Source organism: Crinia signifera, chromosome 3 (genome assembly GCF_055691185.1).
Source record: "Crinia signifera chromosome 3, ASM5569118v1, whole genome shotgun sequence".
Lineage (NCBI taxonomy): Eukaryota > Metazoa > Chordata > Amphibia > Anura > Myobatrachidae > Crinia > Crinia signifera.
Window position 1 is genome coordinate 7,652,468 of NC_139219.1, and position 144,179 is coordinate 7,796,646.

A 144,179-nucleotide genomic window follows, 5' to 3' on the forward strand; every position below is an offset into this window, starting at 1 on the left:
CCACCTTTCCGGGGGACCCATTTTTCGTGAGCCTCCCAGCCATTCTGGGAGGGTAGGCAACCTTAAAATACACACAGAAATAATAATTATCTATAATTTATCTTGTCACATGCAAGAATATCAGGAGCCGCTGTATTACTTACACACCGGGGCAGGACTCAGGAGGACTGTGTGGGTGTGTGTATGTATCTCTAGACCAGGGGTAGCCAACTCCAGTCCTCGAGAGCTACCAACAGTGCATGTTTTCCAGGTCTCCTCACAGAAGTAATTAGCTCCACATGTGTTAGTGCGTAATTAGTGCACCTGTGCTGCAGCTAGGTGGTCTGGAAATTGTAAACTGTTGGTAGCTCTCCAAGACTGGAGTTGGCAACCACTGCTCTACACCCTCATAATACCATAATAATACTCCGTTTTAACTGCAGGCAAATTCCAGGGTCTAGCAACACGGGTTTTTCTGCAGTGTGAACGGGTTGCAAACCCGGATCTCGTACAAGGGTAAAACCCTTCTTTTTACCTGTGTTTGAGATCTGGGTATGCAGACACGGGTTGACCCGTACTCACTGCATAAAAACCCATGTTAACAGGCAAATTACCGGGTAGAACTTCTTCACCCGGGAATTTGCCCTGCAGTGAGAACGGGGGTCCGTCCCTGCAGTCCCCGGCATTTTAATGCCATGTAAAAACTGTATTTCCCACTGGCAGTGAGAACACGGCATTAGATAACAGGTTACACAGGAGGAGGAGAAGCTAGGACTCTGTGTCACCTAAAACTCTCTCCTCCTATCTCTCCTCTAGTTGGAAAGCTCTGTAATCAGACAAAAAACAACATTACCGGGTGAAGCAGTTCTACACGGTAATTTTGTAGAAAAACACGGGTCCTTTTTCTGTGTGAAAGGGCACACCAGGGTCGTAAATCCTGTGTCTCCGACCCCGTAATACCATGTTCTCATTGCTGCCCAGGAACAAAAACCCGGGTCTTTGCAGGGGCCCAGATCATCTCAGCTATACAGACCCCCTACATACTGCACCTTAGACCCATCGCCCCATTCACACTGCTTCCCCTGGTCTGCCTGCCAACAAGTGTGTGGAATCTAAGAGCAGCTTTGAGCAATGCAATGAGCTTGCTTTTTTGCATCTTGTGAGAAAAACCCGGGTCTAGCCTGTTCACACTGCCATACACCCGTGTTTTTCCCAGGAATAACCCAGTGTGTAATTCCCGGGACACATCACCTGGGAATTTCACTTACACTCGTTCACACTGAGAGAGGACACGGGAAATTACTGCTTACCCTGGCAAAAACCCGGGTTTTCGGCAGTGAGAACAGCGTCGAGGACACAGGATTTATGACCTGGGTTGACCCTTTCACACAGAAGAAATACCCGTGTTATTCAGCAAATTACCGGGTAGAAATTTTGAACACGGTAATTTGTTCTGTGTGAAGGGGGTCAGGCTGCTCTCTGCAAAATGACCCAACATTTGAAATGCCGTGTATTTGCCGGGATTTTCAGACTTTTATGTCTGAAAGGTGTATCCTCCAAAATCCCAGGTTTTTGCACATGAACCCGCATCAACCCGGGATTTTGGTATGTCTGAAAGGGTCAACTCTGGTGTGAAAACCCAGGTCTCCAACCCTTCTTTTTACCTGGGTTGAGGACCCGGGATTTACGACCCTAGATTTACCCTTTCAGACAAAAGAAAAACCTGTGTTTTTCAGCAAATTACCAATAGAACTGCTTCACCCGGTAATTTGGTGCTGTAAGTGTGAAAGGGTGCAGGTTGCACCCGGGAAAATTACCCTGCTGTCAAAATGTCGGGTAATTCCCAGATTGCATGTCTGAATAGGGTATAAGTATCTCAAACATCCTGATAGTCCTGGCCCTCTGGTTATGCTGCTGCGTTTAATCTGGCAATCTCTCAGAGACTATGGCACTTAAGGTGCGTACACACGGGCATTTATCGCTGGCAATATGGTAGCTGAGTGACCATATTGTCAGCGATTGGAGTGTGCACCGGCGATAAATCGGCAGGTGCGCGCTCCCATTTTTAGTCTTCTTAAGATCGCTGGTCGCAGGAGCTTGCTCCTGCAACCAGCTGATTCCCTCTGCGGCACCGCCCGGCAGAGGTTCCCTTTCATCAGCGACCATCTCTAGTCGCTGATGAAAAGGAGACACTGAGCAATATATCTCCCCTGTGTGTACGCAGCTTTATTTAGATCTGATCGCAGTACAAACACACCCTACCCAAATCTAACTCTCTCTGCACATGTTACATCTGCCCCACCTGCAATGCACATGGTTTTGCCCATTTTGAGAACAAATTTGTACGGCAATTACATCTGAATAAGGCCCTATATTAGGTGGCCAATCAGCACTGGCAATCAACCAGCAATGTAGGCAAATAAAACAGCTTTCACTCCATTTCTTTGGCAAAAGCCACATATTATATTAGAGTCTGGAAGCCAGAACCCATGTCATTGGGAGAATCTGCCTCCTCCCTCTCTATCATTCACGTGTAATAATGCTGGCACTAACATCATAGAGATTATGTTCTTTTCACACTCAGCTGTGCCCCACCACTAACCTGGCAGCTGACAGCTCTACACCAGGGGGATTCAATATGCGGCGCTCCAGCTGCTGCAGAACTACACATCCCAGCATGCCCTGCCGCAGAACTAGAATGCCCTCATAGCATCGCTGTGGCGTGGCAGGGCATGCAGAGATGTGTAGTTCCACAGCAGCGGAAGGGCTGAATAGTAGTAATTAGCATGTTAGCGGATTCGCATACGAGCAGTTCCACAGCTGGGCAGATCCTCTCCAGATCCCCCTGATGCTGCCGCCCTGGGCAGCTGCATAATGGTAGAGACCTGGTTCCTCCCACTTTACAATTGACCACACACTGCACATAAAGTAACCAATCAAATGATCGTTCCAAATAGAACAAATTTGATCAAGAATAAACAAAAACCTGTGAAAGCTGAGAAATGTGCTCTGCCGGAGTCCCAGGTTCCTGGACAGACAGGGAGAAGGCTACAACAAGGGAATCGTGTGTTCTGGATACCTGGCTCTGCTGCAGGAACTATTTAGCAATCCGTGCAGGCGAAACTGGTTCCCAGTGTGATATTGGGCTGACAAACTGGATCTCAGCAAGTCTGCACAGGGCTGCGCTTATACTGTGCAACTTTAATGTCACCTCCACCCATCACCCCACTCCTAGGAAAATATCTAATTAGCATAAAGGCATGTATCTGGGGGCTCGGTCAGTCCTGTACTATACAACTGGCCAATCAATACACCACTCCATATGGCCTAGGGGGGAGGGGGAGGGGGATGGGGTGAGCAGGGAGGACGACAGCAAAATGTCAATCTCCTGCTCAGTGCTACCCTCACACGTTACTAAGCGGGGGATGGGGACTGGTGGTTTCCCAGGTGGTATTGGAGCTTGGCACACATATTAGAACATAAATGAGCATTGGTGTGATGCAGGCGGCTGGGCACTCACCCTGGCAGTGACTCTGTAGATGGTGAAGCCTTTCTGGTGTTTCCTGGGGTCAGTCACTGTGTAGAAGCGGGCCAGATCCCCTCTGTCTCTTTGGGAGATCATAGTGTCCAGCTAATCCCGGGGAGACACATTCAGCGCTGCCATGAGACCGGCCATAACACCCCTCACTCAGGGACACAGCAGCGTTATCATGTGCCCGAATCCCATCACTCCTGGGTACGTGTATGCCCACATGTGCCCATTACTTGGAATACACAGAGGAGAGCACTATACCCTACCAGCAGCCATGCTGCAGTGGCATGGTGTGATACACGCACTACAGCAGCAGGACAGTAGTGTCACACACACACGACCCACACGCACAACAGCAGCAGGACAGTAGTGTCACACACACACCACAGCAGAAGGACAGTAGTGTCACCCACACCACACCAGCAGGACAGTAGTGTCACACACACCCCACACACTACAGCACCCACCACACTCACACTACAGCAGCAGGACAGTAGTGTCACCCACACCACACCAGCAGGACAGTAGTGTCACACACACCCCACACACTACAGCACCCACCACACTCACACTACAGCAGCAGGACAGTAGTGTCTCACTCACACACACACACACACACACTACAGCATTATACACTGCCCTGTCACTGACCACATTATACACAGTCACTTACAAAGCAGCATCAGCAGGACAGTAGTGTCACAGTAATGACACCACTGTACACAGCTCACTGATGACCCCACAATTACAGTACACAGCTCACTGATAAAAAACAAAATCACAGTATCCACAGCACTGCACACAGCTCACTGATGATACCACCCACTCACAGTATACCCAGTACTGCACACAGCTCACTGATGACACCATACACTCACAGTATACCCAGCACTGTACACAGCTCACTAATCACACCACACACTCACAGTATACCCAGCACTGTACACAGCTCACTAATCACACCACACACTCACAGTATACACAGCACTGTACACAGCTCACTAATCACACCACACACTCACAGTATACCCAGCTCACTGATGACACCACACTCAGTATACCCAGCACTGTACACACAGCTCACTGATGACACCACACCTTGGCCATAGCTTCCGGGGAACTGGATGGCCTGGGATACAGCGGCGCTCGCCGGGTTTGTCTCCGGAGCGCTGATTGGCTGAGACCGCTCTGTCTCCCCTGATTGGCGGACACTGCTACACTGTAGCCTCAGCCGCTGTTACAATGTATCATTTATCTACCCGACTGTACCGTGCAGCCTGGTGCCGCATAACTGCCTGCTAATATATACTATGTAACTTATACATATGGGTGTGATGTGCTGCATGACTATCTGCCTGGGTGGAATGTGCTGCATGGCTGGGTGGAATGTGCTGCATGACTATCTGCCTGGGTGGAATGTGCTGCATTACTGGGTGGAATGTGCTGTATGACTATCTGCCTGGGTAGAATGTGCTGCATGGCTATCTGCCTGGGTGGAATGTACTGCATGACTATCTGCCTGGGTGAAATGTGCTGCATTACTGGGTGGAATGTGCTGTATGACTATCTGCCTGGGTGGAATGTGCTGCACGACTATCTTCCTGGGTGGAATGTGCTGCACGACTATATTCCTGGGTGGAATGTGCTGCACGACTATCTTCCTGGGTGGAATGTGCTGTACAGTACGACTATCTGCCTGGGTGGAATGTGCTGCATGACTATCTTCCTGGGTGGAATGTGCTGCACGACTATCTTCCTGGGTGGAATGTGCTGCACGACTATCTTCTTGGGTGGAATGTGCTGTACAGTACGACTATCTGCCTGGGTGGAATGTGCTGCATGACTATCTTCCTGGGTGGAATGTGCTGCAGGACTATCTTCCTGGGTGGAATGTGTTGCACGACTATCTTCCTGGGTGGAATGTGCTGTGCAGTACGACTATCTGCCTGGGTGGAATGTGCTGCACCACAATCTGCCTGGGTGGAATGTGCTGCACCACAATCTGCCTGGGTGGAATGTGCTGCACCACAATCTGCCTGGGTGGAATGTGCTGCTCCACAATCTGCCTGTGTAGAATGTGCTGCATGGCTGGGTAGAATGCATACTTGCCTACCTGACCCTCTCCATGAGGGAGAACATGCTCTGCTCCTGGACTTCCCTGGTAATGTAGGATTGCCAGCACCTGTGGGGAGGTAGGTAAAGGTGTTTCACCACAGGTGCTGGCAATCATACATTACCAGGGAAGACCAGGAACAGAGCATTTTCTCCCGCATTGGAGAGGGTCAGGTAGGCAAGTAAGGTGGAATGTGCTGCATGACTATGCCTAGGTGGAATGTGCTGCATGACTATCTGCCTGGGTGGAATGTGCTGCATTACCTTCTGCATGGGCAGGGCCTAAGTAAAGGTTCCAGGTGCCTTGGCTAATACACATGTAGCTCCACATGTAATGCTGTTATACACACATGTATAGGTGCTCAGGGACTCACCAGTCATACTGCCCATGTGCATGTAATGCTGCTATACACACGTGTATGGGCGCTCAGATACCCGCCAGTCATACTATCCATGCAGGTGTGCTCATGCATACCTCCCAACATGACCCTCTCCAGGAGGGACACAATGCTCTGTTTCTGGACTTCCCTCTAAAGCCCCATACACAGGGGGGAGATATATTGCTCAGCCATATATTGCTAGCAATATATGGCTGAGCTATATATTGCTCAGTTTCTCCTGTTCATCAGCGATCAGAGATGGTCGCTGATGAAAAAGAAACTGCCGGGGGAGCCCGGCAGTGGTAATCAGCTAGTCGCAGGAGCATGTTCCTGCGACCAGCGATCACTACAGGGGTAAAAACGGGAGCGCGCACCCGGCGATATATCGTCGGTGCACACTCCCATCGTGGGCAATATGGTCGCTTAGCGACCATATTTCCCGCGATATTATACAAAATCGCCCCCGTGTGTACGCACCTTTAATGTATGATTGCCTGTGTTGAACAGGTTAATGGATCAGAAAGGGGGTAATCATACATTCGGAGGAAAGTCCAGTAACAGAGTATTGTGTCCCTTCTGGAGAGGGTCACGTTGGGAGGTATGCACATGTAACAAAGGTTATACAGCTGGCATGTAGGATCTAGTGTTTGTGGCGTGTGAAGGAGACTTTGTCCCCCCCCCCCCCTAATCAGCCGTTTGGTTAATCAGGCCCTGTTCTTGGGTGTAATGTGCTGCATGACTATAGTTGCAATCTAGTTCAAAAGATACGGGCTACACATACTTTATGGGAAATGCGTGGAAGTAGTGGCGTAACTACTGTAAGGCAGCCCCAGCAGCCGCTTGGGGGAGCAAGCAACAGCCGGGTCTGTGTGGGCGCCGGCACCCGCTTGACGCACTGACATGCCGCTGCCCACTGACTGAGCGCCAGAGGCGAGTCATCCACAGCGTGGGTGTGGCCATGGCAGAGACAAAAAATCCCCCCACTGATTCAATTAACTGTACACAGAGCTGGCTATTGGCTACTGTGTACAGGATGGGCGGGCAAATGGGCATGCTGGGGTGGCCAGGGATGCATCAGAGCCAAGGGAAGCAGCAGTGTCTGCTGGTCTCTCTTTCTCTCTCCTGCTTCAACTTCTGCGTTATGCGTGTGACATCATCACGTCACATGCTGGAGAGGAGCCCAGGGTGGAGGGGGGGCACCACAAACTTTTTGGCAGGGGGAGCAAAATTTATAGTTACGCCACTGCGCGGGAGCATGTACTGCATCGAATCGCACCTTTTTCACCACAAGCACTGAATTAATTAAAGCTGGGTACACACATATATCACACATGTATCTGTCCAATCTGTCTGGTGGGAACAAAAATCTGGAAATGTATGGAAGAAAATGACAATTGATCAATTGCTCCCAAACACTGGAAAATGGATAAAAATTATTGTACAGTTTAATTTAATAAATCAAACAACTTTCACCAATTTCTCTGAATTATCAGTTTGTTTTCCCAGCATTTGGGTGCATTCTTGATGCTCATATACTCCCATACACTGCCAGATTTATGTTCCCACCAGATAGATTGGACAGATAAATCTGTAGGCGTGTAACATGTGTGAAATCAGGGCCAGAGAGTTCTGCAACAGGTGAAATAAATGATGTGGAAATATCCACGGCTGATGTCACACCTGTGAGGTCACGGCAGTTACTAGCAGGGAATCTGCAGAGAAGAGACACCTCGGTGTGGATACAACGTGGACATGCTGGCGAACAAAAGAGGTATTCAGCTTGTATTATTGGTAGGGAAATACAACAGCTAGTCCTATTTGACATATGTGTAAGGTGCATGCATATCTAATTCATCTGTTTCTGGAATAGTTTTAGCCAGGGCTATTTTTGAGCAGGCTCCAGCAGGAACTGAGGCCATTATTCTAGTTCACTCTTTCTGACAAAATATTTCTTAGATGGACAAAACCATGTGCACTGCAGGTGTTACTTGTGCAGAGATAATTAGATTTGGGTGGGGTTTTACACCTGCCTCACCTGCAGTGCACATGGTTTTGTCCATCTAAGAAATATTTTGTCAGAAAGAGTGAACTAGAATAAGGGCCTCAGTTCCTGCTGGAGCCTGCTGAAAAATAGCCCTAGTTTTAGCCAATTCAAATGAAATGATAAAATGCCTGCATGCTTACCATAGAGAAATCCTCGCTCCACTCCCAGAATGGCCAGAAAGCTCCCAAAATTTGAATGGCCCTCCCAGCGGACAGAGCAAGTCTTCCAGGTGAATGCCACCTGCTTGCACCCCCCACCTGCCCACCACTCCCCCACTCAGTCACCCAAAGTATCAAATATCACGCATTCAATTATCATACCTCCCAACATGACCCTCTCCAGGAGGGACACAATGTTCTGTTTCTGGACTTCCCTCAATGTATGATTGCCAGCGCCTGTGTTGAACAGGTTAATGGATCAGAAAGGTTTTTCAACACAGGTGACTGCAATCATACATTCAGAGGAAAGTCCAGGAACAGAGCATTTTGTCCCTCTTGGAGAGGGTCATGTTGGGAGGTATGAATTATGTATATTTTCTAAGAGGAACCGACAAATCTGTTCAGGTCACTGTAGAATATTTTTGGAGGATCAGCAATAATGTAACTTATCGCAATGTATTTGCTTTATTCTATAAAATCCCGAAGGCATGCCGGTATATATATATATATGAGACAATATGGCTGTTACTTTATTCACTTTCCAGAAGTAACAAACAATTATTTCAATGGGTACAAACAAATCTGTCCACAACTGTAGGTGCCCCTGGTGCTTTGGTCACCTTAAAGCTGGGTACACACTATGGGGGTCATTCTTCTTCATTCGGTCCCCGGCAAATTCGAACGAGTCAACCAGAATCAGCCCGATACGACCTGCATGAACATTGTGCACTATCACGATTTCATCATGGATATCGCTCAGTGTGTACCCACTATATCATTAACGATGCGCACTCCCGCCTGGTCTGAACATGCAGTCCAATCTCACGGTATTGGGTGACCGCACTGAACGATATCATTCAGTGTTTGCTCATGGGTCGTTTGCATACCTCCCAACATGACCCTCTCCAGGAGGACACAATGCTCTGCTCCTGCACTTCCCTCTTAATGTATGATTGCCAGCACCTGTGTTGAAGAACCTTTCTTATTAGTAAACCTGTTCAACACAGGTGATGGTAATCATACATTAAGAGGGAAGCCCAGGAGCAGAGCATTGTGTCCTCCTGGAGAGGGTCATGTTGGGAGGTATGTGTTAGTTTAGAAATAGAAATCTAGCAAAAATGTTCTTCTCTCAGTAGAGAGCTCAGTCCCTCGCTCGCAGATGGAATTCCCTCCTCCGGGTGCTGGTGCGGGTATTCTGACTACCGGCGGTCATCTGTATGTGTCTGCTATGGAACCCTTATGGCGCCATATAAATATTATTATTATAATACATATGTAGGTGATGAATGTGCCATTTAGTACAAGCCGCAGCAAGGTAGAAGAGCGTGTGCCAGCAGCTATAATGTTACTCCCCTGTACATGTAACAGTGCTATGTATTCCCCCATGGCTCAGGACCGCACACACTATAATGTATATGTAACAGTACTATGTATTGCCCCATGGCTCAGGACCGCACACACTATAATGTATATGTAACAGTACTATGTACTGCCCCATGGCTCAGGACCGCACACACTATAATGTATATGTAACAGTACTATGTACTGCCCCATGGCTCAGGACCGCACACACTATAATGTATATGTAACAGTACTATGTATTGCCCCATGGCTCAGGACCGCACACACTATAATGTATATGTAACAGTACTATGTACTGCCCCATGGCTCAGGACCGCACACACTATAATGTATATGTAACAGTACTATGTACTGCCCCATGGCTCAGGACCGCACACACTATAATGTATATGTAACAGTGCTATGTACTGCCCCATGGCTCAGGACCGCACACACTATAATGTATATGTAACAGTACTATGTACTGCCCCATGGCTCAGGACCGCACACACTATAATGTATATGTAACAGTACTATGTACTGCCCCATGGCTCAGGACCGCACACACTATAATGTATATGTAACAGTACTATGTACTGCCCCATGGCTCAGGACCGCACACACTATAATGTATATGTAACAGTACTATGTACTGCCCCATGGCTCAGGACCGCACACACTATAATGTATATGTAACAGTGCTATGTATTGCCCCATGGCTCAGGACCACACACACTATAATGTATATGTAACAGTACTATGTACTGCCCCATGGCTCAGGACCGCACACACTATAATGTATATGTAACAGTACTATGTATTGCCCCATGGCTCAGGACCACACACTATAATGTATATGTAACAGTACTATGTATTGTCCCATGGCTCAGGACCACACACACTATAATGTATATGTAACAGTACTATGTATTGCCCCATGGCTCAGGACCACACACACTATAATGTATATGTAACAGTGCTATGTATTGCCCCATGGCTCAGGACCACACACTATAATGTATATGTAACAGTACTATGTATTGCCCCATGGCTCAGGACCACACACACTATAATGTATATGTAACAGTACTATGTATTGTCCCATGGCTCAGGACCACACACACTATAATGTATATGTAACAGTACTATGTATTGCCCCATGGCTCAGGACCACACAGTATAATGTATATGTAACAGTACTATGTATTGCCCCATGGCTCAGGACCACACACACTATAAAGTATATGTAACAGTACTATGTATTGCCCCATGGCTCAGGACCACACACACTATAATGTATATGTAACAGTGCTATGTATTCCCCCATGGCTCAGGACCAAACACACTATAATGTATATGTAACAGTACTATGTATTGCCCCATGGCTCAGGACCACACACACTATAATGTATATGTAACAGTACTATGTATTGCCCCATGGCTCAGGACCAAACACACTATAATGTATATGTAACAGTACTATGTATTGCCCCATGGCTCAGGACCACACACTATAATGTATATGTAACAGTACTATGTATTGCCCCATGGCTCAGGACCACACACTATAATGTATATGTAACAGTACTATGTATTACCGCATGGCTCAGGACCGCACACACTATAATGTATATGTAACAGTGCTATGTATTGCCCCATGGCTCAGGACCACACACACTATAATGTATATGTAACAGTGCTATGTATTGCCCCATGGCTCAGGACCACACACTATAATGTATATGTAACAGTGCTATGTATTGTCCCATGGCTCAGGACCACACACACTATAATGTATATGTAACAGTACTATGTATTGCCCCATGGCTCGGGACCACACACACTGGCCCTTATTCTGGTTGGTGCGGCCGGAGCCGCACACGGTGCTCCGGCCGCACAAACCAATCCCCGCCCACGAGACGGATCGCCACGGCCGTCCGTACACGGACGGCTGGCGATCCGCATAAAAATGGTGGGGCGTACGCCCCCACCATGGTGGGAGCTGCCCCCTGCATTCGATGGTCGTCGACCATCGAAGGCAGGGCCGCACGCCACAGCAGCTCCCGCAAGCTGAGACCACACGGACAATCGTCCGTGTGATAGCTTGTATGGGGGCTGAGAGCTGACATCCGGCGACGTCAGCTTTCCGCCCCCATCAGTGGCGTCATACACTGATTAGCATGCATACGCCCCGCGTTTGCATGGGAACGCCCATGAAACGCGGGGCGTATACATAGGGAAATGAGGGTATGAAGCCCCTCACGCCCCTATACGCCCCCTTTGCGGCGGACGAAATACGTCTGCGGCGAATGGGGCTGCACATGCGCAGATTGACCTCTGCGCATGTGCAGACTAAAAACATCGGCGGTACGGCCGCACGCGGGCCGTACCGTCCGATTTAGAATAAGGGCCACTATAATGTATATGTAACAGTGCTATGTATTGCCCCATGGCTCGGGACCACACACTATAATGTATATGTAACAGTACTATGTATTGCCCCATGGCTCAGGACCACACACTATAATGTATATGTAACAGTACTATGTATTGCCCCATGGCTCAGGACCACACACTATAATGTATATGTAACAGTACTATGTACTGCCCCATGGCTCAGGACCACACACACTATAATGTATATGTAACAGTACTATGTATTGCCCCATGGCTCAGGACCACACACTATAATGTATATGTAACAGTACTATGTATTGCCCCATGGCTCAGGACCACACACACTATAATGTATATGTAACAGTACTATGTATTGCCCCATGGCTCAGGACCGCACACACAATAATGTATATGTAACAGTGCTATGTATTGCCCCATGGCTCAGGACCACACACTATAATGTATATGTAACAGTACTATGTATTGCCCCATGGCTCAGGACCACACACACTATAATGTATATGTAACAGTACTATGTATTGCCCCATGGCTCAGGACCACACACTATAATGTATATGTAACAGTACTATGTATTGCCCCATGGCTCAGGACCACACACTATAATGTATATGTAACAGTACTATGTATTACCCCATGGCTCAGGACCACACACTATAATGTATATGTAACAGTACTATGTATTGCCCCATGGCTCAGGACCACACACTATAATGTATATGTAACAGTACTATGTATTACCCCATGGCTCAGGACCACACACTATAATGTATATGTAACAGTACTATGTATTGCCCCATGGTTCATGTCCCTATGTATTACCCCACACGCTGTAGTCTAGCCATTATATAATAACTGTGACCGCGCATGCGCAGACCGGGCAGCTGCTGCACTATCGCTGCAGGGTCCTCTGACCAATCAGCGGCCGGAGCCGGCTGGCCAATTCCCTGCGCTGTTACATCGCGCTCCCATCATGCCCCTCGTTGTCATGGAGGCCGGTTATGGTCCCCGGTGCCCGGCTGTGCTGCCAGCCGGGGGCCTGTGACTCCCAGGTGAGTGCCGAGGCCGCACAGGCCCCACCATGGGGTAAATGCCGACTCCTGGGGCAGCAGGGCGCTTCCATGCGGGTGGGGTGGGGGTAGTGGAAGCCTGGGAACCAGCAGCAACTCTGCCAGCAGTGCTGTACCTGCTGGGGGTCGGACATAGGGGAAGAGGCGTAATCTAGTCCTCAGGGCCTGTCCCTGTAATAAGTATATACAGATGGAGATACATAGTACAGACCATGTGTAGTAATAAATCTATATTCTTACATATGTGCATATGGCACCTCTTGTAATCTGGACACATCAGGTACCGGGGGCAATAAGGGTTTGTGTGTGTGAGAGAGACATGGGTGCGTGGGGAGGCAGTTGCGCTTTGAGTGGGGGCAGGTGTGTGGGGCAGTTGCGCTGCGGGATAACACTTACAATCCAGCAAAATCGGTAATGCTGCACAGTGCTGGAACCCAGGCGCCCTACGGTCAACCACTAAAGGTTGACACATGAAATAGGTCGATGTGGGAAAGGTAGACACAAGCGTTAGGTAAATAATGGTTGACATTAGTTTTTCACTTTTTTTTTGTCCTGCATTTTGGTGCGAGTCGAAATGGCTACCAATATAATTTATAGTATGCTAATTATAGATGTTGCTATAGTGCTGATTGGTTGCCATGGGCAACTTCTTCACTGGCTCACTTTTTCCGTATTACTGCTTCATACATCTGCCCCAACATGTGGCAACATATCGGTGGTTCTGTAAAAACAGAGGACATGCGGGTAAACCCTGAACTATATGAAGTGCCGTCACCAGGACACCCACCTACCATGCAGTCACTGATGATATCGTCAGGTTAGACGGCATGTTCAGCCGATCAGGCTTATTGTTAATGATCTGCTGGAACTCGCATCGTTAGCGATATAGTGGGTACACACTGAGCGATATGCACGACATTAACAGCGGCTGTCAGCTCTTCCAGATGCTCCTTGCCATGATGCCGCGCCACTGAGCCCCTCTGACAGCGACTGCCATGCCGTTGAGGTCTCTGTTGAACAGTGGCGTGGCAGGGCGCATTCAGTAGTTTATAAAATGGGCAGGGTGCTGTGACCTGCAAAAAGAGCTTAGCGGGAACAATAAAATAAAAACATAGTATGGCAAACAGGTGATAAATCGCAATCCCCTAGTGTAATGGGTGGCTCGCAGCCAATATCAGTGGTGGTGAGTTACAAGTGTCTGAGAAGTGGACAGCAGGAAGTCTGTGTAGTGCTTAACATTATACCTTAACACACATATTATTTGGGGTGGTTGGTTAGTCGCACGAGCAATCATTTGTTCACTTTCTGTATTTTGTGTATCGGCCCCCTATTTATTTCTATCATCAATCTTTATTTCTTGTACTAGAGATTATAGGGGTGTGCTACTACTAGACAAAATTAGGAAGATATTCATGCACCAAAAAGAATTCTACCAATCCTAAAATGTAACCTTTTATTAGAGTTCAACTAAAAATGCGGAGTATAAGAACACACATACAAACATATAAGTGGATCACAGACACCATAAATTGTTAAAAAGCTGTGTGTGTGCGCTTCCTGCACTTAATCTGCCAATCTCAATTTCTGAGTGGTCAGCGTCCTCTCTTATGTAGGGTACACACCAGGACGACCCGGGTCGTCAGTGTCTCGTCCGACCCGTTCACGGTGACGCGGGGGGGGGACACGACCCGCTCACGATGTGCACCGTGAGCGGGTCGGGTCCGATCCGATGGCGACCCGCACCCGGCTGTATGGTCGTCATTGAGATCCTACCTGCAGCAGGTAGGATCTCCATAACGACCGACCGACCCACGGGACCGCGCATCGGATCGGTATCGGTCCACACCAGGACAGAAAAGGGCCCAATCACCACACAATCTACATCCAATTGATCGGAATTGGATCTAGATTGAGGGGATCGGGCCCTAGTCGTCCTGGTGTGTACCCAGCATTAGTATCCAAATCTCTTTACATTAAGTGCTTCTCAGCTAATTTGTTGGATACAAATGTATTTTAATCTCTGCCCATGTATCTCTAATGCTTGGTTGCTCTATGTGCAAACTGACACTTTGGGCCAAATGTAATAGGGTGAGAGTTTCAGAAAGTGAGAGATTTTGGGAGAGTTTTCCCATGTTTTTTAAAGCAGCAATCAATTACACTGCAAAACCAGGTTGATTTTGCCATGTAATTGATTGCTGCTTTAAAAAACATGGGAAAACTCGGTACTTTGTTTCCTAGCACGGCCACAATCGCATTGATCTTGTGCCCTTAATAGTGGTATGCGATGGCCCCCGACGCGATGGACCCGATTTCCCATTGAAATGCATTGAAAAGTTAAAAAATCGCGTCGGTCGCGTCGCATGCGGCTAAATAAGCATTAAATGGTCCCGACGCGATGCCCCCGATTTCCCATAGGGAACAATGTTAAATGGCTCAATTTACCCAAATCAACAGGGAACAATGTTAAATGGTCCAGAAACCCCCCAAAACACCCCTGAACAGTGAAATGGCCCCCCAAAATTAGTTAACGCCACCCCACGATCAACGTGAACCCAAAGCGTGGCGAGCACAGCGGTACGCGTCCTCCGACCTTTTCATACCCCCATTATCCACGTCGGCGTGGATTTGAGAATAGAATAGTTTTGCAAGCGCAGCGAGCCACCGAGCCCGAATCGTGGCGAGCGCACACGGATACCTTCACAGGTAAACGCGTCCCCTCGCGGGCTTCACAGGTGTCCGCGTAGCCACGGACACCTGTGAAGCCCGCGAGGGGACGCGTATAACTGTGAAGGTATCCGATGCAACCGATGAGATTTTTTTACCTGCGATGCCCCAGATTAGAATCGGTGTGGCCGTGCTAGGAAACAAGTACCGAAAACTCTCCCAAAATCTCTCACTTTCTGAAACTCTCACCCTATTACATTTGGCCCATTGTATTCAATGTTCAACACATAAATTCATACAATCATTAAATGGATTTCTGTGTGCCATTTGTTATAGAGACAATGCTATTATTGCCTTGCTGATATAACCTTACTATTTCCAGGTAGGTATGGGTGGTCAGGTCAGTGTGTTTGGTGCATTCACAAAATATTCCGGCAACCGTGTGCCTTTGGAGTGCTATTGCGTGCAGAACTGATTAATGGTTATACAGATTTTTTCATGTAGTCCTAGAGTCCTCTAACACATATCAGGACTTAGCCTGCAATTAACTGCAGACAATATTGACTATCGCTGGAAATCACAATTTCGTACGTCAGCCCTCACACGGAGGGAGTGCTCTGGAAGACGCCGCACACACAGACTGTGCGCCGACGTACGTTCCGCTATAGCTTCATCAGGGCAACCGGCAGATTAAGTGCAGGAAGCGCACACACACAGCTTTTTAACAATTTATGGTGTCTGTGATCCACTTATGTTTGTATGTGTGTTTTTATACTCCGCATTTTTAGTTGAACTCTAATAAAGGTTACATTTTAGGATTGGTAGAATTCTTTTTGGTGCACTACAAAGTGACAAACTTTTTTTCTTGTTGACTACCTTAACACACACACACCCCCCCCCCCCCCCCCCCTCATAAAACGGGGATATAAATATAAAGGTGCATACACATTGGGCAATATATTGATTTAAATCGCTCATTTGGGCCTTCTGAGCTTGTCTGTGCATGCAGGTCAATTTAAAAAAAGCCAACCACTGCATGGCCCAGCCCAGGTGACATCACTAAATGATATCGTTAAACCTGAGATCTGAAGAGAAATACCTGACGATATCACCCATGGAGCAAATCATCAGGTGTGTCCTGTGCTTAATTCTCCCAGTTGCTGTCTGCACATGTTATTATCTGATCCCGCCACCTCGTTTCATTACTAGCGACCTGCAGGACCAAGCATTGTTAACAATATAGTGCGTACACACTAGATAATATGCAAAAAGATATCGTTAATGATGGTCGTTATTGTACATAATATTGTGTAGTGTGTACACCCCTTACAAACATGAATCTGGCTCAGTAGCAGCAAAAAGAGACCAAAACAGATCAGCAAGAGAAGACAGAATGTACTAGAAAGTCACAAAGCAAAGGCAACAACAAAAGGAACACAAGTGTGTCCTGCACCACACACTGATGCATTATGGGACCCACAAAACACACTGACAAAGTGCTTGTATGAGGCCCAGGCCATTGCAGAGACCTGTTCTAGCTCAGGAGATTTATCCTATCCAATGTGTTTTATGTGATAACGGTGACTGTTTTATCCCAACGCTTCTTCTGTTTCCCAGGACGCCTCTTCTCCAGGAGTCCGATGTTACCTCGTCACCTGCAGAGTGTGGGCAGCAGGTATGTGGCCCGCGCTGGTCCCCCGCGGCCTCCATTTATGAGTACTAACTTGATTCGATGCCCATGGTGGACTGGACAGCACTCTACATATCCTCCATATCCACCTATGACCAGCTGGCATCCGCCGGGACAGTGTAGGCCCTATAACTGGTGTGTGCCACACAGAACATCCACACGTGGCACCAATTCCTTCTGGTTCCCTCCCCAGCCACCGTGGATTCAGGTTTCTTACTGCAATATGAGCTCCTCAGAGGAGGAATCCTTCAGGAAACGTAAGAAAGGTGCAGAGGCAGATGACTGGAGGCGGAAGTCGTGGCCAAAACGGTCCTACCCCCTGGGGAATGACTTACGGGTACCACCAACACATGGCTCGGCGAAGACGCCTGACCCCCAGATAGAAGTGAAAGGTAAGAGTGATGGCTTCACCCCCTCATTGCTATTAATGAGGCCAGGTTTGTGCTGGCTGTATACATTGTATAATCCTCCTTACACACTTTAAGCTGGAAATAAACTGAATTGTCCTCCTCCTCCGCAGCAACCGACCGTGTAAAGAGGAGATGGGAGGACTTCAGCCACCTCTATCCCGAAAGATCGGCAGAGAGGAAGTTTGACTTCACAGTGATGTCCTATAATATCTTATCCCAGGACCTGCTGGAGGACAACTGCACCCTGTACAGCCACTGCCGGAGACCCTACCTGTTCTGGAATTACCGGCTCCCAAACATCCTACATGAGCTGCAGGAGATGGATGCTGATGTAAGTTTGATCTACGTTTTACTTTAAAAGCCCCAGACCCTAAATTATTATTTCTTTACATTTCCAGGGGTGGCCAAACTGGTCCTCGAGATCTAACAGTTCACGTTTCCCAGACTACCTAGCCGGAGCACAGGTTTAGTCATTACTAACTGTCATGTTTCCCAGATCACCTATCTGGTGCACAGGTGTAGTCATTACTAACTGTCATGTTTCCCAGACCAACTAACTGGGGCACAGGTGCAGTCATTACTAACTGTCACATTTTCAAACATGTGCAACATTTATTCCTAACCGACACATTCTACAGATACACTGGTGACCTGGGAAACATGGACTGATGGTAGATCTCTGGGACCATTTGCCCATCCCTATAACAGGAAATACAGTAAAGAGACAAGACGGGGATAATAACAGACAGAGGGATGGTGGAGGTCCCTGCTCGCAGGCTTGCTCAATAACGAAATAGGATTATGATACACAAAGATAAGTGCTACGTATTGCATATCAGTCCAGCCAGGTTGCTGGTGCTCTTGTTCGGCTGTATGGTCCAGTCACACAGCGATGTTGGCCTGGATACAGTGGATGTGTGAGTGTGGAATACATCCATATGAAGTTGGCTTATTGTGAATTGACCGTTTTATCTCCTCCAATTTATTGTGTACCAAACAATTTGTCTAAATTAGAAACTACGCTAAATCCATGGAAACAGAACAATTTGAATTAATTGTCGAGCGCATCCTGGTGTAATACACGTTCATGCAGGTGCGGTTACTGGTGTCTAATTACGGTATGGGGCAGATGTACTAAGCTTTGGGGAGAGAGGGAAAGTGGAAGGAGATAACATACCAGCCAATTGGCTCCTGTCATTTTTCAAGACCAGCCTATAATGTGGCAGTTAGGAGCTGATTGCCTGCTACTTTATCAACATCCAAGATGAGAAGCGCCCTTACTTCAGTATACATGCCATAGATGCAGCACGCTGAATCACTTCTAAATGATCAACTCTAAAGCTCTTTATTTGTGAGTGGACAAAGTTGTATCATTTTCAGTTCTTGTCCCTGGGATGACAAGTGTACTGTATTTCAGCTGTCTGCATGAGAGACCTGAAAATGGGGCAGCAATGTGTCCGTTCTATAGTATTTGTATGTCTGTTGTGGAACAAACACTGAGGTCTGTCCAGCGAGTCATGCATTGCGGGTAACAGAGCAGTGTTTGTCAGCGCAGAGATGTGTGTAGTGTATAACTATAACTAGGGCTATAGAGGAAGGACCATCTGTGCTCGCCGATCCAAGGAGCATTTCTGAAGCCAATGTTGCATTTCTTACCTTTTGTAATTTTCACAATCTTTTTAATTTCCCAATTTTTCTATTTTTCCTATTTTTCTATTGTTTCATTTGGCACCAGTAAATATTTAATGATTTTTTTTAGCCACTACATTGGCAATTTCTGAACACCTGAGTCCCTCCAATAAGGGATGACCATTTACTTTCCCGGTGCCACCTTCCAATTTTTACCCAAAAAGTTTTAAATGAAAGGACAAAAAAAGATAATCTTTTTTTACATTGAAAAAGTGATTTTAATTTCACGAAACGCGTCGATAGCTGAACCGTAGTCCCCAGAGAAGCGGTAACAAACCATCCGGCCGCCCACTCTACCGTTAACAAGAGCCAGAAGTCCCATTACTAATCATCAGCGAGAGCCGAGCAGAAACAGCGGATCGTGCCGACTGCTCCACTAGCGGCTATCCGGAGGTGGCGGAGCTCCCCACGTGCAGGATGGTCTCCATTTGTTTACCATGTAGCTGTAGGGAGAGTATAGTGTGCCACCACCTCCGCAAGGACTCCAAACTTTCTCAAAATTGCTGCAAACATTTGTTAACCCCTGTTGGTTCTTCACAGGTGCCAATTTTCTATACTTCACATTGGGGCAGATGTGTAAAGCCTGGCCAAGAGATAAAGTGAAAGGAGATAACGCACCAGCCAATCAACTCCCAAATGTCATTTTTCAAAAACAGCTGATTGGCTGGTGCGTTATCTCATGTCACTTTATCTCCAGTTTATCTCTTTGCCAAGGTTAATACATCTGACCCAATTTACATTATTGTATTAGTTTCCAAAGCCCAAGCAAAAGTGGAAGTACATGAAGGGTTTATGCATATAACCTATATCCAGGACATAAGTTACAATCTTTATTTCCTTGAATTGTGGGTTCAAACCCATGCAATAACAGGGAGAATATACAAGCTCTGCACAGGCCGAACCTTGTCAGGAATCAAACCCAAGACCTCAGTAATGTGAGGCGGAACATTAATCATGGCCCTCACAACTTCTGGAAGGGCCGTAGCACCCCTGAAGCTGCCATCTTTAGTACAGGAAAAAGCCTCAAGACCTTAAATCCTACAAAGGAGAAGCTTGCAGCATCCATCTGTATAGACAGAAATTCTGCATCATAATAGGAAAAACATAACCCGGGTACTTGTAAAATAGAGCATGCTGACCTGGTGTTTGTGCAATGATGGTGGGGATGTATCAGGTGTAAAGTGCAGCGGAATCTGCTGCGTTATATAAGTAACTGTAAATAAATTGTAGCAGTTTACTCCAAGTCTTTATTACGTTTTTTTTTTTTTTTGCAGATCATTTGTTTACAAGAGGTTCAAGAAAATCACTACCAGGAGCAGATCAAACCCAGTCTGGAGGCTTTGGGTATGCAGCATTGCCCTGTTCTATAGGCACCTGAGTATTACTCATTTCAGTGGGCTAGGCATTTCTATCAGCTTCTAGTACTAATGGGAAATGTCACTAGTGTTTTACTGAAACTAGAGATATCTCCCTTTTAAGTTCTTTTATAGCAAGAACTTAAAGGCTATGTAACCAACGACCTGCATGTTCAGTGGGTCACAATGATGTCACGGAACGGTGATGTCATTGAACAACGACTCCTCCAGTGTCTACAGGGCTTGAGGGATGACCATGATAAGGACTGAGGGACAGGTGGAGGATGGAGTGCAGTCACTGAATCCTGCTGCTGCCTGCCAGTGACACCAGCGAGTTGATCCTGGGATTGAGCGTTTTTTTAATCACGAATCCCAGGATTAAAGAAACGGCCCTGGATTGGCCACCCTATATGGCACCATGCAAAGCACTAAGATGACCTACTGTACGGTAGATATATAGAGTTCTATGTACCTGGGCACAGCTGTGTCCAGCCTTAAGATGAGCATAGTTCCCCAGTACAGGCATGAGGATGTGTGACAAGGGATGGCATGGGGAAAATCATGGTTTACCTGCTTCATGTGTACATTAGGTTAACATGGGTTAAGCTGGCCATAGATCTACAGATTCATTGTCAGATTGGGCTGGTTGGAACAAAAACCTGGTAATGGATGAGAGCAGATGACCGTTGACCATTTTCTTTAAAATGCTGGAAAACTGCAAAAAACGTCATTCAGATATTGCCAGGTTATTGTTCCAACCGGCCCAATCTGACAATCAATCTGTAGATGTATGGGCAGCTAAACCTGTGATTGAGGCAGATTCAGTTATCTTGCGCCTAGTACTCCGCAGTATATTGTGGGTGGAGACCCCTCATGTGCTTGTATCTGACGGAGGTGGGAGCACAAAGCGAGCAAGGTTTTCTGTTATAGCCGGAAAAGTGCGCAGCAGGGCGCCGGGTGAGGTTCCAACATCTGTATGTGCTTTAAATCTATTAGAGTATTTTAATACTTTAGGATCTCCCAACCCCTCTCACCACCAATGTTCCCGGCACATGAAGTCCAGTCCGCTGTATGCTTGCGGGCGGGGCAATATTTGTAACATTGGCATCTGTTTTGCAGGGTACTCCTGCGAGTACAAGTCTCGTACTGGAAATAAGTCCGACGGCTGCGCCATCTGCTTCAAATCTGCTAAATTTACTCTGAAGTTGGCGAAACCTGTGGAATACTTCCGACGCAACGTCGCCTTGCTGGACCGGGACAACGTCGGCCTAGTGCTAATGCTGCAGCCCAGGACGGGAAGACGCGCGTCGTCTGTCTGCGTGGCGAACACCCACCTGCTGTACAATCCCCGGCGGGGGGACATAAAACTCGCCCAGTTAGCCATTCTACTGGCGGAGATCACAGAGGTCGCTCGGATGCAGGATGGGAACTTCTGCCCCATTGTCCTATGCGGAGACTTTAATTCTGTACCTGGGTCACCCTTGCACCGCTTCATTAAGGAAGGAACACTCAATTATGAAGGCATGACCATTGGGAAGGTAATAGTCCTATAAGTCATTCACAGTATATATTGTGAAATAGCCGAGGACCCACTACAAGGGCCGGAAAGGACGATAGTTACTAAGCTGAACTTTTGCAATTGTTGGCATTTTACTGGCCGAATTGCATTCCACAGCTACTTATGGCCCATTCCCCATGACTCACGTTGCATGTCGTGTCCATATTTAGAAGGATAAATGCCCTACACACAGAAATGAAGCTAAAATAAACTATTTAAAAATGACAATAATATATGCAGTAGGTAACCATAAAAAATAGGGGTATAGTTCCGATTTTTTTTCTTTTACTAGCTAATGAGATTATTTCTATCATTTCTCTATCGCATCCTAGAAAAAGATAAACCGAGTCTAATTAGTTACTATAGGAAACATTACCTTCTAAATTTTTGACACTTTAGTAAATGTACCCCTCCGTAGTTACATTTTATATGCATGACTTCTGCATAGAACTGGGGGGACTCGTATTTATTTAATCCTTTCATCCTAATTATTGTTACAGTATGATTGTTATCGTATAAGACACTGAGCTTATGATTGACGCACAAACAAAGAGTTGAACCAAGCTATACTTAAAATCCGTTTTGACGTGTGACTCATGTTACATATGGATGTGCCTCGCGTTACATTTCTGTCCGCAGTAACAGGGCTGGATTACACCTGTAGCATATACTTAAATGTTAGCGGTTATGTGAAATGTAATGATCATATGTTGTGTCCTAACCCTCAGCTTAAACATCCGAGAATCCAAACTGTAGATCATCAAAGAGCCGTTTTCTTCTAAGTATAGACACATGTGGTGTGTCCAGAACCTCTGAGAGACCTGCCCATATAAATGACCAGCCTTAAGCAGACCCGACACCGCTATGCACTATACAGGCCTCTAATGGGGAACCATTTGCAGATTTAAAAATGGGGGACACAAGAGCATGGGACCCCTCTGTATTATCCTCTAGCTGTAGGCCTTATAAGCCAGAGGCGATAGGACCATGGATGGAAGGTAGCTGTGATTACATTAAAAGCGGGAACGGCGTTATGTAGGCCCGTAATACACAGAAGTATCAGCCAGTTTGTACCAACCCCAATCTGTGACTTGTACAACACAGATAATGTTCCGGTACAGTCGTCCATCTACTGTTCTGTTTGTTTTGTAGGTGTCGGGCCAAGAATGGTACCCCAGAGGACAAAGGATTTTATCTATTCCCATTTGGCCTGACAGCTTGGGCATCAACCAGAAGTGCGTTTATGAAGCCCACAAGGAAGGCGAAAATACAGGTGCGGACCACTTTCCATCAGCCTGATAGCTTAGCTGTGGTATATGACATTCCTGCGCTGCTGGTGAGGGGCTTCTCCGCTACCAAGCCGCTACATATCGCATATATGCGTATTACACAAACAGCTATTTATTTATTATTCATGTTGGAAACTGCTCCTAGGCCTAATGCGGTGCGAGGGGTAAGATTACACCAGATACCTTTTATACTGCAACTTTATCTGTCTTCAAAATGTTATCAAGCAAGAAACCAGACCTAGGGAAAGGAACGTACAACACCTGATGTCGGATAATGGGTCTTACTCAGAGTTGATTCCAAAAACAAAATCTTTCTCAAATGTGCACTGCAGGTGGGGCAGATGTAACCAGTGCAGAAAGAGTTAGATTTGGGTGGGCGGTGTTCAAACTGAAATCTAAATTGCACTGTTAGGATGAAGCAGACAGTATTTACCATGCACAGAAACAATGTAACTCCCCCCAAATGTATCTCTCTCCGCACTTGTTACATCTGGCCCACCTGCAGTGCAGCATGGTTTTTCTCATTTTCAGAAAGATTTTGCATTTGCTGTGAATCGCCACCAATGACTCTTCCCGAACCTGTGCGGGTGATTCTGGTTTCTAAGGTGCATCGTGTATAGTATAGGGATCAGTAATCCCTGTATTAACAGCTTTGTGTGCTTCACTTTGGATCATAAAGATTCAACCATCTAATATTCTGGAACCACTGCCCTGTTTGATTCCTTGGGTGTGTAAAATATGAGCTATAAATGATTCTTATTATATGTATTTTTTCTAGAAGAGCCTCTTAAAGAAGAAGCCACTAAGGAAGTGGAGCGGACGGCAGAAGCCATTAAGGAAGTGGAGCGAAGGGCAGAAACAGATAAAAGGTAGTTCGTCTTATCATGTCACTAAAGATAATGTACCGATAAATGTTCCAAAGGAGGAAGTCTGTCTGCCCCGCCCGCAGGTAACTGGTTTAGGAATGTCTGATGTTTCATTCTTCTCCAAATACCTGCACAGGGTGGGATCCAGCTTGCACCACCACTTCCACCTGTCCTCCGTGTATTCCCACTTCTTCCCGGACACCGGCATCCCGGAGGTCACCACCTGTCACTCCAAGTGTGCTATCACTGTGGACTACATCTTCTACTCTGCTGCCAAGAACGACCTGTTCACCCAGCCAGGTAGGAGCATAGAGACTGTGTACAGTGCGTGTGTCGTGTCTGCTAAGGAATGTATTCTACACTCACGTACCGGTCTATACAAGATTATTATTGCAGCAATCCTTACGCTGGTTTACACTTTCAATTGTGTATATTTCCTTCTGTGCACTGTACATGGGGGATGTACTATTATGGTGCACAATGCTCAAGTGCAGCAGCAAAAGCAATCCGGACACTGGCATGCATTAAGGGGAATGGATTCAAGGGATGCCAATGTGATAATGCCTCTTTACAAGGTATTGGTGAGACGACACTTGGAATACTGGGTGACATTTAATAGGATGCAATTTTTTTTGCACTTTCAAAATCGGCCATTATCGCACTTTTTTCAAATCAAATTTTTGCTGCAAATTCGCGTATTTAATGAGGTGCGTATTCCGGAATGAAAAGTGCGATAATGGGCAAATTTTAGGCATGAAAATGTGCGAATTTGAGGTAATGTGCGATTTTGTGTTTGTAAAAAAAAAAAAACAGCGTGAGGTCCCCCCTCCTGAGCATAACCAGCCCTGGGCTCATTGAGCCGGACCTGGTTCCAAAAATACGGGGGACAAAAGGCACAGGGGTCCCCCGTATTTCTGAAACCAGCCCCGGACTCTTGGACCAGTCCTGGTTCCAAAAATACGGGGGACAAAAAATCTGGGGGTCCCCCGTATTTTGGCACCAGGCTCCAACAGCCCGCGGTGTCATGCCAAAGCCCCCCCCCCCCCCAGGCTTCACCTATCCAGGGCTGACCAGCCATCCAAGTGCCAGCAGACCTCCCCCACATGCTGGGACTTGGAGAACCACAAGTCCCAGCATGCGAGGCATTAATGGGCCCGCTGGGACTTGTAGTCCACCTGTAAAAAGAATGTTGAAAGAAAAGACAGACACACACACACACAGAAAAGTATACCTTTATTTTACACACATACATACACCTCACTTTTACACCAATAAACTTAGCAATGCAGGATCCAGCGCTAGCTCTCTGCTCCACAATCGGCTCACCCTGCACGGACAGCGGGCTGAACCGTCTTTATCCGGCGCAGCTAACAGCCTCTGTAGCGCTACAGAGGCTGAGAGCGTCTTTGGCTGATGCGTCTCCATGGAGACGCATCAGCCAATCAGGCTCTCAGCCTCTGCAGCGCTGGGACAGTGCTACAGAAGGTGATAGCTGCGCCGGAGAAAGCCGGTTCAGCCCGCTGTCCGTGCGGGGTAAACCGATTGTGGAGCAGGGAGCCAGGGCTGGATCCTGGATTGGTTAATTTGTTGGTGTAAAAGTGAGGTGTGTGGTTGTGTGTAAAATAAAGTTATACTTTTCTGTGTGTGGGTCTTTTCTTTTAACATTCTTTTTACAGGTGGACTATAAGTCCCAGTGGGCCCATTAATGCCCCACATGCTGGGACTTGTGGTTCTCCAAGTCCCAGCATGTGGGGGAGGTCTGCTGGCACTTGTAGTTCTCCTGCATAAAGCAATGTTACGTATGTGAGATTTAACCCGGCGTCCACTGGCCACGGATGCCGGTGACAGCCCCGGGCTTCAGCCCTTTACTGGGGGGGACCCCACTCCTCCAGGTACCCCGTCCAAGGCTGACCAGCCACGATGCTCATGTTTCGGGCCGGGGGACCTTATGTAAAAAGTGTCCCCCGGCTTTGGCATGACACCGCGGGCTGTTGGAGCCCGGTGCTGGTTTCAAAATACGGGGGACCCCCAGATTTTTTGTCCCCTGTATTTTTGGAACCAGGACCGGTCCAAGAGTCCGGGGCTGGTTTCAGAAATACGGGGGACCCCTGTGCTTTTTGTCCCCCGTACTTTTGGAACCAGGTCTGGCTCAATGAGCCCAGGGCTGGTTATGCTCAGGAGGGGGGACCCCATGCCATATTTTCCCCAAAAAAAACACAGGACCATGCACAGATCTCAATGATCTGTGCAGTGTTCTGGCCAATTCGCATATCAAAACCTGGTCTATATTTTTGGCGAAATTTAGACACATTTTCCCAAATTCGCATCTCATTAAATAAGCGCATTGTATACTTTTCAATGGGAAAACATCTGTATGCGAGTTCCGGCGCGAGTAAAAACGGCACTTTCAGAAAGTGCGATTTCGCGGCAAAATCAGTGGTTTTTGCCGTTTTTCGCATCTTATTAAATATGCAAATTCGGGAAAGTGCGATTTCGGCCGTTTTTGGCAAAAATATCGCAAAAGTCACATTTTTCTCATCTCATTAAATGTCACCCACTGTGTTCAGTTCTGGGCACCGCACCTTTCATAAATGAATTGGAACAGTTACAGAGAACCGCGACTAAGCTAGTAACAGGTCTCCAATCACTAGAATACAAACATAGGTTAACCAGGCTGAATATGTTTTCATTGGAAAAACGGAGGCTGAGAGGTAATATGATTAATGGACAAGATGATCTCAACCCAGGACAAGCAGATCCTGCGCAGAAAATGGTGGTTAAGATTGGTTAACCAGCTGCTAGTGTCAAGTCCACAAGCCCCCTTTCGCCTCTTCCCAGTGGCGACTTAATTGGAGTATCAAAAGGGTGGGTACCAGGAGGTACCTATTGGGGGTCGATCCTTAACACCAGCGCTTAATAGAAAAAAACTACCACACTTCCCTCAGGAATGAATAGCGTTCCTCTTCTCCACAAGTGAATAGTCTGGGTTTAAATAACCAGCATCCCGTTCATCCCTGCATGCGTCAAATCCCATACACTGTATCCAGTCTCCCTCATGGGAAGAAAGAGAAATATATGGTGCAGAACAAACTTTTATTTGGGACACAATAATACATAAAATATCCAGGAGATAAAAAAATGGGTGGAATTTACCGCAAGGGGTGGAGAACCTGATCGAACTGGTTCTCAAATGGGCATGGATGCGGCGATCAGAACCCGGGTCGGTCACAGCAAACAGTCCCACAGGCAGGCAAAGTCCACTTCTTAGATATCACCTGGTCCGGATGGCAAACACAGTTACTCCAATGCGTTTCGGACACTACCAGTGTCCTTTTTCAAGGAGTGTAGCTGTGTAAAGTATAGGCAGTCTTTATAGGGTGATCAATTAGTAAATGACATCGGGCGCCGGCTCCGTGAACTTCCGGTTACGGAAGCACACTTCCGGCTGGATGACACGCATAGACGCTGCGTGAACTTCCGGTCTCGGACGCTCGTTTCCTGCTTTATGACACGCATAGACGCTGCGTGTGTAGCTCTGATGCTTAGCCTCTTTCAAGCCCCACTTCCGGTACATGGTGATATGATTAGTATGTACACATACAGGATTGGGAATCACATGGAACTGGGAGATGATTGGTCACTAACAGGCCTATACTTAGGACACGTGGGCATGTAGTGAGGCTCGAGGAAAATAAATTTCGTACTGAATTAAGAAGAGGATTCTTCACCATCTGCATTTTTGGCCACTAAGGGAATCCTATAGATATGACTTGCTCAATTCAGTAGTTACAGGTTAGATAGGTTGAACTCGAAGGACTAACGTCTTTTTTTCAGCCTTGTTGATGCAGGGTAGTATACGTAGAGGAGGCCGGGGTGCAGGAGCCAGGGTAGTACATGTAGGGGGATGTGATCCATTAGGGGAGGCCGGGGTGCAGGAGCCAGGGTAGTACAAGTAGGGGGATGTGCCTCCGGTAAGGGAGGACGGGGGTGCAGGAGCCAGGGTAGTACAAGTAGGGGGATGTGCCTCCGGTAAGGGAGGACGGGGGTGCAGGAGCCAGGGTAGTACAAGTAGGGGGATGTGCCTCCGGTAGGGGAGGCCGGGGGTGCAGGAGCCAGGGTAGTACAAGTAGGGGGATGTGCCTCCGGTAGGGGAGGCCGGGGGTGCAGGAGCCAGGGTACGACATGTAGGGGAGGCCGGGGGTGCAGGAGCCAGGGTACGACATGTAGGGGGAAACACTTCTAGTAGGGGAGGCCGGGGGTGCAGGAGCCAGGGTAGTACATGTAGGGGAGGCCGGGGGTGAAGGAGCCAGGGTACGACATGTATGGGGACACGCTCCAGTGTATCATGTTATCAGCATTGGCCGGTTGAAGTTCCCCGCAGCATCTGTGCCCGATCTGTAGATGAGTCTTTGGTCCTCTCTTTCCAGGCCGCAGCGTTCCGTGCAATGGGCTGCAGCTCCTCGGGAGGCTGATACTTCTCTCCGAGCAAGACGTGTGGAGTCTCAATGGCCTTCCCAACGAGACCAACTCCTCGGACCACCTCATGCTGTTAGCCAGGTTCAGGCTGGAGGTATGACGACGCCTCCACCCTCCTTCGTTTTACTTATCGTTTTCTTTTACCTTCATTTTACTGAGAACTCTGAATGGAATAACAGCGACATCATAAAGTTGGATCTCGTTAATTTATTACAGTTTTTATGAGTGTTTTATATTTTTTTATTTTTACGGATTTAAAAATATTGTAAGTTTCTATTCAGCTTGTGACGTGTCCGATGGCCGCGCAGGATATGTAAATTATTTTCTGAACAAAATAATAAAATTCAAACAATGGAACGTTTGTGGCCCCGTGCGCCAAAGGAATCCGCAAGGATTGTAGTTATGTATCACATCCTGTGAGGAGCTGAACGTGCGCGGTGCTGTGCTGCATGTGATCTGCAGGGTGCGCAGGTATGGGTGCGGCAGATTTGTATCACATCCTGTGAGGAGCGGAATGTGCGCGGTGCTGTGCGGCACGTGATCTGCAGGGTGCGCAGGTATGGGTGCGGCAGATTTGTATCACATCCTGTGAGGAGCTGAATTTGCGCGGTGCTGTGCTGCATGTGATCTGCAGGGTGCGCAGGTATGGGTGCGGCAGATTTGTATCACATCCTGTGAGGAGCGGAATGTGCGCGGTGCTGTGCGGCACGTGATCTGCAGGGTGCGCAGGTATGGGTGCGGCAGATTTGTATCACATCCTGTGAGGAGCTGAATTTGCGCGGTGCTGTGCTGCATGTGATCTGCAGGGTGCGCAGGTATGGGTGCGGCAGATTTGTATCACATCCTGTGAGGAGCGGAATGTGCGCGGTGCTGTGCGGCACGTGATCTGCAGGGTGCGCAGGTATGGGTGCGGCAGATTTGTATCACATCCTGTGAGGAGCTGAATTTGCGCGGTGCTGTGCTGCATGTGATCTGCAGGGTGCGCAGGTATGGGTGCGGCAGATTTGTATCACATCCTGTGAGGAGCGGAATGTGCGCGGTGCTGTGCGGCACGTGATCTGCAGGGTGCGCAGGTATGGGTGCGGCAGATTTGTAGACACTAAGTCAATCCTATGAAGGCAGACATATGTCCATCGACCACTGAAGGTTGACGGGGCTTAGGTTGACATTTGCAATAGGTTGACACAAGTTCGACATGAGCTTTTCATGTGTTTTTTATTTTATTTAATTTTTTTTGATGCGACCGGTGGTATTTCATACCCTACCATCCACTACAGCGTGGTGGGTGTATATAATAGTGTGCTGGAGGCAGCGGTAAGCTTAGACGGTGTCCATGTCGACTTGCGGGCCAAGAAAACGTGACCACCTCGTGTTGACCTTCCCATTGTCTACCTGATGCTTGTGTTCCAACTCTGTCGACCTTAGCCACGTCGTTCTATTTCAGGTGTCGAGCTTCATTGCGTCAACCCTAGGACCCCTACCCCTCCAGGCCTCTGCATAGGACTTTAGTGCGTTTTAGATGCACGTTGTCAGCGTATTTGTACCAAGTGCAGGGTAGATGGAAGTGCTGGTGGGTAGTATACTTGGCGCCCCACAAAATGCGTTCCGTGCATACGACTTTCGCCCAGTTCCGTTCTATTTCCCAGTAACAGCCAGCGCGTCTCTGTAGGACAGCGGCGACATGTCTTAGTCGGGACAGCCGATTGGCTATTTGTAGTCTTCAGGGGAAAAGCAATTAACAGATCAAGGCGAGGAAGGTCCGGTGTGGGTATAAGGTAACCGAATCCATCACTGTTAGTCTGGTCATCACTTACTCTGCAGCGCTATACAGTGTGACGTCTAGGTGCCGGCGTCCAGCGATACAATCCGTAATATAAAGTATAGAAGCCCAAATGTGTAATACAGCTGCAGGGGCAACAGAACACGGTGCGCAATCCTATCGTCTAATATCTGCTGACGAGACTGTGCCGGCATCCTCAGACTGCACTGCATGATATGGTTCAGTGATGTCACCGGGACCCCTGCTGAACATGTAATCACTGATGACATCCTCAGCATGATATTGTTCAGTGATGTCACCGGGACCCCTGCTGAATATGTGATCACTGGCGACATCCTCAGACTGCACTGCATGATATTGTTCAGTGATGTCACCGAGACCCCTGCTGAACATGTGATCACTGGCGACATCCTCAGACTGCACTGCATGATATTGTTCAGTGATGTCACGGGGACCCCTGCTGAACATGTGATCACTGGCGACATGTATGATATTGTTCAGTGATGTCACCGGGACCCCTGCTGAACATGTAATCTCTGATGACATCCTCAGCATGATATTGTTCAGTGATGTCACCGGGACCCCTGCTGAATATGTGATCACTGGCGACATCCTCAGACTGCACTGCATGATATTGTTCAGTGATGTCACCGAGACCCCTGCTGAACATGTGATCACTGGCGACATCCTCAGACTGGACTGCATAATATTGTTCAGTGATGTCACCGGGACCCCTGCTGAACATGTGATCACTGGCGACATCCTCAGACTGAACTGCATGATATTGTTCAGTGATGTCACCGGGACCCCTGCTGAACATGTGATCACTGGCGACATGTATGATATTGTTCAGTGATGTGACCGGGACCCCTGCTGAACATGTAATCTCTGATGACATCCTCAGCATGATATTGTTCAGTGATGTCACCGGGACCCCTGCTGAATATCTGATCACTGGCGACATCCTCAGACTGCACTGCATGATATTGTTCAGTGATGTCACCGAGACCCCTGCTGAACATGTGATCACTGGCGACATCCTCAGACTGGACTGCATAATATTGTTCAGTGATGTCACCGGGACCCCTGCTGAACATGTGATCACTGGCGACATCCTCAGACTGGACTGCATGATATTGTTCAGTGATGTCACCGGGACCCCTGCTGAACATGTGATCACTGGCGACATGTATGATATTGTTCAGTGATGTCACCGGGACCCCTGCTGAACATGTAATCACTGATGACATCCTCAGCATGATATTGTTCAGTGATGTCACCGGGACCCCTGCTGAATATGTGATCACTGGCGACATCCTCAGACTGCACTGCATGATATTGTTCAGTGATGTCACCGAGACCCCTGCTGAACATGTGATCACTGGCGACATCCTCAGACTGGACTGCATAATATTGTTCAGTGATGTCACCGGGACCCCTGCTGAACATGTGATCACTGATGACATCCTCAGCATGATATTGTTCAGTGATGTCACCGGGACCCTGCTGAACATGTGATCACTGGCGACATCCTCAGACTGGACTGCCTGATATTGTTCAGTGATGTCACCGGGACCCCTGCTGAACATGTGATCACTGATGACATCCTCAGCATGATATTGTTCAGTGATGTCACCGGGACCCTGCTGAACATGTGATCACTGGCGACATCCTCAGACTGGACTGCCTGATATTGTTCAGTGATGTCACCGGGACCCCTGCTGAATATCTGATCACTGGCGACATCCTCAGACTGCACTGCATGATATTGTTCAGTGATGTCACCGAGACCCCTGCTGAACATGTGATCACTGGCGACATCCTCAGACTGGACTGCATAATATTGTTCAGTGATGTCACCGGGACCCCTGCTGAACATGTGATCACTGATGACATGCATAATATTGTTCAGTGATGTCACCGGGACCCTTGCTGAACATGTAATCACTGATGACATCCTCAGCATGATATTGTTCAGTGATGTCACCAAGACCCCTGCTGAACATGTGATCACTGGCGACATCCTCAGACTGGACTGCATAATATTGTTCAGTGATGTCACCGGGACCCCTGCTGAACATGTGATCACTGGCGACATCCTCAGACTGGACTGCATGATATTGTTCAGTGATGTCACCGGGACCCCTGCTGAACATGTGATCACTGGCGACATCCTCAGACTGGACTGCATAATATTGTTCAGTGATGTCACCGGGACCCCTGCTGAACATGTGATCACTGGCGACATCCTCAGACTGGACTGCATGATATTGTTCAGTGATGTCACCGGGACCCCTGCTGAACATGTGATCACTGGCGACATGTATGATATTGTTCAGTGATGTCACCGGGACCCTTGCTGAACATGTAATCACTGATGACATCCTCAGCATGATATTGTTCAGTGATGTCACCAAGACCCCTGCTGAACATGTGATCACTGGCGACATCCTCAGACTGGACTGCATAATATTGTTCAGTGATGTCACCGGGACCCCTGCTGAACATGTGATCACTGGCGACATCCTCAGACTGGACTGCATGATATTGTTCAGTGATGTCACCGGGACCCCTGCTGAACATGTGATCACTGGCGACATCCTCAGACTGGACTGCATAATATTGTTCAGTGATGTCACCGGGACCCCTGCTGAACATGTGATCACTGGCGACATCCTCAGACTGGACTGCATGATATTGTTCAGTGATGTCACCGGGACCCCTGCTGAACATGTGATCACTGGCGACATGTATGATATTGTTCAGTGATGTCACCGGGACCCCTGCTGAACATGTAATCACTGATGACATCCTCAGCATGATATTGTTCAGTGATGTCACCGGGACCCCTGCTGAATATGTGATCACTGGCGACATCCTCAGACTGCACTGCATGATATTGTTCAGTGATGTCACCGAGACCCCTGCTGAACATGTGATCACTGGCGACATCCTCAGACTGGACTGCATAATATTGTTCAGTGATGTCACCGGGACCCCTGCTGAACATGTGATCACTGGCGACATCCTCAGACTGGACTGCATGATATTGTTCAGTGATGTCACCGGGACCCCTGCTGAACATGTGATCACTGGCGACATCCTCAGACTGGACTGCATGATATTGTTCAGTGATGTCACCGGGACCCCTGCTGAACATGTGATCACTGACGACATGCATAATATTGTTCAGTGATGTCACCGGGACCCTGCTGAACATGTGATCACTGACGACATGCATAATATTGTTCAGTGATGTCACCGGGACCCTGCTGAACATGTGATCACTGACTGCATGTTCAGGAAAGATCCGAGGAAGTACACATTGAGATGATATGAACGGGTATATTGTTCAATAGGATGGTATAGTGTTCACCCAGCTTTAGGCTGCTAATGGAGAGAGAGTTAGAGACTGCCAACTACTGTATATGGGCACTGATGTTTCCCACTTTTCATGCAATGCCTAGTTCCTGTTGCGGGCTATACCAGGTACTTGTCATCCAACTATATGGAAATGGTCAGGGGCCCCATAGTAACAGCACCAACTTCCCCACTGTATACCGCATGTATAGAAGATCTACAAAACTAGGTCAACCACCATTGGTCAATAGTGAGTAGGTCAATACCTAAGAATGGTCGACACAAACAGCAGGGTTGACACTAGTTTTTCACGTTTCTCTCCCAAATGGTGACACAGTTGACATGGACACCATGCTTCAGGCACGGTGCCTTTACTATGCTTGGCACACTGTTATTCTCCCACCACGCCGTAGTAGATGGTAGGGCATGAAATACCACCTGCCGGCTCAAAAAACGCGAACATTTCACGTCAACTTTTTGATTGCCGACCTTCCCATTGTCGTCCTAATGTTTGTGTTGACCAATGGTGGTGGAACTAATGATTGTGTACCCAGGGACTGGATGCCATACACAGGATTCCCCTCCTACCGCTTATATTGGGAAACGCACTACTCCTACCTAAACTGTTACAAATATGTGCTTTCATTTGTGTGTGTTACACATTTCCCCAGCACACGATGAGCCCTAAATGCATTAAAACCACAACGATTATTTTTATATGTATTTATTTAAAAAAAAAGTTTCATGCTGGGTAAAAACGTACAGATGATGAACAGACGGCTCACGGTATAAGAAGTTCCTCTCGTTTCACAGCGGATATGTTATTGCGAAGGCATCGGACAACTACAAAAGAAAAGGTGTTCCAAAATAAAACCCTAACCTATCCGTGACGTCACTGCAACATGCACGCACACACACACACGCCACCTCGCGGTGCTTATACAATAAGAGGTATACGCAAGCCTGGAGTCCGGATAAGAACTATCTGACCTTCTGTATGACCGGAACAAGGGGCCTGGCGTAGGTGCCCTGCTGTGACATCGTACTGGTCAGCTAAACGAGCCGCTCCTTCCTCCCCTATAACTAGCAGGACATTGGCATCAATACTTGGTGACCGAGAGCGGTTGGGGAGCTGCCAGCCTGTGGCCGGGCACACTAGGACCGCTGGAGAGTAACCGATTGCATCTGTACCACACAACAGAACAACTGGTGCCCTCTATAATGCTACTGCTTGTACAGAACAGGGACTGACTATTGCCGGCCCTCGTGGCCCAGATCTTTGCTGTTTAATAATGAAATCCAGAGCGATGACGTAGTGGCAATGGCCGGTCATATACTGTGCTACATAAGTTAGTTGCTGATAGGTTGCTATTTTCCGGTCTATGCCTTAATGCCCAGACTGGCAAGCCCGGAAAATTCTCAGGATTGCCAGTGATTAGTGCCGGGCAGCGCTGCTGAGTTCATCGCTGGCTTCAGAGCTGCCCGGCGCTAATCACTGGAAATCCTGAGAACTTTCCGGGCTTGCCAGTCTGGGCATTAAGGCATTGCCCAGAAAATTCTCGGGATTTCCAATACAGGGGGTTGGGCTCATATGGTCGACATTCATTAGGTCATCATGGGTTTAGGTTGACATGGGTTTTTCACATTTTTGTCCCGAATGAGGACATGGACACTATCTGTGCTCTGCTACGCTCGCCATGCTTCGAGCACGATCCTTTGCTGCGCTCGGCGCACTATTTTATTCTCCCACGTGGATGGTAGCGCATGAAATACGCCTGTCGACACATGTCGGCTAAAAAAAAAGTTAAAACCTATGTCGATATATTTTCACTGGCGACCTTCCCCATGTCGACTTAATGGTTGTGTCACCCAAAGCCATGTTGACCTTTTGAGGGTGTCGATCTTCAGTTGTTAACCTAATGAATGTCGACCTAGTGATCTTATAGGAAGTGTCCAGGTGGGAAGGAAACTACAACTTGTTCCTGGTAGAAGCAGCTCGTCCCATCTCTAACCCAGGGCTGGTCAGAACGGTCCTCCAGATCTGCCGACGGTAGCTGGGGCACAGGTGCAGTCATTACTAACTGTCATATTCCCCAGATCACCTTGCTGGGGCACAGGTGCAGTCATTACTAACTGTCACATTTCCCAGATCGCCAAGTTAGGGCACAGGTGTAGTCATTACTAAATGTCACTTTTCCCAAACTGCCTAGCTGGGGCAATCATTACTGTCACATTTCCCAGACCACCAAGTTAGGGCACAGGTGCAGTCATGTCACATTTCCCAGTCCGCCTAGCTGCAGTAATCATTACTGTCACATTTCCCAGACCGCCTAGCTGGGGCACAGGTGCAGTCATTACTAACAGTCACATTTCCCAGACCGCTTAGCTGGTGCACAGGTGTAGTTATAACCAACTGTCACATTTCCCATTTTCAGTGTGCATTAATACACATTATAACCACAAGGTGGTGCTCACCGAGCAGCATATGACCAGTATTGACTGTCAGAGCTAGGTCTTCAATTAGCAACCAGTGTACATAATAACATTATCTTGTGCTTCCAATTACATTTACATAATATTTCGCAGTCTTCCAGAATGAATTAATATTGAGGAAATGTTTACATTTCTCTATAATACATATCTCTGCTCATTGCAATTTGTAACCTTGTATATTTGTGTTAAGTGTATGTATGTTGTTGTACGTAAGGGTTAATTATCCCAATTTTTCGTAATATTTATTACCAATAAACCTTAACCCTTTCAAGTCCAACGTCTAGCGCTAGTAGCAGACCGTGGTGTGCCACTTTAAATTAAGAACATTAACATCATTCAAAATTGAATGTAGACCATTTTTTTTAAAATAAAAATAATAAATTAAAAATTACAAATAATTTAATCCAGACTGTTTTGAATTGCAAAAAATCAAATAAAAAATGGACTACAAAGGGTTAAGTTTTAATTCCAAGTGTGCCCCAAACAAGAGAGAGTGCTTTTCTCTTCTTCTGTTTAGACCTATTTTACTCTCAGAGGACCTTCACACACATGACTAGTACTGAGGCAACTTACCCAAAGTATTGGGAATATAATTTAGTTGAATTTGTGCCCAGCTTTTTTTCCCCTTATCCCCTTTCCCCATTTTTATACATTTCCCAGACTGCCTAGCTGCGGCACAGGTGCAGTCATTACTGTCTGTCACATTCCATGACCATCTACCTGGGGAACAGGTGTAGTCATTACGAACGGTCACATTTCCCAAACCACCTAGCTGCGGCACACGTGCAGTCATTACTGTCACATTTATAAGATCCCCTAGCTGGGGCACAGGTGCAGTCATTACTGTCACATTTATAAGATCCCCTAGCTGGGCCACAGGTGTAGTTATTACTGTCACATTTACAAGATGGCCTAGCTGGAGCACATGTGTAGTTATTACTGTCACATCTTCCAGACTACCTACCTACCTGAGCACAGGTAACATTATTACTGTCACAGTTCCCAGACCACCTAGCAGGTGCACAGGTGTAGTCACTACTAACTGTCACACTATACCAACCACGTAACAGGTGCAAACATTACTAAGTGTCATATCTTCAAACCCGTTCTGCTTTAATTCCTAACAGACACATTCTGGAGATCTACAGGTGGCCAAAAAATCATGGACTGTTGGTAGATCACGAGGACCGATTTGCCCACACCTGCTGTTACCCATTGCTCCTTCCAGCTGGTTACCCTCAGCTAGCCGCACATCCAGGTTCCAGTACACAGCTATAGATATACTGTATAACACACACACACACACACTCTTCCTTCATGTCATTCAGTCACGTGTTGTGGCACCAAAAGAGAAAATATATACTTATATAAAAAATTACAAAATATAACCCAGAAATAACAGCAATCCAACGTAAACCATATACAGCACAATGGTATATTGTGCACACGTTTTGCATTGTAAAGATTTGACCTATTGAAGCTAATTAGGAGAATTGAATGTTCCGCCAGCCTGTCTGTTCACGTTGTAGTCTGGTTACCCACTGGCGTTGCGTCACGGTAATATCCACCACTGACATCCGTGTGTTCACTTGGAGCCACCACAAGTACATGGGGTATCTAAATAATGGCACCATAATTTAAGTGCCCCCGAACTGCAAACTTAGATACTGGCGGCAGTGGGGTCATTAGAACCATGGGTTCTGTTCCCGTATGTCACTCCAGTGGGTAAGGAACCTTATAGGGGTCCAATACACAATTACACATATCTGCTGTAGTCTATAGGGAAGGATATACAGTCTTATCAAAGTGACTTGATACATGTAAGCTAAAGTCCCCAGCTCACAAGTACGTAGGTTAGAAGCAGCAAAAACAATACTTTTTTTTTTTAAATGGTCGTCGATAAATTCACATTTCTGGATTTATCATAGTAAAATGATCATATGTAGACGTGGCATAAGGTTTGGACTCCTGGTATAGAAGCTTCAGGTTGTAGGAACCAACAAACATCTCCCACATTCACGTAGAACATTGTCGAATAAATAGGAAATGGTTATTAATCTTTCTGAGCAGAGTTCTGTGTAACTTCCCCCAGCGCAGGTGTGTAACAACCTCAACGCAATCCGTCATCAGAATAAGCGATATTTTATTCATTTACCTTCGTAGCTTTTTTTTGTTGCCTTATTAAATGCAAAAGAAAGGAGAAGAATTCTGCAAGTTCCGACCTTTCATGGAAGCGATGACAAGTAACGAGGACGTGGAGAGCGGCGGACCGCTAGCCCTTCAGAATACGCAGCGTTACAGAGACCGCTGCTGGTTCGTCACAGTCACATTTATTTCCTAAATTACTGTAAAAACACTTTAGAAAAATGTCCACGCTGACCGACGCCACATCACATGCTCCCGTGTCTGAGGGTCAATCGCGGAAATGGATTATATAAGTACTAGGGCGTGGGGGAGGGGTGCAGCCTTATATCATGGTCTTCCAAATGATTCTGAAATCCACGTCAACAACACGTCTCGTGTGTCGGCAAATCAGAGACACTTCAGTCAATATATATATATATATATATATATATATGTGCATTGCTTTTAATAATCAATGCTTGTAAGTAATGTACAAAAGTAACTAACTGGGTAACATCTTGTTGCACTGCAGATGGGGTAGATGTAACATGTGCAGAGAGTTAGATTGGGGGGGGGTGAAATCTAAATTGCAGCGTAAACATAAAGCGGTCAACATTCGTGGGCTGCATGCAGAAACAAATCTAACTCTGCACTTGTTCCATCTGCCCCACCTGCAGCGTAGCTTGCTTTTTCCTTTACTTACAAACCTGAATCAGGCCGATAATCATATGGCTGGTTGGCTGTAAAGTCCCCTGTAAATGGGGCAATCCTAATCTTGCACAAGAGGGGCAGATACTGGCGGAGCATTAGAAGAGTGCAGTGTGGGTCAATGCTGGGGCAGAACCCCGGGATAACCAGATGTATTTATGGACAGAAATATATTGATGGTTTCACTGGACCATGATAATATATGATATTATATGCCGGAACAGAGAACGGAGCACAGCAAGGGATCCACAATTGTCCACATGTTACATTATTGGCAACGCCCATCACCCAGCCGTCCGTGACATCTCCCACCGATGTATACAGCGGAGATAACACTTATTGCTCAGTAGTCACTGAATAAGCCACACCCATCGCGCACACACCGGACATGCAGGATTTGCATAGTTGGGTTTTGTTTTTACTTCCGTTGATATTAAAAAGAACCAACCGGGGGGGCAGATGCCTCCCCCATTAACTTTACCAGGTGCTAAATCTGTAAGAAGGAGCGGGTGAGTTACCCGTAGCTCGGGACATCAATGCATGGTGCCCAGATAACCCTCTGCCATTCAGCTTTGGGTCTGCACTGATATTAAAATAAAATCTGGATTTTGTTTTGATCTTTGCCGCAACGTCAACGTTGTACATATGACACGCTGCAGCCATCCGCACTGGCGCAGAAAATGGCGCTCTGTTCATGTATGCCGAGAACTTGTGCAATCTGTTTGCATGGTTCATAAATTGTGCAGGTGGTGGAGCAGCCATCTGGGATGAGCGGGGGCAGGCCGGATAAACGGCGTCTGATTTATCCTAGATGTATTGGAAAGAGCCGGCTGAGGATTCCCACGCAGGCTGGTATAGCTGCTGCGGCAGTGGCGCGTTAACCAGCAACGCAAATTCTGGTGGCAGAAAAAGTTGATGCTGGAGGAAGTTTTTGGGAAACTATTGATATCTGAAGACGACGTTGCTATATATTATGTCGGGTAATATCCAAATGCCGCATGAATAGTAATATGGCGGAGGGGGGACGGGAGGTCCATAAAGCTGGCAAACGCAATACATAAAAAAAAAATAGTAAAAATGCGACTCTCATATTTGACAGCATAAATAAAAAATCTGATAATAAATAGTCCCATATCCTTATAAAAAGAACAGGCGGATGGATAAAGTGCAAAGGAAGCACCAGGAATTTAATCTCCGGTTGTTCTAAATTCGAATTTGGTATCCAACGTCGTTCAGCGTGCTGAGGTCGGCTGGTGTCTTGTCCATCCTTGCCGGCCTGCGGAGAAAACACAGTACGGTTACTCGGTGCTGCGGACTGCCAATGCTGCGCCATCCCGTCACGCTACCAGCCTACAGCTCCCGCAACGGGTCTGGGATGTACAATCCGGCACATTGCTTTAGTATATTGATCTCCCCTTGCAAACAGCCTGTAATGTGGCAGTTAGGGGCTGAGCGGCTGTTATTTTATCTCTCTTCAAGGCTTATCGCATTTCCCCCTTGTGACTCTTAATTTAATAAAGAATTAGGGTTATGGACGGATTAATTTGTTTGACGGGATTTCGCACACTGGGGCTGATTCGGATGAATCTCAGAGCACAGACGCAGCAGCGATTTCTTATGGCACAGATGCCACATATTTGTGTATGTCCCCCTTATTCTGAGTAGTACAGAACTCGCTCGTATCTGTCCGTCTGAGATTGGGTGCTTTGGGTGGTAACAATGGAAGCGGGTGGAACCTTCCTGTCTTGTGGGCGCGTCCCTAGAGCTGCCTACGATTCTGCGGGATGTGTGTGGGAGACACAGTGCCCCCACTTTATGTGCCAATCAGAACAAGTGCCACCCTGTTACCATGAATACGGGCAGCGGGCAGGTGGTAGGCACCTCCTAGCGCCTCACCCTTAAGCCTAGCATTGGTTCCTTATGGAAAAGCCACATATTACATAATACTTCTATATGATGTTTGGGGTCTGCGCAGGTGCATAGAGGGTCTTGCGATATCGCCAGCAGCCCCCTGTCAATCATGTTGTGGAGTTCGGGGGTGGCACCCGCACTATTCTTCAAAATGGAGGGTGTCGTCTAAGTTTTGAAGGCAGGACAAGCCCAGGGCTTGCTTTGTCGGTGGACCCGGGTGTCTGGATATCACAGCTTCAGCTTACATTGGCTGGACGGTGCATGTAACCATTGCAGAACGCGTCTGGGGAATGTAATGGTGACACAAGGCGGCATCCAGCTCATATAGACCCAGCCGCTGCCTTTGCATTTTAAATGAACGGAACGGCACAGCTTCTTTCTTACGGCTGTGTCATTCATGGCCCATTGTGTCCACCAAAACGGCTGTCGTCGTTTGTGACATGAGAATGACTGGCCACCTATCTACCTTACATCCAAATAGGCTCATGGAGGAAACACACCCATTCCCCCCTTCCCCCTGTACTGTAGTTGTTATTTCATTCGGACTCTACTACGTCCTGGTTATAAACAATTAACCCCTCACATCAGGCATTCAGCTCTCTCCTCACACTACAAATCCTTGCACGCCAGTAACGGCAGCGCACACATAGGTCACCCATAAGAGCCTGGCAGCCGAGGGCAATCCTGCCCGCTGAGCCAATGCCTACAAATAGCCTCCTGTGTTATTACCAATGACGACACACCCCACACTCAGGGGGGAAGACTGATGCCGAGCCGCCAGTACTATAATTACCAGCATACTCAATGGGACAGCGGCTCGCCCTGAATACATGACACATGTAATAGCTACAATACAGCCGGTGGTGCACTGCCCCTTCCCCAGACTCGCTGGTTACTGTAGGATATATCTGGATACACGATGCTTATCCCGTCTTAGGCTTCTGTCTAATGCCTGACAACAGTAGTATTTACAGGGGAGGGAATTGGGGGCGGGATGACGAGGGGCGGCGTGGAGCCGTCACGGGGGGTAGTGTTACATGAGGCAGCAGAATCTGTAATTATACGCTGACTCCTGCTACACACCAGGCCTGTAACAGCCAGTAAGACGGCAGCTGTTGTGTCACCGCAGCCTACGGGATTAACCCATGGATGACCAGCACGGTTTGTAGCCTCTGACATACGCATTTCGCTGTGTTTTCTCTGTCAGAGTATCATTTATAATACCCCGTTACTGCAACCCCTGATAAGCGAGCGCTAAAACAACCCGCCAGCACACGGGTCCCCCAAATATATCTGGGGTGTGGATGGAAAGGTCTGCAAGGTCTAGTTCCACACTGACAAAAGATAGAAAACCTAATGTCTACCTTTTTTTTTTAAGTTTCTATTTTTTTTTCCGGTTAGTGCCAACACCAGTCGACATGGACCCCCCAATTAGTGTACACTCGACATGCTTCAGAGCAGATCGCTCCACTACCGCTATGCCCAGCACACTTTACCGCTCCCAATCGGTGCCGGCATTGATATTACAGTATGAAGAAAATCACGAAAAACTCCAATGGCGATCTAGTGCACAGGTTCTCAAACTCGGTCCCCACACAGTGCATGTTTTGCAGGTCTCCTCACAGAATCACAAGTCAAATAATTATCTCCACCTTTGGATCTTTTAAAATGTGTCAGTCAGTACTGAATGCACCTGTCGGGTGACCTGGAAAACGTGAACTGTGTGGGGCCCTGAGGACCGAGTGTGAGAACCCCTGCTCTAGTGCATCTCAAACTTTTGGTGTTAGCCTATTGACTGGCGGTTGCTACAGGTTAATGTCAAACTGCAGCACTTGGCTCCTGTCACTGCGGAGGAGGCGACATATCGGTGTCTCCTCCCAGAAGGGGCGATGACCAGGTGCGGGCCGGACCTCCTTTGTGACACCTATGGGTACTGGTTACACGTTATTACAACTCTTCCGATCACATTCATGTTCTCATGTAGCGAAGTTCTTCCCAAACTCGGTCCACAAAGCGGTCCAGGTTTTAAGGAAATACACGATTGAGCACATGTGAATTCATTAGTACCTCAGTCATTTAATCACCTGAGCTCAGCCATGGATATCCCTGAGACCAGGAGTGTCAGGATACCATCAGTATGAGAAGCGCTGGTAATGGGGGATAAATAAGGAGTATACCTGCATGATTGCTGCCGCACCAGATGGCGTCGCAGCTAAGTGCTGTATACAGGGTATATTACAATATACATTGTGCCCGGCATTGCTCACGATGGACAAGAACAACCACTGAATACAGTATACACTTTTCTAAACATGTATAGCACGGAGGACGCCAGCGCGGGACGAGGCCGGGAGGACGCCAGCGCGGGACGAGGCCGGGAGGACGCCAGCGCGGGACGAGGCCGGGAGGACGCCAGCGCGGGACGAGGCCGGGAGGACGCCAGCGCGGGACCAGGCCGGGAGGACGCCAGCGCGGGACCAGGCCGGGGGGACCCCAGCGCGGGACCAGGCCGGGGGGACGCCAGCGCGGGACCAGGCCGGGAGGAGGCCAGCGCGGGACCAGGCCGGGAGGAGGCCAGCGCGGGACCAGGCCGGGAGGAGGCCAGCGCGGGACCAGGCCGGGAGGAGGCCAGCGCGGGACCAGGCCGGGAGGAGGCCAGCGCGGGACCAGGCCGGGAGGAGGCCAGCGCGGGTCCAGGCCGGGAGGACGCCAGCGCGGGTCCAGGCCGGGAGGACGCCAGCGCGGGACAAGGCCGGGAGGACGTCAGCGCGGGACCAGGCCGGGAGGACGCCAGCGCGGGTCCAGGCCGGGAGGACGCCAGCGCGGGACCAGGCCGGGAGGACGCCAGCGCGGGACCAGGCCGAGAGGACGCCAGCGCGGGTCCAGGCCGAGAGGACGCCAGCGCGGGTCCAGGCCGGGAGGACGCCAGCGCGGGACCAGGCCGAGAGGACGCCAGCGCGGGTCCAGGCCGGGAGGACGCCAGCGCGGGTCCAGGCCGGGAGGATGCCAGCGCGGGACCAGGCCGAGAGGACGCCAGCGCGGGTCCAGGCCGGGAGGACGCCAGCGCGGGTCCAGGCCGGGAGGACTACACTGTGGACAGCTAGTGACTAGACACAAATGGAAGCAATACTCACGATTTGTCTCTCCGGCAGACGCGTCTCTGGGGGCTGATGCGGACTCTCGGGGGGGACACGGACTTTCCTCTTCTTTCTTTCACAGGAGATTGGACACTCGAGGACTTTAGGATCTGTGAGCAGTAAAGACAGAGCGGTGATTCTAACCATGTAACATACTAACATATATATATATATATATATACACACACATTATTTATTTCATTATTTGTATATCATGGGGTCAAACAGAAGCCTAAAGACAAGCGCTTCTCACACCCAGTGTAAATGTGAAGACAGACGTACACTATAGCATCAGATGTGCTGGCTGCCGACGCGCGCACATGTCAGCGCTTTGTATCTGACTGAGAACTAGTCCCTGGGAAGTAACAGAGACAGGGAGCCGCCATGCCCCAATCAGGTTGTTTGTTTACAATGTTGTTTCTCCACACGTGGGTCACACTTGGGGTTCCGATCACTGTTTATCCCCCTATTGTCCTGTGAGGTCAGTGTGTCCTGAGGGTGAGGGGGGCCTTTCACACACACACCGGCTGTTAGGTGTGTGGTTTCAGCTCTCCACCGCCACTAAACTGACATCACTTTAGTTTCCACCCACAAATTTACGGAGCTGATGCATGTGCTAGAAGCAGTGTGTCCGGCTTTTTGCCTTCCGGTGTGTGTGAAACAGCCCTTACTATCACTAGTGCCGTCCAAGTGTTGTGTGAGAGCGCGGCGAGCGCATTGTGATCTGATGACTGCGCCCGTGCGGGATACAGATGGGAACAGGAGTCAGTCACAGCTATGTATAACGCTACACTGATACATGTAACACGTATGTTACTATAACAGCTATGTATAGCGCTACACTGATACATGTAACACGTATGTTACTATAACAGCTTTGTATAGCGCTACACTGATACATGTAACATGCGTGTTACTATAACAGCTATGTATAGCACTACACTGATACATGTAACACGTGTGTTACTATAACAGCTATGTATAGCGCCACACTGATACATGTAACACGTGTGTTACTATAACAGCTATGTATAGCGCTACACTGATACATGTAACATGCGTGTTACTAGAACAGCTATGTATAGCGCTACACTGATACATGTAACATGCGTGTTACTAGAACAGCTATGTATAACGCTACACTGATACATGTAACACGTATGTTACTATAACAGCTATGTATAGCGCTACACTGATACATGTAACATGCCTGTTACTATAACAGCTATGTATAGCGCTACACTGATACATGTAACACGTGTGTTACTATAACAGCTATGTATAGCGCTACACTGATACATGTAACATGCGTGTTACTATAACAGCTATGTATAGCGCTACACTGATACATGTAACATGCATGTTACTATAACAGCTATGTATAGCGCTACACTGATACATGTAACACGTGTGTTACTATAACAGCTATGTATAGCGCTACACTGATACATGTAACATGCGTGTTACTAGAACAGCTATGTATAGCGCTACACTGATACATGTAACAGAACAGCTATGTATAGCGCTACACTGATACATGTAACATGCGTGTTACTAGAACAGCTATGTATAGCTCTACACTGATACATGTAACACGCGTGTTACTAGAACAGCTATGTATAGCTCTACACTGATACATGTAACACGCGTGTTACTAGAACAGCTATGTATAGCGCTACACTGATACATGTAACACGCGTGTTACTAGAACAGCTATGTATAATGATTGGGTACTTGTTTCCTAGCACGGCGCCCAGATTTTCTACGTACAGCACCGTAACGAAATAGCATTGCATGCGATTTGATCATATGCGATGCAATGCGATATTGTTTTTTTTATATATATATACACAATAACATGATTGTATGTCCCAAAAATAGGTTTGACGCACCCCCCCCCCCCCACCCCGAAGCGTGGCAAGCACAGCGGAACGCGTCCTCCGACTTTTTCATTACCCCACTATCCACGTTGGCGTGGAGTTCATTTTATATAGTGTGGCGAGCCCCACCGAGCCCGAAGCGTGGCGAGGGGGAGCAGGTTACTTTACATGGATTCCGCATCCCCATCTTATTAATGTATTCACTGACTTAGCCCATTAAAAATATAGGATGCGATAAAAAACCGCATCACATCGTATGCCATTAATGCGATGCGATTTCCTTACCCTGAATAGCCCACTACGTACATGGAGTAGTGGGCGCCGTGCTAGGAAACAAGTAGCAATGATTGTGTGCTCTATACAGGTTACATGTAACATGTGTGTTACTAGAACAGACAAATAAATAAAATATGGTGTCGACCCATTACCCGGATCCCATATAAGCATGCACAGCGTATAACCTCGGATAACTGCGGAACGCTCCGTCGGTAAGCCCCGCCCCCTACCTTCATTCTCATGTCCCGCGCGTGCTTCTCCAGCTCCTTCTTGATGTCAGTACGAACCATCTTCCCCATGTTGATGACCAGATACCGCCACTCGATTGGCTGGAATGTGTGCGGGTCATGGGGCACGTATAAGCCGATTTTGACTTTCTTCACCGTGTGCGAATACTTTTTGTACGAGTCTTCAAAGTCAAAGATGAGTTCGCTAAGAGTCCGATAGGTCATGGGCTTGTCCATGAGGTCCGGGCGCCGGCTCATGCCCAGCGTACCGTAGCGCCCATTGCAGTGGATGCCCAGCACAACATGGTGGAAGTAGTTCCCTGAGAACTGGGTTTTGAAGCTGATGGGGAAGCGCTCGACGCTCAGCTGCCCGTTCGTCAGATATCTGTAGCGCAGAGTTAGGGAAGTAAGAAGACAGAACTCGGGTAATAAGTGGTTCTAGCGGTAGCGGTGCCGTAATACAGAGCGCAGTGATGGGCAGTGAATGTGTTTCTGCACCCCCCCCCCCCCCCCCCCAACTCCCCAGACCCTCAGGTGAACGGTCGGAGGTGGGTCTTAGAAGTGTAACTCTCCCAGAGTCACCCTTAATTCTGTGATAGACTCAGGGGCGCCCCCAGATTCTGGAGATCCCAGAGAGCTGCCTAACAGAGACGGCCCTGGCTGCACGCGAACCGTCAATGCAGGAGATCACGTTTTAAATTAAAAATAAATAAATAAATCAACCTCTGTGGCCAATACATAAAAATTATCACAATTATACTACTGGGCACCATATAGGAGGCACACAACACAATGGCAAACACGGCACCCTGGCATGCACAGTACGGTGCACGCAGCACCCTGGCACGCACAGTACGGTGGTACACGGCACCCTGGCACGCACAGTACGGTGGTACACGGCACCCTGGCACGCACAGTACGGTGGTACACGGCACCCTGGCACGCACAGTACGGTGGTAGACGGCACCCTGGCACGCACAGTACGGTGGTACACTGCACCCTGGCACGCACAGTACGGTGGTACACTGCACCCTGGCACGCACAGTACGGTGGTACACGGCACCTTGGCACGCACAGTACGGTGGTACACGGCACCCTGGCACGCACAGTACGGTGGTAGACGGCACCCTGGCACGCACAGTACGGTGGTACGCGGCACCCCGGCACGCACAGTACGGTGGTAGACGGCACCCTGGCACGCACAGTACGGTGGTACACGGCACCCTGGCACGCACAGTACGGTGGTACGCAGCACCCTGGCACGCACAGTACGGTGGTACGCGGCACCCTGGCACGCACAGTACGGTGGTACGCGGCACCCTGGCACGCACAGTACGGTGGTACGCGGCACCCTGGCACGCACAGTACGGTGGTAGACGGCACCCTGGCACGCACAGTACGATGCACACGGCACCCTGGCACGCACAGTACGGTGGTACGCGGCACCCTGGCACGCACAGTACGGTGGTACGCGGCACCCTGGCACGCACAGTACGGTGGTACACGGCACCCTGGCACGCACAGTACGGTGGTAGACGGCACCCTGGCACGCACAGTACGGTGGTAGACGGCACCCTGGCACGCACAGTACGGTGGTACACTGCACCCTGGCACGCACAGTACGGTGGTACACGGCACCTTGGCACGCACAGTACGGTGGTACACGGCACCCTGGCACGCACAGTACGGTGGTAGACGGCACCCTGGCACGCACAGTACGGTGGTACGCGGCACCCTGGCACGCACAGTACGGTGGTAGACGGCACCCTGGCACGCACAGTACGATGCACACGGCACCCTGGCACGCACAGTACGGTGGTACGCGGCACCCTGGCACGCACAGTACGGTGGAACGCGGCACCCTGGCACGCACAGTACGGTGGTACACGGCACCCTGGCACGCACAGTACGGTGGTAGACGGCACCCTGGCACGCACAGTACGGTGGTACACGGCACCCTGGCATGCACAGTACGGTGGTACACGGCACCCTGGCACTCACAGTACAGTGGTACACTGCACCCTGGCACGCACAGTACGGTGGTACACGGCACCCTGGCACTCACAGTACAGTAGTACACTGCACCCTGGCACGCACAGTACGGTGGTACACGGCACCCTGGCACGCACAGTACGGTGGTAGACGGCACCCTGGCACGCACAGTACGGTGGTACACGGCACCCTGGCACGCACAGTACGGTGGTACACGGCACCCTGGCATGCACAGTACGGTGGTACACGGCACCCTGGCACGCACAGTACGGTGGTAGACGGCACCCTGGCACGCACAGTAAGGTGGTACGCGGCACCCTGGCACGCACAGTACGGTGGTATGCGGCACCCTGGCACGCACAGTACGATGCACACGGCACCCTGGCACGCACAGTACGGTGGTAGACGGCACCCTGGCACGCACAGTACGGTGGTAGACGGCACCCTGGCACGCACAGTACGGTGGTAGACGGCACCCTGGCACGCACAGTACGATGCACACGGCACCCTGGCACACAATTTACGGTGGTACGCGGCACCCTGGCACGCACAGTATGGTGGTACGCGGCACCCTGGCACGCACAGTACGGTGGTACGCACAGTACGGTGGTACACGGCACCCTGGCACGCACAGTACGGTGGTACACGGCACCCTGGCACGCACAGTAAGATGCACACGGCACCTTGGCACCCACAGTACGGTGGTACGCGGCACCCTGGCACGCACAGTACGGTGGTACGCGGCACCCTGGCACGCACAGTACGGTGGTACGCGGCACCCTGGCACCCACAGTACGGTGGTACGCGGCACCCTGGCACGCACAGTACGGTGGTACACGGCACCCTGGCACGCACAGTACGATGGTACACGGCACCCTGGCACGCACAGTACGGTGGTACACGGCACCCTGGCATGCACAGTACGGTGGTACGTGGCACCCTGGCACGCACAGTACGGTGGTACGCTGCACCCTGGCACGCACAGTACGGTGGTACACAGCATGGACTGTATGTGCAGTTGGAGAATCACTGTATCCCAGCAACATGAATAACTGTGACACCTCCTCGGAATCACAGCATCTGTGTACCGGTGCCGTATCCCTGCAGGCTGGACTTTACCTTTCAGGAGCAGAGAACTGTCGCTTCCTATTCCATCCTCTGCCGTCTCCACCAATAATACAACGCTGCAATAAGACAGCTCAGGCCGCAGGTTTCTCACATTGACCTTTTACCCACAAATAATGCAGGTCACGCAGAGTCTGAGACTAAGCCAATCAGGCAGGAGGCTGGATTCGGAGGGGACTTTGGCATTGATGCACGCTGTGCCCCTGTAGGGACCCGGGCTCACTTCTAGTTTGTGTAGTAGGCAGCACCACAAGGTGCACAGGGCAAACCAGATAGGCGCATGCCGATTTTGTGCCATTCGGTGCCTAGGCCACAGACAGATTGACATTGGGATTGGTAGGGATCATTGCTCACCTCTTCATCACAACGCATGCAAACTTAAATAAGATTAAAATAGCATTTACACCAATGACATGGTGAGGTTTAGGTTCAAATCTTTAGCTGGATAAGCTCCTCACTGGCCCCAAACAAGCACTGGCCCCAAACAAGCCCTGCAGATGAGCCTGTGTAATATTTGCTTCTACCAGTAGATGGCACTAGCATGCCAGGAAAACCAAATCCTCACTAGGAAGCTTAGTGCAGTTTAAAGGGATAATGATTGCTATTTTTGTTGGGTTGGTGGGTGACGTAGGTCGTCATTCACCAGAGCAATAAAAGAGCAGTCGCTGTGAGCGGCGCTGGTATTTTCAGCGGATATTTTGAGGATATCTCACAGCAACATTGACACTGAAAGGGTTAATAAGAAGGTTTGCTTGGCAATTTTTACACCTACAGTATTTTGACAAATTCCCTTGGCACTTAAAGGGTTAAAAGAAGCCATCGTCCCCTAACATACACGGATGACAGCAGCCCTACTCCGCCAAAGAGACTGACGCCATGTGATATTACGTAGTAGAACGCCAGGAAAGTCACCGGAAAGAGAGAAACATTTATCCTCTGTACAGCGCTGGGGAATATGTATGCGCTATATAAGAAATTTTTAATAAATAAATAAATTTACAAAAAGTAAAATGCACGTACGCCCGCGCAGATTTGCGATCCGATATACGCCGCCCTGCCAGAGTGATGTCCCGCCCCGTATAAACCTGCCAATCGCTTAGCACGGTTTACAAAATGATCGCAGGGCTGTGAGTAGCTGCAATCTAATTATCTGGTAATGAGACGCTTGACCAAAGTAGATATTCAGAGAATTTGTTCCCTTTTGAGTCCTGAGCACAGGTGGTAATTACAGCGGCGGTAACCAGCCGAGAACACGTCTAAAGTCATCTATCTGCATTGTAACTCGCCCAACAGCTCTGATTGGATGGGATACGGTCATTGGGTCACCATGCATTTAGGTCGACATGCATCTAGGGACGCGGTGCTACGTTTCAGTGTCCATGTCGACATTCGAGACAATACAATGTAAAAAAAAAACATGTCAAGCTTTTGACGGTCGACCTAACCCATGTTAACCTACTGACCCTGTTGACCTAACCCATTTCGACCTTGACTCATGTCGACCTAAATGCATGTTGACCTAATGACTGTCGATCAACATTGTGGTGACCTAATGATTCATACCCGATTGAATCAAGCGGTGACAGCCAATCAGCCTCATCGTTACCTCTGCAATGGATGCAGTTTATTTCCTTACCCAAGAGAAGAATCAGAGCGTGTGAATGTCTCTCTCCTACTACAGGGTTCCCGGGTCGCTGCGGAATACAAGAACTGCATCACCCACTACATGACCACTGTTTAGGGTACTTGGGAAACCAGCAGAGATCTGGCAGACATTGCAGAGCAATCACCAGCGTGGGGGCTCTGCAACGTGCAAACAGACAGCAGAGGCGCCCAGCCATTATGTGCTGCGCTCGCCTATAGTAATTGTCCCGTGTCAGTGTCCTGCCGCGGGATGTGACACAAACACAACAAGGATACAGGATCTCTGCCCTGACACCGGCGACAGGCTCCAGGAGGTGTTTGTTTATCAGGAGAGCACCCCTTACCTACACTCCCAGGAGGACAAACAATGACATAGCTGTCACCTGCACGCAGCGACTGGGCAGCGCGGTCACATGGTCACTGTACAGAATACTGCAGGCCGGCAACAATGTGACACTATGCACAATACAACAGTCTACGTAACAATGTGACACCGGCGACAGGCTCCAAGAGGTGTTTGTTTATCCGGAGAGCACCCCTTACCTACACTCCCAGGAGGAGCACGGTCACATGGTCATTGTGCACAATACTATGGTCTACGTAACAATGTAACACTGCCGTGAATACTATGATCTACATATCAATGTGACACTGCCACAGAATACTATGGCCTATGTAACAATGTGACACTGCCGCAGAATACTACGGTCTACGTAACAATGTGACACTGCCGCAGAATACTATGATCTACATAACAATGTGACACTGCCGCAGAATACTATGGTCTACGTAACAATGTGACACTGCTGCAGAATACTATGGTCTATTTAACAATGTGACCCTGCCGCAGAATACTACGGTCTACGTAACAATGTGACACTGCCGCAGAATACTTTGGTCTACATAACAATGTGACACTGCTGCAGAATACTACGGTCTATGTAACAATGTTACACTGCCGCAGAATACTACGGTCTATGTAACAATGTGACACTGCCGCAGAATACTACGGTCTACATAACAATGTGACACTGCTGCAGAATACTACAGTCTACGTAACAATGTGACACTGCCGCAGAATACTACGGTCTATGTAACAATGTGACACTGCCGCAGAATACTACGGTCTATGTAACAATGTGACACTGCCGCAGAATACTACGGTCTATGTAACAATGTGACACTATGCACAATACAACAGTCTACGTAACAATGTGACACCGGCGACAGGCTTCAAGAAGTGTTTGTTTATCCGGAGAGCACCCCTTACCTACACTCCCAGGAGGAGCACGGTCACATGGTCACTGTGCACAATACTGCAGAATACTACGGTCTACATAACAATGTGACACTGCCGCAGAATACTATGGTCTACGTAACAATGTGACACTGCCGCAGAATACTACGGTCTATGTAACAATGTGACACTGCCACAGAATACTACGGTCTATGTAACAATGTGACACTGCCACAGAATACTACGGTCTCTGTAACAATGTGACACTGCCACAGAATACTACAGTGTATGTAACAATGTAACCCTGCCACAGAATACTACGTTCTATGTAACAATGTGACACTGCCACAGAATACTACGGTGTATGTAACAATGTGACACTACTGCAGAATACTACGGTGTATGTAACAATGTGACACTGCCACAGAATACTACGTTCTATGTAACAATGTGACACTGCCACAGAATACTACGTTCTATGTAACAATGTGACACTGCCACAGAATACTACGGTCTATGTAACAATGTGACACTGCCACAGAATACTACGGTCTCTGTAACAATGTGACACTGCCACAGAATACTACGCTCTATGTAACAATGTGACACTGCCACAGAATACTACAGTCTATGTAACAATGTGACACTGCTGCAGAATACTACGGTCTATGTAACAATGGGGTTTATTCTAGTTCATTCTTTCTGACAAAATCCTTCTTAGATGGACAAAACCATGTGCACTGCAGGGGGGCAGATGTAACATGTGCAGAGAGAATTAGATTTGGGTGAGTTATTTTGTTTCTGTGCAGGGAAAATACTGACTGCATGATTTTACATTTCAATATAGATCTCACTTTGAAGAAAAACCCCACCCAAATCTAATTCTCTCTGCACAAGTTACATCTGCCCCACCCGCAGTGCACATGGTTTTGTCCATCTAAGAAGGATTTTGTCAGAAAGAATGGACTAGAATAACCCCCAATGTGACACTGCCACAGAATACTACGGTCTATGTAACAATGTGACACTGCCACAGAATACTACGGTCTCTGTAACAATGTGACACTGCCACAGAATACTACGGTCTCTGTAACAATGTGACACTGCCACAGAATACTACGTTCTATGTAACACTGCCACAGAATACTACGGTCTCTGTAACAATGTGACACTGCCACAGAATACTACAGTCTATGTAACAATGTGACACTGCCACAGAATACTACGGTGTATGTAACAATGTGACACTGCTGCAGAATACTACGGTCTATGTAACAATGTGACACTGCCACAGAATACTACGGTCTATGTAACAATGTGACACTGCCACAGAATACTACGGTCTCTGTAACAATGTGACACTGCCGCAGAATACTACGGTCTACGTAACAATGTGACACTGCCGCAGAATACTACGGTCTACGTAACAATGTGACACTGCCGCAGAATACTACGGTCTACATAACAATGTGACACTGCCGCAGAATACTACGGTCTACGTAACAATGTGACACTGCCGCAGAATACTACAGTCTACGTAACAATGTGACACTGCCGCAGAATACTACGGTCTACGTAACAATGTGACACTGCCGCAGAATACTACGGTCTACGTAACAATGTGACACTGCCTGCAGAATACTATGGTGTACGTAACAATGTGACACTGCCGCAGAATACTATGGTCTATGTAACAATGTGACACTGCCGCAGAATACTACGGTCTACGTAACAATGTGACACTGCCGCAGAATACTACGGTCTACGTAACAATGTGACACTGCCGCAGAATACTACGGTCTACGTAACAATGTGACACTGCTGCAGAATACTACGGGGTATGTAACAATGTGACACTGCCACAGAATACTACGGTCTATGTAACAATGTGACACTGCCACAGAATACTACGGTCTCTGTAACAATGTGACACTGCCACAGAATACTACGGTCTACGTAACAATGTGACACTGCCACAGAATACTACGGTCTATGTAACAATGTGACACTGCTGCAGAATACTACGGTCTATGTAACAATGTGACACTGCTGCAGAATACTACGTTCTATGTAACAATGTGACACTGCCACAGAATACTACGGTCTATGTAACAATGTGACACTGCCACAGAATACTACGGTCTCTGTAACAATGTGACACTGCCACAGAATACTACAGTCTATGTAACAATGTGACACTGCCACAGAATACTACGGTGTATGTAACAATGTGACACTGCTGCAGAATACTACGGTCTATGTAACAATGTGACACTGCCACAGAATACTACGGTCTATGTAACAATGTGACACTGCAACAGAATACTACAGTGTATGTAACAATGTAACCCTGCCACAGAATACTACGTTCTATGTAACAATGTGACACTGCCACAGAATACTACGGTGTATGTAACAATGTGACACTGCCGCAGAATACTACGGTGTATGTAACAATGTGACACTGCCACAGAATACTACGTTCTATGTAACAATGTGACACTGCCACAGAATACTACGGTCTATGTAACAATGTGACACTGCCACAGAATACTACGGTCTCTGTAACAATGTGACACTGCCACAGAATACTACGTTCTATGTAACAATGTGACACTGCCACAGAATACTACGTTCTATGTAACAATGTGACACTGCCACAGAATACTACAGTCTATGTAAGAATGTGACACTGCCACAGAATACTACGGTCTATGTAACAATGTGACACTGCCACAGAATACTACGGTCTATGTAACAATGTGACACTGCCACAGAATACTATGGTCTCTGTAACAATGTGACACTGCCACAGAATACTACGGTCTATGTAACAATGTGACACTGCTGCAGAATACTACGGTCTATGTAACAATGTGACACTGCCACAGAATACTACGGTCTATGTAACAATGTGACACTGCCACAGAATACTACGGTCTCTGTAACAATGTGACACTGCCACAGAATACTACGGTCTCTGTAACAATGTGACACTGCCACAGAATACTACGTTCTATGTAACAATGTGACACTGCCACAGAATACTACGGTCTCTGTAACAATGTGACACTGCCACAGAATACTACAGTCTATGTAACAATGTGACACTGCCACAGAATACTACGGTGTATGTAACAATGTGACACTGCTGCAGAATACTACGGTCTATGTAACAATGTGACACTACCACAGAATACTACGGTCTATGTAACAATGTGACACTGCCACAGAATACTACGGTCTCTGTAACAATGTGACACTGCCACAGAATACTACAGTGTATGTAACAATGTAACCCTGCCACAGAATACTACGTTCTATGTAACAATGTGACACTGCCACAGAATACTACGGTGTATGTAACAATGTCACACTGCTGCAGAATACTACGGTGTATGTAACAATGTGACACTGCCACAGAATACTACGTTCTATGTAACAATGTGACACTGCCACAGAATACTACGGTCTATGTAACAATGTGACACTGCCACAGAATACTACGGTCTCTGTAACAATGTGACACTGCCACAGAATACTACGTTCTATGTAACAATGTGACACTGCCACAGAATACTACAGTCTATGTAACAATGTGACACTGCCACAGAATACTACGGTGTATGTAACAATGTGACACTGCTGCAGAATACTACGGTCTATGTAACAATGTGACACTGCCACAGAATACTACGGTCTCTGTAACAATGTGACACTGCCACAGAATACTACAGTCTATGTAACAATGTGACACTGCCGCAGAATACTACGGTCTATGTAACAATGTGACACTGCCGCAGAATACTACGGTCTATGTAACAATGTGACACTGCTGCAGAATACTACGGTCTATGTAACAATGTGACACTGCCACAGAATACTACGGTCTCTGTAACAATGTGACACTGCCACAGAATACTACAGTCTATGTAACAATGTGACACTGCCGCAGAATACTACGGTCTATGTAACAATGTGACACTGCTGCAGAATACTACGTTCTATGTAACAATGTGACACTGCCACAGAATACTACGGTCTATGTAACAATGTGACACTGCCACAGAATACTACGGTCTCTGTAACAATGTGACACTGCCACAGAATACTACAGTGTATGTAACAATGTAACCCTGCCACAGAATACTACGTTCTATGTAACAATGTGACACTGCCGCAGAATACTACGGTCTATGTAACAATGTGACACTGCTGCAGAATACTATGGTCTATGTAACACTGCCGCAGAATACTACGTTCTATGTAAAAATGTGACACTGCTGCAGAATACTACGTTCTATGTAACAATGTGACACTGCTGCAGAATACTACGGTCTATGTAACAATGTGACACTGCCACAGAATACTACGGTCTCTGTAACAATGTGACACTGCCACAGAATACTACAGTCTATGTAACAATGTGACACTGCCGCAGAATACTACGGTCTATGTAACAATGTGACACTGCTGCAGAATACTACGTTCTATGTAACAATGTGACACTGCCACAGAATACTACGGTCTATGTAACAATGTGACACTGCCACAGAATACTACGGTCTCTGTAACAATGTGACACTGCCACAGAATACTACAGTGTATGTAACAATGTAACCCTGCCACAGAATACTACGTTCTATGTAACAATGTGACACTGCCGCAGAATACTACGGTCTATGTAACAATGTGACACTGCTGCAGAATACTATGGTCTATGTAACACTGCCGCAGAATACTACGTTCTATGTAACAATGTGACACTGCCGCAGAATACTATGATCTACATAACAATGGGCCTTATTCTAGTTCACTCTTTCTGACAAAATCCTTCTTAGATGGACAAAACCATGTGCACTGCAGGGGAGCAGATGTAAAATGTGCAGAAAGAGTTACATTTGGGTGAGTTATTTTGTTTCTGTGCAGGGTAAACACTGGCTACTTTATTTTTACACTGCAATATAGATCTCACTTTGAAGTAAAACCCCACCCAAATCTAATTCTCTCTGCACAAGTAACATCTGCCCCACCTGCAGTGCACATGGTTTTGTCCATCTAAGAAGGATTTTGTAAGAAAGAGTGAACTAGAATAACTCCCAATGTGACATTGCCGCAGAATACTACGGTCTATGTAACAATGTGACACTGCTGCAGAATACTACGTTCTACGTAACAATGTGACACTGCTGCAGAATACTACGGGCTATGTAACAATGGGCCTTATTTTAGTTCACTCTTTCTGACAAAATCCGGTACTCTTTACCTAGCACGGCGCCCATCGCGGGCATCGCGGCCATCAAATGCACTAATAAACGGGTGCGACGCGATGCCCGTGATTTCCCATAGGGAACAATGTTAAAAGTGTGATTAGACGCGAATTTACTGTTCAATGCCTCAATGCCCGCGGTTTTTCCATAGGAAACAATGTTAAATGGGCCACAGAGCCCAAATAGTCCCCCTGAAGTCTGAAATGGCCCCCACAATTGTTAACGCCACCCCACGATCAACGTGAATCCGAAGCGTGGCGAGCGCAGCGAGCCCGCGAGGGGCGGCGGTACGCGTCCTCCGACCTTTTCATACCCCCACTATCCACGTCGGCGTGGAGTTGAGAATAGAATAGTGTGGCGAGCGCAGCGAGGGGACGCGGATACCTTCACAGGTAAACGCGTCCCTTCGCGGGCTTCACAGGTATCCGCGTCCGCTCGCCACGCTTCGGGCTCGGTGCGCTCGCCACACTATTCTATTCTCAACTCCACGCCGACGTGGATAGTGGGGGTATGAAAAGGTCGGAGGACGCGTACCGCCGCCCCTCGTGGGCTCGCTGCGCTCGCCACGCTTCGGGTTCACGTTGATCGTGGGGTGGCATTAACAATTGTGGGGGCCATTTAAGACTTCAGGGGGACTATTAGGGCTCTGTGGCCCATTTAACATTGTTTCCTATGGAAAAATCGCGGGCATTGAGGCATTAAACAGTAAAATCACGTCCAATCACACTTTTAACATTGATCCCTATGGGAAATCGCGGGCATCGTGTCGCACCCGTTTTTTTAGTGCATGCGATGCCCTCGATTTTTTACCCCCGATGACCGCGATGGACATCGTGGGCGCCGTGCTAGGTAAAGAGTACCCAAAATCCTTCTTAGATGGACAAAACCATGTGCACTGCAGGGGGACAAATGTAAAATGTGCAGAGAGAATTAGATTTGGGTGAGTTATTTTGTTTCTGTGCAGGGTAAATACTGGCTGCTTTATTTTTACACTGCAATATAGATCTCACTTTGAAGAAAAACCCCACCCAAATCTAATTCTCTCTGCACAAGTTACATCTGCCTCACCTGCAGTGCACATGGTTTTGTCCATCTAAGAAGAAATTTGTCAGAAAGAATGAACCAAAATAAGGCCCAATGTGACACTGCCAAAGAATACTACGGTCTATGTAACAATGTGACACTGCCACAGAATACTACGGTCTCTGTAACAATGTGACACTGCCGCAGAATACTATGGTCTATGTAACAATGTGACACTGCTGCAGAATACTATGGTCTATGTAACAATGTGACACTGCCACAGAATACTACAGTCTATGTAACAATGTGACACTGCCACAGAATACTACGGTCTCTGTAACAATGTGACACTGCCACAGAATACTATGGTCTATGTAACAATGTGACACTGCCACAGAATACTACGGTCTATGTAACAATGTGACACTGCCAAAGAATACTACGGTCTATGTAACAATGTGACACTGCCACAGAATACTACGGTCTCTGTAACAATGTGACACTGCCACAGAATACTACGGTCTATGTAACAATGTGACACTGCTGCAGAATACTATGGTCTATGTAACAATGTGACACTGCCGCAGAATACTACGGTGTATGTAACAATGTGACACTGCTGCAGAATACTATGGTCTATGTAACACTGCCGCAGAATACTACGTTCTACGTAACAATGTGACACTGCTGCAGAATACTATGGTCTATGTAACAATGTGACACTGCCGCAGAATACTATGATCTACATAACAATGTGACACTGCCGCAGAATACTACGGTCTATGTAACAATGTGACACTGCTGCAGAATACTACGTTCTACGTAACAATGTGACACTGCTGCAGAATACTATGGTCTATGTAACAATGTGACACTGCTGCAGAATACTACGGTCTACGTAACAATGTGACACTGCCGCAGAATACTACGGTCTACATAACAATGTGACACTGCCGCAGAATACTACGGTCTACGTAACAATGTGACACTGCCGCAGAATACTACGGTCTACGTAACAATGTGACACTGCCGCCGAATACTACGGTCTACGTAACAATGTGACACTGCCTGCAGAATACTATGGTCTATGTAACAATGTGATACTGCTGCAGAATACTATGGTCTATGTAACAATGTGATACTGCTGCAGAATACTACGGTCTATGTAACAATGTGACACTGCCACAGAATACTACGGTCTCTGTAACAATGTGACACTGCCACAGAATACTACGGTCTATGTAACAATGTGACACTGCCAAAGAATACTACGGTCTATGTAACAATGTGACACTGCCACAGAATACTACGGTCTCTGTAACAATGTGACACTGCCACAGAATACTACGGTCTATGTAACAATGTGACACTGCTGCAGAATACTACGGGCTATGTAACAATGTGACACTGCCGCAGAATACTATGATCTACATAACAATGTGACACTGCCGCAGAATACTACGGTCTATGTAACAATGTGACACTGCTGCAGAATACTACGGTCTATGTAACAATGTGATACTGCCACAGAATACTACAGTGTATGTAACAATGTGACACTGCCACAGAATACTACGGTCTATGTAACAATGTGACACTGCCGCAGAATACTACGGTCTATGTAACAATGTGACACTGCCACAGAATACTACGGTCTATGTAACAATGGGCCTTATTTTGGTTCACTCTTTCTGACAAAATCCTTCTTAGATGGACAAAACCATGTGCACTGCAGGGGGCAGATGTAACTTTTGCAGAGAGAATTAGATTTGGGTGAGTTATTTTGTTTCTGTGCAGGGAAAATACTGACTGCTTTATTTTTACACTGCAATATAGATCTCACTTTGAAGTAAAACCCCACCCAAATCTAATTCTCTCTGCACATGTTACATCTGCCCCACCTGCAGTGCACATGGTTTTGTCCATCTAAGAAGGATTTTGTCAGAAATAATGAACTAGAATAACCCCCAATGTGACACTGCCACAGAATACTACGGTCTATGTAACAACATGACACTGCCGCAGAATACTACGGTCTATGTAACAATGTGACACTGCCACAGAATACTACGGTCTCTGTAACAATGTGACACTGCCACAGAATACTACAGTGTATGTAACAATGTAACCCTGCCACAGAATACTACGTTCTATGTAACAACATGACACTGCCGCAGAATACTACGGTCTATGTAACAATGTGACACTGCCACAGAATACTACGGTCTACATAACAATGTGACACTGCCACAGAATACTACGGTCTATGTAACAACATGACACTGCCGCAGAATACTACGGTCTATGTAACAATGTGACACTGCCACAGAATACTACGGTCTACATAACAATGTGACACTGCCACAGAATACTACGGTCTATGTAACAACATGACACTGCCGCAGAATACTACGGTCTATGTAACAACATGACACTGCCACAGAATACTACGGTCTACATAACAATGTGACACTGCCACAGAATACTACGGTCTACATAACAATGTGACACTGCCAGAGAATACTACGGTCTATGTAACAATGTGACACTGCCGCAGAATACTACGATCTATGTGACACTGCCACAGAATACTACGATACGAAGCTCATGTTCTATGAAGACGGCCTTGCCAAACAAGGGTGAAACAGTGATAGACTTAGGGGGGTATTAAATCGGGGATTCCGACTGTCGGAACGTCTTCACAGTGGGAATCCCTGCCGTTTTCGCTGGTTCCGAAACTAACTTGACAGAATTCAATGTTCCGTTGGTTGTTGGAAAGTCCGCGGATTGGACAATCCTCAGCCATTTCTCAACAAAACTGATTTGTCTCTAGAAAGAGATGAAACTGACAGCCTTCAATGCCCTCGGTAACGGCAGCATTTAATAAGTGAGTGCCGGTATTTCCCCCTGCGGGATATACCGGTACAGATTGAATACTGCCCTTACTATTACATAGATCACTAGGAGGCTGCAGTATTGAAATACTGGTGGCTGCTACTTATAGAGCTCTCATATACAGGGCTATTTTTCAATAGGCTCCAGCAGGAACTGAGGCCCTTATTCTAGTTCACTCTTTCTGACAAAATATTTCTTAGATGGACAAAACCATGTGCACTGCAGGTGAGGCAGGTGTTACTTGTGCAGAGATAATTCGATTTGGATGGGGTTTTACACCTGCCTCACCTGCAGTGCACATGGTTTTGTCCATGTAAGAAATATTTTGTCAGAAAGAGTGAACTAGAATAAGGGGCCTCAGTTCCTGCTGGAGCCTGCTGAAAAATAGCCCTGCTCATATATAGCATTACTGTACTATCCCTATTACGCAGGTTCTGTGGCTGCTTACAATCAGGTGAAATGCAGTCAGCCACAGAAGGTGCTTAATTCATAAATGTCCCAGTTTAAAGGGATAGTAAGTTACGTCTACACATACGGATTAGCTGTTATTACTACGCTGGCCGGACCTCAAAGGATTGTCTGTGGCCAAACAAGCTGCTTAGGGATGTTAGCTGTGACCTGCATGTAATACAGAGATGCAGCCAGTGGACAGGTGACGGGCCAATGACAGTGACACACTACAGGGAACGGGCCAGTGACACACTACAGAGAACGGGCCAATGACAGCGACACACTACAGGGAACGGGCCAATGACAGCGACACACTACAGGGGACGGGCCAATGACAGCGACACACTACAGGTGACGGGCCAATGACAGCGACACACTACAGGTGACGGGCCAATGACAGCGACACACTACAGGTGACGGGCCAATGACAGCGACACACTACAGGTGACGGGCCAATGACAGCGACACACTACAGGGAAGGGGCCAATGACAGCGACACACTACAGGGAAGGGGCCAATGACAGCGACACACTACAGGGAAGGGGCCAATGACAGCGACACACTACAGGGAAGGGGCCAATGACAGCTACACACTACAGGGAAGGGGCCAATGACAGCGACACACTACAGGTGACGGGCCAATGACAGCGACACACTACAGGGGACGGGCCAATGACAGTGACGCACTACAAGGAAGGGGCCAATGACAGTGACACACTACAGGGAAGGGGCCAATGACAGTGACACACTACAGGGAAGGGGCCAATGACAGTGACACACTACAGGGAAGGGGCCAATGACAGTGACCCACTACAGGGAACGGGCCAATGACAGCGACACACTACAGGTGACGGGCCAATGACAGCGTCACACTACAGGTGACGGGCCAATGACAGCGACACACTACAGGGGACGGGCCAATGACAGCGACCCACTACAGGGAACGGGCCAATGACAGCGACACACTACAGGTGACGGGCCAATGACAGTGACACACTACAGGTGACGGGCCAATGACCATGTAAATTATACTCATTTTAAAATGAGTACTGTGTATGGTTGCACTGAACAGCAGATCCATCAGGCAGGTTTTCAGAGGGGACACAGGTGACAATTGTCATGTAGGGAACCTAGATTACAGGTTAGGACACTGGACCTTAATGACTATATGGACTGTGGCTATCATTAGCCAGCGACTCTCCTCTCTGCGGTACAGTATGTACATAGCGACACACTGCTCAGTAATGTGTCAGCGGCTTCATCCACTGTGTGACCTGGTTACAGCGACATCTCCCTAATCCGGTGAATGCTCACAATCATATCCTAGCAACGGGTAATCTATGTGTACATGGGCACAGCCAAAGGTGCCAGGAGATGGACTGGAACGTGGCACGGGAGATGGGACTGTAAATACTGCACCCTTCCTAATTCATGCTGCATAATTACATTTCATGTATGTATAGTATTGATCTGTACAGCAGGTAAGGGAATACAGACAATGGTCAGCAACCCGTGGTGTAAAGAGACAGAGCAAGGTAACCCCAACTGCAGTAAGTCGTCAGGTTATGCCTAATGTACAGTCTGCACCTTCCTGCAATATTGCAATCCAATGTTCCAGAATAATATCCCTCAGATTACTCAGTCTGCCCCCATTCCCCTCCTCACATCATGTCACTTCCCCTGTCACATGCAGCCCTGTCCTCACTGACACATCACTCATCTCCTGATATACTTTGTGCTGCTGGGGACCCTGCTCCTCCCACTATATAACTCTCAGTCTGTGGCTTCCGGCTGCCCCCATTCCCCTCCTCACATCATGTCACTGCCCCTGTCACTTGCAGCCCTGTCCTCAATGACACATCACTCATCTCCTGATATACTCTGTGCTGCTGGGGACCCTGCTCCTCCCACTATATAACTCTCAGTCTGTGGCTTCCTGCTGCCCCCATTCCCCTCCTCACATCATGTCACTGCCCCTGTCACTTGCAGCCCTGTCCTCAATGACACATCACTCATCTCCGGATATACTCTGTGCTGCTGGGGACCCTGCTCCTCCCACTATATAACTCTCAGTCTGTGGCTTCCTGCTGCCTCCATTACCCTCCTCACACCATGTCACTGCCACTGTCACATGCAGCCCTGTCCTCACTGACACATCACTCATCTCCTGGTATACTCTGTGCTGCTGGGGACCCTGCTCCTCCCACTATATAACTCTCAGTCTGTGGCTTCCTGCTGCCACCATTCCCCTCCTCACATCATGTCACTGCCCCTGTCACATGCAGCCCTGTCCTCACTGACACATCACTCATCTCCGGATATACTCTGTGCTGCTGGGGACCCTGCTCCTCCCACTATATAACTCTCAGTCTGTGGCTTCCTGCTGCCTCCATTACCCTCCTCACACCATGTCACTGCCACTGTCACATGCAGCCCTGTCCTCACTGACACATCACTCATCTCCTGGTATACTCTGTGCTGCTGGGGACCCTGCTCCTCCCACTATATAACTCTCAGTCTGTGGCTTCCTGCTGTCCCCATTCCCTTCCTCACATCATGTTATTGTCCCTGTCACATGCAGCCCTGTCCTCACTGACACATCACTCATCTCCTGATGTACTCTGTGCTGCTGGGGACCCTGCTCCTCCCACTATATAACTCTCAGTCTGTGGCTTCCTGCTGCCCCCATTCCCCTCCTCACATCATGTCACTGCCCCTGTCACATGCAGCCCTGTCCTCACTGACACATCCCCCATCTCCTGATATACTCTGTACTGCTGGGAACCCTGCTCCTCTCACTATATAACTCTCAGTCTGTGGCTTCCTGCTGCCCCCATTCCCCTCCTCACATCATGTCACTGCCCCTGTCACATGCAGCCCTGTCCTCACTGACACATCACTCATCTCCTGATATACTCTGTGCTGCTGGGGACCCTGCTCCTCCCACTATATAACTCTCAGTCTGGCTTCCTGCTGCCTCCATTCCCCTCCTCACATCATGTCACTGCCCCTGCCACATGCAGCCCTGTCCTCACTGACATCACTCATCTCCTGATATACTCTGTGCTGCTGGGGAGCCTGCTCCTCCCACTATATAACTCTAAGTCTGTGGCTTCCTGCTGCCCCCATTCCCCTCCTCACATCATGTCACTGCCCCTGCCACATGCAGCCCTGTCCTCACTGACACATCACTCATCTCCTGATATACTCTGTGCTGCTGGGGACCCTGCTCCTCCCACTATATAACTCTCAGTCTGTGGCTTCCTGCTGCCTCCATTCCCCTCCTCACATCATGTCACTGCCCCTGTCACATGCAGCCCTGTCCTCACTGACACATCCCCCATCTCCTGATATACTCTGTACTGCTGGGAACCCTGCTCCTCTCACTATATAACTCTCAGTCTGTGGCTTCCTGCTGCCCCCATTCCCCTCCTCACATCATGTCACTACCCCTGTCACTTGCAGCCCTGTCCTCAATGACACATCACTCATCTCCTGATATACTCTGTGCTGCTGGGGACCCTGCTCCTCCCACTATATAACTCTCAGTCTGTGGCTTCCTGCTGCCCCCATTCCCCTCCTCACATCATGTCACTGCCCCTGTCACATGCAGCCCTGTCCTCACTGACACATCACTCATCTCCTGATATACTCTGTGCTGCTGTGGACCCTGCTCCTCCCACTATATAACTCTCAGTCTGTGGCTTCCTGCTGCCCCCATTCCCCTCCTTACATCATGTCACTGCCCCTGTCACATGCTGCCCTGTCCTCACTGACACACCCCTCATCTCCTGATATACTCTGTGCTGCTGGGGATACTGCTCCTCCCACTATATAACTCTCAGTCTGTGGCTTCCTGCTGCCCCCATTCCCTTCCTCACATCATGTTATTGTCCCTGTCACATGCAGCCCTGTCCTCACTGACAGCGACACACTACAGGGAAGGGGCCAATGACAGCGACACACTACAGGGAAGGGGCCAATGACAGCGACACACTACAGGGAAGGGGCCAATGACAGCTACACACTACAGGGAAGGGGCCAATGACAGCGACACACTACAGGTGACGGGCCAATGACAGCGACACACTACAGGGGACGGGCCAATGACAGTGACGCACTACAGGGAAGGGGCCAATGACAGTGACACACTACAGGGAAGGGGCCAATGACAGTGACACACTACAGGGAAGGGGCCAATGACAGTGACCCACTACAGGGAACGGGCCAATGACAGCGACCCACTACAGGTGACGGGCCAATGACAGCGACACACTACAGGTGACGGGCCAATGACAGCGTCACACTACAGGTGACGGGCCAATGACAGCGACACACTACAGGGGACGGGCCAATGACAGCGACCCACTACAGGGAACGGGCCAATGACAGCGACACACTACAGGTGACGGGCCAATGACAGTGACACACTACAGGTGACGGGCCAATGACCATGTAAATTATACTCATTTTAAAATGAGTACTGTGTATGGTTGCACTGAACAGCAGATCCATCAGGCAGGTTTTCAGAGGGGACACAGGTGACAATTGTCATGTAGGGAACCTAGATTACAGGTTAGGACACTGGACCTTAATGACTATATGGACTGTGGCTATCATTAGCCAGCGACTCTCCTCTCTGCGGTACAGTATGTACATAGCGACACACTGCTCAGTAATGTGTCAGCGGCTTCATCCACTGTGTGACCTGGTTACAGCGACATCTCCCTAATCCGGTGAATGCTCACAATCATATCCTAGCAACGGGTAATCTATGTGTACATGGGCACAGCCAAAGGTGCCAGGAGATGGACTGGAACGTGGCACGGGAGATGGGACTGTAAATACTGCACCCTTCCTAATTCATGCTGCATAATTACATTTCATGTATGTATAGTATTGATCTGTACAGCAGGTAAGGGAATACAGACAATGGTCAGCAACCCGTGGTGTAAAGAGACAGAGCAAGGTAACCCCAACTGCAGTAAGTCGTCAGGTTATGCCTAATGTACAGTCTGCACCTTCCTGCAATATTGCAATCCAATGTTCCAGAATAATATCCCTCAGATTACTCAGTCTGCCCCCATTCCCCTCCTCACATCATGTCACTTCCCCTGTCACATGCAGCCCTGTCCTCACTGACACATCACTCATCTCCTGATATACTTTGTGCTGCTGGGGACCCTGCTCCTCCCACTATATAACTCTCAGTCTGTGGCTTCCGGCTGCCCCCATTCCCCTCCTCACATCATGTCACTGCCCCTGTCACTTGCAGCCCTGTCCTCAATGACACATCACTCATCTCCTGATATACTCTGTGCTGCTGGGGACCCTGCTCCTCCCACTATATAACTCTCAGTCTGTGGCTTCCTGCTGCCCCCATTCCCCTCCTCACATCATGTCACTGCCCCTGTCACTTGCAGCCCTGTCCTCAATGACACATCACTCATCTCCGGATATACTCTGTGCTGCTGGGGACCCTGCTCCTCCCACTATATAACTCTCAGTCTGTGGCTTCCTGCTGCCTCCATTACCCTCCTCACACCATGTCACTGCCACTGTCACATGCAGCCCTGTCCTCACTGACACATCACTCATCTCCTGGTATACTCTGTGCTGCTGGGGACCCTGCTCCTCCCACTATATAACTCTCAGTCTGTGGCTTCCTGCTGCCACCATTCCCCTCCTCACATCATGTCACTGCCCCTGTCACATGCAGCCCTGTCCTCACTGACACATCACTCATCTCCGGATATACTCTGTGCTGCTGGGGACCCTGCTCCTCCCACTATATAACTCTCAGTCTGTGGCTTCCTGCTGCCTCCATTACCCTCCTCACACCATGTCACTGCCACTGTCACATGCAGCCCTGTCCTCACTGACACATCACTCATCTCCTGGTATACTCTGTGCTGCTGGGGACCCTGCTCCTCCCACTATATAACTCTCAGTCTGTGGCTTCCTGCTGTCCCCATTCCCTTCCTCACATCATGTTATTGTCCCTGTCACATGCAGCCCTGTCCTCACTGACACATCACTCATCTCCTGATGTACTCTGTGCTGCTGGGGACCCTGCTCCTCCCACTATATAACTCTCAGTCTGTGGCTTCCTGCTGCCCCCATTCCCCTCCTCACATCATGTCACTGTCCCTGTCACATACAGCCCTGTCCTCACTGACTCACCACTCATCTCCTGATATACTCTGTGCTGCTGGGGACCCTGCTTCTCCCACTATATAACTATCAGTCTGTGGCTTCCTGCTGCCTCCATTCCCCTCCTCACATCATGTCACTGCCCCTGTCACATGCAGCCCTGTCCTCAGTGACACATCCTTCATCTCCTGATATACTCTGTGCTGCTGGGGACCCTGCTCCTCCCACTATATAACTCTCAGTCTGGCTTCCTGCTGCCTCCATTCCCCTCCTCACATCATGTCACTGCCCCTGCCACATGCAGCCCTGTCCTCACTGACATCACTCATCTCCTGATATACTCTGTGCTGCTGGGGAGCCTGCTCCTCCCACTATATAACTCTAAGTCTGTGGCTTCCTGCTGCCCCCATTCCCCTCCTCACATCATGTCACTGCCCCTGCCACATGCAGCCCTGTCCTCACTGACACATCACTCATCTCCTGATATACTCTGTGCTGCTGGGGACCCTGCTCCTCCCACTATATAACTCTCAGTCTGTGGCTTCCTGCTGCCTCCATTCCCCTCCTCACATCATGTCACTGCCCCTGTCACATGCAGCCCTGTCCTCACTGACACATCCCCCATCTCCTGATATACTCTGTACTGCTGGGAACCCTGCTCCTCTCACTATATAACTCTCAGTCTGTGGCTTCCTGCTGCCCCCATTCCCCTCCTCACATCATGTCACTGCCCCTGTCACTTGCAGCCCTGTCCTCAATGACACATCACTCATCTCCTGATATACTCTGTGCTGCTGGGGACCCTGCTCCTCCCACTATATAACTCTCAGTCTGTGGCTTCCTGCTGCCCCCATTCCCCTCCTCACATCATGTCACTGCCCCTGTCACATGCAGCCCTGTCCTCACTGACACATCACTCATCTCCTGATATACTCTGTGCTGCTGTGGACCCTGCTCCTCCCACTATATAACTCTCAGTCTGTGGCTTCCTGCTGCCCCCATTCCCCTCCTTACATCATGTCACTGCCCCTGTCACATGCTGCCCTGTCCTCACTGACACACCCCTCATCTCCTGATATACTCTGTGCTGCTGGGGATACTGCTCCTCCCACTATATAACTCTCAGTCTGTGGCTTCCTGCTGCCCCCATTCCCTTCCTCACATCATGTTATTGTCCCTGTCACATGCAGCCCTGTCCTCACTGACACATCACTCATCTCCTGATATACTCTGTGCTGCTGGGGACCCTGCTCCTCCCACTATATAACTCTCAGTCTGTGGCTTCCTGCTGCCCCCATTCCCCTCCTCACATCATGTCACTGCCCCTGTCACATGCAGTCCTATCCTCACTGACACATCCATCATCTCCTGATATACTCTGTGCTGCTGGGGACCCTGCTCCTCCCACTATATAACTCTCAGTCTGTGGCTTCCTGCTGCCTCCATTCCCCTCCTCATATCATGTCACTGCCCCTGTCACATGCAGCCCTGTCCTCACTGACACATTACTCATCTCCTGATATACTCTGTGCTGCTGGGGACCCTGCTCCTCCCACTATATAACTCTCAGTCTGTGGCTTCCTGCTGACCCCATTCCCCTCCTCACATCATGTCACTGTCCCTGTCACATACAGCCCTGTCCTCACTGACTCACCACTCATCTCCTGATATACTCTGTGCTGCTGGGGACCCTGCTTCTCCCACTATATAACTATCAGTCTGTGGCTTCCTGCTGCCTCCATTCCCCTCCTCACATCATGTCACTGCCCCTGTCACATGCAGCCCTGTCCTCAGTGACACATCCTTCATCTCCTGATATACTCTGTGCTGCTGGGGACCCTGCTCCTTCCACTATATAACTCACAGTCTGTGGCTTCCTGCTGCCTCCATTCTCCTCCTCACATCATGTCACTGCCCCTGTCACATGCAGTCCTGTCCTCACTGACACATCACTCATCTCCTGATATACTCTGTGCTGCTGGGGACCCTGCTCCTCCCACTATATAACTCTCAGTCTGTGGCATTCTGCTGCCCCCATTCCCCTCCTCACATCATGTCACTGCCCCTGTCACATGCAGTCCTGTCCTCACTGACACATCACTCATCTCCTGATATACTCTGTGCTGCTGGGGAACCTGCTCCTCCCACTATATAACTCTCAGTCTGTGGTTTCATGCTGCCCCCATTCCCCTCCTCACATCATGTCACTGCCACTGTCACATGCAGCCCTGTCCTCACTGACACATCACTCATCTCCTGATATACTCTGTGCTGCTGGGGACCCTGTTCCTCCCACTATATACCTCTCAGTCTGTGGCTTCCTGCTGCCCCCATTCCTCTCCTCACATCATGTCACTGCCCCTGTCACATGCAGCCCTGCCCTCACTGACACATCACGCATCTCCTGATATACTCTGTGCTGCTGAGGACCCTGCTCCTCCCACTATATAACTCTCAGTCTGTGGCTTCCTGCTGCCTCCATTCCCCTCCTCACATCATCTCACTGCCCCTGTCACATGCAGCCCTGTCCTCACTGACACATCCCTCATCCCCTGATATACTCTGTGCTGCTGGGGACCCTGCTCCTCCCACTATATAACTCTCAGTCTGTGGCTTCCTGCTGCCCCCATTCCTATCCTCACATCATGTCACTGCCCCTGTCACATGCAGTCCTGTCCTCACTGACACATCACTCATCTCCTGATATACTCTGTGCTGCTGGGGACCCTGCTCCTCCCACTATATAACTCTCAGTCTGTGGCTTCCTGCTGTTCCCATTCCCCTCCTCACATCATGTCACTGCCCCTGTCACATGCAGCCCTGTCCTCACTGACACATCACTCATCTCCTGATATACTCTGTGCTGCTGGGGACCCTGCTCCTCCCACTATATACCTCTCAGTCTGTGGCTTCCTGCTGCCCCCATTCCCCTCCTCACATCATGTCACTGCCCCTGTCACATGCAGCCCTGTCCCACTGACACATCCTCATCTCCTGATATACTCTGTGCTGCTGGGGTCCCTGCTCCTCCCACTATATAACTCTCAGTCTGTGGCTTCCTGCTGTCCCCATTCCCCTCCTCACATCATGTCACTGCCCCTGTCACATGCAGTCCTGTCCTCACTGACACATCACTCATCTCCTGATATACTCTGTGCTGCTGGGGACCCTGTTCCTCCCACTATACAATGGTCAGCTATATCCCCACTAACATAACAGTAGTGGACTGGTCGCTGTCTCCCGTTCCAAGGACCTGATAATAATTTGGTTAGATTGGTGGGGTAGCAGGACACAAAGGCACTTGAATCCGAGCCATGATTCTCTGTATAAATATGGGACATAGAACACTGCTAGGCAACAGAGCTTACAGTTTAATCTTCATGCCTTTATGTCTCTAACACAGGGATGAGGAACCTTTGGCCATCCAGCTGTTGTTGAACTACACATCCCAGCCTGCTTTGCAACAGTTTTAGCATGGCCAAATAGCAAAACTGTAGCAGGGCATGCTGGGATGTGTAGTTCAACACCAGCTATAGGGTCAAAGGTTCCCCCATCCCTGCTCTAATACCAATGAAGCATTCTGCCATTTACCATGTGGCCACTAGGGGCAGCGCACTATTCCCTCCGGAGGAAGAGAGAGGGATCTCAGCAGTAGAACATCCAGCTATATTTATTATTACACATTCACAGACACTGACACCCGCGCTAATTAATATTCAGCATGTTCCGAGTCTCTATAAAGCCTGGAATACTACATAACACAGCGCCAGTCTCTGAATACAGAGTGTGCTACCAATTAAGGAAGAGGAGAGCTTGTATTGGGATCTGTGCTTCATCCCCACTTAGTGCCGTCTCCTGCACACGTCGTTACTAGGGGTGACCTTAGACGACTAGTGTGAGAATCACTTAATTCACCCTAAAAATGACATTGTGATGGCTACATTAAGAAAAGCATCACGTACTCATGCTGTAATATAAATGACAGCGCAGAAGTCAGGGTCTCACTATAAGTCATCCGCAGGAATTACAGCAGCTACACCGGGGGTACGTGCAGGGAACCTGCCGCAGCACCAATACCTTTACTGTATCCCCCAGGCCAGGCACCCTTCAAGATAATATATATACACCCCCTATCCTTACGTGCATGCTATATATACCCTGTACCCCTACGCACACGCACTATACACCCCCTATCCCTATGTGTGCGCAATATATACCCTGTATACCTACATGCACACAATATATACCCCCTATCCCTACATACACACAATATATACCCCGTATCCCTACGTGTGCACAATATATACCCCCTATCCCTACATGCGCACAATATATACCCCCTATCCCTACATACGCATAATATATACCCCCTATCCCTACATGCGCACAATATATACCCCCTATCCCTACATATGCACAATATATACCCCCTATCCCTACATACGCACAATATATACCCCGTATCCCTACATGCGCACAATATATACCCCCTATCCTTACGTGCGCACAATATATACCCCCTATCCCTACATACGCACAATATATACCCCGTATCCCTACATGCGCACAATATATACCCCCTATCCCTACATACGCACAATATATACCCCCTATCCCTACATACGCACAATATATACCCCAGTATCCCTACATACGCACAATATATACCCCCTATCCTTACGTGCGCACAATATATACCCCCTATCCCTACATACGCACAATATATACCCCATATCCCTACATGCGCACAATATATACCCCCTATCCCTACATACGCACAATATATACCCCGTATCCCTACATGCGCACAATATATACCCCCTATCCATACGTACGCACAATATATACCCTGTATCGCTACGTACGCACAATATATACCCCCTATCCCTACGTACGCACAATATATACCCCCTATCCCTACATACACACAATATATACCCTGTATCGCTACGTACACACAATATATACCCCCTATCCCTACGTACGCACAATATATACCCCCTATCCCTACATACACACAATATATACCCCCTATCCCTTCGTATACGCAATATATATATTGCGTTTTCCTATGTGTGTGAAATATATACCCCCTCAGCCATGTTGACTTTCATTGTTCGACCCAATGCATGTGAACCTAGTGTGGAGTAACCCAATGACACATACAGTACCTAGATTGACGTAACGGGTCGAGATCAACCCAAATTGGGTCAGTCTTATGTCTTCTCAGGTCCGATGTACATCAGACCTGATTCGGAGGTTGGACCTCCCTCCCCGCGGCGGGCCAGGCAGGGTCACATGTCCGTGCATTCCCTCCCCGCGGCGGGCTGCGTAGGGATCAGGGGGTGGCATGTCCTTGCATTCCCTCCCCACGGCAGGCCGGGCAGGGATCAGGGGGTGGCATGTCCTTGCATTCCCTCCCCGCGGCAGGCCGGGCAGGGATCGCATGCTATCTGTCACAAGGTAAATGACAACTTGTGATGGATGGCATTTGACCCTGGCTCCCGGGAAGGTCCGATGTAAGGTGTACCGGCCAAGGGTGAAAGCAGCAATCTGCCCGCATCGGTTCCTTATCCATCCGCAGCCAGGAAGACCATCACGATGCTCATAGCAGCACAGAGCGTTTCAGGACACTACAATGCTGCTTTTGTGTGAGCCAGTAACGCGCTGTGTGTCAGTGAGGACAGTGCATAATTAAAACCATGATCAGTAACACATAGGACAATCTCCATACAATGGGAAATGATCGGATGAGCCCCATTTCCTCCATTTGTTACCGCTTTCCCCTTTCCATACATTTAGATCTAGAGAAATGATAATAAAGTGGAGAGTGGTAAAGTACCAGCCAATCAGCTCCTAGTTGCCAAGTTACACGCTGGATTTGAAAGGTGACAGAAGCTGGTTGGTCGATACGTTATATCTCTGCGATGTCAGTAAAAGTTTGGTCATCGGGGAATAATGACATTGTAGACTTGAGAATAAATAATCCAGGTATACAATTCCAACGTTTAGGGTCTGTCCGTCCATGGCCCCCCCACCAGATCGCGGTGACCGCGGGCCAGCGTTACTAACCACCATGCCGCCATGAAAGGATACATTCCCAGGATAACCGCTTCCAGACACTTAATGGGTAAGGATTCCCGCGTCATCTCCCGCGCAGTCTCCATCAGCCTGGAAGAGAGAGATAGACATTGTATAGTGTATACTCGCTACCACTATATCCTGGCACAGAAGTCTGGATTACGCTAGTATTATCTTATTACAGGCTCCTGGGAACAGAACATGGGATCTCCCACCATATGACCCTCTGTAACCGCCTGTGGGCCTCCGCCGCCTGCCTGGCGCACAGCAAGCAGTCACAGGGCTGGCAGGAATGGGACATGAATGAAGGGGCAATGTAATAATGTAGATGTCCTGGTCTGGTGTGAGCCGGGGACATGGCATCAGCTGCTCATAGGGGAACGGAGGAATGTCTGTAGGACAATGATGTCTGCTTAGCTCATGTCGGACGGGAGTAGAGCGCACGCCATTTACACGCCAGTCCGGACGTCACCAGTCACAATGTTCATCATTTATTTATTACCGGTTATTTATATAGCGCACACATATTCTGCAGCGCTGTACAGAGACTATTACCACCAGTTATTTATATAGCGCACACATATTCCGCAGTGCTGTACAGAGAATATTATTACCAGTTATATTATATAGCGCACACATATTCCGCAGAGCTGTACAGAGACTATTATTACTAGTTATTATATAGCGCACACATATTCCTCAGCGCTGTACAGAGACTATTATTACCAGTTATTATATAGCGCACACATATTCCACAGCGCTGTACAGAGACTATTATTACCAGTTATTATATAGCGCAAACATATTCCGCAGCGCTGTACAGAGAATATTATTACCAGTTATTATATAGCACACACATATTCCGCAGCGCTGTACAGAGAATATTATTACTAGTTATTATATAGCGCACACATATTCCACAGCGCTGTACAGAGAATATTATTACCAGTTATTATATAGCACACACATATTCTGCAGCGCTGTACAGAGACTATTACCACCAGTTATTTATATAGCGCACACATATTCCGCAGTGCTGTACAGAGAATATTATTACCAGTTATATTATATAGCGCACACATATTCCGCAGCGCTGTACAGAGACTATTATTACCAGTTATTATATAGTGCACACATATTCCGCAGAGCTGTACAGAGACTATTATTACTAGTTATTATATAGCGCACACATATTCCTCAGCGCTGTACAGAGAATATTATTACCAGTTATTATATATCACACACATATTCCACAGCGCTGTACAGAGAATATTATTACCAGTTATTATATAGCGCACACATATTCTGCTGCGCTGCACAGAGAATATTATTACCAGTTATTATATAGCGCACACATATTCCACAGCGCTGTACAGAGAATATTATTACCAGTTATTATATAGCGCACACATATTCTACAGCGCTGTACAGAGACTATTATTACCAGTTATTATATAGCGCACACATATTCTGCAGTGCTGTACAGAGACTATTATTACCAGTTATTATATAGTGCACACATATTCTGCAGCGCTGTACAGAGAATATTATTACCAGTTATTATATAGTGCACACATATTCCGCAGCGCTGTACAGAGAATATTATTACCAGTTATTATATAGTGCACACATATTCTGCAGCACTGTACAGAGAATATTATCACCAGTTATTATATAGCGCACACATATTCTGCAGCGCTGTACAGAGAATATTATTACCAGTTATTATATAGTGCACACATATTCTGCAGCGCTGTACAGAGAATATTATCACCAGTTATTATATAGCGCACACATATTCCGCAGCGCTGTACAGAGAATATTATTACCAGTTATTGTATAGCGCACACATATTCCGCAGCGCTGTACAGAGACTATTATTACCAGTTATTATATAGTGCACACATATTCCGCAGCGCTGTACAGAGAATATTATCACCAGTTATTATATAGCGCACACATATTCCACAGCGCTGTACAGAGATTATTACCAGTTATTGTATAGCGCACACATATTCCGCAGCGCTGTACAGAGACTATTATTACCAGTTATTATATAGCGCACACATATTCTGCAGCGCTGTACAGAGAATATTATCACCAGTTATTATATAGCGCACACATATTCCACAGCGCTGTACAGAGAATATTATTACCAGTTATTATATAGCGCACACATATTCCGCAGCGCTGTGCAGAGAATATATTGAACAATAACATCAGTCCCTGCCCCAGTGGAGCTTACAATCTATATTCCCTACCACATGTACAGGCACACACAGACATTCTAGGGTTACTTATTGTTTGCCAATTAGCCTACCAGTATATTTTGGGATTGTGGGAGGAAACCGGAGAATGCAGATGATACCCACGTAAACACAGGGAGAATATACAAACTCCGCACAGTTAGGGCCATGGTGGGAATTGAACCCATGACCTCAGTGCTGTGAGGCAGTAATACTAAACATTACACCATCCGTACTGCCCCGTATATATATAACACATGGTGGGGATAGAACCCATGACCTCAGCGCTGTGAGGCAGTAATGCTATAACCATTACACCATCCGTACTGCCCCGTATATATAACACATAGTGGATATTGAACCCATGACCTCAGTGCTGTGAGGCAGTAATGCTAACCATTACACCGTCCGTGCTGTCCCATATATATAACACATGGTGGGGATAGAACCCACGACCTCAGTGCTGTAAGGCAGTAATGCTAACCATTACACCGTCCGTACTGCCCCGTATATATAACACATGGTGGGGATAGAACCCATGACCTCAGTGCTGTGAGGCAGTAATGTAACCATTACACCATCTGTACTGCCCCGTATATATAACACATGGTGGGGATAGAACCCATGACCTCAGCGCTGTGAGGCAGTAATGCTAACCATTACACCATCCGTACTGCCCCGTATATATAACACATGGTGGGGATAGAACCCATGACCTCAGCGCTGTGCGGCAGTAATGTAACCATTACACCATCCGTACTGCCCCATATATATAACACATGGTGGGGATAGAACCCATGACCTCAGTGCTGTGAGGCAGTAATGCTAACCATTATACCATCCGTACTGCCCCGTATATATAACACATGGTGGATATTGAACCCATGACCTCAGTGCTGTGAGGCAGTACTATAACCATTAGACCATCCGTACTGCCCCGTATATATAACACATGGTGGGGATAGAACCCATGACCTCAGCGCTGTGAGGCAGTAATATAACCATTACACCATCCGTACTGCCCCGTATATATAACACATGGTGGGGATAGAACCCATGACCTCAGCGCTGTGAGGCAGTAATGTAACCATTACACCATCCGTACTGCCCCGTATATATAACACATGGTGGGGATAGAACCCATGACCTCAGCGCTGTGAGGCAGTAATGCTAACCATTATACCATCCGTACTGCCCCGTATATATAACACATGGTGGATATTGAACCCATGACCTCAGTGCTGTGAGGCAGTAATATAACCATTACACCATCCGTACTGCCCCGTATATATAACACATGGTGGGGATAGAACCCATGACCTCAGCGCTGTGAGGCAGTAATACTAACCATTACACCATCCGTACTGCCCCGTATATATAAGACATGGTGGATATTGAACCCATGACCTCAGCGCTGTGAGGCAGTAATGCTAACCATTACACCGTCCGTACTGCCCTGTATATATAACACATGGTGGGAATAGAACCCATGACCTCAGTGCTGTGAGGCAGTAATGTAACCATTACACCGGCCGTACTGCCCTGTATATATAACACATGGTGGGAATAGAACCCATGACCTCAGTGCTGTGAGGCAGTAATGTAACCATTACACCATCCGTGCTGCCCATACATCTTAGTTCTACGGTTAAGGACTATTAGGCACTACAGGGTACAGAGTAAGGCTGGTATTTCAGAGCGATGAAGGACGATGAAGGGCACGCGCTTCTATTAACAACCATTATACGGTGGAGACAAACTTTCAAAGAACTGTGAGAAAAATAAATCTTATTTTAAAAAATGCGCAGATAAAAAGATGCTGATGGCACAGTTCTGGGGTGACGCCATATTCTGCGCAGTGCATTCTGGGAGCGGCTGATGGCACAGTTCTGGGGTGACGCCATATTCTGCGCAGAGCATGCTGGGAGCGGCTGATGGCACAGTGCCGGGTGATGCCATATTCTGCGCAGAGCATGCTGGGAGCGGCTGATGGCACAGCGCCGGGGTGATGCCATATTCTGTGCGGAGCATTCTGGGAGCGGCTGATGGCACAGCACCGGGGTGACGCCATATTCTGCGCAGAGCATGCTGGGAGCGGCTGATGGCACAGTGCCGGGGTGATGCCATATTCTGCACAGAGCATGCTGGGAGCGGCTGATGGCACAGCGCCGGGGTGATGCCATATTCTGTGCGGAGCATTCTGGGAGCGGCTGATGGCACAGCACCGGGGTGACGCCATATTCTGCGCAGAGCATTCTGGGAGCGGCCTCCGCAGCGTGTATCTGTGATATAAAGGAATAACAGTCCATACCCACTTATTGGCCTGGTCTTCCGGATCTCAAAGAACTGCGTCCCGGTGTGGTTGTATCTGAGATTCTGACATTAAGGAGAAATAACCGGAATCCAGCAACAGGAATGTGATACGGATGCACAGCAGCAGCACTGCGCCCTGCCCGTCATACAGGTCACCAGCTGGTGTGGAACTACAAATCCCAGCATGCCTTGCCAGGCTCAGGCTGACCGGATATGATTGGCCTTGTAATCCCACCTCGGCTGGCGATACTCCTGCAGCTGGACAATGCCACACCTGGGCTGTCACCTGGGCTGTCACCTGGGTATATAGAGCCGACTGACGAGGAGGTTATAATCATGATGTGTTACGATGACAACAGGGTCACACCACACAGAGGGACAGGTGTACTGGAGAGAGATAAAGTACCGACCAACCAGCTCCTAACTGACATTTCTCAAACACAGTCTGTAACACTGCAGTTAGGAGCCGATTGGTTGCCTCATATGAATGTCAGCTGTAAAGCGCCACAGAATATGCTGAGGACCCCGTGTAACCCCAGCATGTTTAGGCTCAGGAAAATGCTGCAGGCGCTTTGCACAATGACTGCGCCGCGGTCGGATAGAAGTCACCGGAAAACGCGGCTGCATCCGATTCTGCAGGACGTCGCTTCACCTAAGCGGATTCCAATCAATCGATGTCACCAGAACGGGAACAGGTGGCGTTACCATTAAGTGCTCTCGCTAAGTGACGGGGACACATGTTTCTGGCTGGGATTATAAATAAGGGAGCAGCTGAGGAGCGGGAGACAGCTGCCGGCAGGAATGTGGACACCGGTCCTCCGCTTCTGATCTTTCCCCGGCACACACAGTAAGGTGCCAGCTCAGGACAGAAGCCTCTGCTGGGATCTGTGGGTCAGTTCTGTGCCAGCAGTGTAATGCAGCGACCGGGAGGTGCCGACACAGCGGAACAGCCGCACTGTATCACTCACTACTAATACCCCTGTATTACTTCCCATCTGCCACAAGTATGGAGGACAGCACTGAGCCCGATCAGTATGATAATGAGATCTCATAAGTCCCATCACTCACATTATCCCAACACAATGACGGGGTGCCGTGTCACTCTAGCCAGGCCCAGATCTGCCCCCCGGATGGGTTATGGATCGAAGGGTTGAAAAGGTCGACTTTAGTTTTTCACTATTTCTTAATACAAGGCTAACACAAGCAAAAGGTCGACTGGAAATGGTTGACACAAGATTTTGTGTTTTTTTTTTTTTTAAACCAACTTGTTCTTACTTCATGATCCAAGAGGTAATTTATAATAGTGTGCGGAGTGCAGCGAGCGAAGCGAGGGGACGCAGAATACTTATACAGTGTCCACGTTGACATAGACACAGGAAAAAGCCGACGCAATTTTCACATTTTATCTGGTGTCAACAATTTCCACATCAGCCTTTTGCTTGTGTCAATGTCGACTTAGTGCATAGCTATCATTTTTCGGTGTCATCCTAATCACTGTGGAGTGGACCAATAGAGGGGCAGGTGTGTTAGGCCGGATATGGCGGCTGCGCAAATTCCATGGTTACAGGCGCAATAAATCACAGCAGACTAGGAGGGCAAAAAGTTTTGGTACTTGTGTAGTTTCACGGCGCCAGCATGGCGCCGTGCTACTTCCGGTTTTTACGCTCAGCAAACTATCTAAAATAAACTAACTTAACTCCATGCCAACATGGCATGGAGTTGATTTTAGATAGCGTGGCGAGCGTAGCGATCCACCGAGCCCGCAGCGTGGGCGAGCGAAGAGAGCCCCGCAAGAGGACTCAGATGCACGGCGCCATGCTGGTGCCGTGAAACTACACAAGTACCAAAGTTTTTAAAAACACAGAGCGGGGTGGCAAGGTGGTATTTTTTTGTTGTTCGTCTAACGAGCCTCATCCCCATGACCACAGTGGTTTGCGCCTAATTGCTAATTTCTGATTAATAAGATCGCGTGTCTTCGTTTATAAAAAGTTTTTTCTTGTCCATAAAACTTTTTTTGACCTTCTCATTAAGGGTCTGTGGCAAACCCCACTAACCGGCTCCATAGGAAAACATAGCTCCTGGGTCACGTGCACAGGCGATGGTCCGGGAGAGAGCCCCGGGGGGGGGGGGGGGGGGGTAGGGGGTCGGCAGGAATGGGGAGTCTCTGCTGCCTGTAAGGCCACTTCCACCACTCAGCAGGACAGAAAGGATACTGCAGCGTCTTCATGTATCTCTGCACCGCCTGCAGCCAGTCTGGGATGGACTTTGAAGCCTTGTAGCTTGGCACAGATGGTACCGGAGTCTGGGGAACAAACACAGAGAATATAACATTACTGACATGCTAACACCATACACAGCACACGCGTGTCCATCCAGGGAGACCGCCTGTGAAACGTTCCTCTCATCTTATTTACAGGATTTCCTCGTCAGGATTAACGAGTCATTTCCTAAACAGCAGCGGACGTCTAATGAGATCCGGATCTGTTACTACTCGCTCGTCATCGGAATACAGGTGCAATTCTCACTGTATGATCCGTCTGTATACAAGTATACGGGTAACGGCACCATCCTGTACACGCCGGCTGCAATTCTCACTGTATTATCTGTCTGCATACAGGTATACGGGTAACGGCACCATCCCTCTAGCTGTACACGCCGGCTGCAATTCTCACTGTATTATCTGTCTGTATACAGGTATATGGGTAACGGCACCATCCCTCTAGCTGTACACGCCGGCTGCAATTCTCACTGTATTATCTGTCTGTATACAGGTATACGGGTAACGGCACCATCCCTCTAGCTGTACACGCCTGCTGCAATTCTCACTGTATTATCTGTCTGCATACAGGTATACGGGTAACGGCACCATCCCTCTAGCTGTACACACCAGCTGCAATTCTCACTGTATTATCTGTCTGCATACAGGTATATAGATAACGGCACCATCCCTCTAGCTGTACACACCAGCTGTAATTCTCACTGTATTATCTGTCTGTATACAGTTATACGGGTAACGGCACCATCCCTCTAGCTGTACACGCCGGCTGCAATTCTCACTGTATTATCTGTCTGTATACAGGTATACGGGTAACGGCACCATCCCTCTAGCTGTACACGCCGGCTACAATTCTCACTGTATTATCTGTCTGCATACAGGTATATAGATAACGGCACCATCCCTCTAGCTGTACACGCCGGCTGCAATTCTCACTGTATTATCTGTCTGTATACAGGTATATAGATAACGGCACCATCCCTCTAGCTGTACACGCCAGCTCCAATTTTCACTGCATTATCTGTCTGTATACAGGTATACGGGTAACGGCACCATCCCTCTAGCTGTACACGCCGGCTACAATTCTCACTGTATTATCTGTCTGTATACAGGTATATAGATAATGGCACCATCCCTCTAGCTGTACACGCTGGGTGCAATTCTCACTGTATTATCTGTCTGTATACAGGTATATAGATAACGGCACCATCCCTCTAGCTGTACACGCCGGCTGCAATTCTCACTGTATTATTCGTACTAGATTGTAAGCTCCTCTGAGCAGGGCCCTCTTCCCTCCTGTTGTCAAAGCCCACTTCTCTTCACATGTCACTCACAGCTGTCCTTTACTCCAACACTCAGTGACCATCTTCGTCCGCATACTCATCTCCATCATTGGCCTCAAGCCTCTAGTTGTATGTTGATTGAGTCCTCACTACTTACATTTAAGCTGTAATGTGTATTGATCTGTGGTGCTCTTTATTTGTACTGTATTTTTGTTATTTATTCAATGTTATGCCAAGCTTTGTCTCCCTGTATTGTTCCTTTGTACGGCGCTGCGAAACACTTGTGGCGCCTTATAAATAAAATTATAATAATAATAATAATAATAATAATATTATCTGTCTGCATACAGGTATATAGATAAAGGCACCATCCCTCTAGCTGTACATGCTGGGTGCAATTCTCACTGTATTATCTGTCTGTATACAGGTATACGGGTAACGGCACCATCCCTCTAGCTGTACACGCCAGCTGCAATTCTCACTGTATGATCCGTCTGTATACAGGTATACGGGTAACGGCACCATCCCTCTAGCTGTACACGCCAGCTGCAATTCTCTCTGTATTATCTGTCTGTATACAGGTATATAGATAACGGCACCATCCCTCTAGCTGTACACGCCAGCTGCAATTCTCACTGTATGATCCGTCTGTATACAGGTATACGGGTAACGGCACCATCCCTCTAGCTGTACACGCCAGCTGCAATTCTCACTGTATGATCCGTCTGTATACAAGTATACGGGTAACGGCACCATCCCTCTAGCTGTACACACCAGCTGCAATTCTGACAGTATTATCTGTCTGCATATAGGTATACGGGTAACGGCACCATCCCTCTAGCTGTACACGCCTGCTGCAATTCTCACTGTATTATCTGTCTGTATACAGGTATACGGGTAACGGCACCATCCCTCTAGCTGTACACGCCAGCTGCAATTCTCACTGTATGATCCGTCTGTATAAAGGTATACGGGTAACGGCACCATCCCTCTAGCTGTACACGCCAGCTGCAATTCTCACTGTATGATCCGTCTGTATACAAGTATACGGGTAACGGCACCATCCCTCTAGCTGTACACAACAGCTGCAATTCTGACAGTATTATCTGTCTGCATATAGGTATACGAGTAACGGCACCATCCCTCTAGCTGTACACACCAGCTGCAATTCTGACAGTATTATCTGTCTGCATATAGGTATACGGGTAACGGCACCATCCCTCTAGCTGTACACACCAGCTGCAATTCTGACTGTATGATCTGTCTGTATACAAATATACGGGTAACGGCACCATCCCTCTAGCTGTACACGCCGGCTGCAATTCTCACTGTATTATCTGTCTGCGTACAGGTATACGGGTAACGGCACCATCCCTCTAGCTGTACATGCTGGGTGCAATTCTCACTGTATTATCTGTCTGTATACAGGTATATAGATAACGGCACCATCCCTCTAGCTGTACACGCCGGCTACAATTTTCACTGCATTATCTGTCTGTATACAGGTATACGGGTAACGGCACCATCCCTCTAGCTGTACACGCCGGCTACAATTCTCACTGTATTATCTGTCTGTATACAGGTATATAGATAACGGCACCATCCCTCTAGCTGTACACGCTGGGTGCAATTCTCACTGTATTATCTGTCTGTATACAGGTATATAGATAATGGCACCATCCCTCTAGCTGTACACGCCGGCTGCAATTCTCACTGTATTATTCCTACTAGATTGTAAGCTCCTCTGAGCAGGGCCCTCTTCCCTCCTGTTGTCAAAGCCCACTTCTCTTCACATTTCACTCACAGCTCTCCTATACTCCAACACTCAGTGACCATCTTCGTCTGCATACTCATCTCCATCATTGGCCTCAAGCCTCTAGTTGTATGTTGATTGAGTCCTCACTACTTACATTTAAGCTGTAATGTGTATTGATCTGTGGTGCTCTTTATTTGTACTGTATTTTTGTTATTTATTCAATGTTATGCCAAGCTTTGTCTCCCTGTATTGTTCCTTTGTACGGCGCTGCGAAACACTTGTGGCGCCTTATAAATAAAATTATAATAATAATAATAATAATATTATCTGTCTGCATACAGGTATATAGATAAAGGCACCATCCCTCTAGCTGTACATGCTGGGTGCAATTCTCACTGTATTATCTGTCTGTATACAGGTATATAGATAACGGCACCATCCCTCTAGCTGTACACGCCAGCTCCAATTTTCACTGCATTATCTGTCTGTATACAGGTATATAGATAACAGCACCATCCCTCTAGCTGTACACGCCGGCTGCAATTCTCACTGTATTATCTGACTGTATACAGGTATATAGATAACGGCACCATCCCTCTAGCTGTACACGCCGGCTGCAATTCTCACTGTATTATTCCTACTAGATTGTAAACTCCTCTGAGCAGGGCCCTCTTCCCTCCTGTTGTCAAAGCCCACTTCTCTTCACATTTCACTCACAGCTGTCCTATACTCCAACACTCAGTGACCATCTTCGTCTGCATACTCATCTCCATCATTGGCCTCAAGCCTCTAGTTGTATGTTGATTGAGTCCTCACTACTTACATTTAAGCTGTAATGTGTATTGATCTGTGGTGCTCTTTATTTGTACTGTATTTTTGTTATTTATTCAATGTTATGCCAAGTTTTGTCTCCCTGTAATGTTCCTTTGTACGGTGCTGCGAAACACTTGTGGCGCCTTATAAATAAAATTATAATAATAATAATAATAATAATAATATTATCTGTCTGCATACAGGTATATAGAAAAAGGCACCATCCCTCTAGCTGTACATGCTGGGTGCAATTCTCACTGTATTATCTGTCTGTATACAGGTATATAGATAACGGCACCATCCCTCTAGCTGTACACGCCAGCTCCAATTTTCACTGCATTATCGGTCTGTATACAGGTATATAGATAACAGCACCATCCCTCTAGCTGTACACGCCGGCTGCAATTCTCACTGTATTATCTGACTGTATACAGGTATATAGATAATGGCACCATCCCTCTAGCTGTACACGCCGGCTGCAATTCTCACTGTATTATCTGACTGTATACATTTATATAGATAATGGCACCATCCCTCTAGCTGTACACGCCGGCTCCAATTCTCACTGTATTATCTGTCTGTATACAGGTATACGGGTAACGGCACCATCACTCTAGCTGTACACGCCGGCTGCAATTCTCACTGTATTATCTGTCTATATACAGGTATATAGATAACGGCACCATCCCTCTAGCTGTACACGCTGGGTGCAATTCTCACTGTATTATCTGTCTGTATATAGGTATATAGATAATGGCACCATCCCTCTAGCTGTACACGCCGGCTCCAATTCTCACTGTATTATCTGTCTGTTTACAGGTATATAGATAACAGCACCATCCCTCTAGCTGTACACGCCGGCTGCAATTCTCACTGTATTATCGGTCTGTATATAGGTATATAGATAATGGCACCATCCCTCTAGCTGTACACGCCGGCTCCAATTCTCACTGTATTATCTGTCTGTATACAGATATAGATAATGGCACCATCCCACTAGCTGTACATGCCGGCTGCAATTCTCACTGTATTATCTGTCTGTATACAGGTATATAGATAACGGCACCATCCCTCTAGCTGTGCACGCCGGCTGCAATTCTCACTGTATTATCTGTCTGTATACAAGTATACGGGTAACGGCACCATCCCTCTAGCTGTGCACACCGGCTGCAATTCTCACTGTATTATCTGTCTGTATACAGGTATATGGGTAACAGCACCATCCCTCTAGCTGTGCACGCTGCGTCCAATTCTCAGGTCTAAAACACGGATGCCGAGTTTCCGCCTGGCCCGGACAGCACACATGAGAGTCACCCCTTGGCACCAGTAACCTCTTTGTCAGAGCGGAACATTGTTTGCTACAGTCAGTGTGTTTCCTTCCGACTATAGAGCAGGAAAGAGGGGGAATAGGGGCTGATGTAACTCCATCATTACATCCATGTGACATAGATCCAGTGTGTGATGGGCTAGAACACTGGCAGCCGGTCACACAGGCTCCTGTAATCCAGCATAGAGTTATGTATATCCGCGGTGCCCCACCACGTGTCCTGCATTATCCTCCGCAGCTGTTCTCAGTTTACATTCAGTAACATATGAGTGTTACCTGTAGTCGGGGTTATATGTTCTAAGCCTTGGGAGTGGAGAGTGATAAAGTAGCAGACAATTATCTCCAAGCTGACATGTTATAGTGTAATAAAGTGCAGATATATATGGGGAGAGCGGGAGAAATACAGAATATCCCCCCTACTCCCTGTATATAGAGCTGGTGCATTGTGTCTGTGGTGAGAACGCTGCAACAGACTTTTCTATGAGACTGAAGCAGAAACTTCTGGTGATTCCCAATCCAGCGTGACAGGGAGATACGTGGTGTGTACATTCCCCATGGCCCAGTAACACCAGTCACACCAGTGTGTGTGTACACATGGGAGCAATCACACTACACTGACACATGCGGCACATCGGGGACAAGACAAAGATTATCGGTCTGTGTCAATATGACACGACTCAAATAAGAACTGGGATAAAAGGAAATCGGTCTCGTTATTTCAACTTGGAAGTGCAGATTGCAGCCTGTAGGCATTACCCGTCACAGCAGCCTGTAGGCACCAGCGTCACCCTCCCTGCAGCCTGTAGGCATTACCAGTCACAGCAGCCTGTAGGCATTACCCGTCACAGCAGCCTGTAGGCACCCAGTGTCACCCACCCCACAGCCTGTAGGCACCCAGCGTCACCCTCCCTGCAGCCTGTAGCCACCCAGCGTCACCCTCCCTGCAGCCTGTAGCCACCCAGCGTCACCCACCCCACAGCCTGTAGGCATTACCAGTCACAGCAGCCTGTAGCCACCCAGCATCACCCACCCCACAGCCTGTAGGCACCCAGCGTCACCCTCCCTGCAGCCTGTAGCCACCCAGCGTCACCCTCCCTGCAGCCTGTAGCCACCCAGCGTCACCCTCCCTGCAGCCTGTAGGCATTACCCGTCACAGCAGCCTGTAGGCACCAGCGTCACCCTCCCTGCAGCCTGTAGGCATTACCCGTCACAGCAGCCTGTAGGCACCCAGTGTCACCCTCCCTGCAGCCTGTAGGCATTACCCGTCACAGCAGCCTGTAGGCACCAGCGTCACCCTTCCTGCAGCCTGTAGGCATTACCCGTCACAGCAGCCTGTAGGCACCAGTGTCACCCTCCCTGCAGCCTGTAGGCATTACCCATCACAGCAGCCTGTAGGCACCCAGCGTCACGATCCCTGCAGCCTGTAGGCACCCAGCGTCCCCCTCCCTGCAGCCTGTAGGCACCCAGCGTCCCCCTCCCTGCAGCCTGTAGGCACCAGCATCACCCTCCCCACAGCCTGTAGGCACCAGTGTCACCCTACCTGCAGCCTGTAGGCACCCAGCATCACCCTCCCCACAGCCTGTAGGCATTACCAGTCACAGCAGCCTGTAGGCACCCAGCGTCACGATCCCTGCAGCCTGTAGGCACCCAGCGTCCCCCTCCCTGCAGCCTGTAGGCACCCAGCGTCCCCCTCCCCGCAGCCTGTAGGCACCAGCGTCACCCTCCCCACAGCCTGTAGAGACACAGCGTCACCCTCCCCGCAGCCTGTAGGCACCAGCATCACCCTCCCCGCAGCCTGTAGGCACAAGCATTACCCTCCCCGCAGCCTGTAGGCACCAGCGTCACCCTCCTCGCAGCCTGTAGGCACCAGCGTCACCCTCCCTGCAGCCTGTAGGCACCCAGCGTCACCCTCCCCGCAGCCTGTAGGCACCAGCGTCACCCTCCCCGCAGCCTGTAGGCAGCCATCGTCAACCTCCCTGCATCCTGTAGGCACCAGCATTACCCTCCCCGCAGCCTGTAACAGGTATCTCCATGTTTGCATCATAGGGTGGACGTACACAGTGGGGCTGATGACTGTGCAGCATCAGGGGCCGTTTCCATTGATCAGGACTAGTATACACTTACACTGCCCTCAGACACCAGAGAATATTAGCATGCCTGTAACCACCTCTGTATCACACGTGGCACCAGGAGTCTTATGCTGAAAGTCCTGCAACATTCCTGTCCAAGACCTGGGGCCTTATTCAGGTTTGTTAGCAAAGCAAAAAAGCACACAAATGGGCAAATCCATGCCACCAGACCTAGGGGGGGTAACAGATTGGCTAAAACTGGATCTTTCTTGTAGTGACAATGAATCATGGAGCTTTGGAGAGAGGTAAAGTACCAGTCAGTGAGCACCTAACCGCCATGTTACAGGCGGTGTATGAAAAATTACAATTAGGTGCTAGTCAGTTGGTACTGTACTTTGGCATCTATTAACTAAGCCTTCTATGTAGATGGAGATAAAGTAGCAGCCAGCAAACCAGCTCCTAACTGTAATTTTTTAAACACAGCCTGTAACATGGCAGTTAGGAACTAATTGGCTGGTACTTTATCTCTGTACACTTTATCACTCTCCAGGGCTTAGACCCCTCAGCCAGAAACTTTACACAGGCGAAAATGGGTTAACATTTAGGAAAAGGAAGTCACAGTAATCTATTTACGGTGCACAGGAAAACGCGTCGAGTTTAATGCTGTCAGCGATATTCACAATGAATCACCCCCCCCCCGAACCCTTCTCCGCGTTAGAGTGGTAGCTGTGAATACATTATCACTTTACTTCTGCTGTTATCACACATGCGTCAGTATTGTAAGAGATGGTAATTCTGACATTGGCGTCCTCCCGGAGCCCTGGCACTGCGGATGGCAAAATGAAGGTGGATTATTGTCCTTCTATACGAGATGAGATATATTCTCCACTCTGTTTCTGGGTCGGAGTAAAGCGCCAGAAAAGAGCGTTCTCGCTACTTCCGGACATCAAAGGGTTAACGCCAGAGAAACCAGAGATTTCTGTGTCCTTCATAGTGTTCCCGTTAGGATGCTGTGGAGGGGGGGGGGGGGGGTAGCGTGGCCCGCTGAGGAGGGGGTAGGTAGGCGCTGCAGCACGTTGCTGGAAAGGGATGTATCAATAAACATTTCTGTAAGTATCGCTTACCAGCCAATCGGCTCCTAACTGTCATGATACCGGCTGTGTTTGCAAAATAGAAGTAACTGGTATGTTGGTACTTTGTCCCTCGCCAAGGCTTAGCACATAGACCACACATTCCAGCCAGCTGGCTCCAAACTGTATTTTTTTTAATACTGCATGTATCATGACAGTTAGGTGCTGATTGGCCAGTACTTTATCTCCCTCCGAGATTCGATACATCTCCTCCTATATCCTCAGACCGTGGTAAATCTGATAAGTGCAGAGAGAAGTGCTCTGAGTGTACACAAAGCGTCCTTGTTGGGAAGAGTAACAGCGACTGTCTGTAGCCCCAGAAGGGATGACACGTGGGAGTCTTCTGTATCCGGCTATAAACCTCACCGGCTGCTGGGATAGAGACGCCAGATGCTGCAGGGACGGAAAGAGAGAAATGCTGCGGCAGAGATGTGATGGAAACCATAAAGACTCCACACATGGGCCCTTATTCTGATCTAAGCGGTAACGGCCGCTTGCGGCCGTTCCGCCGATGTTTTCGCTCTGCGCATGTGCAGAGGGCACTCTGCGCATGTGCAGGCGAAATCGCCGCACATTTTTTTTTACCGCCGCAAAGGGGGTGGATAGGGGCTTGAGGGGCTACTTAGCCTCATTTCCCTATGCATACGCCCCGCGTTTCATGGGCGTTCCCATGCAAACGCGGGGCGTACGCATGGTAATGAGGCTGTGACGCATGTGTTGGGGGGCGGCCATCTGACATCGCCGGATGTCAGCTGCCCGCCCCCATACATGCTTTCACACGGACAAGTGTCCGTGAGGTCTATGGGTGCGGGAGCTGGTGGAGCGTGCGGCCCTGCCTTCGATGGTCGGCGACCATCGAATGCAGGGGGCTGCTCCAAGATGGTGGAGGCGTATCCCCCGCCATTTTCATGCGGACCGCCACATGTCCGCGTACGGACGGCCGTGGCGATCCGTATGGAAGGCGGGGATTCGCCTGCACGGTCGGAGCCGCATATGCGGCTCCGGCCGCACCAAGCAGAATAAGGGCCATGGAGAGGCTCCAGATATGTTACACGTCAGGCTGGATATGAGCTTAGCCTGCAGGACAATCCCTCTGGTCTCTTCCTGCGCTCATAGGTATTGCTTCTCCTGCTCTTTGCATGCAAATGACCATCTAGGCTTGCCTTTGTGGAGTCGCTGCCCACTGGAGCTTACAGTCTATATTCCCCATCACACGTTCATATTTGGTCAGAATCCAGCTAATCTACCAGTATGATTTTGTAGTGTGGGAAGAAACTGGTGCACCTGGAACCCATGCAACCTCAAGGAGAACATATAAACTCTGCACAGGTGACTGAAAATGTCAACATGGTTGTAACATCATCAGTGAACATTTTGGTCATGTCAGCAGTGACGTAATGTCGGCATTAAATTCTAATTTAAAATCTGAACTCCGAACTGTGGGAAATATTCAAACCAGGACTCAGTTGGAATGAGATCCAGACCAGGTTTTGGTTAGGTTCGGATACACCTAATTCATGTGAATTCGGATTTCTGGAGAACCAAACCTCCTATTTCTAATGGGGTCAATTTACTAAAGCATCTAAAAATGAAAAAGGTGATGTTGCCCATAGCAACCAATCAGATTCTGTCTGTCTATCATTTCTCTATCGGATCCTAGAAAATGATAGACACAATCTGTTTGGTCTTTTATGCGGGTTTTGAAAAATCGCAGGACAGAGATCTGGTCTGAATTAGGCCCATTGTGCAATCAGCAGTTTCTGTCATAACAAGGAAGTGAGCCCTCTCCTTCTAGCCTCACGCCCGCTGCCATAACCTGGCACCCCGGCCTTACCACCTGCAGCGGCTGTATGTGGTATGACCACGGCTGGAATCTGCACATTATAATCCAGTTTAATCCCGGCCTGTGGGTACATTCAAATGATAACCAAAATATCAGTAATGCACCTCTATGGGCGATGCCTGCAGTGTGGAAAATGCAAGAAACCCTAGCGAGACCAGCACAAGATCTCCTGGCTGCCATGATCCAACATGGCCGCTTCCTCCATCACCTCAGAAAGTGCCAGACTATGTTCTCTATTTTAAAAAAACAAAGCAAAATGCCGTACAAAAAATAGTTGCTTTTGATTTTACCCTATTTATAGGGCTTATTCGTCGTTACGAATAGGCCCGTGACACAGAGACGTTAGTAACGGCCCATTCAAACTCGCGGCTCGTCCCAAGGGTATTCTCCGCACTTTTTATAGTTTCCCCCGTCCGATGCCACCGTTCCTGTTTTCTTCATAACTACCGAACTTCCTCTGGGATTTCAGGACATGCCTGACCCAGCCACATAATACCCCAAGACCAAACCGCACCCAGATTACCATCCATTTCGGCGCACTGAGGATGCCCAGGGTTCATGAAGACATTTGGGGAGTCCAACACAAAACACAACAAGGAACCGTGCAAGCATTAGGACAGGGATGAGAGAGGCCATAGCTTACTGCCAATATGATATAATTGGGACGTTCTGCTCCCTCTGGAATGTCACGGACAGCTGCTAATGGTTTGTGACCCTGACTCACTCTGGGATGATACACAGAACCCCCCCCACCAAATGTGATAAATGGAACACATGTTGCGGATTCCTGGACTGAAACGAGTTTTAAAGAAACAACTGTCTTGCTCTTTATATAGACGGTCAATAAGTATGCCCGCTGTGCCACACCAACATACTGGGCGGGGGCTGCCAGGGGCAGGGGTATCGGTGTGACCCATAAAACACATTGTCTATACATGACCACGTGTGTGCGTGCGAGCTGCCTTCAGCGTGGCGCAGACATGTCCCGCACGTGCCGGGAGAGGAGCAGCACTGTGGAAGGGTGGGTGCGGGGATAACACATGATACATATGTGACAGGCAGGAAGAGCCTTAGAGGGATAACAGGCAATGGAGCCCTGGACAGAGAAAACGTGGAGAACGTAGCAGCCAGACAGCTCCAACTGCCGTGTTACATGCCGTGTTTGAAAAATGGCAGCTAGGAGCTGATTGGCTGGTACATTTTATCTCTCTCCAATACTTAGCCTAAACCGTTATATGCGCAGCTACAGATAACGCGAGGACCCGACGGCGCTGATCTCACCCACAGGGTTCTGTCACTTTACAGAGAGGGGGCAATCCCCACTACAACAGTTTTAACTTAAACTAAAAGGCCTGATTCAGACCTTAATGCTGGGCTGCGAATGTTTGCCCCGCTAGAGTGTCTCCCCGCCCCTGTGCGCGGCTGCGAATGCCCGCGCAAACAGGGGGCTATCTATTCGCAATCACTCACCGCCTGTTCGCAGTCTGTACTTATTTGGCGCTGCGATGGCCGCTGGGAGAAGACGGTCGATGCTGACGTCAGCGGCCCTCCCTCCCAATGGCCAGGCGCCACCAAAACGCCCGGTTGCCGGCTGTCAATCATCTTGCGAACAGCTTGCGATGGCTACTAGCCATCACTGGCTTTGTTCGCAGGGGGACCCCAAGCATGCGCAATGCGTACCGTGCATGGTCATTCGATCACCGTCAGGGCTGCAGATGGGTCTGAATCATGCCCAATGTCTGTAGTGCAGTAGTAGGTAGCATCAGTGCCGCAGCCTGCCGACGCGGTCACTGCAGCCGACTTGTCTCTGTCAGTAACATATCACAGAAGGCAGCATCAGTGCCGCAGCCTGCCGACGCGGTCACTGCAGCCGACTTGTCTCTGTCAGTAACATATCACAGAAGGCAGCATCAGTGCCGCAGCCTGCCGACGCGGTCACTGCAGCCGACTTGTCTCTGTCAGTAACATATCACAGAAGGCAGCATCAGTGCCGCAGCCTGCCGACGCGGTCACTGCAGCCGACTTGTCTCTGTCAGTAACATATCACAGAAGGCAGCCTTCCGGGGCCACAGGATGCTGATCCGCAGCTTTGCTTATTAATAGCCCCGTCCGCTCGTCCGCTAGAGGATAACACAAGGATCGGATTTGGGAAGGCAGGTACCTTGTCAGAGCCCCATTAATATTTATGGTGCCCGACGGCGACCGGGATGACTTCATTATCTCTCTGCTCCAGCAACATCATTTTCCAAGATCAAGCTGCATTTACAGCACGAAGACAAAGCGAATGCGGCGGTCGCGGGAGTATACAGGACATTAGCAAAGCAGAGAGGATTGTGGGACTGCTCTCTATCTGAGGGTTTACCCCGCAGGGCCCGGGGACGGAACCCAGAGCAGCACTCATTACATTGCTATTAATTCACAAGGATTCAGAGACCGAGGGCGCAACACGAGTTCTATGGTCGTATTCGCTCGAGGACAGCCTGCAGAAGCCGGAACAGTAGGGGGCACAAAGCCAGGGGCCTATTTATTAAGACCCCTGGAAAATAAGGATTTCTTACTCTTCTAGTGATCCTTAGAGCACCCTGCATCTTTCATATCCCCTGCAGTTCCTCTTTCCTGCCTGGGGCGTCCCTCTGTGCTATGGTGCATCTAGCACAGTGTGGTCTGTATTTCAGCACTGATGTGCAGACTACAGCTGTGCTAGAAGCACTGCACAGGTTTTTAAAGATGCAGGATGTTAGAATGACCACTAGTTTCAGCCAAATTAAACAATAAAATAAATAAAACCTGCTTCTCTCTGGCAACACTGAGCAGCAGCGGTAAAGTTACAGCTCGTCAAACCGGTAAATTGTAGGTGTGTGCCGCACTTGTACAGGAGATTCCGGGTGCAGGCAGCCACCAGCAGGGCCCTACGTCCTGCAAAACCTTTCACTTCCTGCCTATAATAAGTAGATGGGCAGCGGACGGGGCGTTTGCTGGCCTTAATATATTTAGCTGCAGACACTGGGTAAGCCGTAAATACTTATCGCCGAGCTTAGATATAGATAAAGCCGGGATAACGTCACACAATCCTGGTTTTTCCGGGGCACTATTTAGAATGAATTTAGTGTTGCCTGAAAATAGGAACATTAATGCCTCACTGACTGGTCCCATTGCACTGGAGAGAGATAAAGTACCTGCCCATCAGCTCCCAACTGCCAGGCTGTCTTTAAAAAATAAAATTTTGGAGCTCATTGGCTGATCTCTCTACAATTTATCAACTTTCAAGGCTTAGTAGATCTGACCCACGGGCAGCTAACGGTCTGTCCTGGTGAGAAACCTCCCCCGTGCTGATTGGTCTCAGGCTAATTTACATATCCAATTTCCACCCTGAGGAAGTGGGGCTCACAAACAATGTCTAAGTTGACACCAAAAAGTCGACATGCTAATGCATGTTGACAGGCCGGCATTAACAAACAGTCGACACAAGCAAAAGATCCTCGCCGGGTGGAATCACAATGCGCATGCGTCGATGGAGATTGCCCACGCACGTGTCAGCAGCCAGTCATCAAAAACACAGCAGAGGAGGGAGTGGCTGGCAACTATGCAGCTTCCGAAAACAGGCTACTGGACAAAAATAGGAGCCATTGCCCATAGCAACCAATTACAGTCTGTTACCCAGTTTATCAATGCTGTCACAGCGGTGGGAATGGGCTGCATTACCGGGCACTTCTCTACACATATAAATCCAGCCATCAATATCACCGGCCATCGGCGACGATGATAAATCAGGAGATCTCTGATTGGTTGCTATGGGAAACCACCATTTTACTGTAGAATGTTTTCGTGACTGTTCCTAATAATATTTTTGCACCTTTGTAGAATTGAGTTTTATCTTATTTGTCATCTACGGGTCGGTCCATTCATTCAGAGGAGCTACACTCCTCTCCGGAGCCCAGCGCAGACCCACCCAGCACGACCCAAGACGGACCCACCAAACACGGGCCCACCAAACACGGACCCACCAAACACGGACCCACCCACCACAGAACCCCAGCAACTGTCAATGTGGCCAATGTTAGGTTAGGAAGCACCGGATAACATATGAGCAGATCTAAGCAACAGTATTATGTCTGGGCCCAAGCACCTCCGGTAATCCCTCTGTGGATATTACACAGACATCTCCGGGACGGACACTATGTTTATTTATTTATCTGCCATGTGCAAGTTACAGGAGCGAGCAAACGTCTCAGACACAAGTATACAGGAGAGGTTATATAGAAATATCAGACAAGGTGCTGCTGCAACAATTCCGCGCTGGTCCGTAACAGTCTGATAGGGGAATCAGGCAGACGATGGCGTCTGTGTTATTTATTTAAATTCATATCTAAACACATTAATTGGGCGAAAATGCACTGCCCCCCCCCCCCCCCCCCCACCCGAAGAAACCCCCAGATGCGCATGGTGTTCCCAAACACTGGTGCTGTGTGGCTGCCGCGGGAACCCTGCAGCTTGGCACTTGAGAGCCAGAAAGTTTTGCAGAAATGTGTCCCAGTGCTCCCTGGGGAACGTCTTGCAAGATGAGACCCATTAGGAGCAGCATGAGGGGGGGGGGGGGGGATCACTTCCCATTGTGCCCCCTGCGATATGGCATTCAGTGACACTGCTATTACCTATCTATATATAGCAGCATCAATAACAATTAGGTTTTCCTCTGGGGATTCCGGGTGAACAGACTATTATTCTACTGAACCATCTGCAACATTTTATTTATGCCTACATTAAGAAGATATCGTGATAACGTTTATACAGTGCCACTACTTTACACAGCGCTGTACACAGAGTAGTCTATTTATACAGTGCCACTACTTTACACAGCGCTGTACACAGAGTAGTCTATTTATACAGTGCCACTACTTTACACAGCACTGTACAGAGTAGTCTATTTATACAGTGCCACTACTTTACACAGCGCTGTACAGAGTAGTCTATTTATACAGTGCCACTACTTTACACAGAGCTGTACACAGAGTAGTCTATTTATACAGTGCCACTACTTTACACAGCGCTGTACACAGAGTAGAGTCTATTTATACAGTGCCACTACTTTACACAGCGCTGTAAAGAGTAGAGTCTATTTATACAGTGCCACTACTTTACACAGCGCTGTACACAGAGTATATGTCATGAACGAAATCCACCACCATGAATCTTTAGCCTCAAAGACATGTATGCAAGAAACCATTTAATACCAGCGAAACTGAAAATACACATTATTACTACAGCCGTGATCCAGGCGTGTGAAACGCGTCGCGCCTTGAGCCTCACCTTGGGTAGAACGTCTGCGTTCCGGATCTTGTCCACCATGTCTTTGCCTTCGGGATGGATTTTCGCCACGTGCCCCCACATCCTCTCCCACGTCTGGTTGTCAATGGGGAAGCCGCTCTTATTGACGTAGAAGAGAGCCCCCAGCTCTTTATCCTCTTCCTCCGAGTAGCCCCCCGAGCTGTTACCAGAGGCGCTGGCCGGGGCTAGAGTAAGAGTAGACTCCAAGGGCCGGTCATGAAGGCTCCGGGACCGTACCGGCTTGGTAGTCTTTGTCCCAACATTGTGCTGGTGCGACTGGCAGTGCTTGTTGTGGGCGCGGTGGAAAGTCGAGCTAGAGCCAGTCATAATGATCCCATTCACAGAGGGCCAAGTTCAGTACATGCTAGGGTGCGTCGCGCTCATCTCAAACTCCTGCGCCGCCGCTGCCGCAACACTGGCAGAAGGCATGGAGACACCTGCCGCGGCCGAGAGACCTGTGTACAAAGAAAGCAAGAGTCATAAATACACAGATAGTATATATAGATTCTTATTTCCTCTGTACTGTAAATATCCAGAGTATATGTAGGCGACTCCGCAAGCTCTGCAGGAGGAGGCACGAGGCACCACCTCAGGCAATTCAAACGCTCCAATAATTACAGTCGCAGACTTGTGACTATCTGGACAAACACAACGAGCACACACTCAGCAGGTAAATAATAACAATCATCCAATACATCAGAAAGCAACAATTACAATAATTGGTCCTTGATCTCCGATTTCAGCAACGCCAAAAAATGACACATGAAAACCAATTCATAAACGCTCAGTTAAAAAAAAGTTTAAAATATAAAATAGGCAAAAAAAAACCTGTAGTCCCATTAACGGGACACAACTAAGCCCTACAATGGAATATTGCAGCTATTAGTTATTAAAATAATAATCCGTCGATAAGAGAAAGTTGGCAGCTGTACAACGTTACACGTGATAATAATATAACCACACAAAGCAGGGTAGGTGCCAATAGCCATATATACGGTTTAATAACAGAAGCCCAAATGAAAAGCCTTATAAGGCAATGATTACAGCTGAACAATACACCAGAGGAGACGCCGAAAATAAGAGGGTTCTTAAACAAGGCAACAGCGGTTAACTCCGCGAGTCCTGGAACACGTCCGTGCTGACAGATGATAAACGCTGAACACAATAATCATAATAATACATGGTACTTGTGTATTATAGCGGCGCCCATCGCATCGTATACCATAAGGCATACGATGGTATGCGATGCGATATCGCGCAATGTTGTACAATGGCATACAATTTTAAAATTGTATGACATTGTATACACATTTTCATACCCCCACTATCCACGTCGGCGTGGAGTTGATTTTATATAGTGTGGCGAGCGCACGCGCATAACTTCACAGGTATACGCGTCCGCTCGCCTCGCTGCGCTCGTCACACTATATAAAATCAACTCCACGCCGACGTGGATAGTGGGGGTATGAAAAGGTCGTAGGACGCGTACCGCTGCGCTCGCCACGCTTCGGATTCACGTTTATAGTGGGGGTGGCGTGGGGGTGCATTTTACATTGTAAGCACCCATTAGGGTGCTTAAAATCACCCATTTGGGTGCTTGTACAATATTTAATCGAATAGTTGTGTAAAATCGTGTCGCATCGCATCGTATGCCATCGGTTGTATGGCATACGATGCGATAAAAACATCGCATGACCAACATCGGGGGCGCCGCTATAATACACAAGTACCTAATACATGTCACAATGCAATAATATATGTCACATACACTAATAGTACATATCACATACACTAAAGGCCACCTTACATTATGCGATTTGGGCACGATTTTGCCCGATTCGGATGAATCGGGCCCTGAAATCGTCCCAAATCGCATATGGAGACATCCCCTCCGATCCGATGCGCGGTCCCGTGCGCATCGGATCGGAGACGGGAGGTCGGACGGGCTGCACATAAGATTTGCTAAATCTTATGTGCTGCCCGGAGCCGTGCTCCCCCACAACAGGGGACCTACCAGAGCAGAGGGATCAGGCGCAGGGAGCCGGGCAGCATCAGCGGGAGCAGGGTGGGGGGGTGGGGGGGGGGGAGGCGGCACAGAGTACCAGGGAGCCGGGCAGGAGAAGACGCTGCAGCAGCAGCAGCACTTCCCCCCAAAAAAGCCCATACAAACGCATAGGAAGCCATTCATTGGCTGAGACCTCTCTCAGCCAATCGCTCATTGGCTGAGAGAGGTCTCAGCCAATCAATGGCTTCCTATGCGTATGTATGGGGTTTTTCTTTTTTTGGAAGTGCTCTGCTGCTCGTGCCACTCGCGCTGCTGCTGCTGCATCGTCTTCTCCTGCACGGCTCCCTGGTACTCTGCGCCGCCGCCCCCCCTTGCTCCCTGCCCAGCGGCTTCTTGCCCGGCTCCCTGCGCCCCCTCCCCCCCCCCCCCGCCCACTCTCTGGTTGCGGTTATATCCCCGCTGCTGTCCCCTGCTCCCATTGTACCAGATTTATCAAGCTTCAAAAAGTGATAAAATGGAGAGTGATAAACAACCAGCCAATCAGCTGCTACCTGTCATGTCACAGGGTGGTTTTAAAAAAAGACAGACAGGAGCTGATTGGCTGGTTGTTTATCACTCTCCATTTTATCACTTTTGAAGCTTGATACATCTGGCCCATTGTCCCTGCATCTCCCCAGGAGTTGCATGTGATAAATCGCATGCGATTTATCAAATGCAAAACTTGGCACATGAAGTGTCATCACATGTGATCCCTCCCGGGGAGCTGCTGGGACAATCGGGTCCGACTTGTCGTTATGACAAGTCAGACAAATGTAAGGGGGCCTTAGTACTTATCACATGCAATAATAATAATAATACATATCTCATGCAATAATAATAATACATATCACATACAATAAATATCCCTTCCCTTTGGACTGTAAGCCGCACAAGCAGGGCCCTCCTCCCTCATCTTCCCCACCAGCGACACTCTACACCTCCTCCTTGGGCTCTCCGCACCCAGACCCCCTTTTTTCAGATATCCTAGACCCCTTATCTGTCCATGTTAGAATGTGCATTGCACCCCTTCCATCAGTGGCTGTGCTGGGCGTTGTAGTGCTATTACTTGATCAATGTATTGTACTGTTCTCTGTACTGCACCATTGTTTTGCCCTTTGCATCGGATCACTTGTGACGTCCTATAGGACAGTGACCGACCAGTCACATATATCAGTAGTTTGTTTATCCAACTGTCACATTCTTACAATCAGTGGTGGTACAATCAGCACCATCTCAGTGTGCTACACCCCCCACACGCCCACTATGGAAAGCCATCTCCGTTATTTCAGGAAGGGATCACTTGGCCCCACCTGGTGTCACTGACAATGGGGCTGTCACTGCGTGGGAGCCACGCACCCTTTACGCTTAGATGGCAGCTGCTGTAAGTATTAGTAAGTATGCCCCAATCCCAGGTATTTGTCTCACGGGTCTATTTTAGGGATTCAATCAAAAGCGCTGTAATGGTTTCAATTTCCTAATGCACGGGGCGACTCATCTCTGAGGGAAATAAGTGTAATGTCACTAATCGCATATCGTACGTGTCAGCTGAGTCCCAGATATCTCAGGCTCACTGACCCCGGCTAAGTTATTAGTAAAGTCTGTGGCACGTGTGTCCCTACAGAAGGGGAACGGAAGCCAGTGAGTTACATTGTTATATACAACCGTTTTATCACGTATGGTCCACATGAGAGGAAATGTTTTACGGAGTTATTCGTGTATCCAGGACGGTAGTTGTACAGATGTTTTTGTGTCATTAATAAATAAAAATCTACTATTAATTCACATTTATACAAAGGTGGTTCAGCAATGACTAAGTAAGATCGCTCACGTGTGTAATGTTCCGGATTCCATTCTAACTCCAAGTAGGCCGCTGCTTCCCCTTATGGCCATTACTCTGCACCTTATATCAGCCATAGGGGGTATTGTTCAATCTGTGCTGATATTTACTGACGGGTTGGGTATCCCTTATCCGGAATATTCCGAAAACACCCCCCCCCCCCAGGGGCCATCGGACTACTCTTAAGCACCATCCCCGGTCCCAAGGATGCATTGTGCGGGTGCGCCGGTGACGTCATCAGCTCAAGCCCGCTCACATGCAATGTATCCTTGGGACCAGGAGACGCCGCCGGGGGACCGTCGGAGGCACCAGGTGAGTATGAAAAAAAAATCCGAAATCCGCAATAATCCCTTATCCAAACTGCTCATGGTCCCGATCATTTCAGATAAGGGATACTCAACGTCTATTGGCACTCACCTATTAACGACAGCATGGAAGGGTGTCAGGTACGACTTTTATATAAAGTCGGATCTGTTTTATTGGATAAAGTTCTACTGTAAGTGTGTGTGTGTTTTTTGTACTACTGTGGGACCTTTATTGCCCCGCATGCTGGGACTTGTGGTTCTCCAAGTCCCTGAATGCGGTGTAGGCTTGCCGAGACTCATAGTTCCATAGAAATACACAATTGTTTTTTTCTCATTTTACACAATTTATCAGCCCGATGCCCTCCGCCTAGGGGCATCGGGTATAGCCCCGGGCTTCAACATGGGCAGGTAAGTTTTGGAAGGGGGGGGGACGGCCTTATTTGGGGGGTCTCCACTTCCCCAGGACCCCTGCCCATGATGACCGGTCAGGGGGATGAATGCTTTGGCTGGGGGGACTTGTATAAAAAGTCTCCCCCCGGCTGAGACATTACCCTGCTGGATGGTTGGGCCCGGTGCTGGTCCTTGAAATACGGGGGACCCCTACTCATTTTGTCCCCCGTATTTTGGGAACCAGGACCGGCCCTTGAGCCTGGTGCTGGTTTTATAAAATCCAGGGGACCTTACTCGTTTTGTCCCATGATTTTATGAAACCAGGAAAGGCTCCTTAAGCCCGGAGGTGGTTATGCTCAGTAGGGGGATCACTGACATCACAGTGGGAGAGTTGGGATGGGAGCAGTAACATCACAGTGGATGGGATTAGTGACATCATGGGTGACATTTAATAGTATGCGATTTTTGGCCACTTTCCGAAATCGCACATTATCGCACTTCCGAAATTCACATTTTTTTGCTGGAATACGATTATTTAAAAGTGTTATAAAGTGCGATTTTCAGTCATGAAAATGTGCGCATTTTTGGACATGTGCGATTTTGTGTAAAAAAAATACGGCGTATTTTTTTTTTTTTTTACACAAAATCGCACATGTCCAAAACTGCGCACATTTTCATGACTGAAAATCGCACTTTATAACACTTTTAAATAATCGTATTCCGGCAAAAAAATGTGAATTTCAAAAGTGCGATAATGTGCAATTTCGGAAAGTGGGATGGGATGGGATAAGTGACATCACAGTGGGAGAGTTCTACACAGGGATGGGATCAGTGACATCACAGTGGGAGAGTTCTACACAGGGATGGGATCAGTGACATCACAGTGGGAGAGTTGGGATGGGATCAGTGACATCACAGTGGGAGAGTTGGGATGGGATCACTGACATCATAGTGGGAGAGTTGGGATGGGATCAGTGACATCACAGTGGATGGGATCAGTGACATCATGGGTTACATACCCATGATGTCACTGATCCCATCCACTGTGATGTCACTGATCCCATCCCAACTCTCCCACTGTGATGTCACTGATCCCATCCCTGTGTAGAACTCTCGCACTGTGATGTCACTGATCCCATCCCTGTGTAGAACTCTACCACTGTGATGTCACTGATCCCATCCCAACTCTCCCACTATGATGTCACTGATCCCATCCCTGAGTAGAACTCTCCCACTGTGATGTCACTGATCCCATCCCTGTGTAGAACTCTCCCACTGTGATGTCACTTATCCCATCCCTGTGTAGAACTTTCCCACTGTGATCTCACTTATCCCATAGAAGTCTGTCACTCATACTCTGTCTGCTCAGTTATATCCCTTTTCCTACTGGGCCACCTATTTACCCAGGTCCGACCCTACTGTACTAGGGTTACAACAGTACATAGCGGGTATAGTTATGTATAATCACCCCCACTTATTTCATGCACATTCTGCACCTCAGAAATACACAACTGCACAATACAGCATTGTACAATTGTGGCGTTATTGGCCCTTACAGACCATAATGCTGGGGACATATTCACCCGCACTGCCTGCTGATACAATAAGCCCCATTTGCTAGACCTGGGTATGCAAATGCACCGGCCAATCACGCAGCCGACGGACGCCGATGGAAACACTTGTAACAAGTCCTCTACAGAACACCACAAACACACCAGTACTTATGGAGCGAAGCCGGCAATCAGGAGGTTCAGAGAAGCGTGGCGATGGGTCCTTAGGGTCCACAGACTGACACATGAGACCTGCACAGTATTGCTACTTAGGCCTGTAACCGGCAATGATGACCTGTACATCCCCAGGGACAGCCACTGGTAAATGTGCAGCACATGTATCACAGCAGGACAGGCAATGAGCCACTACAGCACAGCCGGATATGTTACATACATGATGTAATGCAACCCGTGTGCTATTCAGCTCTTACATTACAGGCTGGATACGATGTCACAGCTGCAATGTATTACATGGGACTAGTACAACCAGCAGCAATGTGACACCGTTACACACAGACACACAATGTGACACAGTTACACAATGTGACACAGTTACTATATACACAGACACACAATGTGACACAGTTACTATATACACAGACACACAATGTGACACAGTTACACTCAGACACACAATGTGACACAGTTACACAATGTGACACAGTTACCATATATACAGGCACACAATGTGACAGTTACTATATACACAATGTGACACAGTTACACAATTACTATATAAACAGACACACACAATGTGACACAGTTACTATATACACAATGTGACACTGTTATACACAGACACACAATGTGACAGTTACACACAACGTGACACAGTTACTATATACACAGACACACAACGTGACACAGTTACTATATACACAGACACACAACATGACACAGTTACTATATACACACAGACACACAACATGACACAGTTACTATATACACAGACACACAACATGACACAGTTACTATATACACAGACACACAACATGACACAGTTACTATATACACAGACACACAACATGACACAGTTACTATATACACAGACACACAACATGACACAGTTACTATATACAACGACACACAACATGACACAGTTACTATATACAAAGACAAACAACATGACACAGTTACTATATACACAGACACACAACATGACACAGTTACTATATACACAGACACACAACATGACACAGTTACTATATACACAGACACACAACATGACACAGTTACTATATACACAGACACACAACATGACACAGTTACTATATACACAGACACACAACATGACACAGTTACTATATACAAAGACAAACAACATGACACAGTTACTATATACACAGACCCACAACATGACACGGTTACTATATACACAGACACACAACATGACACAGTTACTATATACAAAGACAAACAACATGACACAGTTACTATATACACAGACACACAACATGACACGGTTACTATATACACAGACACACAACATGACACAGTTACTATATACACAGACACACAACATGACACAGTTACTATATACACAGACACACAACATGACACAGTTTATACACATACACACACAGGGGGATGGGGGTTATATGCTGCATTACACTGTATTGTATGGGGACAATCAGTCTCGCACAGTGACCAGCATGGCTGCTGCAGTCTGGTGATGAGAGTCATCACCTAACACATCACACGGCACAGAGAGAGAATTCATGTATGTGTGTATGTGTGTGTGTGTGTGTGTGTGTATATTAATGACAATGTCAGTGTACATGCATTGTGTGATTGTGTGTTTGCGCTGGTAAATACTTGCACAGAATACAATGCAGGGATGGAGTACCCGGCACAGGGGCTGATGGGGAAGGTGTGGCAGCCAGCAGCGGGCACTATCACAGGCAACGTGATGGGAGACAGGATATACCGCATCCCACGGCCAGCACAATGTATACACAGCGTGTGTCATTCTATACAATGTATACACAGCGTGTGTTATTCTATACAGTGTATATACAGCGTGTGTCATTACTATACAGTGTATATACAGCGTGTGACATTCTATACAGTGTATATACAGCGTGTGTTATTCTATACAGTGTATACACAGCGTGTGTCATTCTATACAGTGTATATACAGCGTGTGTCATTCCATACAGTGTATATACAGCGTGTCATTACTATACAGTGTATATACAGCGTGTGTTATTACTATACAGTGTATACACAGCGTGTGTCATTCCATACAGTGTATATACAGCGTGTGTCATTACTATACAGTGTATATACAGCGTGTGTTATTACTATACAGTGTATACACAGCGTGTGTCATTACTATACAGTGTATACACAGCGTGTGTCATTACTATACAGTGTATACACAGCGTGTGTCATTCTATACGGTGTATATACAGCGTGTGTCATTACTATACAGTGTATATACAGCGTGTCATTACTATACAGTGTATATACAGCGTGTCATTACTATACAGTGTATATACAGCGTGTCATTACTATACAGTGTATATACAGCGTGTGTCATTACTATACAGTGTATACACAGCGTGTGTCATTACTATACAGTGTATACACAGCGTGTGTCATTACTATACAGTGTATACACAGCGTGTGTCATTCTATACGGTGTATATACAGCGTGTGTCATTACTATACAGTGTATATACAGCGTGTGTCATTATATACAGTGTATATACAGCGTGTCATTACTATACAGTGTATATACAGCGTGTGTCATTACTATACAGTGTATACACAGCGTGTGTCATTACTATACAGTATATATACAGCGTGTGTCATTACTATACAGTGTATACACAGCGTGTGTCATTACTATACAGTGTATATACAGCGTGTGTCATTCCATACAGTGTATATACAGCGTGTGTCATTACTATACAGTGTATACACAGCGTGTGTCATTACTATACAGTGTATACACAGCGTGTGTCATTACTATACAGTGTATATACAGCGTGTGTCATTCTATACAGTGTATATACAGCGTGTGTCATTACTATACAGTGTATATACAGCGTGTCATTACTATACAGTGTATATACAGCGTGTCATTACTATACAGTGTATATACAGCGTGTCATTACTATACAGTGTATATACAGCGTGTGTCATTACTATACAGTGTATACACAGCGTGTGTCATTACTATACAGTGTATATACAGCGTGTGTCATTCTATACAGTGTATACACAGAGTGTCATTACTATACAGTGTATACACAGCGTGTGTCATTACTATACAGTGTATATACAGCGTGTGTCATTACTATACAGTGTATATACAGCGTGTGTCATTACTATACAGTGTATACACAGCGTGTGTCATTCTATACAGTGTATATACAGCGTGTGTCATTACTATACAGTGTATATACAGCGTGTGTCATTACTATACAGTGTATATACAGCGTGTGTCATTACTATACAGTGTATATACAGAGTGTGACATTACTATACAGTGTATACACAGCGTGTGTCATTACTATACAGTGTATACACAGCGTGTGTCATTACTATACAGTGTATACACAGCGTGTGTCATTACTATACAGTGTATACACAGCGTGTGTCATTCTATACGGTGTATACACAGCGTGTGTCATTACTATACAGTGTATACACAGCGTGTGTCATTCTATACGGTGTATATACAGCGTGTGTCATTACTATACAGTGTATATACAGCGTGTCATTACTATACAGTGTATATACAGCGTGTGTCATTACTATACAGTGTATACACAGCGTGTGTCATTACTATACAGTGTATATACAGCGTGTGTCATTCTATACAGTGTATACACAGAGTGTGTCATTACTATACAGTGTATACACAGCGTGTGTCATTACTATACAGTGTATATACAGCGTGTGTCATTCTATACAGTGTATATACAGCGTGTGTCATTACTATACAGTGTATATACAGCGTGTGTCATTCTATACAGTGTATATACAGCGTGTGACATTACTATACAGCGTATATACAGCGTGTGTCATTACTATACAGTGTGTGTCATTACTATACAGTGTATATACAGCGTGTGTCATTACTATACAGTGTATACACAGCGTGTGTCATTCTATACAGTGTATATACAGCGTGTGTCATTACTATACAGTGTATACACAGCGTGTGTCATTACTATACAGTGTATACACAGCGTGTGTCATTACTATACAGTGTATACACAGAGTGTGTCATTACTATACAGTGTATACACAGAGTGTGTCATTACTATACAGTGTATACACAGAGTGTGTCATTCTATACAGTGTGTTATTACTATACAGTGTATGATTACTATATAGTGTACAGTATATACAGTGTGTGACATGTGTATACAGTGTACAGTATATACAGTGTGTGACATTACTATACAGTGTATATACAGCGTGTGTCATTATATACAGTGTATACACAGCATGTGTCATTCTATACAGTGTATACACAGCGTGTGTCATTCTATACAGTGTATATACAGCGTGTGTCATTATATACAGTGTATATACAGCGTGTGTCATTACTATACAGTGTATATACAGCGTGTCATTCTATACAGTGTATATACAGCGTGTGTCATTACTATACAGTGTATATACAGCGTGTGTCATTACTATACAGTGTATATACAGCGTGTGTCATTCTATACAGTGTATATACAGCGTGTGTCATTACTATACAGTGTATATACAGCGTGTGTCATTACTATACAGTGTATATACAGAGTGTGACATTACTATACAGTGTATACACAGCGTGTGTCATTACTATACAGTGTATACACAGCGTGTGTCATTACTATACAGTGTATACACAGCGTGTGTCATTCTATACGGTGTATACACAGCGTGTGTCATTACTATACAGTGTATACACAGCGTGTGTCATTCTATACGGTGTATATACAGCGTGTGTCATTACTATACAGTGTATATACAGCGTGTCATTACTATACAGTGTATATACAGCGTGTCATTACTATACAGTGTATATACAGCGTGTCATTACTATACAGTGTATATACAGCGTGTGTCATTACTATACAGTGTATACACAGCGTGTGTCATTACTATACAGTGTATATACAGCGTGTGTCATTCTATACAGTGTATACACAGAGTGTGTCATTACTATACAGTGTATACACAGCGTGTGTCATTACTATACAGTGTATATACAGCGTGTGTCATTCTATACAGTGTATATACAGCGTGTGTCATTACTATACAGTGTATATACAGCGTGTGTCATTCTATACAGTGTATATACAGCGTGTGACATTACTATACAGCGTATATACAGCGTGTGTCATTACTATACAGTGTGTGTCATTACTATACAGTGTATATACAGCGTGTGTCATTACTATACAGTGTATACACAGCGTGTGTCATTCTATACAGTGTATATACAGCGTGTGTCATTACTATACAGTGTATACACAGCGTGTGTCATTACTATACAGTGTATACACAGCGTGTGTCATTACTATACAGTGTATACACAGAGTGTGTCATTACTATACAGTGTATACACAGAGTGTGTCATTCTATACAGTGTGTTATTACTATACAGTGTATGATTACTATATAGTGTACAGTATATACAGTGTGTGACATGTGTATACAGTGTACAGTATATACAGTGTGTGACATTACTATACAGTGTATATACAGCGTGTGTCATTATATACAGTGTATACACAGCATGTGTCATTCTATACAGTGTATACACAGCGTGTGTCATTCTATACAGTGTATATACAGCGTGTGTCATTATATACAGTGTATATACAGCGTGTGTCATTACTATACAGTGTATATACAGCGTGTCATTCTATACAGTGTATATACAGCGTGTGTCATTACTATACAGTGTATATACAGCGTGTGTCATTATTATACAGTGTATATACAGCGTGTGTCATTCTATACAGTGTATATACAGCGTGTGTCATTACTATACAGTGTATATACAGCGTGTGTCATTACTATACAGTGTATACACAGCGTGTGTCATTACTATACAGTGTATACACAGCGTGTGTCATTCTATACAGTGTATATACAGCGTGTGTCATTACTATACAGTGTATATACAGCGTGTGTCATTACTATACAGTGTATATACAGCGTGTCATTACTATACAGTGTATACACAGCGTGTGTCATTACTATACAGTGTATACACAGCGTGTGTCATTCTATACAGTGTATACACAGCGTGTGTCATTACTATACAGTGTATACACAGAGTGTGTCATTCTATACAGTGTATACACAGAGTGTGTCATTCTATACAGTGTGTTATTACTATACAGTGTATGCAGTGTGTGATTACTATATAGTGTACAGTATATACAGTGTGTGACATGTGTATACAGTGTACAGTATATACAGTGTGTGACATTACTATACAGTGTATATACAGCGTGTGACATTACTATACAGTGTATATACAGGGTGTGACATCACTATACAGTATATATACAGCGTGTGACATTACTATACAGTGTATATACAGCGTGTTTTATTACTATACAGTATATATACAGGGTGTGACATTACTATACAGTATATATACAGTGTGTGACATTACTATACAGTATATATACAGAGTGTGACATTACTATACAGTGTGTGACATTACTATACAGTATATATACAGTGTGTGACATTACTATACAGTGTATATACAGGGTGTGACATTACTATACAGTATATATACAGGGTGTGACATTACTATACAGTATATATACAGGGTGTGACATTACTATACAGTATATATACAGTGTGTGACATTACTATACAGTATATATACAGAGTGTGACATTACTATACCGTATATATACACAGTGTGACATTACTATACAGTATATATACAGTGTGTGACATTACTATACAGTATATATACAGTGTGTGACATTACTATACAGTATATATACAGAGTGTGACATTACTATACCGTATATATACACAGTGTGACATTACTATACCGTATATATACAGTGTGACATTACTATACAGTATATATACAGTGTGTGACATTACTATACAGTATATATACAGTGTGTGACATTACTATACAGTATATATACAGAGTGTGACATTACTATACCGTATATATACACAGTGTGACATTACTATACAGTATATATACAGGGTGTGACATTACTATACAGTATATATACAGTGTGTGACATTACTATACAGTATATATACAGAGTGTGACATTACTATACCGTATATATACACAGTGTGACATTACTATACCGTATATATACAGTGTGACATTACTATACAGTATATATACAGAGTGTGACATTACTATACAGTGTATACACAGTGTGTGACATTACTATACAGTATATATACAGGGTGTGACATTACTATACAGTGTGTGACATTATTATACAGTATATATACAGTGTGTGACATTATTATACAGTATATATACAGTGTGTGACATTACTATACAGTATATATACAGTGTGTGACATTACTATACAGTATATATACAGTGTGTGACATTACTATACAGTGTGTGACATTACTATACAGTGTATATACAGTGTGTGACATTACTATACAGTATATATACAGTGTGTGACATTACTATACAGTATATATACAGTGTGTGACATTACTATACAGTGTGTGACATTACTATACAGTATATATACAGGGTGTGACATTACTATACAGTATATATACAGGGTGTGACATTACTATACAGTGTATATACAGTGTGTGACATTATACAGTGTGTGACATTACTATACAGTGTATATACAGTGTGTGACATTACTATACAGTGTATATATACAGTGTGTGACATTATACAGTGACCAGGGATACAGTAAAACATCAGACCCCGGGGTGTGGGTGTGTATACACATATTCTGCTGAGGTTGCAAATGCCCCCTGTATAATAAATAAATAAATACATACAGAAAGAGACACACACACATACGCAGTGCATACACATACACACACACACACACACACACACACACGCAGTGCATACACATTCCAGCAGGCAAATTAAATCATTTATTTAATCATGACTTCAATAGCAATAATATAAAATGATTGCAATACAATATTACACTACACACACACACACACACACACACACACACACACACACACACACACACAGTATTACACTACACACACACACTACATACATACACACATACATACAGACATACATACATACATACATACATAGGCATGTGCAGCAGAGCAGGAGCCGGGCTGCAGCCCCTTCCCTCCTCCCACCCTCCCCGGTATGATGCACAGCTCCGTGCCGGGGGCCGCGCACCGTTAGGTTACCTGCGGGCAGTCAGTGCTGGGGTCCCCGCAGAGCAGCAGCAGCAGCGCTGGCGGCCGGTCCCTGTCACTGTCCGTCTCTCCCGCAGCAGCAGCAGCAGCAGCAGCTTGTTACATTGTGACACTGTCTCCCAGCAGCCGGACGTTCTACTGAGCGCTCATTGGCCACAGCAACAAAGAGGGGCGGGGCGGGAGCAGGGCTGATTGGCAGCAGGGCGGAGCCAGGAGATGTGACTAAGAGGCGGGGCTATCTGCTGCCCATGGTAAGGGGTTATCTGACCCTAAGTGGTCAAGTTGGAAGATGAAACCAAAAGGTTCCATTTGTTCCTATGGATTCAGCAACTTTTTGAAGGCTTCCTACTATCCCAAATAATAAAATGCTCTTTATTATTATATATTTATTTATAAGGCGCCACAAGTGGTACGCAGCGCCGTACATATAGAACACATTAGAACAGTACAGGGTACACAGAACTAGACATAACAGCGACAGAAGAACAAAAACAGCACAATTAGCGCCAATCTTAGCACACAATACAGCTGAGATGGGAAGTGAGGCCCTTATTCAGATCTGATTGCAGTACAAATTTGTTCTCAAAATGGGCAAAACCATATGCACTGCAGGTGGGGCAGATGTAACATTTGCAGAGAGAGTTACATTTGGGTGAGTTATTTTGTTTCTGTGCAGGGTAAATACTGGCTGCATTATCTTTACACTGCAATTTAGATTTCAGTTTCAATACACCCCACCCAAATTTAACTCTATCTACACATGTTACATCTGCCCCACCTGCAGTGCACATGGTTTTGCCCATTTGGAGAACAAATTTGTACTGCGATCAGATCTGAATAAGAGCCTGAGTGAGAAGAGACTCAGGTATAGATTGTAGGTAAAGGTGCGTACACATGGGGGTGATTTAGTGCAAAATCGCGGGAAATATGGTCGCTGAGCGACCATATTGCCCGCAATGGTAGTGTGCACCGGCGATATATCGCCGGGTGCGCGCTCCCGTTTTTGCCCCTGTGGTGATCGCTGGTCGCAGGAACATGCTCCTGCGACCAGCTGATTTCCACTACCGCCCCCCTAGCAATATATGGCTGAGCAATATATCTCCCCCGTGGATCCGATATGATTTCCCGGCGGTCGGGATCCCGGCGGTCGGAATCCCGACACTGGAATCCCGACCGCCGAAATCCCGACAAGGGGGGGACATGGATCGCCCCCCCTTGCGGGCTCGCTGCGCTCGCCATGCAGCGGGCCCGGTGCCTCGCTACGCTCGGCACGCTATTTTATTCTCCCTCTATGGGTGTCGTGGACACCCACGGAGGGAGAAAGTTTCGGCGGTCGGGATTCCAGTGTCGGGATTCCGACCGCCGGGAAATTAACCGCATCCCCTCCCCCGTGTGTACACAGCATTAGAGAGATGTAATTGAAAGGCAAGAAGGGTGCTGTGAGAACAGGAGGGAGGAGGGCCCTGCTCTAAGGAGCATACAATCTATGGGAGGAATTATTTATTTATCGTAATTACCAGTTATTAGATAGCGCATACATATTCCCCAGCGCTGTACAGAGAATATTTGAACAGTCACATCAGTCCCTTCCCCAGAGGAGCTTACAATCTATATTCCCTACCACATGTACACGCACACACACACAGACATTCTAGGGTTAATTTTTGTTGGTAGCCAATTAGCCGACCAGTATGTTTATGGATTGTGGGAGGAAACCATATTACCCAGAGGAAACCCACGCAAGCATGGGGAGAATATACAAACTCTGCACAGTTAGGGCCATGGTGGGAATTCAAGCGTCTTGCGCACTGGGGGCCACTAGATGGTATCCAGTGGAGCAAAGCAAGTGTTGCCCCGTTCAGCCACACTGTTCCAGTCATATAGCAGGGCCGTTTCTAGAGGCGGACAAGCCGTGCAGCAGCCAGGGGCGCCGCACGGCTTGTCCGCCTCTGTTTAACAGCCGGGGCGCCCTGCAGCTCCCCCAACGCCGCGGCCACCGCAGCCTCCTCCCCGGCGTCCGACTCCACACACAACAAGCAGAGGGAGGGGAGGGGAACGCATCGCTCGTCTCTTCTTCCCCCTCGCTCACTGTGTCCTGGGCTGTCAGCCTATCAGAGCTCGCGGGCTGGCAGCCAATAAGGAGCCAGCCCGCGGGGTATGAATGGCTGATGGGCGATGGCTCAGGACAGGTACACACTACACAGTGAAGGGGAAGGAAAGAAGCGCGATGCGCTCTGCTCCCCTCCCCAAGGAAGCAGCAGCAGAGGCAGAGGCGATGGCACAGGGGGAGACACAGACACAGTGAGTTTGGCACTGTGGGGGCATATATCTATGGCACTGTGGGGGCATATTTGACACTGTGGGGGCATATTTGGCACTGTGGGGGCATATATCTGTGGCACTGTGGGGGCATATTTGGCACTGTGGGGGCATAAGTGTGGCAGTGTGGGGGCATAAGTGTGGCACTGTGGGGGCATATGTGGCGCTGTGTGGGCATATGTGGCGCTGTGTGGGCATATGTGGCGCTGTGTGGGCATATATCTGTGGCGCTGTGGGGGCATATATCTGTGGCACTGTGGGGGCATATATCTGTGGCACTGTGGGGGCATATATCTGTGGCACTGTGGGGGCATATGTGTGACACTGTGGGGGTATATATTTGTGGCGCTGTGGGGGCATATCTGGCACTGTGGGGGCATATTTGGCACTGGGGGCATATGTGTGGCACTGTGGGGGCATAGCTGTCACTGTGAGGGTATATATGTGTGGCACTGTGGGGGCATATTAGTAAACGGCATCAGTTGTGCGTCAGCGACGCGTGGGGCATAATTTGTCATGGCCATTACGGTGTGGGGTCTAATGGGCATCACGGTGTGCTACATAATGTGTAATTGTCATCACGGTGTGTGCAACATAATGTGTAATTGTCATCACAGTGTGTGACATAATGTGTAATTGTCATCAAGGTGAGGGGGGGGGGGGGGGGGGCATTTTTTTTTTCTTCGCCCTGGGAGCTTAATTGTCTAGAAACGGCCCTGGGCACTAGGAGGGTTAGGCTGTGGGAGTGAAGGTTAAGGCTGTGGGAGGGAAGGTTAATGTAAGGCCCTAGGGGGGGGTTAGGCTGTGGGAGGGAATGTTAGTGTAAGGCACTAGGGGGGGGGGGGGTAGGCTGTGGGAGGGAAGGTTAGTGTAAGGCACTAGGAGGGTTAGGCTGTGGGAGGGAAGGTTAGTGTAAGGCACTAGGGGGGTAGGCTGTGGGAGGGAAGGTTAATGTAAGGCACTAGGGGGGTTAGGCTGTGGGAGGGAAGGTTAGTGATGTTAGTGTAAGGAACTAGGGGGGCTTAGGCTGTGGGAGGGAAGGTTAGTGTTAGGAACAAGGTGGGCTAAGGCTGTGGGAGGCGAAGGTTAGTATCTGGCTCTAGGAGGGTAGGCTGTGGAAGGGAAGGTTAGTGCAAGGCACTGGGGGGTATGCTGTGGGAGGGACTGTTAGGGTTAGGCACGGTGGGGTAAGGCTTTTGAAGGGAAGGTTATTATTAGGCACTGGGGGAGTTAGGTTGTGGGAGGGAAGGTTAGTGTAAGGCACTAGGGGGGGTTAGACTGTGGGAGGAAAGGTTAGTGTAAGGCACTAGGGGGGTTAGGTTGTGGGAGGGAAGGTTATTGTAAGGCACTAGGGGGGTAGGCTGTGGGAGGGAATGTTAGTGTTAGGCACAAGGGGGGCTAAGGCTGTGGGAGGGATGGTTAGTATCTGGATCTAGGAGGGTAGGCTGTGGGAGGAAAGGTTAGTGCAAGGCACTAGGGGGGTTAAGCTGTGGGGGTGAAGGTTAGTGTTAGGCACTTGGAGGTTTAGGCTGTGGGAGGGAAGGTTAGTTTTAGGCACTGGGGGTTAGGCTGAGGGAGGGAAGGTTAGTGTTAGGCGCAAGGGGGCTAAGGCTGAGGGGGGCAAAAGTTAGTATCTGGCTCTAGGAGGGTAGGCTGTGGAAGGGAAGGTTAGTGCAAGGCACTAGGGGGGTTGTTAGGCTGTAGGAGGGAAGAATATGGTTAGGTACTGGGGGATTAGGCTGTGGGAGGGAAGGTTAATGTAAGGCACTAGGGGGGGGGGGTTTAGGCTGTGGGAGGGAAGGTTAATTTTATACACTAAGGGGGTAGGCAAGTTAGTGTTAGGCACCAAGGGGGTTAGGCTGTAGGAGGGAATGCTAGTGTTACACCCTATAGGGTGTAAGCTGTAGAAAGGTAGGTTAGTCTGTGGCACTAGGGGGGGGGGGTAGGCTGTGGGAGGGAAGGTTGGTGTTAGACACTAGTGGGAGTTAGGCTGTGGGTGGGATGGTTAGTGTTAGGCTTTAAGGGGTAGACTGTGGTAGGGAAGGGTAGTGTCTGGCACTAGGGGGTTAGGCTGTGGGAGGGAAGGTTAGGTTTAAGCACTAGGGGGTAGGCTGTGGGTGGGAAAGTTAGTGTCTGGCACTAGGGGGGTTAGGCTGTGGGAGGGAAGGATATGGTTAGGTACTGGGGGATTAGGCTGTGGGAGGGAAGGTTAATGTAAGGCACTAGGGGGGGGTTAGGCTGTGGGAGGAAAGGTTAATTTTAAACACTAAGGGGGTAGGCAAGTTAGTGTTAGGCACCAAGGGGGTTAGGCTGTAGGAGGGAATGCTAGTGTTACACCCTATAGGGTGTAAGCTGTAGGAAGGTAGGTTAGTCTGTGGCACTAGGGGAAGGGGGGGTAGGCTGTGGGAGGGAAGGTTGGTGTTAGACACTAGTGGGAGTTAGGCACTAAGGGGTAGACTGCGGTAGGGAAGGGTAGTGTCTGGCACTAGGGCGTTAGGCTGTGGGTGGGAAGGTTAGGGTTTGGTACTTGGGGGGTTAGTCTGTGGGAGGGAAGGTTAGGTTTAAGCACTAGGGGGTAGGCTGTGGGTAGGAAAGTTAGTGTCTGGCACTACAGGGTAATGTGAGAGTAAAGCTGAAGGTCAATGGGGTATGTAAGAGTAAAGCTGGTGGTCAATGGGGGTATGTGAGAGGAAATCTTATGGGCAGGGGGGTATGTGAGAGGAAATCTGGTGGGCAGGGGGGTATGTGAGAGGAAATCTGGTGGGCAGGGCGGTATGTGAGAGGAAATCTGGTGGGCAGGGGGGTATGTGAGTGGAAATCTGTTGGGCAGGGGGGTATGTGAGTGGAAATCTGTTGGGCAGGGGGGTATGTGAGTGGAAATCTGTTGGGCAGGGGGGTATGTGAGAGGAAAGCTGGTGGTCAGGGGGGTATGTGAGAGGAAATCTGATGGGCAGGGGGGTATGTGAGTGGAAATCTGTTGGGCAGGGGGGTATGTGAGAGGAAATCTGATGGGCAGGGGGGTATGTGAGAGGAAATCTGATGGGCAGGGGGGTATGTGAGTGGAAATCTGTTGGGCAGGGGGGTATGTGAGTGGAAATCTGTTGGGCAGGGGGGTATGTGAGTGGAAATCTGTTGGTCAGGGGGGTATGTGAGAGGAAATCTATTGGGAGAGGAAAGCTGGTGGTCAGGGGGGTATGTGGGTGGAAATCTGATGGACAGGGGGGCATGTGAGAGGAAATCTGATGGGCAGGGGGGTATGTGAGTGGAAATCCGATGGGCAGGGGGGTATGTGAGTGGAAATCTGTTGGGAAGGGGGGTATGTGAGTGGAAATCTGTTGGGAAGGGGGTATGTGAGAGGAAATCTGTTGGGCAGGGGGGTATGTGAGTGGAAATCTGTTGGGCAGGGGGGTATGTGAGTGGAAATCTGTTGGGCAGGGGGGTATGTGAGAGGAAATCTGTTGGGCAGGGGGGTATGTGAGAGAAAATCTGTTGGGCAGGGGGGTATGTGAGAGGAAAGCTGGTGGTCAGGGGAATATGTGAGAGGAAATCTGATGGGCAGGGGGGTATGTGAGAGGAAATCTGTTGGGCAGGGGGGTACGTGAGTGGAAATCTGTTGGGTGTGAGTGAAAATCTGTTGGGCAGGGGGTATGTGAAAGGAAATCTGGTGGGCAGGGGGGTATGTGAGAGGAAAGCTGTTCAGCCGGGGGGCATGTAAGAGATAAGCCAGTGGGAAAAGGGGCATGTGAGAGGAAATCTGATGGGCAGGGGGGTATGTGAGAGGAAATCTGTTGGGCAGGGGGGTATGTGAGTGGAAATCTGTTGGGCAGGGGGGTATGTGAGTGGAAATCTGTTGGGCAGGGGGGTATGTGAGAGGAAATCTGTTGGGCAGGAGGGTATGTGAGAGGAAATCTGTTGGGCAGGGGGGTACGTGAGTGGAAATCTGTTGGGTGTGAGTGGAAATCTGTTGGGCAGGGGGTATGTGAAAGGAAATCTGGTGGGCAGGGGGGTATGTGAGAGGAAAGCTGTTCAGCCGGGGGGCATGTAAGAGAAAAGCCAGTGGGAAAAGGGGCATGTGAGAGGAAATCTGATGGGCAGGGGGGTATGTGAGAGGAAATCTGTTGGGCAGGGGGGTATGTGAGTGGAAATCTGTTGGGCAGGGGGGTATGTGAGTGGAAATCTGTTGGGCAGGGGGGTATGTGAGAGGAAATCTGTTGGGCAGGGGGGTATGTGAGAGAAAATCTGTTGGGCAGGGGGGTATGTGAGAGGAAAGCTGGTGGTCAGGGGGGTATGTGAGAGGAAATCTGATGGGCAGGGGGGTATGCAAGAGGAAATCTGTTGGGCAGGGGGGTATGTGAGTGGAAATCTGTTGGGTGTGAGTGGAAATCTGTTGGGCAGGGGGTATGTGAAAGGAAATCTGGTGGGCAGGGGGGTATGTGAGAGAAAAGCTGTTCAGCCGGGGGGCATGTAAGAGAAAAGCCAGTGGGAAAAGAGGCATGTGAGAGGAAATCTGATGGGCAGGGGGGGTATGTGAGTGGAAATCTGTTGGGCAGGGGGGGGTATGTGAGAGGAAATCTATTGGGAGAGGAAATCTGGTGGTCAGGGTGGTATGTGAGTGGAAATCTGATGGGCAGGGGGGCATGTGAGAGGAAATCTGATGGGCAGGGGGGTATGTGAGTGGAAATCCGATGGGCAGGGGGGTATGTGAGTGGAAATCTGTTGGGCAGGGGGGTATGTGAGTGGAAATCTGTTGGGCAGGGGGGTATGTGAGTGGAAATCTGTTGGGCGGGGGGGTATGTGAGAGGAAATCTGTTGGGCAGGGGGTATGTGAGAGGAAAGCTGGTGGTCAGGGGGGTATGTGAGAGGAAATCTGTTGGGCAGGGGGGTATGTGAGTGGAAATCTGTTGAGCAGGGGGTTATGTGAGAGGAAATCTGATGGGCAGGGGGGTATGTGAGAGGAAATCTGTTGGGCAGGGGGGTATGTGAGTGGAAATCTGTTGGGCAGGGGGTTATGTGAGAGGAAATCTGATGGGCAGGGGGGTATGTGAGAGGAAATCTGTTGGGCAGGGGGGTATGTAAGTGGAAATCTGTTGGGCAGGGGGTTATGTGAGAGGAAATCTGTTGGGCAGGGGGTTATGTGAGTGGAAATCTGTTGGGCAGGGGGGTATGTGAGTGGAAATCTGTTGGGCAGGGGGGCATGTGAGAGGAAATCTGTTGGGCAGGGGGGTATGCGAGTGGAAATCTGTTGGGCAGGGGGGTATGCGAGTGGAAATCTGTTGGGCAGGGGGGTATGCGAGTGGAAATCTGTTGGGCAGGAAGGTATGTGAGTGGAAATCTGTTGGGCAGGGGGGTATGTGAGTGGAAATCTTTTGGGCAGGGGGGGTATGTGAGAAGGAATCTGATGGGCAGGGGTATGTGAGAGGAAAGCTGGTGGTCAGGGGGGTATGTGAGAGGAAATCTGTTGGGCAGGGGGGTATGTGAGTGGAAATCTGTTGAGCAGGGGGTTATGTGAGAGGAAATCTGATGGGCAGGGGGGTATGTGAGAGGAAATCTGTTGGGCAGGGGGGGTATGTGAGAAGGAATCTGATGGGCAGGGGTATGTGAGAGGAAAGCTGGTGGTCAGGGGGGTACGTGAGAGGAAATCTGATGGGCAGGGGGGTATGTGAGAGGAAATCTGATGGGCGGGGGGGTATGTGAGTGGAAATCTGATGGGCAGGGGGGTATGTGAGTGGAAATCTGTTGGGCAGGGGGGTATGTGAGTGGAAATCTGTTGGGCAGGGAGGTATGTGAGTGGAAATCTGTTGGTCAGGGGGGTATGTGAGAGGAAATCTATTGGGAGAGGAAAGCTGGTGGTCAGGGGGGTATGTGAGTGCAAATATGATGGACAGGGGGGCATGTGAGAGGAAATCTGATGGGCAGGGGGGTATGTGAGTGGAAATCCGATGGGCAGGGGGGTATGTGAGTGGAAATCCGATGGGCAGGGGGGTATGTGAGTCGAAATCTGTTGGGAAGGGGGGTATGTGAGTGGAAATCTGTTGGGCACGGGGTTATGTGAGAGGAAATCTGTTGGGCAGGGGGGTATGTGAGTGGAAATCTGTTGGGTAGGGGGTATGTGAGAGGAAATCTGTTGGGCAGGGGGGTATGTGAGTGGAAATCTGTTGGGCAGGGGGGTATGTGAGTGGAAATCTGTTGGGCAGGGGGGTATGTGAGAGGAAATCTGTTGGGCAGGGGGGTATGTGAGAGAAAATCTGTTGGGCAGGGGGGTATGTGAGAGGAAATCTGTTGGGCAGGGGGGTATGTGAGAGGAAAGCTGGTGGTCAGGGGGGTATGTGAGAGGAAATCTGATGGGCAGGGGGGTATGTGAGTGGAAATCTGTTGGGTGTGAGTGGAAATCTGTTGGGCAGGGGGGTATGTGAAAGGAAATCTGGTGGGCAGGGGGGTATGTGAGAGAAAAGCTGTTCAGCCGGGGGGCATGTAAGAGAAAAGCCAGTGGGAAAAGGGGCATGTGAGAGGAAATCTGATGGGCAGGGGGGGTATGTGAGTGGAAATCTGTTGGGCAGGGGGTATGTGAGAGGAAAGCTGGTGGGCAGGGGGGTATGTGAGAGGAAATCTGTTGGGCAGGGGGGTATGTGAGTGGAAATCTGTTGGGCAGGGGGGTATGTGAGTGGAAATCTGTTGGGCAGGGGGGTATGTGAGTGGAAATCTGTTGGGCAGGGGGGGTATGTGAGAGGAAATCTGATGGGCAGGGGGGTATGTGAGAGGAAATCTGTTGGGCAGGGGGGTATGTGAGAGGAAATCTGTTGGGCAGGGAGGTATGTGAGTGGAAATCTGTTGGGCAGGGGGTATGTGAGTGGAAATCTGTTGAGCAGGGGGGTATGTGAGTGGAAATCTGATGGGCAGGGGGGTATGTGAGTGGAAATCTGTTGGGCAGGGGGGTATGTGAGTGGAAATCTGTTGGGCAGGGGGGTATGTGAGTGGAAATCTGTTGGGCAGGGGGGTATGTGAGTGGAAATCTGTTGGGCAGGGGGGGTATGTGAGAGGGAAGCTGGTGGGCAGGGGTATGTGAGAGGAAATCTGTTGGGCAGGGGGTTATGCGAGTGGAAATCTGTAGGGCAGGGGGTTATGCGAGAGGAAATCTGATGGGCAGGGAGGTATGCGAGTGGAAATCTGTTGGGCAGGGGGGTATGCGAGTGGAAATCTGTTGGGCAGGGGGGTATGCGAGTGGAAATCTGTTGGGCAGGGGGGTATGCGAGTGGAAATCTGATGGGCAGGGGGGTATGTGAGAGGAAATCTGATGGGCAGGGGGGTATGTGAGAGGAAATCTGATGGGCAGGGGGGTATGTGAGAGGAAATCTGATGGGCAGGGGGGTATGTGAGAGGAAATCTGATGGGCAGGGGGGTATGTGAGAGGAAATCTGATGGGCAGGGGGGTATGTGAGTGGAAATCTGATGGGCAGGGGGGTATGTGAGTGGAAATCTGATGGCAGGGGGGTATGCGAGAGGAATGCTAGTGGACGCGGGGGGGGGGGGCAGCTAAATGAAAGAAGATTGACATTTCCTTTATCTGACATTACGAACATATTAATTCCAGTTTTTTTCATATTAATGAGAACCAAGATGCAGAAGAATGATTCCCAGACTAAGGCCCTTATTCTAGTTGAATCGGACGGATGCGTATTTTTCGGACAGCCACCGAGTGTTCTTAGCCCCGCCTACCATACGGATCGCTCACACTGTCCGAACGCTGTAAGACACCGAGTGAATGGATGTTTCATGTGAACACCTCCTCCATCTGTGTGAACCTCCTACATCCCCCGATGGTCGCCGACCATCGAATGCTGGACCGAGCGGTCAGATAGCGCCGAGTGCTCCAGACCACTCGGACATTTCTCAGTGCAAACACAGGGATATGGGCGGGCAGCTGACAACCGGCTATGTCATATGTCCGTCCCCACACATGCGTCACTTCCGGATTACCATACGCCCAGTGTTTTCATGGGAACGCCCATGAAACGCGGGGCGTACGCATATGGTAATGAGCCCAAACAGCCCATCACGCCCCTCTCCACCCCCTGCTCAGACGGTTCCGACCGATCATTTTCTGCACAAAACTCACCGCGTGTTCAGACGTGCTAGCCGATCGCACATGCGCAAACACCAAACATCGGCCGTCCGACCGCACACGCAGCCGTCCTACTCAATCAGAATAAGGGCCAAAGTCCGGATAGAACAATGTGACATCTAGTTATTATATGTATATTATAATTCCGTCTCTGTAATCGGACGGAGCAGTAACTCAGGGACAAGGAGTCTTCTATAGAAGAACAAGGTGACAATCTGCTGTGCATCCTTTAGGATGTAACAGAACAATGGATCGTATCAGTATAACCCTTGTGCATTGCGGGTGATGAATGCTGAGTACACTCCAGATGATCCGACCCCGTCACCCCACAATGCCGCCCATAGAAGAGACACACAATGGGAATTGTTTTCTATCTGCTTTGTGAGAGCTGGAACCAGTCTGAATAGAACGCAGCAAGAGCTGGTGCAGCGAACACAGAGGGGTTGATCGTATTAGCGCTGAAGGGTGCAAGGTGCCGTTCGGGTGCCATTTAAATGCTGAAATTGGCTTAATTTGGGTGTCAATTTCACACCCTTCACTGGGACGAATTTGCTTGAAATTGCTTTCACCCCTATGGAGGTGCGAGCACTTTTCAGCAAATTCAGTCCGCTGTAAAGTTCCAAGAAGACTCCACAAGATGATACTGAGCGCTGATTGTTATTCAGTGCTGCTGCTGTGCCAATAGGGGGATTACCATAAACCCCTAATAATAGTAGAGAACCAAAAAAAAGAATAGGTACAGCGCTGTACTGAATATGAGAAATATTTAATAAAATTGTTAACAGTAAAATACAATAATATAATTAATAATACACACAAGACACACACACATAAAACATGCAATCTCCTTATTAAGGTTAGAACTGGTTAGTAATTATTGGGTTTGAATAAATATTTATCATATTCAGTACAGCGCTGTACCTATTCTTTTTTTTGGTTCGCTGTAAAGTTCGCCTGGTGCCGTGATGATTCGAGAATGTGAATCATCCGCACATAATAGACTGGAAATGAACAGAAAATGACATATTACATAAAATGATACTACTTATAATACACAGGATATAACATATAGGTATTCTGCGTCCAGAAGGCTTTGACCTTTTAGTTTCACAGATTTTCCATCATTTCCAGTAATGTGCTTACAATTTGCTAAAACTCACTGACCCCCTGATCCTCCTCACTGGGGACCTGATACAGACACGTACAGTATATACAGCTGCGATCCTGTACGCAGGGGTTTGTGACAATATGATCATGCTGTAATGCTGCAGGGAAATAGATTCATACACTCACAGATCCTCCGATACCCGACCAGATGACTAATGGGCCCCATACATCAGCAATTAATTGTGACAATCCTGAGATCTGGAGATGATTGCCACAATTAATTTTAGATGTGTGGGCTCCCCCTTTTGGCAATCCCAATCAATAATTAATAGGGATCGCCAATCGATTGCTTAATCAGGTTTTTAAACATGTTTAATAATCTGGTATTATCTGCGGATCTTTTTTATATGTGTGGGCATTCCCAATTCGTCTTCTTCATCTATTTACATTATGAACAGCTGAAATGACAATCGATTGGGCAATTTCCAGATATGAAGATGCAATCTTTAGATGGAAAAATCTGCCGATCACTGAAATAAATCTGTAATGTGTGGGCAAAGTCAGATAGATTGTAAAATCCATTTATCTGGCCAAAAAATCCCTGGATCTGGAAATCCATTAATTGTGATTGCTGATGTATGGGGCCCATTACCCCATATGCAGAATGACCACGGGAACGGAGATGCTGCCGCCATGTTTCCTTCATGCAAGATCGCAGATATACACATGCCAAAAATGCCTAAAAAGTCAGTGAAACCCCCCCTGTTATTTATGCAGAGGACTGCTCCTCAGTCCGAAGTGGTCCAGGTATAGCTTTTATTATTTGAACCCTTTGGATGTCTACAGAGAATGAAAAGAGTTGATCTACACTGGATATAGGGGAGCATTTTTTTTATTTTTTTTTATAATACTCCTAATGAATTCTACAGGACAAGTGGTCCAAAGGCTATGTGTATGTGCGTATGTGTGTGCGCACGTATGTTTATTAAAGTCATACGTGTGTGTGTTTGTGTCAATATTTGTTTGACTGTAGAACTACATTGTCCAGACCAGAGGCGGAGCTCCGGAGTGGTCCCACCGGACACGCTCTCGAAAGGGGCGTGGTCATGGGAAAAGTGGGAGTGGCTTCACAGCAATCTCAACGGTCACGAAGCCACACCCCTGTTTCACTGCTGGGTGGTATGGCCAGCGCTCTATCAACTGCCCGCCATGCCCCCTGTCCCCATGCATAGAGGCTGTGCGCATGTGTCTTTTCCCTGCTGCTCTGCTAGGCAGAGCATCAGCAGCAGGCCGGGGGACTCCCAACTGCCCCCACGCCCAAATATGCCGGGTGGGAAGCAATGCAGTCCCCAAAAAACTGGACTGTCTGTGAAAATAGGGACAGTTGGTAGGTATGGTATAATGGGGCAGATGTATGAACGGTCGTTATGGGGGAGAAGGGGTATCAGCGCACGTTATGTGCACTGATACCGCTTCTCCCCCATGTATGAAGCGGCCGGGATGCGGTAATGGACAGGGGCGCTATGCGCCCCTGTCCATATCGGCGCTGCTATCAAAATGATAGCAGGCCGAATGTATGAACGGTCAGCATCGCTGACCGTTCCACACGAAGCCGGGTTTGGCTTCGCCAGCATCAGGCTGGCGAAGCCCTATCTAAACAGCAGGGACAGCGCTGTCCCTGCTGTTAGGTCTGGGCTGCGCTGGGGATCTCGCGTGAACAGCGAGATCCCGCGCATGCCCAGTGCTGCCGGCCGGGGGACAGGAGATAGCGCATCAGTATTAACTGATGCGCTATCTCCAGAAAGGGACATCGCCGAAGGGGGGAGTTAACGCTCCCCCGTTTCGGCAGACAAGATGTTAATACAACTTGTCGATGTCCCTTCCTGCTTCGCCTCGCTATTGAGGCGAAGCAGGAAGTATCATAGCGGCGCGCTAAGCGCTGCTATGATACATCTGCCCCAATGTGAGTAATCCTTAGAGAAAGAGAAACTTAGATAAAGAGAAACTTAAGACAGTAGGGCCCACCGGGCGATTCCCCTACGTCCCTGGATACAGAGTGCGTTTAATGGAACTGGCGTTATATCTATTAGTGCGCATATCTCCCAACATTTACATTTCAGAAATCAGGACGCTCCAGCGGGCCAAAAAGGGGCGTGGTCTATGTCCTATCGGGCGTGGCCTCACATGGAAGCCATGGGTCGGGGGGACTCCCAACTGCCCCCATCACGGGACACTGCCAGCCCTGGGGGGAGGCAAAACACCAGGATGGGAGGTATGAGTATGTACCCAGTTTATCTGCACAGACAATGTAATAATGTAATATTGCATGATTCAATGTATCAAGCCAAGGCAAATATCTGGTACTTGTTTCCTAGCACGGCGCCCATCGGATACCTTAACTTAAGTTATGCGATGAGACCCGACGGACCCGATTTTCAGGCTTTTTTGGAGGTTTCCCGACAAATGTAAAATCGGGTCCATCGCATGCCACTATAATGGCATACAATGCAACCAATGCGATGGACCCGATTTTACATAGGAACCAATGTTAAATGGCCCCCCATACCCAATTTTTGATAGACATTACTCATCAGGGTGGGTATACAATGTCAAATGCCCCCCCATTATTAACGCCACCCCACGATACACGGCAACCCGAAGCATGGCGAGCCCGCGAGGGGCGGCGGTACAAGTCCTCCGACCTTTTCATACCCCCACTATCCACGTCGGCGTGGAGTTGATTTTATATAGTGTAGCGAGCCCGAAGCGTGGTGAGCGCAGCGAGCCCCGCAAGGGGACGCATCAATATGTCTGAAGTAATGCTCGTGCGCTCCCACGCTTCGGGCTCAGTAAAGTCACTGCGCTCGCCACACTATATAAAATCAACTCGGCATACCGCCGCCCCTCGCGGGTTCGCTGCGCTCGCCACACTTCGGGTTCACGTTGATCGTGGCGTGGCGTTAACAATGAGGGGGCATACAATGAAAAATGGGGACTGGGGGGCATTTAACATTGGGGTCAATGTAAAAAATCTGGTCGGTCGCGTCAATCGCATCGCATGCAATTTGGTTGCATGCGATGCGATTGACCTGATTTTTGCAACCCGATTGCATACAATTAAAATCGGTGGCGCCGTGCTAGGAAACAAGTACCATATATCTTATCCGCTCTGCGCTAAATTCTGCTCCATCTTGGGGGGTGGGGGGTTTCTATTTAAGATGAGATGTTGCCCATAGCAACCAATCAAATTCTACTTATTTATTTAGCGCCTTCTAGAAGATAATAGATATAATTTGATTGGTGACTGTAATTGTACATACTGACCTGCAGGGGGCTCCCTCTCATCACTTTCTAATCAGCTGGTGGTGAGAATATTCTCTGTACAATGAAAATGGAGTTTGTATAAAGATCTGCGTCTCATACAGCTTACAGGAATTCCAGTGATGGGATCCAGGGTCTTTACCCAATGGGCACAAAGGAAATGTAATAAAGTGCACCTAGATATGTCCGTCAACCGAACGCACAGAACTGTCCGTCATGGTCTGTACAGCTGCTGATTAGCAGACTAGTTCCATAGGTCTAATCCTGTTCATGTTAAATCCAAACAGAATTCTGTAGTCTACCAAGAAATCGCCACAACGGCACAACTATAGCTGCAGTACGGACAGAATTCTGTGCCAGCGATCTATATCTTCTGGGTGCTGTTATATATATGCGGCTGCTTTTCTAGCCCTAGAGCACATATAGATTACTAGGTGATTCATCGCGCCCCACGGGCGCTCTTCACACCGTCGTAGGTGGCTGCGCCCCATTAAAATGACACTGACAGAATCTGCTGCGCTATATAAGACACTGTCACGTAATCTGCTGCGCTATATAAGACACTGTCACATAATCTGCTGCGCTATATAAGACACTGTCACGTAATCTGCTGCGCTATATAAGACACTGTAACGGAATCTGCTGCGCTATATAAGACACTGTCACGTAATCTGCTGCGCTATATAAGACACTAACGGAATCTGCTGAGCTATATAACACTCTGTAACAGAATCTGCTGCGCTATATAAGACGCTGTAACGGAATCTGCTGCGCTATATAAGACACTGTAACGGAATCTGCTGCGCTATATAAGACACTGATGGAATCTGGTGCACTATGGCCCTTATTCTGATCGGTGCGGCCGGATCCGATTATGCGGCCAGGACCGTGCGTGCGAAACCCCGCCTTCCATACGGATCGCCAACTCCGTCCGTACGCGGTAAGAAGCTGGCCGAACGGACCGCACGTGTATTTTTCACGGAATACGCCTCCTCCATCTAAGGGAACCTCCCCCATCATTCGATGGCCGCAGACCATCGAATGCAGGACCGAGTGCTCCACCAGCTCCCGCAACCTCAGACCACACGGACATTTTTCCGTGCAAAAGCAGGGATCTGGGCGGGCAGCTGACATCCGGCGATGTCATATGTCCGCCCCCTACACGTGCGTCACGGCCACATTACCATACGTACGCCCAGCGTTTGCAAGGGAACGCCCATGAAACGCGGGGCGTATGCATATGGTAATGAGCCCAAATAGACCTTCACGCCCCTCTCCACCCCCTGTTCGGAGTGTTCACATATCATGCGGGATTTGGCCGTACGCCCTGCTCGCACATGCGCAGACACAAAACATCGGCGGCCCGAACGCACGCGGATATATCCGCACCGACCAGAATAAGGGCCTATATAAGACACTGTAACGGAATCTGCTGCGCTATATAAGACACTGTAACGGAATCTGCTGCGCTATATAAGACACTGTAACGGAATCTGCTGCGCTATATAAGAAACTGTAACGGAATCTGCTGCACTACATAAGACACTGTAACGGAATCTGCTGCGCTATATAAGAAACTGTAACGGAATCTGCTGCGCTATATAAGACACTGTAACGGAATCTGCTGCGCTATATAAGACGCTGTAACGGAATCTGCTGCACTATATAAGACACTGTAATGGAATCTGCTGCGCTATATAAGACACTGCAACGGAATCTGCTGCGCTATATAAGACACTGTAACGGAATCTGCTGCGCTATATAAGACACTGTAATGGAATCTCCTGCGCTATATAAGACACTGAACGGAATCTGCTGCGCTATATAAGATGCTGTAACGGAACTGCTGCGCTATATAAGACGCTGTAACGGAATCTGCTGCGCTATATAAGACACTGTAACAGAATCTGCTGCGCTATATAAGACACTGTAACGGAATCTGCTGCGCTATATAAGACACTGACGGAATCTGGTGCACTAAATAAGACACTGTAACGGAATCTGCTGCGCTATATAAGATGCTGTAAATAAATACAGCATCCCCGCCCCTCCCCCGGCCCCACCAAACCCCAAGTTTATAATATCATTAATTAGCTATATAAAAAAAAATCCACCTTCACCTTGTAGATAAGGATCAATGATTGCAGCAGGTCCAGGGCAGCACGGGCAGCAGCAGAACACCTTCTCCTCCAGGCTACAGCCAGCGCTTGGGATGGCTGATAACGCTGTTGTAGCCAGGGAGGAGGGTAGCATGGGCACAGGGCCGGTGCTAGGGTGTCCAGCGCCCTCCTGCAAAATATAAATTTTGCGCCCTTTCACATTGCCATTGCAACAAGCTGCAGCCAGATTGTGGTAGTGTATGCAACATGCGATCCTATGGAGGATCTCGGGTGCATGTACATGTATGCATGCACCATCTCAGTGCTGTGTCCGCAAAATGTTGCAGGCACTAAAGGTGCCCATACCATACTTGCCTACCTGACCCTCTCCATACGGGAGAAAATGCTCTGTTTCTGGACTTCCCTGGTAATGTATGATTGCCATCACCTGTGGGGAGCTAGGTAAAGGTGTTTCACCACAGGTGATGGCAATCATACATTGCCAGGGAAGTCCAGGAGCAGAGCATTTCTCCCGCATGGAGAGGGTCAGGTAGGCAAGTATGGCCCATACACGCTGCGAGAATCGCATACGTTATGTGCTAGATCGCATCGCACGGCACGAATGCAATCAGTGTGTGCGATGCGATCCGAAAGCAGTACAAAAAGTATGTGCAGCACATACTTTTTGTACTGTGCGATGCCCGCAGGAGCGCACATCGCATCGCATGCTGCTATTGCCGTGTGTATGGCCACTTTTAGGCACATAACCCAGCCCATTATTTAAAAAGTGTCTAAATATAAATAAAATTATTAAAATTTTTGTTATAAACATGTATAATAAAAGACTGTTCTTTTGCTGTTTAACTCTTGTGCAGTCCCTCCCCTTCTAGCTGTGTAGACAGGACGCTGAGGATGCCATACACAGTACACCCCTCTCGTGACTGAGGGGGAAAGGAGGGGGGAGAAGGAGGAGATGGAAGAAGAGGGGAGGAGATAGAGGGGGCGGAGTGTTGAGGACTGGCAGTGGCACTGGCACAGCACACTGAGAAGAGGGAAGGAAGGGGAGGCGGCGCTGCTGGCTGTTCATCATTTGTTTGACAGCTGACAGGCGCAGGGAGCAATGGGTAGGGGGCGGATCCGGACATGACATGTCATACAGGCATTCACAGAAAGCGCGTCATGCCTCAGCACAAGTGTCCGTGAGGAAGAGGGGGCAGGTCGCAGGAGGAGGACAGTGTGTGTGCGGTGCAGGGAGCTGCTCAGCCTCTCCATACTGCCGCCCGCTGTCAGACAGGCGCTGCGGGCGGCGTGCAGGAGGCAGTGACAGTGAGGGCTGAGGCAGCTTTAGCAGAGCAGGGAGGGAGACAGCGCCTTTTCAGCATGGCGCCTCCCTGCTTTGCAGGAGCTGCTGAGTGGGTAGCGCCGGCCCTGCATGGGCAGGTGGGTGACTAAGAGGAGTTATGCTGCGCTGCACTGCCCGGAAGCCGGCCCGAGCAGCAGCAGCAACAGAGAGCAGTGAATTAGCCGCCCGGCCTCACCGACCGGTCCGTGACGTTTGGACCGGGTGAGCAGGGCAAGAGACAGGCAGCGGGCAGGGCAGCCGCCGGCGCACGCTGCCTGTTAAGTTGTATTCTTAAGATCTAGTGCAACCTGCATAAAATGCTTTAAATGCATCCAGGCTCCGGCTGTCAGCAAGGGGGATTCAAGCAGCTCCACGCTATTCCATTCCCCTGCCGAGTGAGACAATCCTGAGGGTGAGAGGAGTCACACCCTCGGGGTTGTCTCACTCGGCAGGGGGATGGCATAGCGCAAAGCTCCGGTCCACTGCTGCTTGAAACCCCCTTGCTGACAGCCGTAGCCTGGAGGTAATTAACTCACTTACCACTACACTGTGGTGGGGGTGGTGTTATCAGGGCAGGTGGCTTTGGCGGCGGCAGGACGCTTGTTAGGCTGAGCTGAGTGTCCTGACTCCTGAGGCTGCGCAGGCCAGACATTAAGGTGCCCGTGCGCAAGACGTAAAAGCTGGTTGCAGTGCTTAATGCAGCCTAAGCCAGCCTGCCTGCTTTTTGGGAACTGCAATTGTGGCCAGACATGATGGGTGGAAGGAGGCGGAACTGAGTTCCAGCTTCAATAAGAACTTCCGCCCCGTTCCGGCCCACTTTAACCCCTGGTTCTCTTTTTCTGTTATATATTTGGCTACGATCTTGCAGGTTGGGTAGTGTGTGACCCCGCCCAGCGTTACAGCCGCAGATGATTGACAGATGTAGCCAAATATATAAGAGATAAGGAGTCAGGCCACTTTGTGGGCGATTCTGCGATTGATTGCACTGCGTCCGAGCAGAGCATAGAGAACTATAGGCCCAATTCAGATCTGATCGCTGCTGGGCGAATTTGCAGAGCTTGCATCAGATAGTCAGCGCACAGACAGAGTAAAATCGCGCACTGCGCAAGTTTGCGATAGGTTGTGAACAAATCGCCGGCCAGCTGCAAATCCATTTTATCAGTCTGCGCAGGTGTGCGTAATGCTGACCCTTCCGCAACTGTGCGACGGATACAGGCTGATCGAGGGCGGCACTGATGTCACCAGCCCTCCCTTAAAATGCCTGGGAATGCCTGGCAAGTTGCCAGGGGCTTACAAAAAATAATCTCTTCTTTTTGTTGCTGTTTGGCCTCGTGTATGACGCTACAATTGGTACGATGATCTGTGAGTAATTGTGGGTGAATACCCACTTACAGCTGTATTGGTGTAACTGGGTGGCAAAGGGGCATCCACCATACATGGGGTCTAAGTGATGGGCACTAGGAGTGTGTAGGTGGAATTACAGGCTATGGCACACAGAGAGTTGTCTGGTTTAGTCTGGATCACCGGGCAGGGCCGTAACTACAGCTGCGCCCTCAGTGCCTTGCCCACAGCGCATATGCACTGTATGTGCAGTGCCACTGATAGCACCAGCCAAAGGACACTACCCCCCCCCCCCCCACCCCCAAGCCATAATTTTATATCATTTAATTTTACTATAATGAATAAAGAATTGTTGATATTGGTTAAATCCAGAAGCTACGGATACCCTTTCTGTAAAGATATCAGTTCCTATCCATAGATGCACACCTATGGAGAAAAATGTAACACATAAATACCTGTATCCCTCCCTCCATGATCTGAACCCACAGACTATATTTCTCTTGTGATACCATCACCACAGTACAGGTGGAAGCAGAATCTCATGGCAGTCATAAAGCTTATTCCGTTTAAAATAACCACCCATTTAAACATTTTGACTGTCTGTAAATACCCTGTTTTGTTGTATCACTGTCCCCTTTGTAAAGCGCAACGGAATCTGCTGCGCTATATAAGAAACTGTTAATAAATAAATAAATAAAGCATAACCAACACCAGACAGCTGTCAGTCCATTATCACACAACTGATCACACAACAATGCTCTCTCTCTCTTGCTGAGCCAGACAAGTGAACACGTATCCAGGTGACCCATTGTATGGTCAATCCACTGGAAAATCCCCAAAACAACTCTTACTACCAGAGGCGGGCCAATTCGGGCCAGTTACAAGAATCAGAATCACTTTATTGGCCATGTATACTCTCGTATACTAGGAATTGTTTGTGGATACAGTGCAGCTTCAAGCATGGTACAAGGGGGATGACAGGACACACATACATCACATCGGTTGTGCATACAAATGACAGTTCACATGTTATGATTTGCACGGTCAGACAGAGCAGTCAGGTGTTTAGATTATCAGTATCTTACAGTACATTGTCCAATAGCTGTCGGGAAGAAGCTTTTTGCGGTTCTTGACGACTTGGCAGGAATTGACCTGAAGCGTCTACCTGATGGGAGAATAACAAGTTCCGGCCAGGGTGGAGTTTGTCCGCCACGATCTTCCCAGCTCGCTTCTTGACCCTACTTAAGTATTTCTCCCTTACAGGGGGGAGGTCCGTCCCAATAATCTTCTCTGCTGTCCTCACCACTCTTTGCAGGCTTCGTTTGTCAGATTCATTGGCCCCTCCATACCAGATTGTAATAGAGGAGCATAGAACGGACTCCACGATAGCAGTGTAAAAGAGCTGCAGCAGCTCCTGCGGAACGTTGCATTTTTTCAGTTGCCTCAGGAAGAACATCCGCTGTTGGGCCTTTTTGACAATGGAAGTTATGTTGGCTCCCATCTGAGGTTGCGAGAGATTTTTGTCCCAAGGAATTTGAAGGTCTCTACCAATGACACCACTCTGTTGGAAATTACCAGCGAAACCTTAACATTTGGTTTTCTGCTGAAGTCTACTATCTATTATCAACTGATTGAGACAGTAGCATAGGCTGGGCGCCCTTCTCTTTTGGCTTAGAGGAAAGAATCGCACACTTTCCACCTTGTTTGTAGTGTTACTACAACGTTATTCTATAAAGCTCCTACCCCTGAGGAAGCCCCTTGGTAGAAACGCGTCGGGTGAAAACAGCACTTTTTGTTTTAAAAAACTTTTAATAATGAGAATAACACTAAGTTATGGACTTTGTTTAACCCCTTCCTGACAGAGCCAGTTTTTGCGTTCCTGACAGAGCCCTTTTTTTCAAATCTGACATGTATCACTTAAGTGGGGATAACTTTTTTTTGCTTTTACTTATCCCAGTGATTTTGAGATTGTTTTTTCGTGACACATTGTACTTCAAATTAGTGGTAAATTTGGGTCGATACAGTCTGTGTTTTGTTGTGAAAAATACCAAAATATCGTGAAAAAATGGAAAATTTAGCAATTTGCAAAATGTTAAATTTTCTGCTTGTGAGACAAATAATCATACCACTCAAAATAGTTAATAACTAACATAGACCATATGTCTACTTTATGTTTCCATCATTATTTCAACTTCCTTTTCATTTTTTTGGACACTAGGAGGCTTACAATATGAATAGCAAATTCTCAAATTTTCAAGAAAATTTCAAACACTGATTTTTTTAGGGACCAGTTCAGTTCTGATGTGACTTTGAGGGACTTGTATGTGAGACACCCCCATAAATGATACCATTTCAAAAACTGCACCCCTCACAGTATTCAAAACAGCATTTTGGAAGTTTGTTAACCCTTTAGGTGTTTCACAGGAATTAAAACAAAGTGTAGGTGAAATTTCAAAATTTCATTTTTTTTTGCAGATTTGCAATTTTAATACATTTTTCTAAGGAACACAGTACATTTTACTAGAGAAATGTGACTACAAATTGATTCCCCCAATTCTTTTGTTTTCATAAATATCCTATATGTGGCCCTAGTGTGCACGTTGACCAAACCACAGGCTTCATAATAGAAGGAGCACCTACTTGATTTTGGAGCCTCCTTTTTATGAGATTATTTTTTAGGCACCATGTAGGTTTCTAGGCACCATAAGATGCTAAAAGTTAGGAACCCCCCCACAAGTGACCCCATTTTGCAAACTACACCCCTCAGGGAATTCATCTAGGGGTATAGTGTACATTTCAAACCCCCAGGGGTTTCACCAATTTTGATACAACTGGGCAGTGAAAATGAAAAATTAAATTTTTTACACAAAAATGCAGTTCTGGCTCAAAATTTTTCATTTTCACAAGGAATGAAGGAGAAAAAGCACCCCAAAATCTGTGCCCCAATTTCTCCCGAGTACGTCAATGCCTCACATGTGACCAAAAAATACCAGTTGGGTGCATGGCAGGACTCAGAAGGGAAGGAGTGATTTTTGGATTTTGCAGCTCAGATTCTGGTGGAATTTTGGTGGGTGCTATGTCGCATTAGCAAGACCCCCCAAGCACCAATACAGTGGAACCCCCCCACAAGTCACCCCATTTTGCAAAGTACACCCCTCAGGGAATTCATCTAGGGGTATAGTGTACATTTCAAACCCCCAGGGGTTTCACCAATTTTGATACAAATGGGCAGTGAAAATGAAAAAATACATTTTTTTACACAAAAATGCAGTTCTGGCTCAAAATTTTTCATTTTCAGAAGGTATGAAGGAGAAAAAGCACCCCAAAATCTGTGCCCCAATTTCTCCCGAGTACGGCAATGCCTCACATGTGACCAAAAAATACCAGTTGGGTGCATGGCAGGACTCAGAAGGGAAGGAGTGATTTTTGGATTTTGCAGCACAGATTTTGGTGGAATGAATGGTGGGTGCTATGTTGCACCAATACAGTGGAACCCCCCCACAAGTCACCCCATTTTGCAAAGTACACCCCTCAGGGAATTCATCTAGGGGTATAGTGTACATTTCAAACCCCCAGGGGTTTCACCAATTTTGATACAAGTGGGCAGTGAAAATGAAAAAATACATTTTTTTACACAAAAATGCAGTTCTGGCTCAAAATTTTTCATTTTCAGAAGGTATGAAGGAGACAAAGCACCCCAAAATCTGTGCCCCAATTTCTCCCGAGTACGGCAATGCCTCACATGTGACCAAAAAATACCATTTGGGTGCATGGCAGGACTCAGAAGGGAAGGAGTGATTTTTGGATTTTGCAGCTCAGATTCTGGTGGAATTTTGGTGGGTGCTATGTCGCATTAGCAAGACCCCCCAAGCACCAATACAGTGGAACCCCCCCACAAGTCACCCCATTTTGCAAAGTACACCCCTCAGGGAATTCATCTAGGGGTATAGTGTACATTTCAAACCCCCAGGGGTTTCACCAATTTTGATACAAGTGGGCAGTGAAAATGAAAAAATACATTTTTTTACACAAAAATGCAGTTCTGGCTCAAAATTTTTCATTTTCAGAAGGTATGAAGGAGACAAAGCACCCCAAAATCTGTGCCCCAATTTCTCCCGAGTACGGCAATGCCTCACATGTGACCAAAAAATATCAGTTGGGTGCATGGCAGGACTCAGAAGGGAAGGAGTGATTTTTGGATTTTGCAGCTCAGATTCTTGTGGAATTTTGGTGGGTGCTATGTCGCATTAGCAAGACCCCCCAAGCACCAATACAGTGGAACCCCCCACAAGTCACCCCATTTTGCAAAGTACACCCCTCAGGGAATTCATCTAGGGGTATAGTGTACATTTCAAACCCCCAGGGGTTTCACCAATTTTGATACAAGTGGACAGTGAAAATGAAAAATTACATTTTTTTACCCAAAAATGCAGTTCTGGCTCAAAATTTTTCATTTTCAGAAGGTATGAAGGAGACAAAGCACCCCAAAATCTGTGCCCCAATTTCTCCCGAGTACGGCAATGCCTCACATGTGACCAAAAAATACCAGTTGGGTGCATGGCAGGACTCAGAAGGGAAGGAGTGATTTTTGGATTTTGCAGCTCAGATTTTGGTGGAATGAATGGTGGGTGCTATGTTGCACCAATACAGTGGAACCCCCCCACAAGTCACCCCATTTTGCAAAGTACACCCCTCAGGGAATTCATCTAGGGGTATAGTGTACATTTCAAACCCCCAGGGGTTTCACCAATTTTGATACAAGTGGGCAGTGAAAATGAAAAATTACATTTTTTACACAAAAATGCAGTTCTGGCTCAAAATTTTTCATTTTCAGAAGGAATGAAGGAGACAAAGCACCCCAAAATCTGTGCCCCAATTTCTCCCGAGTACGGCAATGCCTCACATGTGACCAAAAAATATCAGTTGGGTGCATGGCAGGACTCAGAAGGGAAGGAGTGATTTTTGGATTTTGCGGCTCAGATTCTGGTGGAATGAATGGTGGGTGCTATGTGGCATTAGCAAGACCCCCGAAGCACGGTGAAATTATGAACCTAATAATCCATAGATGTGTGGTATATTTTAAAACACTCCTTTATACATAGGCCGGGTTTGTCGGGGCAAGTGTCACACTGGAAAATAGTTTGCTTTCTTATTCCCTTTTTATAGCAAACTTTGCACCTTTTTTGTGTCCTGCCCTTTTTTCCAGTGGAGGGGATTTCATCAGGAAAATGCTGCCCTGGTACAATACGGGGGCCAGTACTAGAAGTACTGGGGCCCTCTGCCTGCTGGTTCCCAAATATTAGGCCCTTTATGACTTCCTCTTGAAAGTGCATAAATGTCCCCCTCTGGCCGGTAGAACGGAATAGCACGTAAGCGTTATACAGTGCCATCTGGATGATATACACGGCCACCTTCTTGTACCAGATTTTTGTTTTCCGCAGGGCACTGTACGGCTTCAGTACCTGATCTGAAAGATCCACTCCGCCCATGTACCTATTGTAATCCAGGATACAATTAGGTTTTGAGGTGTGGGTACTGGTACCTCCTACAGGGATGGAGGTGGTACTGTCTCCATGAATTGTTGTCAGTATAAGGACATCCCTCTTGTCCTTATATTTGACCAACAACATATTTTCGGTGCATATTCCCCTGCTTTCACCCCTTCTCATTACTTGGGCAATGTGCGTTTTTGGGAGGCCTCTTTGGTTCTTGCGCACAGTACCGCAAGCTGCTGTACCTCTTGAACCAAGGGCCTTAAACAGGGGGATGCTAGTGTAAAAGTTATCCACATAGAGGTGATAACCTTTATCCAGGAAGGGGTGCACTAAATCCCAGACAATTTTTCCACTAACACCTACGAGGGAGGGGGGGCATTCTGGCGGTTCAATTCTTGAATCCTTCCCTTCATATACCCTAAACATGTGGGTGTACCCTGAGGTGCTTTCACACAGCTTATACATTTTTATGCCATACCTTGCCCTCTTACTGGGAAGGTACTGGCGGAATTTAACCCTTCCTTTAAAATGTATAAGGGACTCGTCAATGCAAATAAATTTTTCAGGGATGTACATCTCTTCAAATTTGGCACTGAAATGATCAATGACCGGCCTGACTTTGAATAGCCGGTCAAAGGTGGGATCATCTCTGGGTGGGTACTGTGCATTATCGGTGTAATGTATAAATTTAAGAATTGTCTCAAAACGAGTCCGGGTCATGGCCATACGGTAAAATGGGGTGCTGTACAGAACATCTGTACTCCAATATTGCCTAATTTCTGGCTTTTTTTACTATGCCCATATGAAACACCAGACCCCAAAACGTCATCATCTCTACTGCATCTACAGGGGTCCACCTAGCAAATGATGACGTGGGGTTTTGAGCAATAAACTGCTGGGCATATAAATTAGTTTGGTCCACCATTAAATTTATAAAATCATCAGAGAAAAATAATTTGAAAAAGTCAATTTCTCTGAGACCTGTGGAATCAAATTGGATTCCTGGCATGGCCAAAAACTCAGGAACCTGGGGCTCAAAATTGTCTGGTGGTGGGGTCCATACGAGATCAATTATTGGGGGGGGGGGTCTCAGCTGCTCTACGGGGGCGTCTTTGAGGGGGTCCCTCATCACCAGAGGAGGAAGAGGAGCTTATGACGAATCCTTCAAATTCCCCGCTTCCCTCACTGGCTGTGTCAGAGTCAGAGGCAAGCATGGCATATGCCTCCTCCGCTGAATACATTCTTCTGTATGACTGGGATGACATTTGGGATGACATTTGGGATGACATTTGGGATGCCATTTTTATTTTTGTGTTACTGGTAGTGAAATGTTTCAACACGTGTATAGTGTAGGGGGGGGTACAAACTTTATTTCAACCCGGGGGGTATGTAGTGTGTAGTGTGTATGTAGTGCAGAAAAAAAAAAAAATACTTTATACAGGAATTTGATCCCAATATAAAAAAAAAAATTGAAGGGGTTAAAAAAAAAAAAAATTGAAGGGGTAAAAAAAAAAAAAAAAATTGAAGGGGTTAAAAAAAAAAAAAAAGGTCCTGCGCCAAAAATTGAGCACAGATGTTGGTCAGTAAACTGAACAGCGCTCAAAGGCAACAGGAATTTGATAAAAAAAAAAAAATAGATCAACCCTGTGCCGAAAAAGCTGATCAGTGATGTACGTCACTGATCAGCGCACAGTGGCCACAGGACACCCACAAAATCACAGTGTGTGTAAAAAAAAAATTAAAAAAAGACCACACAAAAACAAGAAAGGTGATCAGTGATGCAACACTGATTACCAGTGAGGGGCAGCAGGTGCACAACCTTTGGTGCAACTGACAGTGCAACTGGCAGCAACTGACAGGTATATATATAAAAAAAAAAAACCCTGCGCCCCCAAAAAGTTGCTGATCAGCACAGTTATACTGATCAGCACAAAAGGGGGGTAGCAGACACAAAATATACACTCTCTATCGCTCTCTGTCACTATCTCTCTCTATCTCTCTATCTCTCACTATCTCTCACTATCTATCACTCTAGGACACTGCAGCAGCAGCAGTTATTGACAGTTGACAGTTATATGTATAAAAAAAAACCTGCACCCCCAAAAAGGGGGGGGGTAGCAGACACAAAATATACACTCTCTATCACTCTCTGTCACTATCTCTCTCTATCTCTCTCTCTCACTATCTATCACTATCTATCACTCTATGACACTGCAGCAGCAGCACTGACAGTTATATATATAAAATTAAACCCCTGCACCCCCAAAAAGGGGGGGTAGCAGACACAAATCTCTCTATCTCTCTACCTCTCACTATCTATCACTATCTATCACTATCTATCACTGTATGACACTGCAGCAGCAGCACTGACAGTTATTTAAACCCCTGCACCCCCAAAAAGGGGGGGTAGCAGACACAAAATATAGCTCTCTCTGTCACTATCTCTCTATCACACTACAGCGGCAGCAGGAAGTCCCAAGAAGTCAGATCCAGGAAGCGTCCGGCACGCTACAAGCAGTGATCAGGTGATCAGGTAAGGTATTTGCAAGGATCAGGTAAGTATTAGGCAAGGATCAGGTCGGTATCACGGCAGACAGGCACGGTGACCGTTCTGCACGCTATTCCAGACCGGAATGGCGTCTGCAGCGCAGTCACCGTTAGTTTAAATGTCGCGCCTTGGCTGTGATTGGTCCGTGGGTCCCACGGACCAATCACAGCCTTGGGGGCAGGTGGGGTGAGGGTGGGGTGAGGTGTCATCGTCACCGATGACCCCCTCATGCCCCCTGACGCCCGGCGGTGATTGACACCTGTGTTACCGAGCGTCTGATTCGCTGGTAACACAGGAAAACGCTGTGAATGGCTGTTCACACTGAACAGCCAATCACAGCGATCGCCAACGGGGGGGCGGCATCGCAGCCCCCCCTGGGCATGCAGGGACATGTCTGCTGTCAGGGACAGCAGACATCGTCCCTCTGTCACTGCGTCTCGAGACGCAGTGACAGTTTAAAGTCATGAGGTACATTTATGCCATGTGTCGGGAAGTACATCCCGGCCATGACGTAAATGTACGTCAAATGTCGGGAAGGGGTTAATATATTATGGACTGAAGTTGAGAAGTGCGCCATTCCACACTTGTATGTGTATTATGTATTTATATTAATTAGCGCAGGTATATGTAACCAATATCTCTGAATTCTATTATCATGTAGTGTTCTAGATTGGTTACTAGCATTGCTCAGTGTGCTGAGGGAAAAAATGTCTTGTTTTACTGACCCAGTATTTAACCCCTCCCTCATGCACCTGGGAAATGCTACTGAACTAATTGAGCATCTACCACTATCTGTATGTATGTTGTTAGAGGCAGAAGGGAGCCCATATTAGGAGGAGATGTGGGTCCTGATATGCCACATGGAGTAGTCCGGGGTTGCTCCAAGGTAGGTAGCTCTTAGTTTGGATATATCAAGTAAGGAGCCATTATCATGTGGCTCCTTGCTGGTTAATCGTAGACCCAATTTAGGGTAACGGTGGTGTGGGGTGCGGTGCTCCTGGACTGGTTGGGCTGGGTGGCTTTAGTGTGGCATGCCCTTACATTCTATTAACACTTTTCCCTCACTAACACTATCTCTATTCTATTTTAATTACATTCATTTATCTCTCTTTTTATATAGCTTCGGCTTCCTATCACTAATTATTAACACTTAGTATATCACTGGCATGCCGCACTGGGCTTCCCAGCTTATGATGGTTTTTTGGGGTGCCACACCCTGCACCTAGATATAGCGCTAGGGACCCCCAATATACAGAGAAGCCTTGACGCGGCTTGGGGGCATAGCATACACCTGCGCAGGTATATGTAACCAATATCTCTGAATTCTATTATCATGTAGTGTTCTAGATTGGTTACTAGCATTGCTCAGTGTGCTGAGGGAAAAAATGTCTTGTTTTACTTAACCAGTATTTAACCCCTCCCTCATGCACCTGGGAAATGCTACTGAACTAATTGAGCATCTACCACTATCTGTATGTATATTAATTAGTGTGCCTACAAAAAAATTAAAAAAATCCATTTGCATTCCTGAATCCTGTGCTAATTTCTGTTTTTACAAGAATGACATTTCTGGAATGAATCTAAGCATTAACACAAAGCGCGAGTCTCCAGTCACAACGTCTGAATATCTGAAATACATAGCAATTTTAGGTTTTACTGGCTTCCCTTAGACACCAATGGCTTAGTAAGTCTACCCCCCTCAGGGCACGGGGGAACACTGGCAGAGAACATGGTGAGGATTAAATACTAGACGCAGCTCAGGCTTTTATATAGAAGATAGCGGATGGGGTCTGGTTAGTGAAACTATTGTCACAAATTACCAAGAGGTGAATTTCTGCTATAAGAGGTAGCCGGACCCCCGCCCAATATTCCTGCGGCCAGGAAAAGCGGATCACGCAGCAGTTCCAAAGCAATATTACAGAGGAGAACATTTGGGCCAGTTCATCATTAATATCGGTGACACATTCCAGAAAATATAACATTTCTCCCAAATATCAGGAGAGACCTCAGCAGAGATTGTTCCTCCATTTCCGTCACCAGCCACAGCCTCCTTCGGTGTCTATGGAGGATAAAATACTGTCAGATTGGCCAAACTTGGCCCCCAACACTAGTCTGAAGATGGCCTTAGCCGCTGTAGGCTATGGGCTGCATTTCACAAATATGACAGGAGAGGGTTCCTCTGGATCCCTCCCCACTGATGGGCATCACACATGCGTATGCAAAGAGCCCGTTAGAGGAGAAAAGATACTACCAAATTTTGCATTTATTCGGAGCCTAGTGAGCAGGTTATTGCGTTCCGGGACTGTTTGGGAACCTCTGGTCTATGCAATATTATTGCATAATCAGTATCTCTGTACCAACAAGTCATGCACAGGTGAATTCATCTCTCTCTTGCTGGATCAGTAATTATCCCACCTGCTTACACAGACATAGATCACGTGTTCTGTAGGGATTCCTCGGGGCAGGATCCTGGTTCTAAGCAGTGTGTGATAGAATAGGGAGGGGAGTTTCTACCCCTACCACATGGAAACAGAAATGCCAGGTGACATTTTTCGTATCTTGTGCCCGCTTTAATGCTCATCACTGGCAGAAGACCTGACGCACAGTTCTTTTTTGCTCTACTTCATTCTAGCACCTGATTGGCTTAGATATTTGTTCATAAGCAGGTGGGCCCAGGAACATGAAATCTGGAGAAGGATCTACCGCACAATACTCCTCCGCTACCGGAGACAGTACACAGCCAGCGGCCAGACACAGAGGGACCCGATTCCTGACCGCACACTGCTCCTCCACTACTGGAGACAGTACACAGCCAGCGGCCAGACACAGAGGGACCCGATTCCTGACCGCACACTACTCCTCCACTACCGGAGACAGCACACAGCCAGTGGCCAGACACAGAGGGACCCGATTCCTGACCGCACACTACTCCTCCGCTACCGGAGACAGTACACAGCCAGCAGCCAGACACAGAGGGACCCGATTCCTGACCGCACACTACTCCTCCACTACCGGAGACAGTACACAGCCAGCGGCCAGACACAGAGGGACCCGATTCCTGACCGCACACTACTCATTTGCTACCAGAGACAGTACATATGCAGCGGCCAGACACAGAGGGACCCGATTCCTGACCGCACACTACTCCTCCGCTACCGGAGACAGTACACAGCCAGCGGCCAGACAATGAGGGACCCGATTCCTGACCGCACACTGCTCCTCCACTACTGGAGACAGTACACAGCCAGCGGCCAGACACAGAGGGACCCGATTCCTGACCGCACACTACTCCTCCGCTACCGGAGACAGTACACAGCCAGCGGCCAGACACAGAGGGACCCGATTCCTGACCACACACTACTCCTCCGCTACCGGAGACAGTACACAGCCAGCGGCCAGACACAGAGGGATCCGATTACTGACCGCACACTGCTCCTCCGCTACCGGAGACAGTACACAGCCAGCGGCCAGACACAGAGGGGCCCGATTCCTGACCGCACACTACTCCTCCGCTACCGGAGACAGTACACAGCCAGCGGCCAGACACAGAGGGGCCCGATTCCTGACCGAACACTACTCCTCGCTACCAGAGACAGTACACAGCCAGCGGCCAGACACAGAGGAACCCGATTCCTGACCACACACTACTCCTCCGCTACCAGAGACAGTACACAGCCAGCAGCCACACACAGAGGGACCCGATTCCTGACCGCACACTACTCCTCCGCTACCGGAGACAGTACACAGCCAGCAGCCACACACAGAGGGACCCGATTCCTGACCGCACACTACTCCTCCACTACCGGAGACAGTACACAGCCAGCGTCCAGACAAAGAGGGGCCCGATTCCTGACCACACACTACTCCTCCGCTACCGGAGACAGTACACAGTCAGCAGCCACACACAGAGGGACCCGATTCCTGACCGCACACTACTCCTCCGCTACCAGAGACAGTACACAGCCAGCGGCCAGACACAGAGGGACCCGATTCCTGACCGCACACTACTCCTCCGCTACCGGAGACAGTACACAGCCAGCGGCCAGACACAGAGGGACCCGATTCCTGACCGCACACTACTCCTCCGCTACCGGAGAAAGTACACAGCCAGCGGCCAGACACAGAGGGGCCCGATTCCTGACCGCACACTACTCCTCCGCTACCGGAGACAGTACACAGCCAGCGGCCAGACACAGAGGGACCCGATTCCTGACCGCACACTACTTCTCCGCTACCAGAGACAGTACATATGCAGCGGCCAGACACAGAGGGACCCGATTCCTGACCGCACACTACTCCTCCGCTACCGGAGACAGTACACAGCCAGCGGCCAGACACAGAGGGGCCCGATTCCTGACCGAACACTACTCCTCGCTACCAGAGACAGTACACAGCCAGCGGCCAGACACAGAGGAACCCGATTCCTGACCACACACTACTCCTCCGCTACCGGAGACAGTACACAGCCAGCAGCCACACACAGAGGGACCCGATTCCTGACCGCACACTACTCCTCCACTACCGGAGACAGTACACAGCCAGCGTCCAGACAAAGAGGGGCCCGATTCCTGACCACACACTACTCCTCCGCTACCGGAGACAGCACACAGCCAGCAGCCACACACAGAGGGACCCGATTCCTGACCGCACACTACTCCTCCGCTACCGGAGACAGCACACAGCCAGCGGCCAGACACAGAGGGACCCGATTCCTGACCGCACACTACTCCTCCGCTACCGGAGACAGCACACAGCCAGCGTCCAGACACAGAGGGGCCCGATTCCTGACCACACACTACT

General features: G+C 48.0%; 3 protein-coding genes across 5 annotated transcripts in view; 1 reads left to right on the forward strand and 2 right to left on the reverse strand.

Annotated features, from left to right (window-relative positions):
• RPS6KC1 (ribosomal protein S6 kinase C1) overlaps positions 1-4,729 on the reverse strand; it is a 166,717-nt gene extending 161,988 nt beyond the window's left edge. The window contains exon 1 of the mRNA XM_083175184.1: positions 3,500-4,729. Coding sequence (XP_083031310.1) covers positions 3,500-3,601 — 102 coding nt within the window. The 5' untranslated portion in view covers positions 3,602-4,729. The remainder of the gene's footprint in view (positions 1-3,499) is intronic.
• A 2,896-nt stretch (positions 4,730-7,625) lies between these two features.
• Positions 7,626-29,238, forward strand: ANGEL2 (angel homolog 2). Of its 3 annotated transcripts, XM_083175187.1 has the most exons (10): positions 12,874-13,013; positions 17,313-17,370; positions 17,579-17,777; positions 17,906-18,126; positions 20,759-20,828; positions 21,959-22,377; positions 23,550-23,670; positions 24,465-24,555; positions 24,689-24,852; positions 28,980-29,238. In XM_083175187.1, exons 3-10 carry the CDS (start codon positions 17,609-17,611, stop codon positions 29,126-29,128), a joined length of 1,404 nt encoding a protein of 467 aa, XP_083031313.1. In that variant the 5' UTR covers positions 12,874-13,013; positions 17,313-17,370; positions 17,579-17,608; the 3' UTR covers positions 29,129-29,238. The 3 variants fall into 3 exon arrangements, with proteins under 3 accessions (XP_083031311.1, XP_083031313.1, XP_083031312.1); XM_083175185.1 differs by lacking the exon at positions 12,874-13,013 and adding an exon at positions 7,626-7,774 and having other exon boundaries at positions 17,313-17,777; XM_083175186.1 differs by having other exon boundaries at positions 12,877-13,013; positions 17,313-17,777.
• Positions 29,239-34,876: 5,638 nt separating this feature from the next.
• VASH2 (vasohibin 2) lies at positions 34,877-111,816 on the reverse strand. Its single transcript, XM_083175188.1, has 8 exons — positions 111,680-111,816; positions 97,157-97,629; positions 81,567-81,655; positions 79,352-79,408; positions 74,810-74,884; positions 46,928-47,309; positions 44,539-44,651; positions 34,877-40,769 (listed from the first exon to the last, which is right to left on the reverse strand). The coding sequence occupies exons 2-8, from the start codon at positions 97,499-97,501 to the stop codon at positions 40,697-40,699; spliced, it is 1,134 nt and encodes a 377-aa protein (XP_083031314.1). The 5' UTR covers positions 97,502-97,629; positions 111,680-111,816; the 3' UTR covers positions 34,877-40,696.
• Between the last annotated feature and the right edge of the window lie 32,363 nt (positions 111,817-144,179).

Bases quoted from the DNA above. Each gene is read 5' to 3' on its own strand.
- VASH2 (XM_083175188.1), bottom strand. From the start codon at position 97,501: ATGACTGGCTCTAGCTCGACTTTCCACCGCGCCCACAACAAGCACTGC. The intron at 81,656-97,156 runs GTGAGGCTCAAG...TTTGTTCCCCAG, and splicing joins ACGCAGACGTTCTACCCAAG to ACTCCGGTACCATCTGTGCC. The intron at 74,885-79,351 runs GTATGGACTGTT...TCTCTCTTCCAG, and splicing joins AAGACCAGGCCAATAAGTGG to GCTGATGGAGACTGCGCGGG.
- ANGEL2 (XM_083175185.1), top strand. The intron at 18,127-20,758 runs GTAAGTTTGATC...TTTTTTTTGCAG, and splicing joins TGCAGGAGATGGATGCTGAT to ATCATTTGTTTACAAGAGGT. The intron at 22,378-23,549 runs GTAATAGTCCTA...TTTGTTTTGTAG, and splicing joins AAGGCATGACCATTGGGAAG to GTGTCGGGCCAAGAATGGTA.